We start from the raw sequence: 121,896 nt of genomic DNA on the forward strand, positions 1-121,896 counted from the left end.
ACCAGTACCAGGATCAGGGCTGGTGATGGTGATAGAGGCAGTGGAGGGTGTACCAGTACCAGGGTCAGGGCTGGTGATGGTGATAGAGGCAGGGGAGGGGGTACCAGTACCAGGATCAGGGCTGGTGATGGTGGTAGAGGCAGGAGAGGGGGTACCAGTACCAGGATCAGGGCTGGTGATGGTGATAGAGGCAGGGGAGGGGGGACCAGTACCAGCATCAGGGCTGGTGATGGTGGTAGAGGCAGGAGAGGGGGTACCAGTACCAGGATCAGGGCTGGTGATGGTGGTAGAGGCAGGGGAGGGGATACCAGTACCAGCATCAGGGCTGGTGATGGTGGTAGAGGCAGGAGAGGGGGTACCAGTACCAGGATCAGGGCTGGTGATGGTGATAGAGGCAGTGGAGGGTGTACCAGTACCAGGGTCAGGGCTGGTGATGGTGATAGAGGCAGGGGAGGGTGTACCAGTACCAGGATCAGGGCTGGTGATGGTGGTAGAGGCAGGGGAGGGGGGGACCAGTACCAGGATCAGGGCTGGTGATGGTGGTAGAGGCAGGAGAGGGGGTACCAGTACCAGGATCAGGGCTGGTGATGGTGGTAGAGGCAGGGGAGGGGATACCAGTACCAGCATCAGGGCTGGTGATGGTGGTAGAGGCAGTGGAGGGTGTACCAGTACCAGGATCAGGGCTGGTGATGGTGATAGAGGCAGTGGAGGGTGTACCAGTACCAGGGTCAGGGCTGGTGATGGTGATAGAGGCAGGGGAGGGGGTACCAGTACCAGGGTCAGGGCTGGTGATGGTGGTAGAGGCAGGGGAGGGTGTACCAGTACCAGGATCAGGGCTGGTGATGGTGGTAGAGGCAGGGGAGGGGGGGACCAGTACCAGGATCAGGGCTGGTGATGGTGGTAGAGGCAGGAGAGGGTGTACCAGTACCAGGGTCAGGGCTGGTGATGGTGATAGAGGCAGGGGAGGGGGTACCAGTACCAGGGTCAGGGCTGGTGATGGTGGTAGAGGCAGGGGAGGGGGGGACCAGTACCAGGATCAGGGCTGGTGATGGTGGTAGAGGCAGGAGAGGGGGTACCAGTACCAGGATCAGGGCTGGTGATGGTGATAGAGGCAGGGTAGGGGGGTACCAGTACCAGGGTCAGGGCTGGTGATGGTGGTAGAGGCAGGGGAGGGGGGACCAGTATCAGGACCAGGGCTGGTGATGGTGGTAGAGGCAGGGGAGGGGGTACCAGTACCTGGACCAGGGCTGGTGATGGTGGTAGAGGCAGGAGAGGGGGTACCAGTACCAGGATCAGGGCTGGTGATGGTGGTAGAGGCAGGGGAGGGGGTACCAGTACCAGGATCAGGGCTGGTGATGGTGGTAGAGGCAGGGGAGGGGGTACCAGTACCAGGGTCAGGGCTGGTGATGGTGGTAGAGGCAGGGGAGGGGGGGACCAGTATCAGGACCAGGGCTGGTGATGGTGGTAGAGGCAGGGAGGGGGGTACCAGTATCAGGACCAGGGCTGGTGATGGTGGTAGAGCCAGGGGAGGGGGGGACCAGTATCAGGACCAGGGCTGGTAAAGGGGTCATCAAGGGGTAAAGGTCAGGTGAGGGTGCCGGGGGAGAGGGGGAGGAGCATCAGGTGAAGAAGACTCCCAAGTCGTGAGGAGGAAGCGACCCGGCCGCCCCGGCAGAGGTCACACCTCTGCTCATCTCCCCATTCATGCCACTTTCACTAGGTCATGAGCCCCCCCCCCCCCCCCCCCCCCCGAGCCCCCACGTTCCCCTCCACCAGCGCCTGGCCACGCATGGCTGCCCCACGCGACGCCCTGCAGTCTCTACCCTCAATCCAACTCCATCCTTCCCCCTTATGTTGCTAACCCATACACCCTCATTCCCTTCCTCTGCCACATGTCCTCCCTTCCTGTACCACATGTCCTCTCTTCCTCCCTTCCTGAACCGCATATCCTCCCTCCCTGTACCACATATCCTCACCCTCCCCCCCCCCTCTCTTCCTGTATCACATGTCCTCCCTCCCTCCCTTCCTGAACCACGTATCTTCCCTTCCTCCCTTTCTGTACCACATGTCCTCTCTGTCTCCCTTCCTGTACCGCATATCCTCCCTCCCTCCCTCCCTGTACCACATGTCCTCCCTTCCTCCCTTCCTGTACCACATGTCCTCCCTCCCTCCCTTCCTGTACCGCATATCTTCCCTCCCTCCCTCCCTGTACCACATGTCCTTCCTCCCTCCCTTCCTGTACCACATGTCCTCCCTCCCTCCCTTCCTGAACCACATGTCCTCCCTCCCTCCCTTCCTGAACCACATGTCCTCCCTCCCTCCCTTCCTGTACCACATGTCCTCCCTTCCTCCCTTCCTGTACCACATGTCCTTCCTCCCTCCCTTCCTGTACCACGTATCCTCCCTTCCTCCCTTTCTGTACCACATGTCCTCTCTGTCTCCCTTCCTGTACCACATGTCCTCCCTCCCTCCCTTTCTGTACCACATGTCCTCCCTCCCTCCCTTCCTGTACCACATGTCCTCCCTCCCTCCCTTCCTGTACCACGTATCCTCCCTTCCTCCCTTTCTGTACCACATGTCCTCTCTGTCTCCCTTCCTGTACCGCATATCCTCCCTCCCTCCTTCCCTGTACCACATGTCCTCCCTCCCTCCCTTCCTGTACCACATGTCCTCCCTCCCTCCCTTCCTGTACCACATATCCTCCCTTCCTCCCTTTCTGTACCACATGTCCTCCCTCCCTCCCTTCCTGTACCACATGTCCTCCCTCCCTCCCTTCCTGTACCACATGTCCTCCCTCCCTCCCTTCCTGTAACACATGTCCTCCCTCCCTCCCTTCCTGTACCACATATCCTCCCTTCCTCCCTTCCTGTACCACATGTCCTCCCTCCCTCCCTTCCTGTACCACATGTCCTCCCTCCCTCCTTCCCTGTACCACATGTCCTCCCTCCCTCCCTTCCTGTACCACATATCCTCCCTTCCTCCCTTTCTGTACCACATGTCCTCCCTCCCTCCCTGTACCGCATGTCCTCCCTCCCCCCCTTTCTCCCAGTATCACACACCTGCTCCTGTAGGAGTCATTAAACACAACAATGGAATTTTAAGACCACACTAGAAGACGTTAGAGTATTGTAACGTAAGACAACATCTGGCTTAAATTCCACTACAAACAAGCTAACGGTGAGAGATTCAATCTGTTTATAAAATGCAAAATTGAATACTGCTCGTTACATGTTCATTAAGCAAGCACGCTGAAATTACTGGGTTGGAGAATTTCACGATGTAACTAGGTGGTTGAAAGTCTCACTAGCAAGTTTTCGGTTTCGATGATTGATGATATAACTGCATTTGCTGGTCGAGAACAGACGGAGGTTTGGCTGAGCTGAAACAGAGAAGTAAACGGGAATGGTCGATTAGTGAAGTACACGCAGGTGATATGCCGACCAGGGAGGAAGCCAGAGGAAGGTTAACTATTGTGGCAGGAGCAGCACCACCAGGGGACGACACAGTGACTGTCTCTCTCTAGCGCTCTCGCTGCTTAGCGAAGTAACCAGTAGAGGCGACCCGTAGGCCTGAGTGAACATTCACTGGCGGTTACTGGCCTGAGTTAAAACGCTTCTGGGCTCTCCCAAACAACATCTGTACCTTCTGTAACTGCCTTAAGATGAATCAATAAAACCAGACAAGAAACGGTAACTGCATGATTTAGAATGTATCAATCACTCCAAACAGGGAAAGAGTCATGGTGAAGATTCCTAAAGAATATGGCAACACCTTTACCATGTAATACCTTCAGTTAAATGTTGACGCTTTCTCATATGCAGAGATTTCAAAGTTCGTCGATGACACGACATTAAGAAAGAAAAAATCTAGTTAGGCTCTGGTAGCATTTTGGCTCCAGTTGGTTACTTCATGTGAACTGTTAACTAAATATTCCTCATCCAGGCACTTCAATGCATTTCTAATATTTGTCATTAGACAGTTTGTTTTCCTTAACAATTCTCCTAAGGTGGGACTTTCACAACAGGTAAGGTACATTGTCAACTAAATCTCTCATACACATATTTCTCCAGCCTAACTTCTGCCAGATGATACTTATGTCTGCGACTGTATCTGTTTGTGGCTGCTACATTGTCTCTGCATGTGAAGGAATGATGTTTATAAGAAGCCATATTAACTTACTTTAGGATCCCCTGAAAATTTCCTGGAGTCGGCTATTCTTTCATTTTCTTCTTTGTTACATGGGTAACTTTTATTTGAATTTCAGCCTTCAAAATTCATTGCTATATCATAATAGAGAAATTCCACAACCTCTCTAGATTTTTACTTTAAGCATAAAAGCTTACTATAATATGTAAGCGGATGCTGAATTATAGAGCTAAATATTCTCAGTAACAACAGATCAGGTAATGATAATGACCTCTCAAATACGACCACTATGCAGGCCGTGTTGTTGTCTCCTGTCTCATGTACGACCACTATAAGAACCGGCACAGTACCAGTTTGTATTGTTTTATATATTCCAAATGTTTTGACACGGGAGTCGCTGACCCCTTAGACCAGGTGTTAGGCTTCACACCCCGAGATTCACCAGGCGAGGCTCCACACGCCTGGTTTCAATAGGTGAGGCTCCACACCCCGAGCTTCACCAGATGAGGCTTCACACGCCTGGCCTCACCCGATGGAGCTTCACATTCCTGGCTTCACCAGGTGAGGCTCCATACGCCTGGCTTCAACAGGTGAGGCTCCACACGCCCAGCTCTCCCGGGACCTGCACTAGTCGTACTGGGGCCAGGATGGTCCTCCCGGGACCTGTTTACAATTCATTTTACAACAGTCGTTCACACTATATAATTGACCCGTTCTTCTTGGTTATCAGAGTTTGTTATCTTCCGTCTGTCGTTAACAGAAACTTTCTTATCTCCGTTTGTCGATATCACACCGTTTGTTATGGTCCGTCTTTGGTTATCATAGCATCTGTTACCTTTTGTATGTCGTTAACAGAGCGTTCGTCATGGTCCGTCTGTGTTTGTCAGAGCGTTTGTTATGGTCCGTCTGTGGTTAGCATGGCGTCTGTAATGATTTTTCTGTGGTTATCAGAGCGTTTGTATGGTCTTCAGGGAACCAAACACAGTGAGGACAACATTCAGGTAGAACAATATGTGGCTCTTCCTCCAGCAGAGTGGAATCAAAAGTTTTCCTTAGCATTAGTTCTCCCGGAGCTGCCTCGCTCACACCTTCCCTTTCTTACGTCACGATGAGGTCTCTCTCTCTCTCTCTCTCTCTCTCTCTCTCTCTCTCTCTCTCTCTCTCTCTCTCTCTCTCTCTCTCTCTCTCTCTCTCTCTCTTCTACAGGTATTATTTTGGCCACTGTTCTCGTGAGGTGCCTGCATGTGTAGCCGCCCCACAGGGTTTGGACCAAAGGTACGCGTCTGGCTGCTGCTTCCCACAGTTTCTGTGTGGACACTTGGTGGCGACCCTTCCAGGCCAACCCTCCATACAGAGTGGCAACCCTACCAGGCAGGTATTCAGGAATGGGAACTCCTGGATCTGGAGGCAGATTGAGATTACATTAGGTTGGTTATGGTCATTAGATGAGTTAGTTATAGTGGATGACACAGTGGATAATGATCACTACAGTAACTATGTAAGAGTCAGTTTTACTAAATCATTCATCGATTAATGTCATACAATGCTCATCATCACTGAACATCAGATTACATTAATCATCAAACAGATCACACTGAATCAGTCACTGATGACTCATATTGCGTCATCCAGAACTTGGCAATAAGGACATGACGGCAGTGTTGGTTGGTCACTATCAGGTCGCGAGGGCCTGGGTGAGCAGCCAAATGCCTTCCACAACATGCACTACATACCCTCAGGTGGAGTGAGCCTCGCCCTACCACCACCCTAACCAAGACCCCTTCTCGATGACCCGGGCCAACCAGGCTGTGAAATGACATACCAAGTGATGGAGCCAGTGAAGAAAGGAGCTTAACATCACATAGTGACTTAACGTAGCTTATACCCTGGACGACCATAATGTTTCCAGCACAGCTGTACCACGTGTGATCCTGGACGACCATAATGTTTCCAGCACAGCTGTACCACGTGTGATCCTGGACGACCATAATGTTTCCAGCACAGCTGTACCACGTGTGATCCTGGACGACCATAATGTTTCCAGCACAGCTGTACCACGTGTGATCCTGGACGCAGCTGTACCACGCTTCCTAACGTTCTCTTGGTTGCCCTCAATGTCTCCAAACATCATTTCGTTTATCTTATGCTTAAGATTTGTGTTCCTCTTGCTGTCCGCTCAGCTCACCCCAGCAGCTCCCATACCGGTTGGGAGGTGGCTACCCCCAGTATCCACACACCTGACACTCGCTTCATTGGCAGGTGGTGCAGTTACCTGGACCAGCCCTACACATGACTGTGGCAGGTGGTGCAGTTACCTGGACCAGCCCTACACATGACTGTGGCAGGTGGTGCAGGTACCTGGACCAGCCTTACACATGACTGTGGCAGGTGGTGCAGTTACCTGGACCAGCCCTACACATGACTGTGGCAGGTGGTGCAGGTACCTGGACCAGCCCTACACATGACTGTGGCAGGTGGTGCAGTTACCTGGACCAGCCCTACACATGACTGTGGCAGGTGGTGCAGTTACTTGGACCAGCCCTACACATGACTGTGGCAGGTGGTGCAGTTACCTGGACCAGCCCTACACATGACTGTGGTAGGTGGTGCAGTTACCTGGACCAGCCCTACACATGACTGTGGCAGGTGGTGCAGTTACCTGGACCAGCCCTACACATGGTAGGGTGGTGTTCACGAAGTAGCTCTTCTAGTGAAGGGGTTCTAAAAGACCCCTGGGAAACTCTAGTGTAGCAGGTAGGGTTTATGAGGTTCGTGACAGCCGTTTGGTGAGATAACTATGATCCCTGGGAAGTTGTGGGAGTGCGTCCAAGCACCTTAGTGAAGCAATTGACCCGATAAGGAGATTACAGGGATGTTGGTCCTAGTGAGACGGTGCTTCTTCTGAGTAAGGCAGAAAGGCCTCAGAGCACCGTAGTGGAGTTGTGTCCTACTGACGATGGAGTCAGGAGGGCCTCAGAGCACCTTTGTGGAGTAGTCGACAGACTGGGGAAGTCTGTGGCTGACAGGAGGTACCGTCAACATGGGGGACCCGGGCTCGCTCTCTTCCTCTGCAGACAAGAAAAGAAAGGATAACTCTCTCTCTCTCTCTCTCTCTCTCTCTCTCTCTCTCTCTCTCTCTCTCTCTCTCTCTCTCTCTCTCTCTCTCTCTCTCTCTCTCTCTCTCTCTCAACATCTGTCTTCCACGCCATCATTTCCATCATTTATACTCCATATTTGACCTATCAATCGACGTAACTTTCCCTCTGTTACGTCTGCTACCATAGAACACCACCTCAGCTGGAACCCACAATACCCCCACACCATCCCAAGACCTACCAACCCCCTACACTACCCAAGGACCTACCAACCCCTACACTACCCCAGGACCTACCAACCCCTACACTACCCCAGGACCTACCAACACCTACACTACCCCAGGACCTACCAACACCCACACTACCCCAGGACCTGCCAATAACTACACCACCCCAGGACCTACCAAACCCTACACAACCTCAGGACCTATCAACCCCTATACTACCCAAGGACCTACCAACTCCTACACTACTCAAGGACCTACGAACCCCTACTTTACCCCAGGACCTACCAACCCCTACACTACCCCAGGATCTAACAACCCCTACACTACCCAAGGACTTACCAACCCCTACATTACCCCAGGACCTACCAACCCTTACACTAACCCAGGACCTACCAACTCCTACACTAACCCAGGACCTGCCAACCCTTACACTACCCAAGGACCTACCAACCCCTACACTACTCCAGGACCTACCAATCCCTACACTAATCCAGGACCTACCAACCCCTACACTATCCAAGGACCTACCAACCGCTCAACAACAAACGCCCCCATCAATACCTCAGAACCAACCAACCCCAATACCACTACAGGACCTACCAGCCTTCCAACCTCCCCAGCAACTGCCCAGGACCTTCCAACCTCCCCAGCAACTGCCCAGGACCTTTCAACCTCCCCACCAACTGCCCAGGACTTACCAGCTTCTCTTCCGTTCTCAGCAACTTCAAATCGCTGGCTAACGACGCCGACAGAGGGGAGGAAATCTGGTGGTCTGTCTGGAGGTGGACTCATCCTGGTGCAGAGCGCCAGTGCCAGCAGTGCCACCACAAACAGTGCTAAGGCGGCCAGTATCCAGGCCACGACCTCTCCTGCCCCGGCACTCTCATGCTCTGTCTGTCTCTGATTGTGGATGTCTTTGATCGGTGGCTGGGGAGTACTGGTCTCTCCCAATGGTTGTTTCTCCACACCTGCCACAACACAACACGCGCCCGTCAGTCTCTCGAACCAACTAACGTTGGATCGTCATATTGTCTAATGTTTTACTGTATGACGCAGATGTTCAGCACAACCACGTACAAGATTATGATTTTGACTTTGCTTTAAGTATGAGTCTAATACAGCTAATCATATAAGAAAACGTGCAATGTATATGTACCTAGAGATAATAAGAATATATTAGGATACATCGCCTTATACCAGGACTGTGTCAGACAGAAACAGTTGACGAAATGGATTTTCATGAACATCTGGAAAGACTGTGAGGCAGGGAGTATAATGGGATGGTGGGGAGGTGGTCAGGGTGAGACCCCTCCATTGCAGGGGAGGTGGCCAGGGTGTGGCCCCTCCACTGCGAGGGAGGTAGTCAGTGTGTGGCCCCCTCCATTGCTGAATAGGTGGCCAGGGTGTGGCCCCTCCACTGGCAAAGCCACAGGAGGGGAGGAGGATGGTCGCACATCAGAGAAGGTCACAGGAAAGTGACCACCGTGGAGGATGATGGTCGGTAGGTCACGTGAGGGGACCAACACAGGAAGATGTCGATTGAAATTGTCTTATGAAAGTTTGTGACCTGAGAGTTGTGTACAATGTCCCGCGTCACGTGTTACGTACAGTACCCTGCGTCACCAGGTATGTACAGTATCCTGCGTCACCAAGTATGTAGTGTCCTGCGTCACCAGGTATGTACTGTGTCCTGCTTCACCAGGTATGTACAGTGTCCTGCGTCACCAAGTATGTAGTGTCCTGCGTCACCAGGTATGTACTGTGTCCTGCTTCACCAGGTATGTACAGTGTCCTGCGTCATCAAGTATGTAGTGTCCTGCGTCACCAGGTATAGACAGTGTCCTGCGTCACCATGTATGTACAGTGTCCTGCGTCACCAGGTATGTACAGTGTCCTGGGTCACCAAGTATGTAGTGTCCTGCGTCACCAGGTATGTACAGTGTCCTGCGTCACCAGGTATGTACAGTGTCCTGCGTCACCAGGTATAGACAGTGTCCTGCGTCACCAGATATAGACAGTGTCCTGCGTCACCATGTATGTACAGTGTCCTGCGTCACCAGGTATAGACAGTGTCCTGCGTCACCAGGTATGTACAGTGTACTGCGTCACCAGGTATGTACAGTGTCCTGTGTATCACCAGTAATGAACAGAGCTAAGTGCATCACTAGGTATGGACAGTGTCCAGTGTATCACTGTATCACTAGGTATGGACAGTGTCCAGCGTATCTCTGTATCATTAGGTATGAACAGTGTCCAATGTATCACTGTAACACTAGGTATGGACAGTGTCCAGTGTATCACTGTATCATTAGGTATGGACAGTGTCCAATGTATCACTGTATCACTAGGTATGGACAGTGTCCAGCGTATCACTGTATCATTAGGTATGGACAGTGTCCAATGTATCACTGTATCACTAGGTATGGACAGTGTCCAGTGTATCACTGTATCATTAGGTATGGACAGTGTCCAGTGTATGACTGTATCATTAGGTATGGACAGTGTCCAGTGTATGACTGTATCATTAGGTATGGACAGTGTCCAGTGTATGACTGTATCATTAGGTATGGACAGTGTCCAGTGTATGACTGTATCATTAGGTATGGACAGTGTCCAGTGTATGACTGTATCATTAGGTATGGACAGTGTCCAGTGTATCATCAGATATGGACACTGTTCACTATCGGTCAAGGGTGACCTACCTCTTGCCATGTCCGGGTAACAGTGTAATGTCCACAGGACATCGATGCTGTGAGTGATGCTGTACGATATGTTCATCAGCGGGATCTTCACAATCTGCACCTCTTCCCTGCTGCCTCTGACACGCCCGTCACCCTCCTGTTGGTGAAGGTAAGACATGATAGACGGTCAACACTTGTACAACGCACCCTTCTCTATGTAAACTGCTACATCTGGTTCACTATGGTAAACCTGCTACGTGTCATACACTGTGGTAGACATGCTACATCTCGTACATTATCGTAAACTTGTTATATCCCATACACTATGGTAAACCTGTTATATTTCATACACTATGGCACATCCTTTATATCTGGTATACAAGTATGGTGTTTTGCCGGGAGCATCAGGCGCTCTGTGATGGGAGCACCCGATTCTCTGGGGCCAGAGCACTGCTTGTTATATTCCAGGAGCAAATCCAGGACCACAAGCACCTCTGATCCACTCAAAACGGAGGGTATCTTTACACACAACTGTAAGGAACTGCGTGAGGTTTGATAAACACTAGACGATCTCAGCCAGTGTTGGGCCACCATCCAGTGTGTTGCATTACCTAACGTCAGCCAGTGTTGGGCCACCATCCAGTGTGTTACATTACCTAACGTCAGCCAGTGTTGGGCCACCATCCAGTGTGTTGCATTACCTAACGTTAGCCAGTGTTGGCCGTGGCTTATGCGTTGTTTTTATTGCACATCAATAATGAAAGGAGTTGAACAATCTCATACAAGCAACTGTAGTATCAACAGATTGAATCTTTGAGCTTTTGGCAGGGTAGACTCGTCTGGTCAACATATTAGGGTAAACTCGTGTGGTTAACAGAGTAAGGCAGACTCGTCTGGTCAACATATTAGGGTAGACTCATCTGGTCAGCATGGCGGAGTAGACTGGTTTGAACAACATAGTAGGGAGGGCTTTTCTTTTCAATATGGCAGAGTAGACTCACTTGGTCATTTGGCACCAGTTTGTACCAGGTGCCGGGCTGCCACCAAGTTGTGTTAAGTGGTACATCATCATCAGCAGCAACAGGAGTCAGGGACTGGTTGCTGGTGGGAGACAGGACGAAGGCTGGGTGGCGTGCCCCTGGCTGGGGACTTAGGTACAACCCCAGTGAAGGCCCCAACCCCAGGGACACACCCATCAATGGCGAAGACCCGTCATGCACCAAGCATCCTGCGGGAGGAACATGGTCAGTCACCAGTCATAGCTAGTGTCAGGCACTACTCTTGGTAAATGTCAAACACCAGTCTTGACTAGTGTCAGGCACCAGGCATGGCTCGTGTCAGACACCAGTCTAGGCCAAAGTCAGACACCGATCTTGGCTAGTGTCAGGCACCAATCCTGGCTAGTGTCATGCACCAGTCTTTACTAGCGTCAGACACCAGTCACGGTTAGTAGCAGTACCAGTCATTATCAATATCTGACACCCGTTATGGTGGTGGTGGAGACTATGCCAGGATAGTGGTGTTGGTGACCGCTGATCATGCCATGGTAGTGAGGATGATGATGATGATGATATCAGGATGATGGTGGTGGTAGAAAATATGACAAGGTTAATGGCTGTGGTGGTGGTGACCATGACAGAGTGCTGGTAATGGTAAAGACCATGACAGGGTGTAGGTGGTGGTGGAGACCATGAAAGGATGGTGGTGGCATCATGATAATGGTGGTGGCGTGGACCATGATAGTGTTGGTGATGGGGACCATAGCAGGGTGGTGGTGGCGCCGGTGACGATGGTAGGGTGGGGTGGGGACCATGGTAGAATGATGATGGTGGTGGTGGTGAAGAAGGAGGGAGCCAGCCTCACCTACGCCACAGTTGAAAGCAAAATGAAGCTCATTGCTGGAATGGACGGTGGCTGTCATGTTTCCCTCCATGGTAATTGCTGCTCTCACCATGTTCATCCTGTTCTCTGGCCTGGTAGGGTAAGAGAGAGGCATGGTTTTAGTGAGAGAGAGAGAGAGAGAGAGAGAGAGAGAGAGAGAGAGAGAGAGAGAGAGAGAGAGAGAGAGAGAGAGAGAGAGAGAGAGAGAGAGAATATCAAGTAAGAGTGGGTAACTGTGATAATTAATTCATGATTGTTTCTCTAGAATGCTTCTACTGGAGTTTAGTGGTAAAGTTGATGTCCCTAACTTATTGTACCTTACGGTGTCCTTGCCTTAATGTACAACACTGTATCCCTACCTTACTGTACTATACAGTACTGTGTCACTACCTTACTGTACTATACAGTACTGTGTCACTACCTTACTGTACTATACAGTACTGTGTCACTACCTTACTGTACTATACAGTACTGTGTCACTACCTTACTGTACTATACAGTACTGTGTCACTACCTTACTGTACTGTACAGTACTGTGTCACTACCTTACTGTACTGTACAGTACTTTGTTCCTACCTTAATGTATTGTGCTGTTACTGGACTCACCAAACCCTTCATTCACCCCATCGGCTTTTGGACACCTGTATATCTGGAAAGCCAGGTATACTTCTACCTACCTACCTACCTACCTACCTATATACTTACCTGTAGAGCAGCAGTGTGCCGTGGTGGTAGGTTAGGACCAGGGTGAGCCAGGTGTCGGAGTGAGCAGCAACCAGTCGTAACATCCTGCCCACCTGTTTATCCTTCACCAGCACTAGGGCCTCACAGTCTCGGTTGATGAACACCTGCACAGTCCTGCCGGAACCATATTTGTTACTATCAGACCATTGATATGTGTTATCATCAGTGCTATCATATGGGCATTGGTCAGTGTTATCATCATGGTTGTTTTTCATTCTCCCTCTCTTTTTACGTTAGGTTAGGTTGCAGTCACGGACACATGTTCACATCAAGGCCTGACCTTAACTGAAATATAGACAATTAAAAACAAAGTGACAAAGAAAAGTATTTTACGAATTTTGGAGAAAGTGAAAGACCTATCTTTTGAAATGTGTCAGATCATAGTAACTGGGCAAGACATGAGAAGGTAGAAAGTTTCAAAGCTCAGAAGTACATGCAATCATAGGGTAATGGTTAGTCCCCCATGGTACATGCCATCATGGGGAGGTGGTCACAGTCTCCCATGGTACATGCCATCATGGGGAGGTGGTCACAGTCCCCCATGGTACATGCCATCATGGGGAGGTGGTCACAGTCTCCCATGGTACATGCCATCATGGGGAGGTGGTCACAGTCCCCCATGGTACATGCCATCATGGGGAGGTGGTCACAGTCTCCCATGGTACATGCCATCATGGGGAGGTGGTCACAGTCCCCCATGGTACATGCCATCATGGGGAGGTGGTCACAGTCTCCCATGGTACATGCCATCATGGGGAGGTGGTCTTAGGACCATGTCAAGATAAACAGAGAATTAATTAGTATACAAGTATAAAACCAGCTGGCACTGTGATGAGTGACCAGCTGCTGCAGAGATGAGTGACCAGCTGGTACTGTGATGGGTGACCAGCTGGTGCAGTGCTGAGTGACCAGCTGGTGCGGTGATGGATGACCAGCTGGTGCAGAGGTGGGTTCTGGGTACTCACTGGTTCTGAAGATGGTGGTCAGAGGTCAGATGGATGGCCAGGTCGCTTGGGATCCCGCCGCCGCCCGCTTCCCCCATCCACAAGGATACCTCCAGCTGGCCAAGGAAGGGCACGGCTGGCGGTCGCCGCTGCTGTGTACCGTTCTGCAGGTGGTACACGCGGCAGTCTGTGGGGTACAGAGTGCTGTAGAGTCTGCTAAAGGAAAGGTACTGGAGAATTTGGCAAAGGGTAGAAGGAGCATCATGTCGTCTGATAGAGAGAGGGTAATGTAGAGTTGAGTAGAGAGAGCGTAATGTAGAGTTGAGTAGAGGGAGGGTAATGTAGAGTGTGGTTGAGGGAGGGTAATATAGAGCGTGGTTGAGGGAGGATGATGTAGAGTGTGGTTGAGGGAGGGTAATGCAGAGTGTGGTTGAGGGAGGGTAATGTAGAGTATGGTTGAGGGAGGGTAATGTAGAGTGTGGTTGAGGGAGGGTTATGTAGAGTGTGGTTGAGGGAGGGTGATGTAGAGTGTGGTTGAGGGAGGGTAATGCAGAGTGTGGTTGAGGGAGGGTAATGTAGAGTGTGGTTGAGGGAGGGTAATGTAGAGTGTGGTTGAGGGAGGGTAATATAGAGTGTGGTTGAGGGAGGGTGATGTAGAGTGTGGTTGAGGGAGGGTAATATAGAGTGTGGTTGAGGGAGGGTAATGTAGAGTGTGGTTGAGGGAGGGTGATGTAGAGTGTGGTTGAGGAAGGGTAACATAGAGTGTGGTTGAGGGAGGGTAATATAGAGTGTGGTTGAGGGAGGGTAATATAGAGCGTGGTTGAGGGAGGGTAATATAGAGTGTGGTTGAGGGAGGGTAATGTAGAGTGTGGTTGAGGGAGGGTAATATAGAGTGTGGTTGAGGGAGGATGATGTAGAGTGTGGTTGAGGGAGGGTAATGCAGAGTGTGGTTGAGGGAGGGTAATGTAGAGTATGGTTGAGGGAGGGTAATGTAATGTAGAGTGTGGTTGAGGGAGGGTAATGTAGAGTGTGGTTGAGGGAGGGTAATGTAGAGTGTGGTTGAGGGAGGGTGATGTAGAGTGTGGTTGAGGGAGGGTAATGCAGAGTGTGGTTGAGGGAGGGTAATGTAGAGTGTGGTTGAGGGAGGGTAATGTAGAGTGTGGTTGAGGGAGGGTAATGTAGTGTGGTTGAGGGAGGGTAATGTAGAGAGTGGTTGAGGGAGGGTGATGTAGTGTGTGGTTGAGGGAGGGTAATATAGAGTGTGGTTGAGGGAGGGTAATGTAGAGTGTAGTTGAGGGAGGGTAATGTAGAGTGTGGTTGAGGGAGGGTAATGTAGAGTGTGGTTGAGGAAGGGTAATGTAGAGTGTGGTTGAGGGAGGGTGATGTAGAGTGTGGTTGAGGGAGGGTAATGTAGAGTGTGGTTGAGGGAGGGTGATGTAGAGTGTGGTTGAGGGAGGGTGATGTAGAGTGTGGTTGAGGGAGGGTAATGTAGAGTGTGGTTGAGGGAGAGTAATGTAGAGTGTGGTTGAGGGAGGGCGATGTAGAGTGTGGTTGAGGGAGGGTAATGTAGAGTGTGGTTGAGGGAGGGTAATGTAGAGTGTGGTTGAGGGAGGGTAATGTAGAATGTGGTTGAGGGAGGATGATGTAGAGTGTGGTTGAGGGAGGGTAATGTAGAGTGTGGTTGAGGGAGGATGATGTAGAGTGTGGTTGAGGGAGGGTAATGTAGAGTGTGGTTGAGGGAGGGTAATGTAAATTCTGATAGACGAAGGATAGCAGAGCCTCCAGCTCTATGTTAAACTGTGGATACACTTGTAATGATGTGTATACTGTTATAATGATGTGGATACTGTTATAATGATGTGGATACTGTTATAATGATGTGGATACTGTTATAATGATGTGGATACTGTTATAATGATGTGGATAAAGTTGAGATGACTGCCTGAAGCTTCAGACATGAAGGTTTGGTTCCAGTATATGTTAATGGAAAAGTATGAACTTTGGTGCTGAAAATATAGAAATATAGATCATGTTCATGATATGGTCGGTAAATCTACTACTCTCATACTGCTACTACTCTCATACTGCTACTACTCTCATACTGCTACTACTCTCATACTGCTACTACTTTCATACTGCTACTACTCTCATACTACTACTACTCACACACCACTGCTGCTTCTCTCATAGTGCTGCTACTCTCATACTTGTACTACTCTCACACTGCCACTACTTTCATTCTACTACTACACTCATCCTGCTACTAATGTCATGCAGCTACTACTCTCATACTGCCACTACTCTCATACTGCTAGTGCTCTCATACTGTTACTGCTCTCATACTGCTACTGCTCTCATACTGCACTAATCTCATACTACTACTACTATTCCCCTACTGCTACTCTCCTACTTCTGCTACTCTCTCTCTACCACTACTCTCATTACCATTACTCTCATACTGCTACTACTCTCATACTGCCATACTCTCATACTGGCACTACTCCCATACTGCCACTACTCTCATACTACTACTACTCTCATACTGCCACTACTCTCATACTGCTACTACTCTCATACTGCCACTTCTTTCATACTGCTGCTACTATCATACTCCTACAACTCTCATACTGCCACTACTCTCATACTACTACTACTCTCATACTGCCACTACTCTCATACTGCCACTACTCTCATACTGCTACTACTCTCATACTGCTGCGACTCTCATACCGCCACTACTATCATACTGCTACTATTCCCATACTGTTACTACTCTCATACTGCTACTACTCTCATACTGCCACTACTCTCATACTGTCACTACTGCCATACTACTACTACTATTCTAATACTGCTACTCTCATACTTCTACTACTCTCATATTACCATTACTCTCATACTGCTACTACTCTCATATTGCCATTACTCTCATACTGCTATACTCTCATACTGCCACTACTCTCATACTGCCACTACTCTCATACTACTACTACTCTCATACTGCCACTACTCTCATAATGCTACTTCTCTCATACTGCTACTACTCTCATACTGCTACTACTCTCATACTGCTACTACTCTCATACTGCTACTACTCTCATACTGCTACTACTCTCATACTACTACTACTCTCATACTGCTACTACTCTCATACTACTACTACTCTCATCCTGCTACTACTCTCATACTGCCACTACTCTCATACTACTACTACTCTCATACTGCCACTTTTCCCAAACTCTTACTACTCTCATCCTGCTACTACTCTCATACTGCTACTACTCTCATACTGCTACTACTCTCATACTGCCACTTTTCCCAAACTCTTACTACTCTCATCCTGCTACTACTCTCATACTGCTACTACTCTCATACTGCCACTACTCTCATACTGCCACTTTTCCCAAACTCTTACTACTCTCATCCTGCTACTACTCTCATACTGCTACTACTCTCATACTGCTACTACTCTCATACTGCCACTTTTCCCAAACTCTTACTACTCTCATACTGCTACTACTCTCATACTGCCACTTTTCCCAAACTCTTACTACTCTCATCCTGCTACTACTCTCATACTGCTACTACTCTCATACTGCCACTACTCTCATACTGCCACTACTCTCATACTACCACCAATCTCATACAGCCATTACTCTCATACTACTATTACTCTCATACTGCCACTACAAACTACTACTACTCTCATACTGCCACTACTTTCATACTATTACTACTCTCATACTGCCACTACTCTCATACTACTACTATTCTCATACTGCCACTACTCTCATACTACTACTACTCTCATAATGCCACTACTCTCATACTAATACTACTCTCATACTGCCACTACTTTCATACTACTACTACGCTCATACTGCCACTACTCTCATACTACTACTACTCTTATACTGCCACTACTCTCATACTGCCACTACTCTCATACTACTACTAATCTCATAGTGCCACTACTCTCATACTACTACTACTACTCTCATACTGCCACTACTCTCATAGGAGCTTTTTTTTGAGAACATGTGACGTCAGTTCATAGCATTTTCGGTTTATGTTTCTGGTGCAAGTTGCTGGACCCACATAGGCAGGGGAGGATGCTGCCCCCACAGTAGAAGGAGAGGGGGTGATGCTACACCCATTGTAGGAGGAGAGGGGGTGATGCTACACCCATTGTAGGAGGAGAGGGGGTGATGCTACACCCATTGTAGGAGGAGAGGGGGTGATGCTACACCCATTGTAGGAGGAGAGGGGGTGATGCTACACCCATTGTAGGAGGAGAGGGGGTGATGCTACACCCATTGTAGGAGGAGGGGTAGACACTAGAGTTCCAGGGTAAGTAGTAGCAGCAGTAATCACACAGTTATGGGTGTGACTGGCGGAGGTGAGTTAGGGACCTACCTTGTGCCATCTGGTTCGTGGCCTCCACCACCTGTAGGAGCAGCAGGAGAGCAAGGTAGGCCGGTCTGGGCTCCATGATGAAGCCGCAGTGTCCTGTCTCTTCGGTGTCCTAAGGTTCCCCCACACCCATGGGTCCCTGGGGCTCCCCTGCACCCACTTGGGTTCTTGGGTTCCCCGACACCCACGGGGCCCTTAGGTTCCTCTACACTCACGGGGTCCTTGGGTTCCACTACACCCACGAGGTCCTTAGGTTTCACTACACCCACGGGGTCCTTGGGTTTCAGTACACCTACAGGATCTTGCTGTTCATCATCGCCTCCTTCACTGTTACTGTTACCTTCCTTAAAGTTGCTCCTTCTCTTAACCACGTTACTTTGCTCTCTTTTTATGTTTTCCTTTTCAGTCACTTTATTTTTCTTGTTGTTACGTTACTATTCTCATTATCATGTTATCTTTCAAAGTTATGATACTTGTCTGTTTCATTTCTTTCTTTAAAGTAAAATCAATATCTCTCATGTTACATTAGCTTTACTTCGTACTACTTTCCTTATTCTTACGTGACATTGCCTAAAGTTACACAGTTTTTCTCGTTATTTCCTCCTTATCTTATTACGTTCCTTGCCTCATAACTAAATAGCTTCTCTCCCTATTTCATTACGTTCCTTGCCTCAAAACTACACTGCTTCTCTCACATTCCTCACAAGATCTTTCTCATTAGTTTAGCTAACTTTTCTCTGTTACTTTCCTCATTGACACGAGTCTTTTTTTCACTGTTCTCTAACAATCAATGGGGCTACTTTTCTCAGTGTCTTGTGTCTTCATTAGTACACTACTTTCCTTACTGTTACCAGACTGCCCTCACTCATATATCACTTTCCTCACCGTTACGGCACTGCTCTCACTCGTCGCGTTCCTCACCGTTACGGCACTGCTCTCACTCGTCGCGTTCCTCACCGTTACGGCACTGCTCTCACTCGTCGCGTTCCTCACCGTTACGGCACTGCTCTCACTCGTCGCGTTCCTCACTGTTACACTTTTTGTTACCAGACTTCATTGTTAAGCTACGTTCCTCACTATAATTTCACTGTGTATGATCGCTGATTGGCCTCTGTTCAACCATACTTTCCTTGCTACTACTACCTTAGTTTCATTACGTGACGGGAGAGCCATTTTACGGGGTAGTGACTCACGTCACTGCTGCGTGGAGAGGAACCTAGTCTCCCTAACCATGGCTCGTGAGGACCTCTACCTGACCGTCCACTGCACGTGAGGACCTCTACCTGACCATCCACTGCACGTGAGGGCCTCTCCCTGACCGTCCACTGCACGTGAGGACCTCTACCTGACCGTCCACTGCACGTGAGGACCTCTACCTGACCGTCCACTGCACGTGAGAACCTCTACCTGACCGTCCACTGCACGTGAGGACCTCTACCTGACCGTCCACTGCACATGAGAACCTCTACCTGACCGTCCACTGCACGTGAGGACCTCTACCTGACCGTCCACTGCACGTGAGAACCTCTACCTGACCGTCCACTGCACGTGAGGACCTCTACCTGACCGTCAACTGCACGTGAGAACCTCTACCTGACCGTCCACTGCACGTGAGGATCTCTACCTGACCATCCACTGCACGCGAGAACCTCTACCTGACCGTCCACTGCACGTGAGGACCTCTACCTGACCGTCAACTGCACGTGAGAACCTCTACCTGACCATCCACTGCACGTGAGGACCTCTACCTGACCATCCACTACACGTGAGAACCTCTACCTGACCATCCACTGCATGTGAGGACCTGTACCTGACCATCCACTGCATGTGAGGACCTCTACCTGACCATCCACGGCACGTGAGAACCTCTACCTGACCGTCCACTGCACGTGAGAACCTCTACCTGACCGTCCACTGCACGTGAGAACCTCTACCTGACCATCCACTGCATGTGAGGACCTCTACCTGACCGTCCACTGCATGTGAGGACCTCTACCTGACCGTCCACTGCACGTGAGGACCTCTACCTGACCGTCCACTGCACGTGAGAACCTCTACCTGACCATTCACTGCACGTGAGAACCTCTACCTGACCGTCCACTGCATGTGAGGACCTCTACCTGACCGTCCACTGCATGTGAGGACTTCTACCTGACCGTCCACTGCATGTGAGGACCTCTACCTGACCGTCCACTGCATGTGAGGACCTCTACCTGACCGTCCACTGCATGTGAGGACCTCTACCTGACCGTCCACTGCACGTGAGGACCTCTACCTGACCGTCCACTGCACGTGAGAACCTCTACCTGACCATTCACTGCACGTGAGAACCTCTACCTGACCGTCCACTGCATGTGAGGACCTCTACCTGACCGTCCACTGCATGTGAGGACTTCTACCTGACCGTCCACAGCATGTGAGGACCTCTACCTGAACCAGCCGAGGGACATCTTACGGAATGCTTTCCTTTATTTCCGCCAGTAAATGTTTCCTTGTTGGAGTTGCAGACCATGAGTGATGGCCTCACTGGTCCTTCCAGAGCTAGCATACCAGGTTCAAGGCTTCACTGATCCTTTTTAGGCTACCATATCAAGTTACAGGCAGAGACAAGGCTTCACTGGTCCTTCCAGACCTACCATACCAAGTTCCAGGCAGAGACAAATCTTCATTGGTCCTTCCAGAGCTACATTACCACATTCCAGGTAGACAAGGCTTGGCTGGCTTTTCCAGATCTACAATATCGGGTCCTTGGCAGAGACGAGGTTTGACTGGCCTCTCCAGGTCCCGCCTATGGTTGGTGCCAGTGTTGTATGACTGGTGCTTATGGTTGGGTGGTAGCTGCAGCAGGGGAGTAGTGGGTGTAAGCTTCAGTGGGAGAGCAGTGCTGGTGGCCACTACTCATGTGCTCTGCTCACGTCACTTCCGGTCCATTCGGCTGCTTCACAACTGAAGGTCAGCACGACACATGCCATGCCTGGATGCACCACTGACACTTTATGACTGGTATGTCATGCCTGAAAACAAATCACACACACTTGACAGTCAAGGGCTGTAATATCATGTTCATAATTGATGGCTGACATACCTTTGGAAGTCCATGCATTAGAAAGGCCAGTACTTATCTGTCATTCGGAAACCTTATTCGCTTAACAGTTTTATTTCAGCTGTCATTCGGTGGCCATATTCACTTGATAGTGTCATCTTAACTTGTTAAATCAGTAAATCACAAAGGAAGTGTCGCCAATGCTATCTATATCCCGTTCTGGGCGATCACTGTGGCAGATCCACATGTACTGTCTGCGACTGTAATATAAGATGGCGCTGTTAAGACTTGGTGTGCAAAGGCCCAAAGTTATTCAATATTTAGAAGTGGAAATATTTGAAATGAAAAATATTTTCATAACTTTTGTAGTCTTACTACAGAGCACAATGAAATTTGGTTCAGTCTGAGAGCTATGTACTCTATATCTCTCTCTCATCGTGGACTTACAGTACAATAAGCCTTTACGAATGATAATGATTAGATTCTGTGTACCCAACCCCCTGCTCTCCCACTATTCTGGTATGTCTTGGCAAGGTGGTGGGAGGGTAGCAGACTCAAACGCACCCCTGCTGGCTGATGTGGCCTGGCAGGGTAGTGGGAGGGCAACAGACTCCCACACACCCCTGCTGGCTGATGTGGCCTGGCAGGGCAGTGGGAGGATAGCACACTCCCACACATCCCTGCTGGCTGATGTGGCCTGGCAGGGTAGTGGGAGGGTAGCAGACTCCCACACATCCTTGCTGGCTGATGTGGCCTGGCAGGGTAGTGAGAGGGTAGCAGACTCCCACACATCCCTGCTGGCTGATGTGGCCTGGCAGGGTAGTGAGAAGGTAGCAGACTCCCACACATCCCTGCTGGCTGGTGTGGTTTGGCAGGGTAGTGGGAGGGTAGCAGACTCCCACACATCCCTGCTGGCTGATGTGGCCTGACAGGGCAGTGGGAGGATAGTAGACTCCCACACACCCCTGCTGGCTGGTGTGGTTTGGCAGGGTAGTGGGAGGGTAGCAGACCCCTACACATCCCTGCTGGCTGATGTGGCCTGGCAGGGTAGTGGGAAGGCAACAGACTCCCACACATCCCTGCTGGCTGGTGTGACTTGGCAGGGCAGTGGGAGGGCAACAGATTCCCACACATCCCTGCTGGTGATGTGGTCTGGCAGGGTAGTGGGAGGGCAGCAGACTCCCACACAGATTAGGAAACGAAGCTGACAATTGACAAACAAACAACTTATTGTACGAAAACAAATGTATTTATACAATAATCACCAACATACACTAAACACGCGAAAGAAGAAATTGAAGTGGAGCGAACAGACAGGAATATCAAATGATGAAAGGCCACAAAGAAATGAAAACAAGGAGAGAGAGAGAGAGAGAGAGAGAGAGAGAGAGAGAGAGAGAGAGAGAGAGAGAGAGAGAGAGAGAGAGAGAGAGAGAGAGGGGGTGAGTGATAAAGGGTTAGGGGCATTAACTGTATCCTCCATTACCCCATTAGTGTGGCAGACACTCGTGCCAGGCATGGGGCCAGCTGGCCTGCTGTACCAGTCAACAAGTTCCCAGTTCGGCTGGCAACCCCTCCCTCCCTCTATGATCAACTCTGTTTATAATTGGTTAAAAGTACTTAACAGGGGGTTACATGTTAGATTATTATATACACCAGGTTTAAGAACTGTGTAAATAAGGTTATATAAAGATGTTTTAGAATAGGATGGATGACTGAGGTGGTGTTGCTTGTGTTCTACTTAGTTCTAGTTGGCTGAGGTAGTGTTGTTTGTGTTCTGTTTGGTTGTGAGTGACCGTAAGGTAGTGTTGCTTATGCTCTGCATGATTCTGGGTGACCGTGAGGTAGCGTTGCTTCTAAACTGTTTGGTTTTGGTTAACTGTGAAGAATACGTATTGTGGTGAATTACGTAATTTAAAGTCTCTAACATAATGCAAAATGGCATTCTATTTATTCATTTATTTACAATTCCAACATCTCATGGCCCATAAGCTTTTATATTTAACTCCCTCCTTCTGTCATCAATCTGATCCACTGCCAGGTATCCTTGCGAGTAAGAAAATAACAAATACTACCCACGTATTCCCTGCGTGTCATTGATTGAAAGCGGGCGGGAGCGTGGGGCTGGAAGCCCTTCCCTCCTTGTATTTTTAATTTCTAAAGGATGCAACAGAGGGAGCCAAACGAGGAGTGCTCGTCCTCCTGTAAGGGTCAGGTTGGGGTGTTTGGATGTGAGTGGACGTAACCAAGATGAGAAGAGGGAGTGATAGGTAGTCTAAATAAGGAGACGAACTTCGTTTTCTGGCTCTGAGCGAAGCAATTTCAAGGGTAAGAGGGAAGATGTACATACAGTAGAAAGCGACAGGAGGTCAAGAGGTGTTGCAGTGACTGAAGAAGGAGGCAAAGGAGAGTTGGGTTGAGCATCAGCAAACTTCAAGAAGGATGAATGAAAAAAAAAAAATGTCTTGAAAGGAGGTTGATTGTGTGAGAATAACAAGAAAACAAGAGGGAATCTCGATTTGGGAGGGGGGGCAGAAATGAAGTGGTGATGGATGAACATTTTATAGGATTGTAAGTGTGTTCGATATGACAGATGTTGAATGGTCTAGACGTGGATGTAGTCATGGAAAGTGGTTTGGAGAAAGATGGTGTAAGCCTTACGTAAGATAAATTGCTGTAAAAAGGCTGGTGTGGATGGTAGTGATTGAATTTCCTAAGAAAGAGGTTGATTGTGTTATTGACTGTGTAGTTGTGTTGTTCATTGGCTAGTTAGGATTTACGTATGGCTCGCGGTAAGGTCCTTGAGGAGTCGCGGAATGCATGTACGTGTATTGCTCTACGTAAAGGTAACGGGGACAAAAAAAGAACAAAAAAAAACATCGAACAACAGAGGTATAAGTGTATTTCTTGAGTGCAGCTGGTAAGTTCAGTGGGAGGAACAATGTGGCTTCAGGAGTGGTATGTAGTGTATACCTCGCCATGGCACTGACAAGATGGAATTTTTGTGGTGGTGTTGGAATATAAAAATTTTATAAATTTTTTGCAACTGGTGAGGCGGATTGTCTCCGTGAAACATGTTGTGTAGCATGTATTGAAAAATTATATGCGATGTCACCGTCATACTGTTATCATCCATAACTATCATCATGGATCAGAGTGATCACAATATATATATATATATATATATATATATATATATATATATATATATATATATATATATATATATATATATATTATCCCTACGGGTAGGAGAGAAAGAATACTTCCCACGCATTCCTCGCGTGTCGTAGAAGGCGACTAAAGGGGACGGGAGCGGGGTGCTAAAAAACCCTCCCCTCCTTGTATTTTAACTTTCTAAAAGGGGAAACAGAAGAAGGAGTCACGCGGGGAGTGCTCATCCTCCTCGAAGGCTCAGACTGGGGTGTCTAAATGTGTGTGGATGTAACCAATATAAGAAAAAAGGAGAGATAGGTAGTATGTTTGAGGAAAGGAACCTGTATGTTTTGGCTCTGAGTGAAACGAAGCTCATGGGTAAAGGGGAAGAGTGGTTTCGGAATGTCTTGAGAGTAAAGTCAGGGGTTAGTGAGAGGACAAGAGCAAGGGAAGGAGTAGCACTACACCTGAAACAGAAGTGGTGGGAGTATGTGATAGAGTGTAAGAAAGTAAACTCTAGGTTGATATGGGTAAAACTGAAAGTGGATGGAGAGAGATGGGTGATTATTGGTGCATATGCACCTGGGTATGAGAAGAAAGATCATGAGAGGCAAGTATTTTGGGAGCAGCTGAGTGAGTGTGTTAGTAGTTTTGATGCACGAGACCGGGTTATAGCGATGGGTGATTTGAATGCAAAGGTGAGTAATGTGGCAGTTGAGTGAATTATTGATGTACATGGGGTGCTCAGTGTTGTAAATGGAAATGGTGAAGAGCTTGTAGATTTATGTGCTAAAAAGGACTGGCGATTGGGAATACCTGGTTTAAAAAGAGAGATATACACAAGAATACGTATGTAAGTAGGAGAGATGGCCAGAGGACGTTATTGGATTACGTGTTAATTGATAGGCGCGCGAAAGAGAGACGTTTGGATGTTAATGTGCTGAGAGGTGCAACTGGAGGGATGTCTGATCATTATCTTGAGGAGGCGAAGGTGAAGATTTGTAGAGGTTTTCAGAAAAGAGGAGAGAATGTTGGGGGTGAAGAGAGTGGTGAGAGTAAGTGAGCTTGGGAAGGAGACTTGTATGAGGAAGTACCAGGAGAGACTGAGTTCAGAATGGAAAAAGGTGAGAACAAAGGACGTAAGGAGAGTGGGAAAGGAATGGGATGTATTTAGGGAAGCAGTGATGGCTTGCGCAAAAGATGCTTATGGCAAGAGAAGCGTGGGAGGTGGGCAGATTAGAAAGGGTAGTGAGTGGTGGGATGAAGAAGTAAGAGTATTAGAGAAAGAGAAGAGAGAGGCTTTTGGGCGATTTTTGCTGGGAAATGATGCAAATGACTGGGAGATGTATAAAAGAAAGAGGCAGGAGGTTAAGAGAAAGGTGCAAGAGGTGAAAAAGAGGGCAAATGAGAGTTGGGGTGAGAGAGTATCATTAAATTTTAGGGAGAATAAAAAGATGTTTTGGAAGGAGGTAAATAAAGTGCGTAAGACAAGGGAGCAAATGGGAACTTCATTGAAGGGGGCTAATAGATAGGTGATAACAAGTAGTGGTGATGTGAGAAGGAGAAGGAGTGAGTATTTTGAAGGTTTGTTGAATGTGTTTGATGATAGAGTGACAGATATAGGGTGTTTTGGTCGAGGTGGTGTGCAAAGTGACAGGGTTTAGGAAAATGATTTGGTAAACAGAGAAGAGGTAGTAAAAGCTTTGCGAAAGATGAAAGCCGGCAAGGCAGCGGGTTTGGATGGTATTGCAGTGGAATTTAAAAAAAAAACAAAAAAAAACGGGGTGACTGTATTGTTGACTGGTTGGTAAGGTTATTTAATGTATGTATGACTCATGGTGAGGTGCCTGAGGATTGGCGGAATGCTTGCATAGTGCCATTTACAAAGGCAAAGGGGTTAAAAGTGAGTGCTCAAATTACAGAGGTATAGGTTTGTTGAATATTCCTGGGAAATTATATGGGAGGGTATTGATTGATAGGGTGAAGGCATGTACAGAGCATCAGATTGGGGAAGAGCAGTGTGCTTTCAGAAGTGGTAGAGGATGTGTGGATCAGGTGTTTGCTTTGAAGAATGTGTGTGAGAAATACTTAGAAAAGCAAATGGATTTGTATGTAGCATTTATGGATCTGGAGAAGGCATATGATAGAGTTGATAGAGATGCTCTGTGGAAGGTATTAACAATGTATTGTGTGGGAGGCAAGTTGTTAGAAGTAGTGAAAAGTTTTTATCGAGGATGTAAGGCATATGTACGTGTAGGAAGAGAGGAAAGGGATTGGTTCTCAGTGAATGTAGGTTTGCGGCAGGGGTGTGTGATGTCTCCATGGTTGTTTAATTTGTTTATGGATGGGGTTGTTAGGGAGGTGAATGCAAGAGTTTTGGAAAGAGGGGCAAGTATGCAGTCTGTTGTGGATGAGAGAGCTTGGGAAGTGAGTCAGTTGTTGTTCGCTGATGATACAGCGCTGGTGGCTGATTCGTGTGAGAAACTGCAGAAGCTGGTGACTGAGTTTGGTAAAGTGTGTGAAAGAAGAAAGGTGAGAGTAGATGTGAATAAGAGCAAGATTATTAGGTATAGTAGGGTTGAGGGTCAAGTCAATTGGGAGGTAAGTTTGAATGGAGAAAGACTGGAGGAAGTAAAGTGTTTTAGATATCTGGGAGTGGATTTGGCAGCGGATAGAACCATGGAAGCGGAAGTGAATCATAGGGTAGGGGAAGGGGGCGAAAGTTCTGAGAGCGCTGAAGAATGTGTGGAAGTCGAGAACATTATCTCGGAAAGCAAAAATGGGTATGTTTGAAGGAATAGTGGTTCCAACAATGTTGTATGGTTGCGAGGCGTGGGCTATGGATAGAGTTGTGCGCAGGAGGGTGGATGTGCTGGAAATGAGATGTTTGAGGACAATATGTGGTGTGAGGTGGTTTGATCGAGTAAGTAATGATAGGGTAAGAGAGATGTGTGGTAATAAAAAGAGTGTGGTTGAGAGAGCAGAAGTGGGTGTTTTCAAGTGGTTTGGTCACGTGGAGAGAATGAATGAGGAAAGATTGACAAAGGGGATATATGTGTCAGAGGTGGAGGGAACGAGGAGAAGTGGGAGACCAAATTGGAGGTGAAAAGATGGAGTGAAAAAGATTTTGAGTGATCGGGGCCTGAACGTGCAGGAGGGTGAAAGGCGTGCAAGGAATAGAGTGAATTGGAACGATGTGGTATACCGGGGTCGGCGTGCTGTCAATGGATTGAGCCAGGGCATGTGAAGCGTCTGGGGTAAACCATGGAAAGTTGTGTTGGGCCTGGATGTGGAAAGGGAACTGTGGTTTCGGTGCATTATTACATGAGAGCTAGAGACTGAGTTTGAACGAATGGGACCTTTGTTGTCTTTTCCTAGTGCTACTTCGCACACATGAGGGGGAAGGGGGTTGTTATTCTATGTGTGGTGAGGTGGCGATGGGAATGAATAAAGGCAGACAGTATCAATTATGTACATGTGTATATATGTATATACCTATGTGTGTGTGTGTGTATATATATATATATATATATATATATATATATATATATATATATATATATATATATATATATATATATATATATATATATATATATTGAGATGTATAGGTATGTATATTTGCGTGTGTGGACGTGTATGTATATACATGTGTATGTGGGTGGGTTGGACCATTCTTTCGTCTGTTTCCTTGCGCTACCTCGCTAACGCGGGAGACAGCGACAAAGCAAAATAATATGGAATATGTATATGTATATATATATATATATATATATATATATATATATATATATATATATATATATATATATATATATATATATATATATATCCCTGGGGATAGGGGAGAAAGAATACTTCCCACGTATTCCCAGCGTGTCATAGAAGGCGACTAAAAGGGAAGGGAGCGGGTGGCTGGAAATCCTCCCCCTCTCGTTGTTTTCAATTTTCCAAAAGAAGGAACAGAGAAGGGTGCCAGGTGAGGAAATGCCCTCAAAGGCCCAGTCCTCTGTTCTTAACGCTACCTCGGTATCGCGGGAAATGGCGAATAGTACGAAAGAAAAAAAAAAAAAAATATATATATATATATATATATATATATATATATATATATATATATATATATATATATATATATATATATATATATATATATTCTTTTTTTTTTTCTTTTTTTTTTTTTTGCTTTGTCGCTGTCTCCCGCGTTTGCGAGGTAGCGCAAGGAAACAGACGAAAGAAATGGCCCAACCCACCCCCATACATATGTATATACATACACGACCACACACGCAAATATACATACCTACACAGCTTTCCATGGTTTACCCCAGACGCTTCACATGCCCTGATTCAATCCACTGACAGCACGTCAACCCCGGTATACCACATCGATCCAATTCACTCTATTCCTTGCCCTCCTTTCACCCTCCTGCATGTTCAGGCCCCGATCACACAAAATCTTTTTCACTCCATCTTTCCACCTCCAATTTGGTCTCCCACTTCTCCTCGTTCCCTCCACCTCCGACACATATATCCTCTTGGTCAATCTTTCCTCACTCATTCTCTCCATGTGCCCAAGCCATTTCAAAACACCCTCTTCTGCTCTCTCAACTACGCTCTTTTTATTTCCACACATCTCTCTTACCCTTACGTTACTTACTCGATCAAACCACCTCACACCACACATTGTCCTCAAACATCTCATTTCCAGCACATCCACCCTCCTGCGCACAACTCTATCCATAGCCCACGCCTCGCAACCATACAACATTGTTGGAACCACTATTCCTTCAAACATACCCATTTTTGCTTTCCGAGATAATGTTCTCGACTTCCACACATTCTTCAAGGCTCCCAGGATTTTCGCCCCCTCCCCCACCCTATGATCCACTTCCGCTTCCATGGTTCCATCCGCTGCCAGATCCACTCCCAGATATCTAAAACACTTTACTTCCTCCAGTTTTTCTCCATTCAAACTTACCTCCCAATTGACTTGACCCTCAACCCTACTGTACCTAATAACCTTGCTCTTATTCACATTTACTCTTAACTTTCTTCTTTCACACACTTTACCAAACTCAGTCACCAGCTTCTGCAGTTTCTCACATGAATCAGCCACCAGCGCTGGATCATCAGCGAACAACAACTGACCCACTTCCCAAGCTCTCTCATCCACAACAGATATATATATATATATATATATATATATATATATATATATATATATATATATATATATATATATATATATATATATATATATATATATTGATAGACTTGCCCCTCTCTCCAAAACTCTTGCATTCACCTTCCCAACAACCTCATCCATAAACAAATTAAACAACCATGGAGACATCACACACCCCTGCTGCAAACCGACATTCACTGGAAACCAATCACTTTCCTCTCTTCCTACCCGCACACATGTCTTACACCCTCGATAAAAACCTTTTCACTGCTTCTACCAACTTACCTCCCACACCATATACTCTTAAAACCTTCCACAGAGCATCTCTATCAATTCTATCACTGCCTTCTCCCGATCCATATTTTTTTTTTCTAAGTATTTCTCGCATACGTTCTTCAAAGGAAATACCTGATCCACACATCCTGTACCACTTCTGAAACCACACTGCTGTTCCTCAATCTGATGCTCTGTACATGCCTTCACCCTCTCAATCAATCAATTAGTATATATATATATATATATATATATATATATATATATATATATATATATATATATATATATATATATATATATATATATATATATATATATATTTTTCATACTATTCGCCATTTCCCGCATTAGCGAGGTAGCGTTAAGAACAGAGGACTGGGCCTTTGAGGGAATATCCTCATATGGCCCCCTTCTCTGTTCCTTCTTTTGGAAAATTTAAAAAAAAAATGAGAGGGGAGGATTTCCAGCCCCCCGCTCCCTTCCCTTTTAGTCGCCTTCTACGACATGCAGGGAATACGTGGGAAGTATTCTTTCTCCCCTATATATATTTATCTATTTATTCACTTTGCCCCGTGAATGCAAACATGCATGAATAACAGCAGTAAATACAAATTCAGCTAAAATACGAACCGACAGGTATAAACAGGCTACTGAAACAGCCATTTTTCTAGTATAAGATTCAAATGCTTTCATGTGTATTTATCAGAGGTTGTTAAGCGTTGTGGAGATGGTTGTGGTGGCGCGCGTCAACAGTAGTTCATGGTTGAGGTGGTGGTGTAGACTGGAAAGCACCACCAGTGGAGATGCTGCTGAGACAGTAATAACTAGCAACATAATACTAGATAAGGTGTTAAAGTGTCTGTGGGTGTACCCTGGAGGGCCTATGTGCTTGGCAGAGGACAGGAGTCTGTGTTAAGCGGGCGTGTCGCCACTAAGTGAGGGAGGCCGCCTGAGACAGACTGATAGACTGATACTAAGTTTTGAAGAATATATAATGGTAAACCCGAGGATAGATGAAAGAGCGAAACAGAGAAAAGACAGGAACTCATGCTCGACACGTGTAGTGTGCTGCGTCACTTATAACTTGATGAGTTGTTGTGGTATTTCGTGTTGGTAACACTGGAAGGTAAACACTAGAGAGAAACGTTTCTGAAAAAGACATAGGACTTGTACTGTCACCTGTGCCATCTCTACTTACACCAGTGTCACCAGTGTCATCTGTAGAGGCACCTGAGTTATCTGAACTGCCGCGAGTGTCATCTGTACCGGCAAGTGTTGTCTATATTGACACTGATGTCATTTATATTGGCACCAGTGTCATCTATAGTGACATAAGTGTCATCTGGAACCAGAAAAGCTGGGTGATAAACCAGTAGTGATAGATTTAGCATTGATACAGAAAACATTGAGGGGTGAGAGCAATACAAACAAACCAGGGCGAGTGATATAAACCATCCCAGGGTGAAAGTAATATAAACCATCCCAGGGTGAGAGTAATATAAAACATCCCAGGGTGAGAGTGATAAAAACCATCCCAGGGTGAGAGAAATATAAACCATCCCAAGGTGAGAGTAATATAAACCATCCCAGGGTGAGAGTGATAAAAACCATCCCAAGGTGAGAGTAATATAAACCATCCCAGGGTGAGAGTGATATAAAGCAACCCATTGTAAGAGTGATATAAACCACCTCAGAGTGAGAGCAATAAAAACCACCCCAGGGAGAAGGTAAAAAGAATAAAACACCGTGGGAGTAACACAAATCATCCCAGGGTGAGAATATTGTAAACCAACCTAAGTGGTTTATAACAACTGCTGCTGTTGAAGCACCCACCTGCTCCTGATGATGAAGCACCCACCTGCTCCTGATGATGATAAGTAACCACCTGCTCCTGATGATGAAGCACCCACCTGCTCCTGATGATGAAGCACCCACCTGCTCCTGATGATGAAGCACCCACCTGCTCCTGATGATGAAGCACCCACCTGCTCCCGATGATGAAGCACCCACCTGCTCCTGATGATGAAGCACCCACCTGCTCCTGATGATGAAGCACCAACCTGCTCCTGATGATGAAGCACCCACCTGCTCCTGATGATGAAGCACCCACCTGCTCCTGATGATGAAGCACCCACCTGCTCCTGATGATGAAGCACCCACCTGCTCCTGATGATGAAGCACCCACCTGCTCCTGATGATGAAGCACCCACCTGCTCCTGATGATGAAGCACCCACCTGCTCCCGATGATGAAGCACCCACCTGCTCCTGATGATGAAGCACCAACCTGCTCCTGATGATGAAGCACCCACCTGCTCCTGATGATGAAGCACCCACCTGCTCCTGATGATGAAGCACCCACCTGCTCCTGATGATGAAGCACCCACCTGCTCCTGATGATGAAGCACCCACCTGCTCCTGATGATGAAGCACCCACCTGCTCCTGATGATGAAGCACCCACCTGCTCCTGATGATGAAGCACCCACCTGCTCCTGATGATGAAGCACCCACCTGCTCCTGATGATGAAGCACCCACCTGCTCCTGATGATGAAGCACCCACCTGCTCCTGATGATGATAAAGTAACCACCTGCTCCTGATGATGAAGCGTCCACCTGCTCCTGATGATGATAAAGTAACCACCTGCTCCTGATGATGAAGCACCCACCTGCTCCTGATGATGAAGCACCCACCTGCTCCTGATGATGAAGCACCCACCTGCTCCTGATGATGAAGCACCCACCTGCTCCTGATGATGAAGCACCCACCTGCTCCTGATGATGAAGCACCCACCTGCTCCTGATGATGAAGCACCCACCTGCTCCTGATGATGAAGCACCCACCTGCTCCTGATGATGAAGCACCCAACCTGCTCCTGATGATGAAGCACCCACCTGCTCCTGATGATGATAAAGTAACCACCTGCTCCTGATGATGAAGCACCCACCTGCTCCTGATGATGAAGCACCCACCTGCTCCTGATGATGAAGCACCCACCTGCTCCTGATGATGAAGCACCCACCTGCTCCTGATGATGAAGCACCCACCTGCTCCTGATGATGAAGCACCCACCTGCTCCTGATGATGAAGCACCCACCTGCTCCTGATGATGAAGCACCCACCTGCTCCTGATGATGAAGCACCCACCTGCTCCTGATGATGAAGCACCCACCTGCTCCTGATGATGAAGCACCCACCTGCTCCTGATGATGAAGCACCCACCTGCTCCTGATGATGAAGCACCCACCTGCTCCTGATGATGAAGCACCCACCTGCTCCTGATGATGAAGCACCCACCTGCTCCTGATGATGAAGCACCCACCTGCTCCTGATGATGAAGCACCCACCTGCTCCCGATGATGAAGCACCCACCTGCTCCTGATGATGAAGCACCCACCTGCTCCCGATGATGAAGCACCCACCTGCTCCTGATGATGAAGCACTCACCTGCTCCTGATGATGAAGCACCCAACTGCTCCTGATGATGAAGCGTCCACCTGCTCCTGATGATGATAAAGTAACCACCTGCTCCTGATGATGAAGCACCTACCTGCTCCTGATGATGAAGCACCCACCTGCTTCTGATGATGAAGCACCCACCTGCTCCTGATGATGAAGCACCCACCTGCTCCTGATGACGAAGCACCCACCTGCTCCTGATGATGAAGCGTCCACCTGCTCCTGATGATGATAGAGTAACCACCTGCTCCTGATGATGAAGCACCCACCTGCTCCTGATGATGATAAAGTAACCACCTGCTCCTGATGATGAAGCACCTACCTGCTCCTGATGATGAAGCACCCACCTGCTCCTGATGATGATAAAGTAACCACCTGCTCCTGATGATGAAGCACCCACCTGCTCCTGATGATGATAAAGTAACCACCTGCTCCTGATGATGAAGCACCCACCTGCTCCTGATGATGAAGCACCCACCTGCTCCTGATGATGATAAAGTAACCACCTGCTCCTGATGATGATAAAGTAACCACCTGCTCCTGATGATGAAGCACCCACCTGCTCCTGATGATGAAGCACCCACCTGCTCCTGATGATGATAAAGTAACCACCTGCTCCTGATGATGAAGCACCCACCTGCTCCTGATGATGAAGCACCCACCTGCTCCTGATGATGAAGCACCCACCTGCTCCTGATGATGAAGCACCCACCTGCTCCTGATGATGATAAAGTAACCACCTGCTCCTGATGATGAAGCACCCACCTGCTCCTGATGATGATAAAGTAACCACCTGCTCCTGATGATGATAAAGTAACCACCTGCTCCTGATGATGAAGCACCCACCTGCTCCTGATGATGATAAAGTAACCACCTGCTCCTGATGATGATAAAGTAACCACCTGCTCCTGATGATGAAGCACCCACCTGCTCCTGATGATGAAGCACCCACCTGCTCCTGATGATGAAGCACCCACCTGCTCCTGATGATGAAGCACCCACCTGCTCCTGATGATGAAGCACCCACCTGCTCCTGATGATGATAAAGTAACCACCTGCTCCTGATGATGAAGCACCCACCTGCTCCTGATGATGAAGCACCCACCTGCTCCTGATGATGAAGCACCCACCTGCTCCTGATGATGAAGCACCCACTTGCTCCTGATGATGATGAAGTAACCAACTGCTCCTGATGATGAAGCACCCACCTGCTCCTGATGATGAAGCACCCACCTGCTCCTGATGATGAAGCACCCACCTGCTCTTGATGATGATAAAGTAACCACCTGCTCCTGATGATGAAGCACCCACCTGCTCTTGATGATGATAAAGTAACCACCTGCTCCTGATGCTGCTGCTGCACCCACTTGTTGCTAAAAATTGATCTTTTTAGATCATGAGACACAGGGGTCAGTGGTCGTTGGGACACTCATTAGACATAGACATAGACACGGGCACTTGCGGATGGGCACTCAACGACGGGCACTCACGGACGGGCACTCAACGATGGGCGCTGACGGACGGGCACTCAACGACGGGCGCTGACGGACGGGTAATGTAAGATGGGGACTGCGCAATTGGGCCACGAGTTGCCAACTAGCTAGCAGCAGCCCCAGCCTGGGAGCAACTCACTAAAGCGTTCGTGAAAACTGTGACGTAAGAGTATGACGTCAGCCGGATAAACATGTGGAGGTAGATTCCAAGAATAGCTTTTTTAACAATAATAAGAATGTAAAAGAAAAAAAAGTTCTTTATAAGTAAATGAGTCCAGTATGAACCATGTAGGCCAGTCTCGTACTGTAAAACATGAAGAAGAAACAAGTGGAGAAACAGACCAAAATTTGTACAAGATAGTACAGTAAGAGAAAACGAGAATAACAAAATTACCGAAGATTAAGTTAGGTGGAGACCAGGATAGAGATAGCGAGGGACAGGAGGAGAGACACTGGGAGCAGGATAGTGAGGGACAGGAGGAGAGACACTGGGAGCAGGATAGTGAGGGACGGGAGGAGAGACACTGGGAGCAGGATAGTGAGGGACAGGAGGAGAGACACTGGGAGCAGGATAGTGAGGGACAGGAGGAGAGAAACTGGGAGCAGGATAGTGAGGGACGGGAGGAGAGACACTGGGAGCAGGATAGTGAGGGACGGGGGGAGAGACACTGGGAGCAGGATAGTGAGGGACAGGAGGAGAGACACTGGGAGCAGGATAGTGAGGGACGGGAGGAGAGACACTGGGAGCAGGATAGTGAGGGACGGGAGGAGAGACACTGGGAGCAGGATAGTGAGGGACAGGAGGAGAGACACTGGGAGCAGGATAGTGAGGGACAGGAGGAGAGACACTGGGAGCAGGATAGTGAGGGACAGGAGGAGAGACACTGGGAGCAGGATAGTGAGGGACAGGAGGAGAGACACTGGGAGCAGGATAGTGAGGGACGGGAGGAGAGACACTGGGAGCAGGATAGTGAGGGACAGGAGGAGAGACACTGGGAGCAGGAGACATAGGGTAGGGAAGAGAAACACCTGGAGCAGAAGTGATAAGGATGAGGGGAGAGACACTTGGAGCGGGAGTAACATGGATAGGAGAGAGATAAGAACACAGATATAAAAACGATAAGAACAGATTAAACGGAAATGAAGCAGTGTGAGGCCAGATATAGCAGGCATCCTGTGCCACACTGCTGTCCCAGACCACTGTACCACACCACTGTCCCAGACCACTGTACCACACCGCTGTCCCAGACCACTGTACCACACCGTTGTCCCAGACCACTGTACCACGCCGCTGTCCCAGACCACTGTACCACACCGCTGTCCCAGACCATTGTACCACACCGCTGTCCCAGAACACTGTACCACACCACTGTCCCAGACCACTGTATCACACCACTGTCCCAGACCACTGTACCACACCACTGTCCCAGACCACTGTGCTACAGCTGTGGGCCGGGCCGGGTGCCGCGACCAAGATTCGAACTCCTAAGGACTCAACCTAGGGAGTCCATGCCCGTGGGTGTGTCAGGGGCCGGCAACGCTGACCGATACAGCAGGAGGTCCATGAATGTGCTGGAACATTGTACAGAGCAGTGTGCCTGACTATTGTACTATTCCGGTGTACTCGACAACTGTGCTGTAATACTGTGTCAAGAGTTTTACTCCTGAACAATATCCAGTGACACTGTAGCAGACAATTGTATTGGAACATTGTACCAGACTGCTGTACTGAAGCGCCATACAAGATCACTGTTCCCAGATATCATACTAGAGCAGTGTACTGGAACACTGTACTAGACTACTATACTGGATCGCTATACCAGAGCAGTGTACTGGAACACTGTACTAGACTACTATACTGGATCGCTATACCAGATTTGTGTACGCACTGGAACACTGTAACAGATCATTATACTGGAATGCTGCCCCAGTTTAAAGTACTGGAACACTGTACCAGACCGCTGTGCTGGAACACTATACCAGACAGCTACACTGGTCCGTGGTGCGAGAACATTGTAGAAGACTACTATAGTGAAGCACTGTGCCAGAGGAATGTACCAGACTACTGCATTGAATCACTGTACCAGGTCACTGCCATCCTATCCCACTCCACTGTACTAAAATAATGTGCCTGAACACTATACTGGAACACTGTACCAGACCACTTTACTACACTAATATACTGGAACACTGTACCAGACCACTTTACTAATGTGCTGGAACACTGTACCGGATAACTGTGTTAGATCACTGTTCTGGAACACTCTGCCATACCATTGTCCCAGATCAAACTGTGCCACACCGCTGTGCGACACCACCTTCCTGGAAAAAAAAAACTGTACCAGAACATTGCTACAGTCTTTTGTACTGGAAGACTTCCTCAGACCACTATTGTACTGAAACAATGTACCACACCCATGTATGAGACTGTTGTACTGGAACACTGTACCAGATCTCTATACTAGACTTGTCTACTGGAAAACTACAAGATACAATGTACTGTAACACTGCACAGGACCACTGTATCGGAACGCTGCACAAGACCACTGTATCGAAACGCTGCACAAGACCACTGTATTGGAACGCTGCACAAGACCACTGTATCGGAACGCTGCACAAGACCACTGTATCGGAACGCTGCACAAGACCACTCTACAGGAATACTATACAACGCCACTGTACTGGAACACTGCATCATGTGAATGTACTGGGCCGCTGATCAGCCCATTACATTGGAACAATCTACAAGACCACTGAAGTGGAACGACTTACTAGACCACAGTAATGAAACAGCGTACCGAAACACTGTACTGGATCATTGTACCAGAACACTACACTGGTAGACTGTGCTGGATCATTGTACCAGAACACTACACTGGTAGACTGTGCTGGATTATTGCACCAGAACACTGCACTGATAGATTGTATTAGATCATTGTACCAGAACACTACACAGGTAGACTGTACTGGATCATTGTACCAGAACACTACACGGGTAGACTGTACTGGATCATTGTACCAGAACACTACACAGGTAGACTGTACTGGATCATTGTACCAGAACACTACACTGGTAGACTGTACTAGATCATTGTACCAGAACACTGCACTGATAGATTGTATTAGATCATTGTACCAGAACACTACACAGGTAGACTGTACTGGATCATTGTACCAGAACACTACACAGGTAGACTGTACTGGATCATTGTACCAAAACACTACTCTGGTAGACTGTACTAGATCATTGTACCAGAACACTGCACAGGTAGACTGTACTGGATCATTGTACCAGAACACTACTCTGGTAGATTGTACTAGATCATTGTACCAGAACACTACACTGGTAGACTGTACTAGATCATTGTACCAGAACACTACACAGGTAGACTGTACTGGATCATTGTACCAGAACACTACACTGGTAGACTGTACTAGATCATTGTACCAGAACACTACACAGGTAGACTGCACTGGATCATTGAACCAGAACACTACACTGGTAGACTGTACTGGATCATTGTACCAACCATTTGACTGAAACACTGTACCAAAACTCAATACTGGTTCGTCGTACCATACCGCTGTAGAGGACTACTGTTGTCAAGGGCTGACGGCCTTCGTATTTATTGACGAACTCTATAAAGTCTGTCTCCAGAGATCCTTTTACAATGGTCAAAATTCTTAATTCTTTTTTTTTTCTAGTTGGCATCACTTTAGGTTCGTTTGTCCTTAAATCACGGTGAAGTAACGCGACTGGCCGCTAGATGGCTACCACAAGTACCTTCAGAGACTGAGAGCCCTAAGGCGACCAATCAGAATCAACCAAAGGTGGCGTAAGCTTTTAATGTTAACGACCTCGTTATAGGCCATGAGTCAGGTTTTGTGTTATCATCTGGTTTTCCTACATACAGGACCCAGATGGATATCTAGAACCCACTACAGGTTCTTAAGTCATCACCTGAACGAAATCAGACCATCTGTGAACGCAATTGTTTTGCTTGGAGTAAACTTAAAGTTTTCGATGTGAGATCGTGGAACGTTCTGTCTCTGAAGCAACAGAACTTCGGAACTTTGAAACTTCGGAACAGTAAATTTTCCAGATGTCACCAGATCTACCGAACGTAAATTAAAATTTCATATTATTGGTAATATTTTTCCTCAAACTAGAAAATGTAAGTTACCTCTTGATGACAAAGTAGTTTCTCAGATGTAAAGAGACAACACAAAGATGATTAGTGGAAGAAAGATAAATGTTTATGGATGGCAGCATAAACGTTTCGCTATGACCCGGGTGTCTTTGGTTTCCTCTCGTCCACACCAGACGAGGAATACACTCTCGAAAGAAAGGTTGGCTGAGTTGGCTCCCGTCACAGTTGTTACCACCGTCGGCAGCTGGGACTCTCATAAGCGAGGCGTGGGAGCTTCATGCTGACCGCATCTCGAAATCCTGGCAGTGGATGGATGTCCTGCTCCCAACACCCAGTCAATACGTACTACATCTTGACCATGTGAGTTTATCATAACTACTGTGAATGCTGAGTGTAATGTTCCATATTCATAGTGAATTATGGTAATAGTTGCCTTTAGCGTGCCTCATTATGTGCTGTTAATGTCACTGGGACCTAAGGAGAGATTTACTGTTGTTTGGTGTGAATTAATAACTGTTAAATAGTTCGGACGCAGACGATACTAAGGTCTTTGGTAATATCGGTCCATCAAAATTAAAATCGATTTGAAACGGATGGAAAGAAATTGCCTTGCTAAAATATGGTTGATTGTTGCATCCTTACCCAACTGAAATATCAAAATCATCATAGTGTTTCTTGATTTCAGGTGAATATGGAGGAGTCGTGGACAAGTTGAGACGCTGACCCAACACCCCATTGTCATGTTCGTGAAGCACAGGTAAGCGAGAAGCGCTGATGTGTTGAGTAATCAGGAACTGCCACATCGCTTATCAACATACTGTGTGGCATTACTCCTCTACATCTCATATTGTCAGTTGTACAACTTATACCATTTTCTTTGGGGTTCCTACATAGTCAAGGATGCGTTCCAATCAAGAGAGGGGAAATATTATACTTTGTCTCTGTCTCCTGCGTTAGCGAGGTAGCGCAAGGAAACAGACGAAAGAATGGCCCAACCCACCCACATACACATGTATATACATACACGTCCACACACGCACATATACATACCTATACATTTCAACGTATACATATATATACATACACAGACATATACATAAATACACATGTACATAATTCATATTTGCTGCCTCTATTCATTCCCGTCGCTACGCCGACACACATGAAAATGACACCCACCTCCCCCCGCACGCGCGCGAGGTAGCGCTAGGAAAAGACAACAAAGGCCACATTCGTTCACACTCAGTCTCTAGCTGTCATGTATAATGCACCGAAACCACAGCCCCCTTTCCACATCCAGGCCCGACAAAACTTTCTTTGGTTTACCCAAGACGCTTCACATGCCCTGGTTCAATCCATTAACAGCACGTCGACCTCGGTATACCACATCGTTCCAGTTCACTCTATTCCTTGCACACCTTTCACCCTCCTGCATGTTCAGGCCCCGATCGATCAATATCTTTTTCACTCCATCCTTCCACCTCCTATTTGGTCCCCCACTTCTCCTCGTTCCCTCCACCTCTGAAACATATATCCTCTAGGTCAATCTTTCCTCACTCATTCTCTCCATGTGACCAAACCCTTTCAATACACCCTCTTCTGCTCTCTCAACCACACTCTTTTTATTTCTACACGTCTCTCTTACCCTTTCATAAGTTACTCGATCAATTCACCTCGCACCACATATTGTCCTCAAACATTTCATTTCCAACACATCCACCCTCCTCCGTACAACCCTATCTGTAGCCCATGCCTGGCAACCATATAACATTGTTGGAGTTACTATTCCTTCAAACATACACAATTTTGCTCTCCGAGATAACGTTCTCTCCTTCCACACATTCTTTATCTCTCCCAGGTCCTTCGCCCCCTCCCCCACACTGTGACTCGCTTCCGCTTCCATGGTTTCATCCGCCGCCAAATCCACTCCAAGATATCTAAAACACTTCACTTTTTCCAGTTTTTCTCCATTCAAAATTACTTCCCAAATGACTTGCCCTCAACCCTACTGTACCTAATAACCTTGCTCTTATTCGCATTTACTCTCAGCTTTCTTCCATCACAAACTTTACCAAACTCAGTCACCAGCTTCTGCAGTTTCTCACACGAATCAGCCACCAGCGCTGTATCATCAGCGAACAACAACTGACTCACTTCCCAAGCTCTCTCATCCACAACAGACTGCATACTTGCCCCTCTTTCCAAAACTCTTGCATTCACCTCCCTAACAACCCCATCCATAAACAAATTAAACAACCATGGAGACATCACACACCCCTGCCGCAAACCTATATTCACCGAGAACCAATCACTTTCCTCTCTTCCTATACGTACACATGCCTTACATCCTCGATAAAAACTTTTCACTGCTTCTAACAACTTGCCTCCCAAACCATATATTCTTAATACCTTCCACAGAGCATTTCTATCAACTCTATCATATGCCTTCTCCAGATCCATAAATGCTACATACAAATCCATTTGCTTTTCTAAGTATTTCTCACATACATTCTTCAAAGCAAACACCTGATCCACACATCCTCTACCACTTCTGAAGCCACACTGCTCTTCCCCAATCTGATGCTCTGTACATGACTTCACCCTCTCAATCAATACCCTCCCATATAATTTACCAGGAATACTCAACAAACTTATACCTCTGTAATTTGAGCACTCACTTTTATCCCCTTTGCCTTTGTACAATGGCACTATGCAAGCATTCCGCCAATCCTCAGGCACCTCACCATGAGTCATACATACATTAAATAACCTTACCAACCAGTCAACAATACAGTCACCCCCTTTTTTAATAAATTCCACTGCAATACCATCCAAATCCGCTGCCTTGCCAGCTTTCGTCTTCGGCAAAGCTTTTACTACCTCTTCTCTGTATACCAAATCATTTTCCCTAACCCTGTCACTTTGCACACCACCTCGACCAAAACACCCTATATCTGCCACTCTATCATCTAACACATTCAACAAACCTTCAAAATACTCACTCCATCTCCTTCTCACATCACCACTACTTGTTATTATCACCTCCCCATTAGCCCCCTTCACTGAAGTTCCCATTGGTTCCCTTGTCTTACGCACTTTATTTACCTCCTTCCAGAACATCTTTTCATTCTCCTAAAATTTAATGATACTCTCACCCCAACTCTCATTTGCCCTCTTTTTCACCTCTTGCACCTTTTTCTTGACCTCCTGCCTCCTTCTTTTATACATCTCCCACTCATTTGCATTATTCCCCTGCAAAAATCATCCAAATGCCTCTCTCTTCTCTTTCACCAATAATCTTACTTCTTCATCCCACCACTCACTACTCTTTCTAATTTGCCCACCTCCCACGCCTCATGCCACAAGCATCTTTTGCGCAAGCCGTCACTGCTTCCCTAAATACATCCCATTCCTCCCCCACTCCCCTTACGTCCTTTGTTCTCACCTTCTTCCTTTCTGTACTTAGTTTCTCCCGGTACTTCCTCACACAAGTCTCCTTCGCAAGCTCACTTACTCTCACCACTCTTTCCACCCCAACAGTCTCTCTTCTTTTCTGAAAACCTCTACAAATCTTCACCTTCGCCTCCACAAGATAATGATCAGACATCCTTCCAGTTGCACCTCTCATCACATTAACATCCAAAAGTCTCTTTCGCGCGCCTATCAATTAGGCTTACATATGTATACTTATGAGTATCTCTCTTTTTAAACCAGGTATTCCCAATCACCAGTCTTTTTTCAGCACATAAATCTACAAACTCTTCACCATTCCCATTTATAACACTGAACACCCCATGTACACCAATCATTCCCTCAACTGCCACATTACTCACATTTGCATTCAAATCACCCATCACTATAACCCGGTCTCGCGCATCAAAACTACTAACACACTCACTCAGCTGCTCCCAAAACACTTGCCTCTCATGATCTTTCTTCTCATGCCCAGGTGCATATGCACCAATAATCACCCATCTCTCTACATCCACTTTCAGTTTTACCCATATCAATCTAGAGTTTACTTTCTTACACTCTATCATATACTCCCACCACTCCTGTTTCAGGAGTAGTGCTGCTCCTTCCCTTGCTCTTGCCCTCTCACTAACCCCTGACTTTACTCTCAAGACATTCCGAAACCACTCTTCCCCTTTACCCTTGAGCTTCGTTTCACTCAGAGCCAAAACATCCAGGTTCCTTTCCTCAAACATACTACCTATCTCTCCTTTTTTCTCATCTTGGTTACATCCACACCCGTTTAGACACCCCGATCTGAGCCTTCGAGGAGGATGATGTGTGTGTGTGTATTAGTTCGCAGTTTCCTGCGTCAACGAGGTAGCACCAGGAACTGATGAATAAAGCCGCACTTGCTCATACCCATTCTCTATCTCTATATCAGGAATTCCTTCTTCGTTTACCTACAAAACTATTACCTTTTGAGTCTTGTCCGGACTGTATTAACAGTTCTATCATTCCTCCTTTTCAGTGGGATTCTATTATCTTTTTCTGCATTCAGTTTTTGTCCTTTTATGTTCTCTTTGCTAATTGCAAATATTTTCTCCTGTTTTAATGTTCTGTTCATCCGATTTTGTGTATCTTACTACCTAATTTTTCCACAATATACTTTTTTCAATTGGTGATAAGCTTCAGATATTTTTTTTTTGTCTCTCACTAAACTATGGTCGTATTCATGAACTAATAACTATCAAAAAGATCTAGATTAGCAAGTAGCTACTAGTACTTTACTGGTGTTAGCTAGTAGCTACTAGTACTTTACTAGTGTTAGCAAGTAGCTACTAGTACTTTACAAGAGTTAGCAAGTCGCTACTAGTACTTTACTAGCGTTAGCAAGTAGCTACTTTACTAGTGTTAGCAAGTAGCTACTAGTACTTTACTAGTGTTAGCAAGTAGCTTCTAGTACTCTGCTAGTGTTAGCAAGTAGCTACGAGTACTTTACTAGTGTTAGCAAGTAGCTACCATCACGTCGTTCATTCTTAAGACGTCATCATTCACTGTATCATATTTGTCTTCTTCCATTTCTGTACAGACGTTACATTTACTTGCTCGGTGTTGTCCTCTCCATTTGCTTGCTTTGTTTACTTGGATGAGGGTGAAGATGATCGTGTAGTTGGTACAGAGGTCAGCTGCACTCTCTCTCTCTTGTGTTGGTATGTCAGTTACCTGTGCTAGTTTGGGTTCTTTCATAGCCTCGCTATTATTCTGTTCATCCATTATAAATTTCTAAATATGTAAAGTTACAACCATATTCTGCTCTTGTTCTTCACGTTCTGATAAATTCTAGTCCCCAAACCGTATTGTGTTCACAGACTTTTCAGAACATCTTCCAATTTGGTTAAAATTCCATTCAATTCGTTTAGCTTAGTTTTGGATGGAATTTTTTTTCCAACTGAACAGTGCATTGTGGGTGAATCAAACCTCTTTACCAATATATCATTTTTATTGAAAGAAAAGAGACCGAATGTATAGAGGTCACAAAAAATATTTGTTTTGCTAAATGTATGTTCTCTGCATGATTATATGATAATAAGGTACAAGTGAAGTATATCACATATTTCCAGAAAATATATATCATTACTTTAGCCTAAGGTTCCTTGCCATGTAATTTGAATCAGTGCAACTTTAACTTTGTACAACACATTTCAAATACAATTTCAGCAGCATGTTGTATACTTGTGAATGTTTATAGCAGTTCTTGTAATCATATTGTTAAAATGACGAGATAACTTTTATTTCATTCTTTCTGATTTTTTTAAGTTTTCTAATATCTCTTTTTATATGCCTGGAGAACTTGTGTAAGATACCTCCATGGGTTGTCTCAACGTATCATTTCAAATCCAACAACTGATCTTCAGGAACGTGTTGAGAGGACAGTGGAGCATCTAAGAATGATTGTAGGTAGCAGGATGAGGCTGGTTAACACCTGCTGTAGGCGTGCATGTATTGCTGGGTGCTCATTGGTTGTAACCCGATGCTAGGGCGTGTAGCTGTAGTATCCTGTCTTGGCCCGAGTTCTCATTATCTTTTGGTTGTTCCTCCCTGAAGATCAGTGCTTTTGCGATGTGTATGCGTCTTGTGTCTTGTTCACGGCGTTGTATCCTAGTAGATTTTATGATTGTCTCGCGTGTGAGGGTAGTGTTAATGCTTCTTGGTGACATGTAATTCGATGTAGCCTCCTTGTAGATGTAGAGTGAGACTTCTGGACAGTGTACAGGTTGTGCTTCCCACGTACGTAAGGTCATGTTGTTAAGGAGTTCGTAGTCTCCTTGTTGACATTTGAATTCCTTTTAGCTACGTTGGATTCTTGTAATATGTCCTCACGACCAACCAGCTACACAGAAAACAAGAGAGATCTATTTATTCGTCTATTGTATGACTGGTTGGTCATGAGGACCTATCACAAGAATCATACGTAGTTAAAAGGGATTCAAATATCAACAAGGAGACTGCGAACTCCTTAACATGACCTACGTACGTGGGAAGCACAACCTGTATACTTTCCAGATTATCAACCCTACACCTACAAGGAGGCAACATCAGATTAAATGTACACTGCCCTCACACGTGAGACAATCGTTAAATCTACAAGGATACTACAGCTACACGCCCCAGCATCGCAGTAAACCAATGAGCGTGCTTTAATACATGTACGTCCGCGTACAGGTATTAAGTTACTAGCCTGAACCAGCTACTTGCAATCATTCCCAGATGCTCCACCGACCTCTCCACTCGCTCCTGAAGATGACATGTTAGATACAAATCGAAACGTTGAGACAACCTTGGAAGTATCTTACACAACCTCCCAATTATGAAAAAAAAATATTAGACAATTTGAAAAAACAAAGATTTTGCTAAAAAAAAAAAAGTTATCTGGTCATCTTAACAGAATATATATATATATATATATATATATATATATATATATATATATATATATATATTTTTTTTTTTTTTTTTTTTTTTTTTTTTTTTTTTTTGCCGCTGTCTCGCGCGTTTGCGAGGTAGCGCAAGGAAACAGACGAAAGAAATGGCCCAACCCACCCCCATACACATGTATATACATACGTCCACACACGCAAATATACATACCTACACAGCTTTCCATGGTTTACCCCAGACGCTTCACATGCCCTGATTCAATCCACTGACAGCACGTCAAAACCGGTATACCACATCGCTTCAATTCACTCTATTCCTTGCCCTCCTTTCACCCTCCTGCATGTTCAGGCCCCGATCACACAAAATCTTTTTCACTCCATCTTTCCACCTCCAATTTGGTCTCCCTCTTCTCCTCGTTCCCTCCACCTCCGACACATATATCCTCTTGGTCAATCTTTCCTCACTCATTCTCTCCATGTGCCCAAACCATTTCAAAACACCCTCTTCTGCTCTCTCAACCACGCTCTTTTTATTTCCACACATCTCTCTTACCCCTACGTTACTTACTCGATCAAACCACTTCACACCACACATTGTCCTCAAACATCTCATTTCCAGCACATCCATCCTCCTCCACACAACTCTATCCATAGCCCACGCCTCGCAACCATACAACATTGTTGGAACCACTATTCCTTCAAACATACCCATTTTTGCTTTCCGAGATAATGTTCTCGACTTCCACACATTCTTCAAGGCTCCCAGAATTTTCGCCCCCTCCCCCATCCTATGATCCACTTCCGCTTCCATGGTTCCATCCGCTGCCAGATCCACTCCAAGATATCTAAAACACTTTACTTCCTCCAGTTTTTCTCCATTCAAACTCACCTCTTAATTGACTTGACCCTCAACCCTAATGTACCTAATAACCTTGCTCTTATTCACATTTACTCTTAACTTTCTTCTTTCACACACTTTACCAAACTCAGTCACCAGCTTCTGCAGTTTCTCACATGAATCAGCCACCACGCTGTATCATCAGCGAACAACAACTGACTCACTTCCCAAGCTCTCTCATCCCCAACAGACTTCATACTTGCCCCTCTTGCATTCACCTCCCTAACAACCCCATCCATAAACAAATTAAACAACCATGGAGACATCACACATCATCCCTGCCGCAAACCTACATTCACTGAGAACCAATCACTTTCCTCTCTGCCTACACGTACACATGCCTTACATCCTCGATAAAAACTTTTCACTGCTTCTAACAACTTGCCTCCCACACCATATATTCTTAATACCTTCCACAGAGCATCTCTATCAACTCTATCGTATGCCTTCTCCAGATCCATAAATGCTACATACAAATCCATTTGCTTTTCTAAGTATTTCTCACATACATTCTTCAAAGCAAACACCTGATCCACACATCCTCTACCACTTCTGAAACCACACTGCTCTTCCCCAATCTGATGCTCTGTACATGCCTTCACCCTCTCAATCAATACCCTCCCATATAATTTACCAGGAATACTCAACAAACTTATACTCTGTAATTTGAGCACTCACTCTTATCCCCTTTGCCTTTGTACAATGGCACTATGCACGCATTCCGCCAATCCTCAGGCACCTCACCATGAGTCATACATACATTAAATAACCTTACCAACCAGTCAACAATACAGTCACCCCCTTTTTTAATAAATTCCACTGCAATACCATCCAAACCTGCTGCCTTGCCGGCTTTCATCTTCCGCAAAGCTTTTACTACCTCTTCTCTGTTTACCAAATCATTTTCCCTAACCCTCTCACTTTGCACACCACCTCGACCAAAACACCCTATATCTGCCACTCTATCATCAAACACATTCAACAAACCTTCAAAATACTCACTCCATCTCCGTCTCACATCACCACTACTTGTTATCACCTCCCCATTTGCGCCCTTCACTGAAGTTCCCATTTGCTCCCTTGTCTTACGCACTTTATTTACCTCCTTCCAGAACATCTTTTTATTCTCCCTAAAATTTAATGATACTCTCTCACCCCAACTCTCATTTGCCCTTTTTTTCACCTCTTGCACCTTTCTCTTGACCTCCTGTCTCTTTCTTTTATACATTTCCCACTCAATTGCATTTTTTCCCTGCAAAAATCGTCCAAATGCCTCTCTTCTCTTTCACTAATACTCTTACTTCTTCATCCCACCACTCACTACCCTTTCTAATCAACCCATCTCCCATTCTTCTCATGCCACAAGCATCTTTTGCGCAATCCATCACTGATTCCCTAAATACATTCCATATATATACGTTGCCACTGTCTCCCGCGTTAGCGAGGTAGCGCAAGGAAACAGACGAAAGAGTGGCCCAACACACACATATATAACATATATATACATAAACGCCCACACACGCACATATATATATACATATTCATATATGCTACCTTCATCCATTCCCGCCGCCACCCCACCACACATGAAATGGCAATCCCCTCCACCCGCACGCGCGCGAGATAGCGCTAGGAAAAGACAACAAAGGCCACATTCACTTTCAGTATCTAGCTGTCGTGTGTAATGCACCGAAACCACAGCTCCATTTCCACATCCAGGCCCCACAGAACTTTCCATGGTTTACCCAAGACGCTTCACATGCCCTGGTTCAATCCATTGACAGCACGTCGACCCCGGTATACCACATCGTCCCAATTCACTCCATTCCTTGCACGCCTTTCACCCTCCTGTATGTTCAGGCCCCGATCGATCAAAATCTTTTTCACTCCGTCCTCCCACCTCCAATTTGGTCTCCCACTTCTCGTTCCTTCCACCTCTGACACATATATCCTCTTTATCAATCTTTCCTCACTCATTCTCCCCATGTGACCAAACCATTTCAATACACCCTCATCTGCTCTCTCAACCACACTCTTTTTATTACCACACATCTCTCACCCTTTCATTACTTACTCGATCAAACCAACTGATACCACATATTGTCCTCAAACATCTCATTTCTAATACATCCATCCTCCTCCACACAACTCTATCTATAGCCCATGCCTCACAATCATATAACATTTTTGGAACATTATTCTTTCAAACATACCCATTTTTGCTCTCCGAGATAATGTTCTCGCCTTCCACACATTCTTCAACGCACCTAGAACCTTCGCCCCCTCCCCCAACCTGTGACTCACTTTCGCTTCCATGGTTCCATTCGCTGCCAAATCCACTCCCAGATATCTAAAACACTTCACTTCCTCCAGTTTTTCTCCATTCAAATTTACCTCCCAATTAACTTGTCCTTCAACCCTAATAATAACCTTGCTCTTATTCACATTTACTCTCAGCTTTCTTCTTTCACACACTTTACCAAACTCAGTCACCAGCTTATGTAGTTTCTCACACGAATCAGCCACCACCGATGTATCATCAGCGAACAACTGATTCACTTCCCAAGCCCTCTCATCCACAACAGACTTTATACTAGCCCCTCTCTCCAAAACTCTTACATTCACCTCCCAAACAACCTCATCCATTAAGAAACTAAACAACCATGGAGACATCACACACCCCTGCCGCAAACTGACATTCACTGGGAACCAATCACTTTCCTCTCTTCCTACTCGTACACATGCCTTACATTCTCGATAAAAACTCTTCACTGCTTCCAGCAACTTGCCTCCCACACCATATACTCTTAATACCTTCCACAGAGCATCTCTCAACTATCTATCATATGTTTTCTCCAGATCCATAAATGCTACATACAAATCCATTTGCTTTTCTAAGTATTTCTCATATACATTCTTCAAAGCAAACACCTGATCCACACATCCTCTACCACTTCCGAAACCACACTGCTCTTCCCCAATCTGATGCTTTGTCCATGCCTTCACCCTCTAAATCAATACCCTCCAATATAATTTCCCAGGAATACTCAACAAACTTATACCTCTGTAATTTGAACACTCGCCTTTAAACCCTTTGCCTTTGTACAATGGCATTATGCATGCATTCCGCCAATCCTCAGGCACTTCACCATGAGCCATACATACATTGAATATCCTCACCAACCAGTCAACAACACAGTCATCCTCTTTTTTAATAAATCCCACTGCAATACCATTTAAACCCACCGCCTTGCCACCCTTCATCTTCCGCAAAGCTTTCACTACCTCTTCTCTGTTTACCAAATCATACTCCCTTACCCTCTCACTTCGCACATCACCTCGACCAAAACATCCTATATCTGCCACTCTATCATCTAACACATTCAACAAACCTTCAAAATACTCACTTCATCTCCATCTCACATCACCACTACTTGTTATTACCTTCCCATTAGCCCCCTTCAACGATGTTCCCATTTGTTCCCTTGGCTTACGAACTTTATTTACCTCCTTCCAAAACATCTTTTTATTCTCCCTAAAATTTAATGATACTCTCTCACCCCAACTCTCATTTGCCCTCTTTTTTAACCTCTTGCACCTTTCTCTTGACTTCCTGGCTCTTTCTTTTATACATCTCCCACTCATCTGCACAATTTCACTGCTAACATAATCCAAATGCCTCTCTCTTCTCTTTCACTAATAATCTTACTTCTTCATCCCATCACTCACTGCCCTTTCTAATTTGCCCACCTCCAACCTTTCTCATGCCACATCTTTTGTGCAAGCCATCACTGCTTCCCTAAATACATCCCATTCCTCCCCACTCCCGTTACGTCCTTCGCTCTCACCTTTTTTCATTCTGCACTCAGTCTCCCCTGGTACTTCCTCGCACAAGTCTCCTTTCCAAGCTCACTTACTCTCATCACCCTCTTCACCCCAACATTCTCTCCTCCCTTCTGAAAACCTCTACAAATCTTCACCTTCGCCTCCACAAGATAATGATCAGACACCCTTCTAGTTGCACCTCTCAGCACATTACCATCCAAACGTCTCTCACGCGCCTATCAACTAACACGTAATCCAGTAACGCTCTCTGGCCATCTCTCCTACTTACATACGTATACTTATGTATATCTCTCTTTTTAAACCAGATATTCCCAATCACCAGTCCTTTTTCAGCAAATAAATCTACAAGCTCTTCACCATTTCCGTTTACAACACTGAACAATCCATGTACACTAATTTTTCCCTCAACTGCCACATTACTTACCTTTGCATTCAAATCACCCATCACTAGAACCCGGTCTAGTGCATCAAAACTGCTAACACACTCACTTAGCTGCTCCCAAAAACACTTGCCTCTCATGTTCTTTCTTCTCATGCCCAGGTGCATAGGCACCAATAACCAACCATCTCTCTCCATCCACTTTCAGTTTTACCCACATCAATCTAGAGTTTACTTTCTTACACTCTATCACATACTTCCACCACTCCTGTTTCAGGAGTACTGCTAATCCTTCCTTTGCTCTTGTCCTCTCACCAACTCCTGACTTTACTCCCAAAACATTCCCAAACCACTCTTCCCCTTTACCCTCGAGCTTCGCTTCACTTAGAGCCAAATCATCCAGGTTCCTCTCTTCAAACATACTACCTATCTCTCCTTTTTTTTCTCATCTTGGTTACATCTACTCACATTTAGACACCCCAATCTGAGCATTCGAGGACGATGAGCACATCCCGCGTGACTCCTGTTTCCCCTTTTAGAAAGTTGATATATATATATATATATATATATATATATATATATATATATATATATATATATATATATATATATATATATATATTTTACTCTTAACTTTCTTCTTTCACATACTTTACCAAACTCAGTCACCAGCTTCTGCAGTTTCTCACATGAATCAGCCACCAGCGCTGTATCATCAGCGAACAACAATTGACTCACTTCCCAAACTCTCTCATTCACAACAGACTTCATACTTGCCCCTCTTTCCAAAACTCTTGCATTCGCCTCCCTAACAACCCCATCCATAAACATATTAAACAACCATGGAGACATCACACATCATCCCTGCCGCAAACCTACATTCACTGAGAACCAATCACTTTCCTCTCTTCCTACACGTACACATGCCTTACATCCTCGATAAAAACTTTTCACTGCTTCTAACAACTTGCCTCCTACACCATATATTCTTAATACCTTCCACAGAGCATCTCTATCAACTCTATCGTATGCCTTCTCCAGATCCATAAATGCTACATACAAATCCATTTGCTTTTCTAAGTATTTCTAACACTCTTCAAAGCAAACACCTGATCCACACATCCTCTACCACTTCCGAAACCACACTGCTTTTCCCCAATCTGATGCTCTGTACATGACTTCACCCTCTCAATCAATACCCTCCCATATAATTTACCAGGAATACTCAACAAACTTATACCTCTGTAATTTGAGCACTCACTCTTATCCCCTTTGCCTTTGTACAATGGCACTATGCACGCATTCCGCCAATCCTCTGGCACCTCACCATGAGTCATACATACATTAAATAACCTTACCAACCAGTCAATAATACATTCACCCCTTTTCTTAATAAATTCCACTGCAATACCATCCAAACCTGCTGCCTTGCCGGCTTTCATCTTCCGCAAAGCTTTTACTACCTCTTCTCTGTTTACCAAATCATTTTCCCTAACCCTCTCACTTTGCACACCACCTCGACCAAAACACCCTATATCTGCCACTCTATCATCAAACACATTCAACAAACCTTCAAAATACTCACTCCATCTCCTTCTCACATCGCCACTACTTGTTATCACCTCCCCATTAGCGCCCTTCAATGAAGTTCCCATTTGCTCCCTTGTCTTACGCACTTTATTTACCTCCTTCCAGAACATCTTTTTATTCTCCCTAAAATTTAATGATAGTCTCTCACCCCAACTCTCATTTGCCCTCTTTTTCACCTCTTGCACCTTTCTCTTGACCTCCTGTCTCTTTCTTCTATACACCTCCCACTCAATTGCATTTTTTCCCTGCAAAAATCGTCCAAATGCCTCTCTCTTCTCTTTCACTAATAATCTTACTTCTTCATCCCACCACTCACTACCCTTTGTACTCAACCCACCTCCCACGCTTCTCATGCCACAAGAGTAAATGTGAAAAAGAGCAAGGTTATTAGGTACAGTAGGGTTGAGGGTCAAGTCAATTGGGAGGTAAGTTTGAATGGAGAAAAACTGGAGGAAGTAAATTGTTTTAGATATCTGGGAGTGGATCTGGCAGCATATGGTACCATGAAAGCGGAAGTGAATCATAGGGTGGAGGAGGGGGCGAAAATCGTGGGAGCCTTGAAGAATGTGTGGAAGTCGAGAACATTTTCTCGGAAAGCAAAAATGGGTGTGTTTGAAGGAATAGTGGTTCCAACAATGTTGTATGGTTGCGAGGCGTGGGCTATGGATAGAGTTGTGCGCAGGAGGGTGGATGTGCTGGAAATGAGATGTTTGAGGACAATGTGTGGTGTGAGGTGGTTTGATCGAGTAAGTAATGTAAGGGTAAGAGAGATGTGTGGAAATAAAAAGAGCGTGGTGGAGAGAGCAGAAGAGGGTGTTTTGAAATGGTTTGGGCACATGGAGAGAATGAGTGAGGAAAGATTGACCAAGAGGATACATGTGTCGGAGGTGGAGGGAACGAGGAGAAGTGGGAGACCAAATTGGAGGTGGAAAGATGGAGTGAAAAAGATTTTGAGTGATCGGGGCCTGAACATGCAGGAGGGTGAAAGGCGGGCAAGGAATAGAGTGAATTGGATCGATGTGGTATACTGGGGTTGACGTGCTTTCAGTGGATTGAATCAGGGCATGTGAAGCGTCTGGGGTAAACCATGGAAAGTAGTGTGGGGCCTGGATGTGGAAAGGGAGCTGTGGTTTCGGGCATTATTGCATGACAGCTAGAGACTGAGTGTGAACGAATGGGGCCTTTGTTGTCTTTTCCTAGCGCTACCTCGCACACATGAGGGGGGAGGGGGATGGTATTCCATGTGTGGCGAGGTGGCGATGGAAATGAATAAAGGCAGACAGTGTGAATTGTGTGCATGGGTATATATGTATATGTCTGTGTGTGTATATATATGTGTACATTGAGATGTATAGGTATGTATTTTTGCGTGTGTGGACGTGTATGTATATACATGTGTATGGGGGTGGGTTGGGCCATTTCTTTCGTCTGTTTCCTTGCGCTACCTCGCAAACGCGGGAGACAGCGACAAAGCAAAATATAAATAAATAAATAAATATATATATATATATATATATATATATATATATATATATATATATATATATATAAATATATATATATATATATATATATATATATATATACATAATGTGTGTGTGTGGTTTTATCTTCTATTGATTGTGTGTGACTGTTTTTTGGCTTTATGAAGACAGTATTCTGATGAAAATGCTTTATAATGGACGATGAATAACTTGAATTTTCATTCATGTGAACAAGGCATTATCATGTAATTTCTGTGAGGTGTAGCAATGAAAACTATAGAGACGGCTGGCCAGTGAGTGTCTTTCTAATTATCGGTGCGAATGTTCCCTGGAAACCGAAGTATGTTTTTGTATCGATGTTTTAGAATCACTTGCTTGTAAAGTCTTGTGGTGTTTATTGTCTGTCACGTTGCCTTGTAAGTTGAGATATATCAGTGACATCTTGTTGCCATACTACCTCAGATGCAGCGACCACATGTGTGTCAGATGTTGACGTAGAAATACTTGTTCCAGCTGTTGACAACACCTCTCCTGATGCAGCTTCAGTTGATGTACTGATGTTCATTACTGTGGGAACCGTTGATCCAGAAGAAAAAGCACGATCTGCCATCAGTGCATGGCTACTCCCAACTGTTTGTGCATATAACGAAGATGTAGCTGTTACTGATGCATCGGTAGAGGTCATCACTGCATTCTCATGTGCATCAATGAGGCGTGTACTTTTTTCTTCTGCACTAGTGACTGAGGATGGAGCGATCTGTCCGGTGTCTAGTGATAAACTGGCTAATTGTTCTACGCCCTTTAATGATCTACCGTTTGCAAGAGGCACTTCGATTAGTGCTATTGCTGCCTCTCTCTTATGTGAACCCTCATCCACTACTTCAGTCACAGATGTTGTGGTCACCCCAGGTGTTGCATTAGTTGTTGTGACACACGAGCCGCCCCGCTCCTCCAGTGTTGCGTCTGATATGTCTTGACTTGCACAGTAAAACATTGCCTCACCTTCTGCATCACCGGATGCTGAACAAGGAAAACCTGATACCACTGGTGTGTTGTTGGCTGTATCAAACGGTGTAATTTCGGTGTCCTCCGGTTCTACAAGTGGCGGAGTTATGTTGGGTGAGGGTGGTCGGGGTGATGGAGATAGGTTGGTATCATTAATACCAACCTCCAGTGGGTTAATTGGTGTGGTCATTCCCCTGATAGAGCTGCTGTTGGGAATGTAAGTGGTGGTTACTTTGTTGAAGAGCCTGGCATCACCAGATGAACTAGATACAGGAGCTTCGTCTGGTAAGTTTGGCATTACTGAAATTGTGGCCCTAGTCGACAACGAGGGACCTAAGGATGCAACAGTGATGGTGGCTGTTGGCGTGCTGTTGGGGTCTGGGCTGGTGGCGAATGTTTGAGTGTTGGAGGGCTGCGAACTGGAAGTGGCACATGCTGTTGTGTTGGTGAAGATTGGAGGAGTGGTGAAGGCTGTGGTGGTAGTGTAAGATGTGGAGGAAATGCCAGATGTACTTATAGAGTTGCACATGGCACTGATGGGAATAACTATGCTTGACGTCTGCGTCGTGTTGGAGAAGAAGGCGGAGGGTGCAGGAGAAGTGCTGGTGTTGGAGCCGAGGCTAACCAAGGAGGTGGTGGTAATGTCGAAGCTGGCAGCGGAATTGGTAGCAGGAGTGGTAGCAGTGGAGGTGCTGGCAGAAAACTTCGGGGAGGGAGGCCCTTGGGGGAAGAGCGACTCGTAAGATGGGGGAAGATCAGCTCCTGACCACGGGAGGGACCGTTGACTGTGGGTGCCATGGCCCGAGTTGCAGACCACACGAACCTGAAAAACCAATACTGTCATGAGGTGTCATGTCATATATATGTTTAGTGAACCAGCTGCTAAGCAGATGCAGCTGAGAGAGAGAGAGAGAGAGAGAGAGAGAGAGAGAGAGAGAGAGAGAGAGAGAGAGAGTCTATTTTTGAGAAGGTACAGTTAGCCTTGAGACTCACCAGACATATGGTACAACTAAGAGGATAAAGGAGTTGCCAAAGGGGTCCTTGAATGCAGCAACTCTTAGAAATCGTCACGTAGTAAGAGGTTTGAAGGTGGGGATGCTTCACAAGTCTGCTTCAAACCATCACACTTACGAGAGACGAAGTATGGTGTGTGTGTGTGTGTGTGTGTGTGTGTGTGTAACTATCTTGAAGTGAATAAAAAAAAGTTAAAGGAACACAGTGTACGTGGACGCTTGTATTCTCTCCTGCTGATCCGCAAGCGGGCGTCCCATAGGGAGACTTTCATTAAATTCTTTACTGGTGGAATATGAGCTTCGGTAGAGAACATACTTGAAGTAGTATAAAGCATTATACTGAAATATTTGAAGATCTTCATATCTTTTGTGCTGAGACTAACCAATCTAAATGTACTTGGGCAGGACCACAGTCAAGTTAGCGAGAAATGTATCGTAAAAATGGGAGTTAGACAAATTAAATACGACATTAAAGATGTAAGTGATTTGTTAGGAGGAGGATGGATGACAGCATCTTGATTTGTTTTTCATCAGAAGAAAGAACAGAGAATTGAATGAAATAATTGAGACCATTAGCTTAGGGGTATTAACAACAATAGAGAAATAGGATCACAAGTTACAACAAATGAGTCAAGAAATTAAAAAAAAGAACGAAATAAAAAGGATCAAGCGGACATTAATGATCATATGGAATGTCATTTCAGGGAAGAGGATCTTAAAGAACTTGGAAATATAATTAAAGATTATCATTATAACAAACTCAAAGACGAGAAATTCACTGTGGAAATATCTACAGGAAAGAAAGTCTGTCTATTGGAAAGAAACAGAGAAACAGCTTAGGAGGATCATCGTCTCAAGATTACTCAAAGAAGGCGAACAAAAGGACAAGCCACCAGCACATGAAGCTCGGCACAGGAAACATTCCAGGAATGAATAACAGAATCACAGGTACATGGTAAGGAACAGAGACTCGGGGACACTGAAACAGGAAGGCAATATGCTACAGAGACTCGGGGACACTGAAACAGGAAGGCAATATGCTACAGAGAGGGTAATGTACAATGTCAGAGATAGAACATTCAGGAAAGAGTTTGTTTTCTTCAGTGGTAAGTTCAGAAAAGTGAAGTGTTCAGGATCAATGCATGATGGCAAAAAAAGATTTCAGAAAAACTGGACAAACGGAAGCTGATGAAGCAACATAGCAGGCCTGAGACAACAAGTGGGTAGCAGTGAAAACAAAGAGTAAACAGACATCAGTTGATTTTTTTGGACCGGAAGACCATATCAAGGCCTGCGAGGAAAGTTTAGCGAAGGAGATACGATCACAAGACTATCAAGGACTATATCCATGGCGTACAATTTATAAGATAAAAAAAGCAGTCTCAAGAGATATAACAAAGACATGAGGCAACAACCAGTACCGACAACAGTCAGATTGGAGTTGTGTAGTCAAGAGGCTAATGAACTTATGAGCAAGCAGAAAGTCAGAGGTATTCCTCATAGAAGGAAGAACAATGGAGAACAAGGAAACAGTAATGAATATAGTCAGAAGGTAAGCACTGACAGACATATCGAGCGATGCTCTGGAACAAAAGAGAGAGGGTTACTAACTGAGACATTTACATGGTAATTCATGTGAAGTTCAAAATATAAATAATGCAAAACACAGACAGGTGACATACGGGATAGAGCTATATCTCAAGTACTAATTAGGGAAAACGAAGCTGCTGATGTTGGAATACTGGAAAGAAAACGTTCTGTGTGGATGATACAAGATCATAACGAGGGAATACTGAAGACAAAAGACGACTGGGATTGGTCCTCTCAATGAGGAACAATATTGAGTTTCGGTAAATTTTGCCTGATGGCTCATTCAAACAGTACACAGCTGGATGAGAAACAGAAGGAAAAAGTCCATGGTATGGTTGATAAACTCAAACTTCCACACAACGCTAAGTGAACCAGAAAAAAATATACAAAGACAACAACGAAGAAAAGATCACGTTGGTTCAGGAGGCACTGAAACATTCCTCACAAACAGTAGTTTCTTACTGGAGGATCTCGAGTATAAAGAGTCAAATTTGTAGAAATTAGATTCTCATGGAGATAGTCATGGAAAGAGTCTTACGGGATATACAAAATTATTCTGTATCATCAAGTCTGTGAGAGCACAAGAACCAGAGGGGCTCGTTTATCCTCATTACTAGATTTTATCTTGGCACACAGTAGCATGGACACTGAGAAGATCAGATAAGATACATCAACTGTCAAAGGTGATCATGTTATACTTAAGTTTATAGGAGTACGGGAAAAAGAATTCTACCTCCGTATCCTTGCGTGACGAAGAGGAAATTTGTGTTGATATCGCCCCTTACCTGTCGCCAGAGTCCCACATTAAGATAAAAGTAAAGGAGACAAACTGTCTCCTGGCAAACACCAGGATGGCTTTCAAGTGTATGGATAAGGAAATATTTAGTTAGATGTTTATATTTCATTTAAGACCAATTCTAGAATTACTTCTTGAGTTTGGTCACCGCACCTAGAGGCACAAAGAGCTCAGAAAGAAGTGAGGATGACAACACAGGTAATACCAGAGTAAAGAGAGTAGTTACAGAGAAAGGCTAGAAGACTTGAATTTCTTTTCCATAGAATGGAAGTGAGACGCAGCTCGATAACAACATTTTAAGTCCTTAAACCAGACTGATGATATAGACAATGAACACTTCGAAAGATGAGGGGTAAGGATAACCAAACAACATAACATGAAATTAAACATGAAACTTATTCAAAAAGATATGAAGAAGTACTTTTATAGTGTGTGAGATAGATGAATTCAATAAAGTAAAAAAGGATGTAGTAAATATGGACAGCATACAGAAGATTGTATTATAGTAAAGAATGTTTTAGAAACGGCGCCCCAAGAGTGTAAAATCAGTTCTCTGAGTAGAGCATACAAGTAATTACATATTACACACTGAACGTTTACAGAAACAGAAAAAGATGAGAAAGTGAAGTGTGTGTTTCTGGAGGGCCAGAAGAGGCCTTTGATATTGTCCTCCACACAAGACAGACAAAAGAACAAGATTTCCATGATGGATGCTGGTGTCAGAGAGGAGTGTCTCAGTGAACTGCCAGCAATCCAACTGAGCCAAGCTGCCCACCTGAGTGAGAGCAACAAAGCTACCCACCTGAGCGAGAGCAACGAAGCTGCCCGCCTGAGAGAGAGCAGCAAAGCTAACCAACAGACTGGAGCATGTTAGGAATGGAACTGTGAATAATAATACCATAGGATGACTGGAACAAGTTGAGTGATGGAACTGTGATTAAAAACAAAACAGAAAAATACGAAAATATTGTGTATGGCAGGAAATGTTTGATACAGAGGCTCCATATGTGGAAAACTTCCTCTTAATATACAGATTATTGCCCAAACAAAACTTCAAATATCTTCACTTGCTAAAAATCTCTCTCTCTCTCTCTCTCTCTCTCTCTCTCTCTCTCTCTCTCTCTCTCTCTCTCTCACCTGTATAGCCATGTGATGTGCCGAGGAGAGAGTGGAGGACACCTCGTAGGATTCGGCATAGGAGTTTAGTTCCTGAGGGGGCGGGTGGTCCCTCGGGGCTGGTGGACGGGCTCTTCTCCAGTAGATGACGCCAGCAAGCACGAGCACCAGCAGCAGTGCCGCCCCGACCCACGGACCCACCATTACACTCACCAACCCTCCCAGCATCTCTTAACACACAAGAGAGATTAGATAACATGAAAGATGAGGTAACACCACTCTACAGCATCTTTGGCTTAAAAAGAAAAAAAAAATATTAAAAAGGAGACATAGAACGTGGGTTACCATCACCAGCCCATCCAGCATCTTAGCCATACCGTTGTGATAAATCCATGAAGGAACTGGGGTTCCATTACTACTATCAAACTTTGATAGATTGATCACGTCAAGTGCAAAACTGGGGCGAAGGGAATCATGACCATGAACTGGGATGAGGATAAGCAATGATGCAGCAAAACTTACCAAGAACCGAAACAGAAAATAAAAGCCTGAGTGGTTAACCATGTAAAGACGCTGCAACTCCTCTCATGTGATGAAGCTTTTGAGTGCAATAGATGATTATGTGATATCTTATGTGGTACTTTTGTGATTTTTAACATTTCTATCATAAAATTCTTACACTTCTTAACCTCGAATTGAGCTTCTAGCCATAAAGAATTTCATTTTGTATCATGTATGCAATGTGACAATAAAGACATCTATTTCATGAAGTGAGGTGAAGAGAAACTTTGACAGTAAGTTGGGTATATCTGTGATATATTGACGTTAATGTAGAACATGTAATGCAATGAAGACAGAATTATTGGCTGTCAGAACAGAAAATGACCTGACTAAATGAAAATATAAAATGCATATGGAGAAAATTATACAGCCAAAGCCTGGGAAGATGATGCTGTTAGAACTTTAGTGAGAAAGGAAACAAAATGGGACGAGAAAGAATGAAAAAACAAATAAGGAACAAGTTCTTATGACTGGTTGTCCTCGTCTGTGATCCCTGACACTTGTCTGTGATCCTGGACACTTGTCTGTGATCCTGGACACTTGTCTGTGATCCCTGACACTTGTCTGTGATCCCTGACACTTGTCTGTGATCCCTGACACTTGTCTGTGATCCCTGACACTTGTCTGTGATCCCTGACACTTGTCTGTGATCCTGGACACTTGTCTGTGATCCTGGACACTTGTCTGTGATCCTGGACACTTGTCTGTGATCCCTGAAACTTGTCTGTCATCCCTGACACTTGTCTGTCATCCCTGAAACTTGTCTGTGATCCCTAACACTTGTCTATGATCCCTAACACTTGTCTGTCATCCCTGACACTTGTCTTGTCATTCCTGACACTTGTCTGTCATCCCTGACACTTGTCTGTCTTCCCTGACACTTGTCTGTCATCCCCCGACACTTGTCTCTGATCCCTGACACTTGTCTGAGATCAGTGACACTTGTCCGTGATTCCTAACACTTGTTTGTGATCCCTGACACTTGTCTGTGATCCCTGACACTTGTCTATGATCCTTGACACTTGTCTCTGATGTCTAACTGTGATCTCTGACACTTGTCTGTGATCCCTAACACTTGTTTGTCATCTCTGACACTTATGTGTGATCCCTGACATTTGTCTGTGATCCCTGACACTTGTCTGTGATCCCTGACACTTGTTTGTCATCACTGACACTTGTCTGTCATGCCTGACGCTTGTCTGTCATCACTGACACTTGTCTGTGATCCCTTACACTTGTCTGTGATCCCTGAAATTATCTGTAATCCCTAACACTTGTCTGGGATCCCCGACACTTGTCTGTGATCCTTGACACTTGTCTGTGATCCTTGACACTTGTCTGTGATCCCTAACACTTGTCTGTGATCCCTAACACTTGTCTGTGATCCCTAACACTTGTCTGTGATCCCTAACACTTGTCTGTGATCCCGGACACTTGTCTGTGATCCCGGACACTTGTCTGTGATCCCGGACACTTGTCTGTGATTCCTGACACTTGTCTGTGATCTCTGACACTTGTCTGTGATCCCTGACATTTGTCTGTGATCTCTGACATTTGTCTGTGATCCCTGACACTTATCTCTGATCCCTAACATTTGTCTGTGATCCCTGACACTTATCTGTGATCCCTGACACTTATCTCTGATCCCTAACACTTGTCTGTGATCCCTGACACTTATCTGTGATCCCTGACATTTGTCTGTGATCCCTGACATTTGTCTGTGATCCCTGACATTTGTCTGTGATCCCTGACATTTGTCTGTGATCCCTGACATTTGTCTGTGATCCCTGACATTTGTCTGTGATCCCTGACACTTGTTTATAATCCCTGACACTTGTCAGTCATCCCTGACACTTGTCCGTGATCCCTGACATTTATTTGTCACCCTTGACACTTGTCTGTGATCCCTAACACTTGTCTGTGATCCCTGACACTTATCTGTGATCCCTAACACTTGTCTGTGACCCTTGACACTTGTCTGTGTTCCCTGACACCTGTCTGTGATCCCTAACACTTGTCTGTGATCCCTAACACTTGTGTGTGATGCTTGACACTTGTCTGTCATCCCTGACACTTGTCTGTGATCCCTAACACCTGCCTGTGATCCTGACACTTGCCTATGATCCCTGACACTTGTCTGTGATCCCTAACACTTGTCCGTGATCCCTGACACTTGTCAGTGATCCTTGACACTTGTGTGTGATCCCTAACACTTGTCCGTGATCCCTAACACTTATCTGTGATCCCTGACACTTGTCAGTGATCCCTGACACTTGTGTGTGATCCCTAACACTTGTCCATGATCCCTGACACTTATCTGTGATCCCTGACACTTGTCTCTGATCCCTAACACTTGTCTGTGATCACTGACACTTGTCTGTGTTCCCTGACACTTGTCTCTGATCCCTAACACTTGTCTGTGATCCCTGACACTTGTCTCTGATCCCTAACACTTGTCTGTGATCCCTGACACTTGTCTGTGTTCCCTGACACTTGTCTCTGATCCCTAACACTCGTCTCTGATCCCTGACACTTGTCTCTGATCCCTAACACTTGTCAGTGATCCCTGACACTTGTGTGTGATCCCTAACACTTGTGTGTGATCCCTGACACTTGTCTGTGATCCCTAACACTTGCCTGTGATCCCTGGCATTTGTCTGTGATACCTGACACTTGTGTGTGATCCCTAACACATTTCAATGATCCCTAACATTTGTCTGTGATTCCTAGCACTTGTCTGTAATCCCTAACATTTGTCCGTGATCCCTGACACTTGTCTGTGATCCCTGACCAGTACTGGTGCACCACTGTGTAAAGCGCCCTGCCTGGTGCCACCGTTTTTCCAAACTTTGCAAGGTGCCCTGCCTGGTACCATTTTCTTCCACTACGTAAAGTGTCCAGTCTTTTGCCAGTGCTAGCTCCCACTGTGTGAAATACCATGCCTTGCGCCACTACTTGCTTTCTCTGTGATAGGTGCCCTGCCTAGTGCCACTACTTGCTTCCACAGTGTAAGGTGCCCTGACTGGTGCCACTGCTCGCTCCCACTATGTGGGGTACCCTGCCTGGTGCCACTGCTTCCTCCCACTGTGCGAGGTGCCCTGCCTCTTAATACTGTTCGCTGCCACTGTGCAAAGTATCCTGACGGGTGCCACTGCTTCCTCCCACTGCGCAAAGTACCCTGACTGCTGCCACTGCTTCCTCCTGTTGTGTAAAGTACTGTGCCTGGTGTGATTGCTATTTTCTACAGTGTGAGGTGCCTTGCCTGGTGCCACAGTGTGAGGTGCCCTTGTCTGGTGTCACAGTGTGAGGTACCCTGACTGGTGCCACAGTGTGAGGTGCCCTGCCTGGTGCCACAGCGTGAGGTGCCCTGCCTGGTGCCACAGTGAGGTGCCCCGGTTGGTGTCATAGCGTGAGGTACCGTGCGTGGTACTAAAGTGTAAAGTGCCTTGCATGTTGCCCCAGTGAGGTGCCCCGGTTGTTGTCACAATGTGAGGTGCCCTGCCTGGTGCCACAGCGTGAGGTGCCCTGCCTGGTGCCACAGTGTGAGGTGCCCTGCCTGGTGCCACAGCGTGAGGTGCCCTGCCTGGTGCCACAGTGTGAGGTGCCCTGCCTGGTGCCACAGTGTGAGGTGCCCTGCCTGGTGCCACAGTGTGAGGTGCCCTGCCTGGTGCCACAGTGTGAGGTGCCCTGCCTGGTGCCACAGCGTGAGGTGCCCTGCCTGGTGTCACAGTGTGAGGTTCCCTGACTGGTGCCACAGCGTGAGGTGCCCTGCCTGGTGCCACAGTGTGAGGTGCCCTGCCTGGTGCCACAGTGTGAGGTGCCCTGCCTGGTGCCACAGTGTGAGGTACCCTGACTGGTGCCACAGTGAGGTGCCCTGCCTGGTGCCACAGTGTGAGGTGCCCTTGTCTGGTGCCACGGCGTGAGGTGCCCTGCCTGGTGCCACAGTGTGAGGTACCCTGACTGGTGCCACAGTGAGGTGCCCTGCCTGGTGCCACAGTGTGAGGTGCCCTTGTCTGGTGCCACAGCGTGAGGTGCCCTGCCTGGTGCCACAGTGTGAGGTGCCCTGCCTGGTGCCACAGCGTGAGGTGCCCTGCCTGGTGCCACAGTGTGAGGTGCCCTGCCTGGTGCCACAGTGTGAGGTGCCCTGCCTGGTGCCACAGTGTGAGGTGCCCTTGTCTGGTGTCACAGTGTGAGGTTCCCTGACTGGTGCCACAGCGTGAGGTGCCCTGCCTGGTGCCACAGTGTGAGGTGCCCTGCCTGGTGCCAAAGTGTGAGGTGCCCTGCCTGGTGCCACAGTGTGAGGTGCCCTGCCTGGTGTCATAGCGTGAGGTACCGTGCGTGGTACTAAAGTGTAAAGTGCCTTGCATGTTGCCACAGTGAGGTGCCCCGGTTGTTGTCACAGTGTGAGGTGCCCTGCCTGGTGCCACAGTGTGAGGTGCCCTGCCTGGTACCACAGCGTGAGGTGCCCTGCCTGGTGCCACAGTGTGAGGTGCCCTGCCTGGTGCCATAGCGTGAGGTACCGTGCGTGGTACTAAAGTGTAAAGTGCCTTGCATGTTGCCACAGTGAGGTGCCCCGGTTGTTGTCACAGTGTGAGGTGCCCTGCCTGGTGCCACAGTGTGAGGTGCCCTGCCTGGTGCCACAGCGTGAGGTGCCCTGCCTGGTGCCACAGTGTGAGGTGCCCTGCCTGGTGCCACAGTGTGAGGTGCCCTGCCTGGTGCCACAGTGTGAGGTGCCCTGCCTGGTGCCACAGTGTGAGGTGCCCTGCCTGGTGCCACAGTGTGAGGTGCCCTGCCTGGTGCCACAGTGTGAGGTGCCCTGCCTGGTGCCACAGTGAGGTGCCCCGGTTGGTGTCATAGCGTGAGGTGTCCTGACTGGTGCCACAGCGTGAGATGCCCTGCCTGGTGCCACAGTGAGGTGCCCTGGTTGGTGTCACAGTGTGAGGTGCCCTACCTGGTGTCACAGTGTGAGGTGCCTTGCCTGGTACCACAGAGTTGCCCCACCTGGTGTCACAGTGTGAGGTGCCCTACCTGGTGCTAAAGTGTGAGGTGCCCTACCTGGTGTCACAGTGTGAGGTGCCCCGGTTGGTGTCACAGTGTGAGGAGCCCTGAATGGTGCCACAGTGAGGTGCCCTGACAGATGTCACAGTGTGAGGTGCCCTGACTGGTGTCACAGTGAGGTGCCTTGACTGGTGCCACAATGAGAGATGCCCTGACTGGTGTCACAGTTTGAGGTGCCCTGACTGGTGTCACAGTTTGAGGTGCCCTAACTGATGCCAGTTTGAGGTGCCCTGCCTGGTGCCACACTGTGGGGTGCCCTGACTGGCGTCACAGTGTGAGGTGCCCTGACTGGTGCCACAGTATGAGGTGCCTTGCCTGGTACCAGTGTGAGGTGCCTTGACTGGTACCACATTGTGAGGGCCGTGACAGATGCCACAGTGTGAGGTGCCTTGCCTGATGTCACATTATGAGGTGCCCTGACTGGTGTCAGTGTGAGGTGCCGTGACTGGTGTCAGTGTGAGGTGCCTTGCCTGGTGCCACAGTGTGAGGTACTCTGACTGGTGATGCTGACTGGTTCCCTTCATTGATCCATTTGACCGGCTTTTACTGACTGGTCACCTTACTGATCACCTTGACTAGTCCAAACGACTGGTTCCCTCTGATACCCTTTGAGTGGTCCCCTCACTGATCCCCTGTGAGTGGTTTATATGACTGGTTCCTTCATTGATCCTTTGACTGGTCCTGATAACTTGTTTCCTGTGACTGGCCCACATAACTGTTCATCTCTAGCTAAGTTTCTTCTAAATAATCTCACTGATTGGTTCCTTTAACTAATGCAGGCGATTGATCCAGAATTCCTGCTGTCTCTCCTTCCCTGAGAAGGATTCTCAGGCTCACATGAAAAATTAATCCTTTTGATTCCTCCTCGGGTTAAATGTTTCCCTATTCTTGTTTACCATTACTAAATCTCTTTCCCAGACTAGTTCCTTATAACTGGCCCAAGGTAACTGACTGTACAAACTCTCCTACTGGCAACTATTTTTCTAAATAATGTTGATAAGTGTTTGTAGCTCTTAAATTTTCTTTAATGGCTCACAGATTGGTCTTACTGGCTCTTACATTCACTTTAATGGCTCACAGATTGGTCTTACTGGCTCTTACATTGGCTTTAATGGCTCACAGATTGGTCTAACTGGCTCTTAGATTGGCTTCAATGGCTCACAGATTGGTCTTACTGGCTCTTACATTCACTTTAATGGCTCACAGATTGGTCTTACTGGCTCTTACATTGGCTTTAATGGCTCACAGATTGGTCTAACTGGCTCTTACATTGGCTTTAATGGCTCACAGATTGGTCTTACTGGCTCTTACATTGGCTTTAATGGCTCACAGATTGGTCTAACTGGCTCTTAGATTGGCTTTAATGGCTCACAGATTGGTCTAACTGGCTCTTAGATTGGTCTTAATGGCTCACAGATTGGTCTTACTGGCTCTTAGATTGGTCTTAATGGCTCACAGATTGGTCTAACTGGCTCTTAGATTGGCTTTAATGGCTCACAGATTGGTCTTACTGGCTCTTAGATTGGTCTTAATGGCTCACAGATTGGTCTTACTGGCTCTTAGATTGGTCTTAATGGCTCACAGATTGGTCTAACTGGCTCTTAGATTGGTCTTAATGGCTCACAGATTGGTCTTACTGGCTCTTAGATTGGTCTTAATGGCTCACAGATTGGTCTAACTGGCTCTTAGATTGGCTTTAATGGCTCACAGATTGGTCTTACTGGCTCTTAGATTGGTCTTAATGGCTCACAGATTGGTCTTACTGGCTCTTAGATTGGTCTTAATGGCTCACAGATTGGTCTAACTGGCTCTTAGATTGGTCTTAATGGCTCACAGATTGGTCTTACTGGCTCTTAGATTGGTCTTAATGGCTCACAGATTGGTCTTACTGGCTCTTAGATTGGTCTTAATGGCTCACAGATTGGTCTTACTGGCTCTTAGATTGGTCTTAATGGCTCACAGATTCTCCAACTCGTTGGTTATTTGTCACACTGATTAACGTCCTCCTAATTAACTCATCTGACTGATCTCCCTCTCTGTTCTTACTGGACTGTGACACTGGCTGCTCCAGGTTGATGTTATTACCTGCCCAACTAAACTGTGTTCGCTCACCTTCATCGTGGCAGGAGATCTCGTCAAAGTTGTGGGGTTGGCCACAGTTGATGTGGTGGTCGCACCACAGAGACTGATGGACGCAATGGTGCTGCAGGCCATGCCGGTCAGTGGTGCCACAGGAACGCAGGCCTGTGGCGCACTCACTCTCACGATCTGAAGTACAAAACATGCGTCACTGCCAAAAAGTGACTCCACAGAATACAGTAATTTGGCCCTTTGAGTTGGGAGATGGTAACACTGAATATTACCATAATCCAGTGGATGTGAAAGAATTTCTTCAATTCAATCCCATCAACCTGTACAGTGATTCAAGTCGGATCCATTAATAAACTAAATCGCCTTAATGCTACTTCTGTATGTACGTCATGTGGGAAAGAGTCTGGCTGCAAGTACATGTAGAAATAGCATTAAGGCGATTCAGTTTATCAATGGATCTGGCTTCAGTCACTGCACAGGTTAATGGGACTGAATTGAAGAAATTCTTTCACATCCACTGAAATATCGTAATATTACCTTGTAATGTGTTGTGACACCAGATCATGCCAGCCTTTCTTTCACTTCCTTCCAACAAAAGCTGTTTATTATATATATAAATGATACAGACTATCAGGTTATAGGCTGGAGCAGGACTTAGAGACTGGAGCAGGACCGACTTAATGTAAGAGCAGAGGTAACTTGGCTGAAGCAGGACTGACTTACACCCGGGGGTAGGACTGACAGCTGTAGCAGAACTAACTTACAAGCTGGAGCAGGACTTACTGATGGAGGGAGACTGACTGGTACGTTGCAGCAGGACTGACTTACAGGCTGGAACAGGAGTTACAGGCTGTATGCGAACTGACTCACAAGAATATCTGTATGCAGTAACGACGAAGGTGAAGCCCCGATGTGGTCTCCAGCGTATGTCGCGCCACAAGTAATGGTCGTTGCGCTGGCCCACCGATACCTCGACTGTCAGCTCCGACATCTGCGGTACAAGAATATGTGCTCATTTCCTGTAGCCGTTTATGTGCGAGCTCCTAGGTCCACAGTGAGTGATCAAGTTGGGATATTCCCAACTCTGAAAAGTCTGACGTTACAAAGCATTAAGGTAGTATCTATATAGGGCAAGGAGATATCACAATATACGAGTGTGAAGAAAGAAACGTGTGGTGATGTACGGAGATACAGACGGAACTGATGTTGGGGAGATGGGGTGGCTGCACGCAGGTGTATTACTTTGCGAGGTACGTATTAAAAAACGAAACAATGAAAAGTTTCACTAGAGAAATTGTTGCAGAAGGTTACTCTAAATATACAGTGGAGGTGCTGGGTGATGAAGATGTTAGGAGGATGTTCAGGGAACTAGCTGGAAGTATGGGTGATGGTACACATGTTGGAGGATGCTGAGGGACCTGGCTGGTTATGTGGGTACTGGGTGATGTTGAAAATGTTAGGAGGATGTTAAGGGACCTGGTTGGGAGTGTGGACGATTATTGATAGTTCACATTTTAAGAGGATGTTGAGGGGCCAGCTTGATGACACACACAATACACATTTTGTTAAAAAAAAAAAAAAAAAAAAAGGATAGAACAACAATTGGCCACAACATGACGTTAAGCAAAAAAATAGTTATAAAGGTTGGAAATCATAATGTTAATATGAATGGTGGATGGATGGAATAAACTGAATTTAGAGGCAGTAAACGTGGAGAGCACATGGTCATATATAACAACTACACATAATATGAGAACATAGCTCATTCATGTTATTAGGGAGCCAAAATGACTGTACTTTACATCCAGACAGACACACAGGTATAAAGGTGAACTGAAAGCCAAACAGAATATGAATAAGGGAGAGAAAAGTAATATGACAGAATCGTGGTCTGACAGTGAGACAGACTTAAATGAAAGGACGGACGTACCAAGAATAATAATCACAGTGATAAAGGCTCAGACGGACAGATTCAGAAAGACACACGGAGGCCCAGACGGAGAGAGAGGCAGCCAGGGATGAAGATGTTAAGAGTGAATGAGTGTGGAGGCTGGAGGTGGAGTCCAATACTCACGCCACAGCGGAGGACACTCTTGCCAGTAGCAGGTGGCGTGGGACAGTAGCCAACCAGTGCACGACGGAACACCATTCCCGTCAGCCTCTCCTGACCCGACACCGACCATGACCCACACTGTCTCTCATGTGGTAACCCCGTCTCCGACACCACCTGCAACGTAACACTGGTTACTGCATACAAAACCTCAGCACCAAATGCTTCTGCAACACCACAACACTGATTTCCATCTGCATTACTACAATACAGGATACTTCCTGCAGCATCATAACACTGGTTGTCACCTGCAACACCATAAGACTGGTTGACACCAGAAACACCACAACAGTGGTTGCCACCTGCAACACCATAAGACTGGTTGCCACTTTCAATATACCTGTTACCAAAAGACACGATCATTTTACAATAAACTGCAACACAATCATTTGCGTCACACAGACAACAAACTACTCACAACACATTAATACCAACTACAACACACGTTGCCATTATGTACTTTTAATTATCAGTTGGTTAAAGCAACAGGAGTGATGCCATTTTCAACATACTATGAGCTGTTATCACAAGTTACCACCTCCACCACACAACCTACAATTTCCACAAGTTACCACCTCCACCATACAACCTACAATTATCACAAGTTACCACCTCCACTATACAACCTACAATTATCACAAGTTATCACCTCCACCATACAACCTATAATTATCACACGTTACCACCTCCAGTATATAACATATAGATATCACCAGTTACCACCTTCACTAAAAAACCTATAAATATCACCAGTTACCACCCTACAATAAACAACCTGTAATCATCACTATTTACCACCTCCACTATAAACCTATAATTGTCACAAATTACAATCTCCATTATACCACATATAATCACCACCAGCTTTCAACCTCCAGCAACCACCTATATCCATCACTTACTACCTCCAGTATACTACCTAGTTTTATCACCAATGACCACCTACACTAAACAGCCTATAATTATCACTAGTTACTATCTCCACTATTCAACCTATAATTATCACTATTTACCACCTGCAGTATACAACCTATAATTATCACTATTTACCACCTCTAATATACAGCCTAGAATTATCACAAGTTACCATCTCCAGTATATCACCTAAAATCATGACTTGTTACCACCTCCATTATATAACATATAGTTATCACTATTTATCAATTCCAGTATACAACCTATAATTATCACAAGTTACAACCTCCAGTATACAACCTAGTTTTTTCACCAGTTACCACCACCACTACCATACAACATATAATCACCAGTTACCACCACCACTATACAACCTAATATCATCACGTCACCACTTCCACTATATAGACTATAATTATCACCAGTAACCACCTCCACTATACAACTTAGAGTTATCATCAGTTACCACTTCCTGAATATAACCTATAATTATCACCTGTCACCACATCCAGTATGCCACCTACAATAATGACCGGTTACCACCTCCAGTGCACAACCTATAATTATCATGTTACCACCTCCACTTTCAAACCTATAATCATCAGTTACCACCTTCACTATACAACCTAGTATCATCACCAGCTACCACCTCCAGTATACAGCCTATAATTATCACCTACCATCTCCAGTATACAACCTATAATCATCACCAGTTACCACCTCTATAATACAATCTGTAATCACCAGTTACCACCTACACAACACAACCTATAATTACCATCAGTTACCATCTCCAATATACAACCTATAATTATCACCAGTTACCACCTCCATAATACAACCTGTAATCACCAGTTACCACCTACACAACACAACCTATAATTACCACCAGTTACCATATCCAATATACAACCTATAATTATCACCAGTTACCACCTCCAGTATACAACCCATGATTATGACCAGTTACCACCTCCAGTATACAACCCATAATTATCACCAGTTACCACCTCCATAATACAACCTGTAATCACCAGTTACCACCTACACAACACAACCTATAATTACCACCAGTTACCATATCCAATATACAACCTATAATTATCACCAGTTACCACCTCCAGTATACAACCTAGTATTATCTCTAGTTACTACCTCCAGGATACAACCTAAAATTATCACCAGTTACTACCTCAAGTATACAACCTATAATTATCACAAGTTACCTCCTCCACTATACAGTCTATCATTATCACCTGTTACCACCTCCAGTATACAACTTATACTCATCGATAATACCACCTCCAGTATACAACCTGTAATTATGACCAGTTACCACCTCCAGCATACAACCTATAATTATCACCAATTACTTATAGCCACTATACAACCTATAATTATCACCAGTTACCACCTCCACTATATAAACTATCATTATCATCACAGTACCAGCACCAACCACTTGCAAAACACAAGCAGCTACTTAATCTAACACACTAATTGATTCACTTGTAACACACCAGCTGCTTCACTTGTAACACATCAGCTGCTTCACTTGTAACACATCAGCTGCTTCACTTGTAACACACCAGCTGCTTCACTTGTAACACACCAGCTGCTTCACTTGTAACATATCAGCTGCTTCACTTGTAACACATCAGCTGCTTCACTTGTAACACATCAGCTGCTTCACTTGTAACACACCAGCTGCTTCACTTGTAACACACCAGCTGCTTCACTTGTAACACATCAGCTGCTTCACTTGTAACACACCAGCTGCTTCACTTGTAACACACCAGCTGATTCACTTGTAACACACCAGCTGATTCACTTGTAACACACCAGCTGCTTCACTTGTAACACACCAGCTGCTTCACTTGTAACACACCAGCTGCTTCACTTGTAACACACCAGCTGCTTCACTTGTAACACACCAGCTGCTTCACTTGTAACACACCAGCTGCTTCACTTGTAACACACCAGCTGCTTCACTTGTAACACATCAGCTGCTTCACTTGTGACACACCAGCTGCTTCACTTGTGACACACCAGCTGCTTCACTTGTAACACATCAGCTGTTTCACTTGTAACACATCAGCTGCTTCACTTGTAACACATCAGCGCGAGCACCTGCATCATACTACATGTGACCACCTGCATCACACTACATGTGACCACCTGCATCACACATGTGACTACCTGCACATACATGTGACCATCTGCATTACACTACATGAGACCACCTGCATCACACAACATGTGACCACCTGCATCATACTACATGTGACCACCTGCATCACACTACATGTGACCACCTGCACATACAACATGTGACCACCTGAATCACACTACATGTGACCACATGCATCACACTACATGTGACCACCTGCATCACACTACATATGACCACCTGCACATACATGTGACCATCTGCATTACACTACATGAGACCACCTGCATCATACTACATGTGACCACCTGCATCACACTACATGTGACCACCTGCACATACAACATGTGACCACCTGCATCACACAACATGTGACCACCTGCATCATACTACATGTGACCACCTGCATCACACTACATGTGACCACCTGCACATACAACATGTGACCACCTGCATCACACTACATGTGACCACATGCATCACACTACATGTGACCACCTGCATCACACAACATGTGACCACCTGCATCATACGGCATGTGACCACCTGCATTACACTACGTGACCACCTGCATCACACAACATGTGACCACCTGCATCATACAACATGTGACCACCTGCATCACACAACATGTGACCACCTGCACATACAACATGTGACCACCTGCATCACACTACATGTGACCACCTGCACATACAACATGTGACCACCTGCATCACACTACATGTGACCACCTGCATCACACTACATGTGACCACCTGCATCACACAACATGTGACCACCTGCATCACACTACATGTGACCACCGGCATCACACAACATGTGACCACCGGCATCACACGACATGTGACCACCTGCATCACACAACATGTGACCACCTGCATCATACTACATGTGACCACCTGCATCACACAACATATAACCACCTGCATCATACTACATGTGACCACCTGCATCACACTACATGTGACCACCGGCACATACATGTGACCACTTGCATCACACTACATGTGACCAACTGCATCACACAACATGTAACCACCTGCATCATACTACATGTGACCACCTGCATCACACTACATGTGACCACCTGCACATACATGTGACCACTTGCATCACACTACATGTGACCACCTGCATCACACTACATGTAACCACCTGCATCACACTACATGTAACCACCTGCATCATACTACATGTGACCACCTGCATCACACTACATGTGACCACCTGCACATACATGTGACCACTTGCATCACACAACATGTAACCACCTGCATCATACTACATGTGACCACCTGCACATACACGTGACCACTTGCATCACACAACATGTAACCACCTGCATCATACTAAATGTGACCACCTGCACATACATGTGACCACTTGCATCACACAACATGTAACCACCTGCATCATACTACATGTGACCACCTGCATCATACCATATTTTACCACCTGTAACACCTTCTATCAACCACATCCTATTGGATTTTACCTTCTGCAACAGAGCAGCTGTCCATGCCTGCAACACGAAACATCACATCAGTATAATAGTACCACGTTATAACTATACTCTCTGAAACATCCAATCATACCAGAACAATAAGGGTTGACCCACGGTGGGTCACGGGCTGACCCACCTTGGTGGGTCAGGGGCTGACGACCCACCTTGATATAGTCGAGACATTCGTTCTGAGCCAGACGGTGTCCAGTGGTGTCTTCATAGCGTCTCATGTCCACCTCCTCCAGTACGCCCGTCAGACCTGACCCTACGGAGGGTACAACAACAACACAGGAACCATTAGCTGTAGCGGTGGGTACTGGGCTACAGCTGTAGCGGTGGGTACAGTAATGACGTATACAGATTGTACAGTAGCGGTGGGTACAGCATTGGCGGGTACAGTTTGTACAGTAGCGGTGGATGAGGTGCACATTGGCCACACTTGCCCCTAATGTCAACATGAACCCGTCACATGGTTCATGAATCACTGGCTTAACAGTTCATGAGTGGAATATAGCAGGGCTGCCTCACCTGGTTCACCCTCGAGTCTGAACATGACGCGTCAACTGGTAAAATTCTCGTCTTCCTTTATTAAGAGAACAAATCAATGTTTTGTGAAGTAAATTTATGTATTGCATGGCTGTCCAGATGGGAGGCTGCCTTAAGATGATAAGATGATGTACTGGGTAGATTTATTTTCTCTGATAATCGGTTGGACTTTCACGGACATGCTTGAGAGGGACGTGGAAGGGACATTGTTACAATTTAAAGCTGTGGTGGCGCGGATCCCAGGAAACATGAACGCTTCAATACGGGAGTCGTGCACGGGTCAAACAAATTAAGAACCCTTGCAAACTACTATACAGAAGGAGCTGAGCTTATGCACCAAACCTAGTATTATGATGGTAGTGAAGTACATGTTATATCATTCTGGACAATGTTAGAATTTTTGCTCTGTAGTAGAGTGGTTGGATGTTAATAGGTAGGGAGAGTGGACTGATGTATATGATAGAACTTGGTCTGAACTTGCGCTAGGGAGGTACTTACCAAACATTACAATCGCTTCATGTCTATCTATTATTGTTTATCATTATCATGAACAGGTATTATCACGATGCTTAGCAGGAAAACTTACTCCTCTCAGTGGCTGTACCCATTGTTTACATTACACGAGACCTTTGCCTTTCGCCATGATCAAATTCGTCTTATAATAATGCCCTTAACAGTTAGGATTCGAACCTTGTACCATTTGCAAGACAGGTGGGTACGGTGACCACTCGGTCATGCTGCCCATAACAGATAAATGCCTATTCGATTACTGGTAATCAAATATCCTTCTCACGTCCATGAAAAACGGGATCTGGACCGGTCAAATCCAATCACGCTCACTTTACCGAATAGTCAGCAGTTTTATCGAACTACTTTTACAACGGGGAGGTATATGAAAGTGTACGTTCATATACAGTGTATATATGGTTGCGACGCATGGGCTATAGATAAGGCTGTGCGGAGGAGAGTTGATGTGTTGGAAACGAAATGTTTGAGGACAATATGTGGTGTGAGGTGGCATGATCAAGTAAGTAACGAAAGGGTAAGAGATGTGTAGTAATAAAATGAGCGTGGTTGAAAGAGCAAAAGAGGGTGTGTTTCAATGATTTGGACATATGGAGAGACTGAGAAAGAAAAGGATGACAAAGAGGATATATGTGTCAGAAGCGGAAAGAATAAGGGGAAACTGGGAGACCAAACTGGAGGTGAAAGGATGGAGTGAAAAAGATTTTGAGCGATCGGAGTCTGAACATACAGGAGAGAGAGAAAGGTGTGCACGGGATAGAGAGAAGTGAAACGATGAGGTATACAAGGGTCGACGTGCTGTCAGTGGACAGAATTAGGACATGTGAAGCGTCCTGGGTAAACCATGGAAATCTTTGCTGGGCCTGGCTATGGATGGGGAGCATTGGTTACGATGCATTACACGTGGAAGCTAGAGAATGGATGAGCGGATGCGGCCTTTCTTCGTCTGTTCCTGGCGCTGCCTCGCTGACGCAGGTAGTGGCGAACAAGTGAAAAAAATTATATATATATATATATATATATATATATATATATATATATATATATATATATATATATATATATATATATATGACTGTATTGTTGACTGGTTGGTAAGGTTATTCAATGTATGTATGATTCATGGTGAGGTGCCTGAGGATTGGCGGAATGCTTGCATAGTGCCATTGTACAAAGACAAAGGGGTTAAAAGTGAGTGCTCAAATTACAGAGGTACAAGTTTGTTGAGTATTCCTGGTAAATTGTATGGGAGGGTATTGATTGAGAGGGTGAAGGCATGTACAGAGCATCAGATTGGGGAAGAGCAGTGTGCTTTCAGAAGTGGTAGAGGATGTGTGGATCAGGTGTTTGCTTTGAAGAATGTATGTGAGAAATACTTAGAAAAGCAAGTGGATTTGTATGGAGCATTTATGGATCTGGAGAAGGCATATGATAGAGTTGATAGAGATGCTCTGTGGAAGGTATTAAGAATATATAGTGTGGGAGGCAAGTTGTTAGAAGCAGTGAAAAGTTTTTATCGAGGATGTAAGGCATGTGTACGTGTAGGAAGAGAGGAAAGCGATTGGTTCTCAGTGAATGTAGGCTTGCGGCAGGGGTGTGTGATGTCTCCATGGTTGTTTAATTTGTTTATGGATGGGGTTGTTAGGGAAGTGAATGCAAGAGTTTTGGAAAGAGGGGCAAGTATGCAGTCTGTTGGGGATGAGAGAGTTTGGGAAGTGAGTCAGTTGTTGTTCGCTGATGATACAGCGCTGGTGGCTGATTCATGTGAGAAACTGCAGAAGCTGGTGACTGAGTTTTGTAAAGTGTGTGAAAGAAGAAAGTTGAGAGTAAATGTGAATAAAAGCAAGGTTATTAGGTACAGTAGGGTTGAGGGTCAAGTCAATTGGGAGGTAAGTTTGAATGGAGAAAAACTGGAGGAAGTAAAGTGTTTTAGATATTTGGGAGTGGATCTGGCAGCGGATGGAAACATGGAAGCGGAAGTGGATCATAGGGTGGGGGAGGGGGCGAAAATCCTGGGAGCCTTGAAGAATGTTTGGAAGTCGAGAACATTATCTCAGAAAACAAAAATGGGTATGTTTGAAGGAATAGTGGTTCCAACAATGTTGTATGGTTGCGAGGCGTGAGCTATGGATAGAGTTGTGCGCAGGAGGGTGGATGTGCTGGAAATGAGATGTTTGAGGACAATATGTGGTGTGAGGTGGTTTGATCGAGTAAGTAATGTAAGGGTAAGAGAGATGTGTGGAATATATGTGTCGGAGGTGGAGGGAACGAGGAGAAGTGGGAGAGCAAATTGGAGGTGGAAAGATGGAGTGAAAAAGATTTTGAGTGATCGGGGCCTGAACATGCAGGAGGGTGAAAGGCGGGCAAGGAATAGAGTGAATTGGATCGATGTGGTATACCGGGGTCGACGTGCTGTCAATGGATTGAATCAGGGCATGTGAAGCGTCTGGGGTAAACCATGGAAAGTTCTGTGGGGCTTGGATGTGGAAAGGGAGCTGTGGTTTCGGGCATTATTACATGACAGCTAGAGACTGAGTGTGAACGAATGGGGCCTTTGTTGTCTTTTCCTAGCGCTACCTCGCACACATGAGGGGGAGGGGGATGTTATTCCATGTGTGGCGAGGTGGCGATGGGAATAAATAAAGGCAGACAGTATGAATTATGTACATGTGTATATATATGTATATGTCTATGTGTGTATATATATGTGTACATTGAGATGTATAGGTATGTATATTTGCGTGTGTGGACGTGTATGTATATGCATGTGTATGGGGGTGGGTTGGGCCATTTCTTTCGTCTGTTTCCTTGCGCTACCTCGCAAACGCGGGAGACAGCGACAAAGCAAAATATATATATATATATATATATATATATATATATATATATATATATATATATATATATATATATATATATATATATATTTGGACGATTTTTGCAGGGAAAAAATGCAATTGAGTGGGAGATGTATAAAAGAGACAGGAGGCCAAGAGAAAGCTGCAAGAGGTGAAAAAGAGGGCAAATGAGAGTTGGGGTGATAGACTATCATTAAATTTTAGGGAGAATAAAAAGATGTTCTGGAAGGAGGTAAATAAAGTGCGTAAGACAAGGGAGCAAATGGGAACTTCAGTGAAGGGCGCTAATGGGGAGGTGATAACAAGTAGTGGTGATGTGAGAAGGAGATGGAGTGAGTATTTTGAAGGTTTGTTGAATGTGTTTGATTATAGAGTGGCAGATATAGGGTGTTTTGGTCGAGGTGGTGTGCAAAGTGAGAGGGTTAGGGAAAATGATTTGGTAAACAGAGAAGAGGTAGTAAAAGCTTTGCGGAAGATGAAAGCCGGCAAGGCAGCAGGTTTGGATGGTATTGCAGTGGAATTTATTAAAAAAGGGGGATGACTGTATTGTTGACTGGTTGGTAAGGTTATTTAATGTATGTATGACTCATGGTGAGGTGCCAGAGGATTGGCGGAATGCGTGCATAGTGCCATTGTACAAAGGCAAAGGGGATAAGAGTGAGTGCTCAAATTACAGAGGTATAAGTTTGTTGAGTATTCCTGGTAAATTATATGGGAGGGTATTGATTGAGAGGGTGAAGGCATGTACAGAGCATCAGATTGGGGAAGAGCAGCGTGGTTTCAGAAGTGGTAGAGGATGTGTGGATCAGGTGTTTGCTTTGAAGAATGTATGTGAGAAATACTTAGAAAAGCAAATGGATTTGTATGTAGCATTTATGGATCCGGAGAAGGCATATGATAGAGTTGATAGAGATGCTCTGTGGAAGGTATTAAGAATATATGGTGTGGGAGGCAAGTTGTTAGAAGCAGTGAAAAGTTTTTATCGAGGATGTAAGGCATGTGTACGTGTAGGAAGAGAGGAAAGCGATTGGTTCTCAGTGAATGTAGGCTTGCGGCAGGGGTGTGTGATGTCTCCATGGTTGTTTAATTTGTTTATGGATGGGGTTGTTAGGGAGGTGAATGCAAGAGTTTTGGAAAGAGGGGCAAGTATGAAGTCTGTTGTGGATGGGAGAACTTGGGAAGTGAGTCAGTTGTTGTTTGCTGATGATACAGCGCTGGTGGCTGATTCATGTGAGAAACTGCAGAAGCTTGTGACTGAGTTTGGTAAAGTGTGTGAAAGAAGAAAGTTAAGAGTAAATGTGAACAAGAGCAAGGTTATTAGGTACAGTAGGGTTGAGGGTCAAGTCAATTGGGAGGTAAGTTTGAATGGAGAAAAACTGGAGGAAGTAAAGTGTTTTAGATATCTGGGAGTGGATCTGGCAGCGGATGGAACTATGGAAGCGGAAGTGGATCATAGGGTGGGGGAGGGGGCGAAAATCCTGGGAGCCTTGAAGAATGTGTGGAAGTCGAGAACATTATCTCAGAAAGCAAAAATGGGTATGTTTGAAGGAATAGTGGTTCCAACAATGTTGTATGGTTGCGAGGCTTGGGCTATGGATAGAGTTGTGCGCAGGAGGGTGGATGTGCTGGAAATGAGATGTTTGAGGACAATGTGTGGTGTGAGGTGGTTTGATCGAGTAAGTAACGTAAGGGTAAGAGAGATGTGTGGAAATAAAAAGAGCGTGGTTGAGAGAGCAGAAGAGGGTGTTTTGAAATGGTTTGGGCACATGGAGAGAATGAGTGAGGAAAGATTGACCAAGAGGATATATGTGTCGGAGGTGGAGGGAACGAGGAGAAGTGGGAGACCAAATTGGAGGTGGAGAGATGGAGTGAAAAAGATTTTGTGTGATCGGGGCCTGAACATGCAGGAGGGTGAAAGGAGGGCAAGGAATAGAGTGAATTGGATCGATGTGGTATACCGGGGTTGACGTGCAATCAGTGGATTGAATCAGGGCATGTGAAGCGTCTGGGGTAAACCATGGAATCTTTGCTGGGCCTGGCTATGGATGGGGAGCATTGGTTACGATGCATTACACGTGGAAGCTAGAGAATGGATGAGCGGATGCGGCCTTTCTTCGTCTGTTCCTGGCGCTGCCTCGCTGACGCAGGTAGTGGCGAACAAGTGAAAAAAATTATATATATATATATTATATATATATATATATTATATATATATATATATATTATATATATATATATATATATAATATATATATATATAATATATATATATATATATATAATATATATATATATAATATATATATATATAATATATATATATATATATTATATATATATATATATATAATATATATATATATATATAATATATATATATATATATTATATATATATATATATATATATTATATATATATATATAATATATATATATATAATATATATATATATATAATATATATATATATATATATAATATATATATATATATTATATATATATATATATTATATATATATATATATATTATATATATATATATATATGACTGTATTGTTGACTGGTTGGTAAGGTTATTTAATGTATGTATGACTCATGGTGAGGTGCCAGAGGATTGGCGGAATGCTTGCATAGTGCCATTGTACAAAGACAAAGGGTTAAAAGTGAGTGCTCAAATTACAGAGGTATAAGTTTGTTGAGTATTCCTGGTAAATTATATGGGAGGGTATTGATTGAGAGGGTGAAGGCATGTACAGAGCATCAGATTGGGGAAGAGCAGCGTGGTTTCAGAAGTGGTAGAGGATGTGTGGATCAGGTGTTTGCTTTGAAGAATGTATGTGAGAAATACTTAGAAAAGCAAATGGATTTGTATGTAGCATTTATGGATCCGGAGAAGGCATATGATAGAGTTGATAGAGATGCTCTGTGGAAGGTATTAAGAATATATAGTGTGGGAGGCAAGTTGTTAGAAGCAGTGAAAAGTTTTTATCGAGGATGTAAGGCATGTGTACGTGTAGGAAGAGAGGAAAGCGATTGGTTCTCAGTGAATGTAGGCTTGCGGCAGGGGTGTGTGATGTCTCCATGGTTGTTTAATTTGTTTATGGATGGGGTTGTTAGGGAGGTGAATGCAAGAGTTTTGGAAAGAGGGGCAAGTATGAAGTCTGTTGTGGATGGGAGAACTTGGGAAGTGAGTCAGTTGTTGTTCGCTGATGATACAGCGCTGGTGGCTGATTCATGTGAGAAACTGCAGAAGCTGGTGACTGAGTTTTGTAAAGTGTGTGAAAGAAGAAAGTTGAGAGTAAATGTGAATAAAAGTGAGGTTATTAGGTACAGTAGGGTTGAGGGTCAAGTCAATTGGGAGGTAAGTTTGAATGGAGAAAAACTGGAGGAAGTAAAGTGTTTTAGATATCTGGGAGTGGATCTGGCAGCGGATGGAACTATGGAAGCGGAAGTGGATCATAGGGTGGGGGAGGGGGCGAAAATCCTGGGAGCCTTGAAGAATGTTTGGAAGTCGAGAACATTATCTCAGAAAGCAAAAATGGGTATGTTTGAAGGAATATGGCCTCATACCTCACCTGCATCCTGGCCTAGCATCACACCTTACCTTCAGCCTGACCTGGCCTCATACCTCAACTCCAGCCTGGTTTGGCCTCATACCTCAACTCCAGCCTGGCTTGGCCTCATACCTCACCTCCAGCCTGGCCTAGCCTCATACCTCACCTCCATTCTAGCATGGCCTCATACCTCACCTCCAGCCTGGCCTGGCGTCATACCTCACCTCCAGCCTGGTACTGGCCGCGTACCTCACCTCCCGCCTGGCCTGGCCGCGTACCTCACCTCCAGCCTGGCCTGGCTTCATACCTCACTTCCAGCCTGGTACTGGCCTCATACCTACCTCCAGCTTGGCAAGGCCTCGCACCTCACCTCCAGTCTAACTTGGCCTTGTACCTCACCTCCAGCTTAACAATGGCCTCGTACCTCACCTCCAACCTGGCCTGGCCTATACCTCACCTTCAGCCTAGTACTGGCCTCGTACCTCACCTCCAACCTGGTATTGACCTAACACCTCACCTCCAGGCTGGCCTGGCCTCATACCTCCCCTCTAGCTTGGCCTGTTCTCGTACCTCACCTACAGCCTGACCTGGCCTTGTACCTCACATCCAGCCTGGCCTGGCCTCATACCTCACCTCTAGCCTGGCCTGGCCTCATACCTCACCTTCAGCCTAGTACTGGCCTTATACCTCACCCTCAGTCTGGCCAGGCCTCATACCTCACCTTCACCCTGATACTGGCCTCATATCTCACCTCCAGCCTGATATTGGCCTAATACCTAAACTCCAGCCTGATACTGGCCTCATACCTCACCTCTGATCCTGACACTAGCCTCACACCTCATCTCCAACCTGACTCTAGCCTCATACCTCACCTCCAGCCTGATACTAGCCTTACACCTCACCTTCAGCCTGACACTGGTCTCGTACCTCGCCTCCAATCCTGACACTAGCCTCACACCTCACCTCCAGCCTAACACTGGCCTCACAACTCATCTACAGCTTGGCACTGCTCTCACACCTCATCATCAGCCTGACACTGGCTTCATGTCTCACCTCCTGCCTGAAACTGGCCTCATATCTCACCTCCAACTTGGCTCTGACCTCACACCTCATCATCACTCTGACACTGGCCTCACACCTCACCTCAAATCCTGATACTGGCCTCATACCTTATCTCCAGCCTGACTCTGGCCTCATACCTTACCTCCAGCCTGATACTGGCCTTGCACCTCACTTCTAGCGTGGCAATAGCCTCATACCTCACCTCCAGCCTGGTACTTGCCTCACTCCTCACCACCAGCCTGGTACTGGCCTCACTCCTCACCACCAGCCTGGTACTGGCCTACTCCTCACCACCAGCCTGGTACTGGCCTCACTCCTTACCACCAGCCTGGTACTTGCCTCATTCCCCACCACCAGCCTGGTACTGGTCTCACACCTCACCACCAGCCTGGTGCTAGTCTCAGTCCTCGCCACCAGCCTGGTACTGGCCTCACAACTCACCTTCAGCCTGGCACTGGCCTCGTACCTTACTTCCAGCTTGGTACTGGCCTCACGCATTACCTCCAGCATGGCCTGGCCTCATACCTCACCTCCAGCTTGGCCTGGCCTTATACCTCACCTCTAGCTTGGCCAGGCCTCGTATCTCACCTTCAGCCTGACCTGGCCTCATACCTCACCTCCAGCCTGGCTTGTCCTCGTATCTCACCTCCAGCCTGGTACTGGCCTTACACCTCACCTCCAGGCTGGCACTGGACTCACACCACATCTCCAGCCTGGTACTGGCCTCACACCTCACCACCAGCCTGGTACTGGCCTCACAACTCACTACCAGCCTGGTACTGGCCTTACACCTCACCACCAGCCTGGTACTTGCCTCACTCCCCATCACCAGCTTGGTACTTACCTCTCCTCACCTCCAGCCTGGTACTGGCCTCACTCCTCACCACCAGCCTGGTACTGGCCTCACTCTTCACCACCAGCTTGGTACTTACCTCTCCTCACCTCCAGCCTGGTACTGGCCTCACTCCTCACCACCAGCCTGGTACTGACCTCATTCCTCACCACCAGCCTAGTACTGGCCTCACACCTCACCACCAGCCTGGTAATAACCTCACTCCTCACCACCAGCCTGGTACTTGCCTAACTCCTCCCCACCAGCCTGGTTCTGGCCTCACTCCTCACCTCCAGCCTGGTACTGACCTCACTCCAGCCTGGTACTGGCCTTACACCTCACCACCAACCTGGTACTTGCCTTACTCCTCACCACCAGCCTGGTACTGGCCTCACACCTCACCACCAGCCTGGTACTGGCCTCACTCCTCACCTCCAGCCTGGTACTGACCTCACTCCTCACTCCAGCCTGGTACTGACCTTACACCTCACCTCCAGCCTGGCACTGGTCTCACACCATACACCAGCCTGATACTGGCCTCATACCTCCCCTCCAGCCAGATACTGGCCTTATACCTCACCTTTAGTTAGACACTGGCCTCACACGTCACCTCCAATCCTGACACTGTCCTTACACCTCACATTCTTCCTGACTCTGGCTTCATACTTCACTTCAAGCCTGAAACTGGCCTCACACCTCACCTCCAGCCTGATACTGGCCTCGCACCTCACCTACAGCCTGGCACTGGCCTCATATCTCACCTCTCCCCTGACTTGGCCTCGTACCTCACCTCCAGCCTGGTACTGGCCTCACACCTCACCATCAGCTTGGTACTGGTCTCACATCTCGCCTACAGCCTGGCACTGGCCTTACACCTTACCGTCAGCCTGGTACTGTCCTCACACTTCAACTCCAGCCTGGTAATGGTCTCACACCTCACCTTACAGTCTAGCACTGGTCTCGTACCTCACCACCAGCCTGACAATTTTCTCACACCCCATCTTCAGTCTGACACTGACCTTATCCCCTCACCTCCAACCCGGTACTGGCCTTACACCTCACCTACAGCCTGGCAATGGCCTCACATCTTACCACCAGCCTGGTACTGGCCTCACACCTCATCACCAGCCTGGTACTGGCCTCACACCTCATCACCAACCTGGTACTGGCCTCACACCTCATCTTCAGTCTGGCACTGGTCTCGCACCTCACCTCTGATCTTGACACTGGCCTCACACCTCACCTCCAGCCTGACACTGTCCTCACACCTCACCTCTACTCTGACACTGGCCTCACACGTCACATCCGATCTTGACACTGGCCTCACACCTCACACCAAGCCAGATTCTTCCCTCGTACCTCACCTCCAGTCTGATACTGGCCTCATACCTCACCTCCAGTCTGATACTGGCCTCACACCTCACCTTCAACTTGGCTCTGGCCTCATGTTTTACCTCCAGCCTGCTGACACTGGTCTCACACCTCACCTCCAGTCCCGACTCTGGCTCAAGTATCTCACTTCCAACCTGACCCTGGCCTCATAACTCACCTTCAGCCTGATACTGGCCTCATACCTCACCTTCAGCCTGACACCGGCTTCATACCTCGCCTCCAATCCTGGCACTGTCCTAACACCTCATCTCCAGGCTGACTGGCCTCATACCTCACCTCCAGCCTGATACCTCATCTCCATCTTGGCAATGGTCTCACACCTCATCTTCACTCTGACACTGGTCTCATATCTCACCTCCTACTAGCCTCATACCTCACCTTTAGCTTTGCTTTGGCCTCAAACTTCATCATGAATCTGAAACTGGCCTCACACCTCACCTCCAATCCTAACACTGGCCTCGTGCCTCGCCTCCAATCCTGATACTGGCCTTACACCTCACTTCCAGCCTAATAATGGACTCACACCTCACCTTCAGCCTGGCAGTGGCCTCACAGTTAATGTTCTATATCATCCGTTGCTAAAGGAAGAATTGAGTCACGATAAGTAAGGATGTGGTATGAAGGTAATTCAAAATGCTGACAAGAATGAATCTCATTAGGTGACATATGGACAAAGGTTAACAGATATCGAGTTCAGTCCAAGCCAGTAAATGTAATATAGTTGCGTGTTTAGTTTTTACTACTAAACTAGTAGATCTGAATAACAAGTCATGTTTCATTGTTGTTTTTTTCTTGTATACAGGAAGGAAGTGGTGAGGACTCACATCTGTGTTGGGGAGCCTTGAATGTGATCAGACATCGGAGGGGCTGGAAGTCATAGAAGTCCTTGGCAGTTAGTCTTAAGATGGCTGCTGACTTAGGCCCATCCTCCAGCCAGATGGTCTCATTGCATACACCAGCTGAGTCTACCGTGGCTGCAACATCCAGCAGATGTTACTGGGTAACACTTGCAATATAACAAACAAATGGCTGACATCTTCACTGAATACCATAACTAATCTCTCCATACAAGGTAAGGCTTGCAACAACTAACCTAACCTACTAACTGGTCAACAACTAACCTAACCTACTAACTGGTCAACAACTAACCTAACCTACTAACTGGTCAACAACTAACCTAACCTACTAACTGGTCAACAACTAACCTAACATACTAACTAGTCAACACTTGCAACACTTAACGTACCAAACCTGCTTGCACACACCATCACATGTTTGACATTAAATCATACAACATGGCCGGTGGCAAGTCACAGGTAAGGTATTACTTTATGCTATCTTGTAGGTATACTACTGAATGAAATATAGCAACTAGTAAATAAACTACTGAATACACTATAGCAAGCTATGGGTAAACTACTAAATACTATATAAAAAGCCATGGTTAAACTACTGAATACTGTATCGCATGCCATGGTTTAACTAGAGGATTTTGACTTGGAATCAGACATGAACTTTTTCAGCGTTGAATAATGTACTCGTGATACATATGGAATACCCATAACACTACACAAAATATTGTAGACTGGTATACACTGCATTTGGATCATGAACTAAATATATCATCTACTGAATATTGGTCGGTCAGAACCACAAAGTGCGGGATATATAGAAGATCTAGACACCAACATGGGTGCGGAGGAGGGTGGGTGTGCTGCACATGAAATGTTTGAGGACCATATGTGGCGTGAGGTGGTTTGATCAAATTAGTAATAAAAGGATAGGAAAGATGTGTTGAAATGGTTTGGTCATGTGGAGTGAATGAGTGATGAAAAAGTGAGAAAGAAGGTATATGTGTCAGAGGTGTAGGGAACAAGGAGAACCGGGAGACAAAATTGGAAGTGAAAAGATGGAGGGAAAAAGGTTTCGCGTGACTGGTGCCTGAACATGCAGGAGGGTGAGAGGCATATATGGGATAAGGTGAATCAAAACTATCTGGTATACAAGGGTCGACGTGCTGTCAATAGACTGAATCAGGGAATGTAAAGCGGCCGGGGTAAAAGACGAAAAGGTCTTTAAGCCTGGTTGTGAATAGGGAACTGTGGCTTTGGAGCATTACTGATGACAGCTGGAGAATGGATGTGAACGAGTGTGGCCTTTCTCGTTTGTGCCTGGCGCTAATTAACTAATGCGGGAAACTGCAATCATATATATATATATATATATATATATATATATATATATATATATATATATATATATATATTTTTTTTTTTTTTTTTTTTCATACTATTTGCCATTTCCCGCGTTAGCGAGGTAGCGTTAAGAACAGAGAACTGGGCCTTAGAGGGAATATCCTCACCTGACCCCCTTCTCTGTTGCTTCTTTTGGAAAATTAAAAAAAAACAAGAAAGGGGAGGATTTCCAGCCACCCGCTCCCTCCCCTTTTAGTCGCCTTCTACGACACGCAGGGAATACGTGGGAAGTATTCTTTCTCCCCTATTCCCAGGGATATATATATATATATATATATATATATATATATATATATATATATATGTGTGTGTGTGTGTGTGTGTGTGTATTTTAGTTATTTTAACTTTCTAAAAGGGGAAACAAGAAGGAGTCACGCGGGGAGTGCTCATCCTCCTCGAAGGCTCAGATTGGGGTGTCTAAATGTGTGTGGATGTAACCAAGATGAGAAAAAAGGAGAGATAGGTAGTATCTTTGAGGAAAGGAACCTGGCTGTTTTGGCTCTGAGTAAAACGAAGCTCAAGGGTAAAGGGGAAGAGTGGTTTGGGAATGTCTTGGGATTAAAGTCAGGGTTTAGTGAGAAGACAACAGCAAGGGAAGGAGTAGCACTACTCCTGAAACTGGAGTGGTGGGAGTATGTGATAGAGTGTAAGAAAGTAAACTCTAGATTGATATGGGTAAAACTGGAAATGGATAGAGAGAGATGGGTAATTATTGGTGCATATGCACCTGAGCATAAGAAGGAAGATCATGAGAGGCAAGTGTTTTGGGAGTCCCGAGTGAGTGTGTTTGTAGTTTTGATGCATGAGACCGGGTTATAGTGATGGGTGATTTGAATGCAAAGGTGAGTAATGTGGCAGTTGAGGGAATAATTGGTGTACATGGGTTGTTCAGTGTTGTAAATGGAAATGGTGAAGAGCTTGTAGATCTATGTGTGAAAAATGACTGGTGATTGGGAATACATGGTTTAAAAAGAGATACACATAAGTATACGTATGTAAGTAGGAGGGATGGCCAGAGAGCGTTATTGGATTACGTGTAAATTGATAGGTGCGCGAAAGAGAGACGTTTGGATGTTAATGTGCTGAGAGGTGCAACTGGGGGGATGTCTGATCATTATCTTGTGGGGGCGAAGGTGAAGATTTGTAGACTTTTCAGAAAAGAGGACAGAATGATGGGGTGAAGAGAGTGGTGAGAGTAAGTGAGCTTAGGAAGGAGACTTGGGAAGTGAGTCAGTTGTTGTTCGCTGATGATGCAGCGCTGGTGGCTGATTCGTGTGAGAAACTGCAGAAGCTGGTGACTGAGTTTGGTAAAGTGTGTGAAAGAAGAAAACAGAGTAATGTGAATAAGAGCAAGGTTATTAGGTAAAGTAGGGTTGAGGGACAAGTCAATTGGGAGGTAAGTTTGAATGAAGAAAAACTGGAGGAAGTGAAGTGTTTTAGGTATCTGGGAGTGGATTTGGCAGCGGATGGAACCATGGAAGCGGAAGTGAATCATAGGGTGGGGAAGGGGGCAAAAGTTTTGGGAGCGTTGAAGAATGTGTGGAAGTCGAGAACATTATCTCGGAAAGCAAAAATGGGTATGTTTGAAGGTATAGTGGTTCCAACAATGTTATATGGTTGCGAGGCGTGGGCTATAGATAGAGTTGTGCGGAGGAGGGTGGATGTGTTGGAAATGAGATGTTTGAGGACAATATGTGATGTGAGGTGGTTTGATCGAGTAAGTAATAATAGGGTTAGAGAGAAGTGTGATAATAAAAAGAGTGTGGTTGAGAGAACAGAAGAGGGTGTTTTGAAATGGTTTGGTCACATGGAGAGAATGAGTGAGGAAAGATTGACCAAGAGAATATATGTGTCAGAGGTGGAGGGAACGAGGAGAAGTGGAAGACCACACTGGAGGTGGAAAGATGGAGTGAAAAAGATTTTATGTGATCGGGGCCTGAACATGCAGGAGGGTGAAAGGCGTGCAAGGAATAGAGTGAATTGAAATGATGTGGTATACCGGGGTCGACGTGCTGTCAGTGGATTGAACCAGGGCAAGTGATGCGTCTGGGGTAAACTATGGAAAGTTGTGTGGGGCCTGGATGTGAAAAGGGAGCTGTGGTTTCGGTGCGTTATACATGACAGCTAGAGACTGAGTGTGAACGAACGTGACCTTTGTTGTCTTTTCCTAGCGATACCTCTCACACATTTTGGGGGAGGGGGTTGTCATTTCATGTGTGGCGGGGTGGCGACGGGAATGAATAGGGGCAGACAGTATGAACTATATTCATGTGTATATATGTATATGTCTGTGTGTGTATATATTTATGTATACGTTGAGATGTATAAGTATGTATATGTGCATGTGTGGACGTGTATGCATATACATGAGTATGTGGGTGGGTTGGGCCATTCTTTCGTCTGTTTCCTTGAGCTACCTCGCTAACGCGGAAGACAGCGACAAAGGAAAATAGATATATATATATATGAGAAACCGAGAGGCCTGGAGAGTGTGGTAGAGAGGGAAAGTGAAGCATACAGGAGATAGTGAGAGACAGAGAAAGACAAGAGACAAACCTAAATTTATATATCACGAGATGTGTATTCTTGTAAGGTTTATATTACTGGAAGGTTAGTACTTATGCTTCTTCTGTCCTAAGTATAAAGGGAAACTTAATTATTGTACACAGTACATAAACATCTTAACTAATTCACCACATTACGCGAAAAACAGACAGGAGACGACATCATCATATCTGGTGTCCATGAGAGTGACCTTGACTGGTTCCTACAAAGAACATATTACAGATTATAAACATATGTTTCACTTCCTTCCATCAATGCAACACTAAATGGTTAGTGACATGTATTTCTAAAAGTCTTAAACAAAAAGTATTAAAATTCTTGCTAGCAAAAGCAGCAGCCAGGTGAGGACTTACAGATTTTGTAAGCCAGTTTGGACTGTACCAGGTACAGCAGAAGGCCCCAAAGGGTAACCTGGACCCCAGGACATGCCATGTGACACATCTTGTTCCTGTTAAATAGTCGTTACTGCGTCTACTGCTTGTTCTCCTCCTCCTGCTGCTTCTTCCACTGCCCCTTCTTACACTGTTCCTTCCTCCACTGATATTTTTGCTTCTTTTCTTCGTTTAGTTTCACACCTGTTAGAAAAATTCAGCAGGATCTCAATTTCATATACATCATGACTCATTTCAGTCTCCATCATTACCTTTCTAAGATTTAGTTTCCTTTGTTCAAGTCTTTAGTCTTGACTAACACAACCATTCCTAGAGGTAAATATGGTCACCTTCCATGGAAAGGCAGTAACAAAACCCATCCCGCAAGCAGATGTTGCCATCTTTCCTGAAAAAGCAGCAACACAATCCATCCCATGGGTAGATATGGTCACCTTCCTAGATCAAAGTTCCAAGATTTCACCCAAACAAACAGTTCATTACATAATATATTTTCCTTCTGCTGACCATATACTGTTGACTTACCACATACCCTAAGGCCTCACTGTGCACTTAAGATCTGCAAGACGCAGACACCTACAATTATTACAATGTCAGCCTGACCTACATTATAACAGACCTTACTGTTGTGCACATTCTTGTGGTGAGGTCATCATTCATTACCAAGATACCTTGTGGTGCCATATAGGTGAAGGGACAGGAGAGTAGGTGTGACAAGTGTCATACAGGTGGAGGGACAGGAGGGTAGGTGTGACATATATTATCATATATTGCTATATGGACCTCTGTGGTGTAGCAATTTGCTTTCCTGACTATTACACATTCAAGGGCCGCCCAGGGTCGAGTGCATTTGTTCGAATCCTTTATTTGGCTGGCGGTCCACAGTCAACCCAGCTGTTTATCCACCCACTGGAGGTTGGTCGATAAAATGGGTACCTGGCTTAAGCTAGGACATATATATATATATCGCGTTTGCGAGGTAGCGCAAGGAAACAGACGAAAGAAATGGCCCAACCCACCCCCATACACATGTATATACATACGTCCACACACGCAAATATACATGCCTACACAGCTTTCCATGGTTTACCCCAGACGCTTCACATGCCCTGATTCAATCCACTGACAGCACGTCAACCCCGGTATACCACATCGCTCCAATTCACTCTATTCCTTGCCCTCCTTTCACCCTCCTGCATGTTCAGGCCCCGATCACACAAAATCTTTTTCACTCCATCTTTCCACCTCCAATTTGGTCTCCCTCTTCTCCTCGTTCCCTCCACCTCCGACACATATATCCTCTTAGTCAATCTTTCCTCACTCATTCTCTCCATGTGCCCAAACCATTTCAAAACACCCTCTTCTGCTCTCTCAACCACGCTCTTTTTATTTCCACACATCTCTCTTACCCTTACGTTAATTACTCGATCAAACCACCTCACACCACACATTGTCCTCAAACATCTCATTTCCAGCACATCCATCCTCCTGCGCACCACTCTATCCATAGCCCACGCCTCGCAACCATACAACATTGTTGGAACCACTATTCCTTCAAACATACCCATTTTTGCTTTCCGAGATAATGTTCTCGACTTCCACACATTCTTCAAGGCTCCCAGAATTTTCGCCCCCTCCCCCACCCTATGATCCACTTCCGCTTCCATGGTTCCATCCGCTGCCAGATCCACTCCCAGATATCGAAAACACTTAACTTCCTCCAGTTTTTCTCCATTCAAACTTACCTCCCAATTGACTTGACCCTCAACCCTACTGTACCTACTAACCTTGTTCTTATTCACATTTACTCTTAACTTTCTTCTTTCACACACTTTACCAAACTCACTCACCAGCTTCTGCAGTTTCTCACATGAATCAGCCACCAGCGCTGTATCATCAGCGAACAACAACTGACTCACTTCCCAAGCTCTCTCATCCACAACAGACTTCATACTTGCCCCTCTTTCCAAAAACTCTTGCATTCACCTCCGTAACAACCCCATCCATAAACAAATTAAACAACCATGGAGACATCACACACCCCTGCCGCAAACCAACATTCACTGAGAACCAATCACTTTCCTCTCTTCCTACACGTACACATGCCTTACATCCTCGATAAAAACTTTTCACTGCTTCTAACAACTTGCCTCCCACACCATATATTCTTAATACCTTCAACAGAGCATCTCTATCAACTCTATCATATGCCTTCTCCAGATCCATAAATGCTACATACAAATCCATTTGCTTTTCTAAGTATTTCTCACATACATTCTTCAAAGCAAACACCTGATCCACACATCCTCTACCACTTCTGAAAGCACACTGCTCTTCCCCAATCTGATGCTCTGTACATGCCTTCACCCTCTCAATCAATACCCTCCCATATAATTTACCAGGAATACTCAACAAACTTATACCTCTGTAATTTGAGCACTCACTCTTATCCCCTTTGCCTTTGTACAATGGCACTATGCACGCATTCCGCCAATCCTCAGGCACCTCACCATGAGTCATACATACATTATATAACCTTACCAACCAGTCAGTAATACAGTCACCCTTTTTTTTTAATAAATTCCACTGCAATACCATCCAAACCTGCTGCCTTGCCGGCTTTCATCTTCCGCAAAGCTTTTACTGCCTCTTCTCTGTTTTCCAAATCATTTTACCTAACCCTCTCACTTTGCACACCACCTCGACCAAAACACCCTATATCTGCCACTCTATCATCAAACACATTCAACAAACCTTCAAAATACTCACTCCATCTCTTTCTCACATCACCACTACTTGTTATCACCTCCCCATTTGCGCCCTTCACTGAAGTTCCCATTTGCTCCCTTGTCTTACGCACTTTATTTACCTCCTCTTAGAACATCTTTTTATTCTCTCTAAAATTTAATGATACTCTCTCACCCCAACTCTCATTTGCCCTCTTTTTCACCTCTTGCACCTTTCTCTTGACCTCCTGTCTCTTTCTTTTATACATCTCCCACTCAATTGCATTTTTTCCCTGCAAAAATCGTCCAAATGCCTCTCTCTTCTCTTTAACTAATAATCTTACTTCTTCATCCCACCACTCACTACCCTTTCTAATCAACCCACCTCCCACTCTTCTCATGCCACAAGCATCTTTTTGCGCAATCCATCACTGATTCCCTAAATACATCCCATTCCTCCCCCACTCCCCTTACTTCCATAAGTATACGTATGTAAGTAGGAGAGATGGCCAGAGAGCGTTATTGGATTACGTGTTAATTGACAGGCGCGCGAAAGAGAGACTTTTGGATGTTAATGTGCTGAGAGGTGCAACTGGAGGGATGTCTGATCATTATCTTGTGGAGGCTAAGGTGAAGATTTGTATGGGTTTTCAGAAAAGAAGAGTGAATGTTGGGGTGAAGTGGGTTGTGAGAGTAAGTGAGCTTGGGAAGGAGACTTGTGTGAGGAAGTACCAGGAGAGACTGAGTACAGAATGGAAAAAGGTGAGAACAATGGATATATATATATATATATATATATATATATATATATATATATATATATATATATATATATATATAGTATATATATATATATATATATATATATATATATATATATATATATATATATATATATATACATATATGTGTATTCCCTGGGGATAGGGGAGAAAGAATAGTTCCCACGTATTCCCTGCGTGTCGTAGAAGGCGACTAAAAGGGGAGGGAGCGGGGGGCTGGAAATCCTCCCCTCTCATTTTTTTTTTTCTTTTTCTTTTTTTTTTTTTAATATTCCAAAAGAAGGAACAGAGAATTGGGCCAGGTGAGGGTATTCCCTCAAAGGCCCAGTCCTCTGTTCTTAACGCTACCTCGCTAATGCGGGAAATGGCGAATAGTTTGAAAGAAGAAAGAAAATATATATGTGTGTGTGTGTGTGTGTGTGTGTGTGTAAGTCGAGAACATTATCTCGGAAAGCAAAAATGGGTATGTTTGAAGGAATAGTGGTTCCAACAATGTTGTATGGTTGCGAGGCGTGGGCTATGGATAGAGTTGTGCGCAGGAGGGTGGATGTGCCGGAAATGAGATGTTTGAGGACAATGTGTGGTGTGAGGTGGTTTGATCGAGTAAGTAATGTAAGGGTAAGAGAGATGTGTGGAAATAAAAAGAGCGTGGTTGAGAGAGCAGAAGAGGGTGTTTTCAAATGGTTTGGGCACATGGAGAGAATGAGTGAGGAAAGATTGACCAAGAGGATATATGTGTCGGAGGTGGAGGGAATGAGGAGAAGTGGGAGACCAAATTGGAGGTGGAAAGATGGAGTGTAAAAGATTTTGAGTGATCGGGGCCTGAACATGCAGGAGGGTGAGAGGAGGGCAAGGAATAGAGTGAATTGGATCGATGTGGTATACCGGGGTTGACGTGCTGTTAGTGGATTGAATCAGGGCATGTGAAGCGTCTGGGGTAAACCATGGAAAGTTGTGTGGGGCCTGGATGTGGAAAGGGAGCTGTGGTTTCGGGCATTATTGCTTGACAGCTAGAGACTGAGTGTGAACGAATGGGGCCTTTGTTGTCTTTTCCTAGTGCTACCTCGCACACATGAGGTGGGAGGGGGATGGTATTCCATGTGTGGCGAGGTGGCGATGGGAATGAATAAAGGCAGACAGTGTGAATTGTGTGCATGGGTATATATGTATGTGTCTGTGTGTGTATATATATGTGTACATTGAGATGTATAGGTATGTATATTTGCGTGTGTGGACGTGTATGTATATACATTGTGTATGGGGGTGGGTTGGGCCATTTCTTTCGTCTGTTTCCTTGCGCTACCTCGCAAACGCGGGAGACAGCGACAAAGCAAAATAAATTAATATATAAATATATATATATATATATATATATATATATATATATATATATATATATATATATATATATATATATATATATATGTATGGTGATGTGAGAAGGAGATGGAGTTAGTATTTTGAAGGTTTGTTGAATGTGTTTGATGATAGTGGCAGATATAGGGTGTTTTGGTCGAGGTGGTGTGCAAAGTGAGAGGGTTAGGGAAAATGATTTGGTAAATAGAGAAGAGGTAGTAAAAGCTTTACGAAAGATGAAAGCCGGCAAGGCAGCAGGTTTGGATGGTATTGCAGTGGAATTTATTAAAAAAGGGGGTGACTGTATTGTTGACTGGTTGGTAAGGTTATTTAATGTATGTATGATTCATGGTGAGGTGCCTGAGGATTGGCGGAATGCTTGCATAGTGCCATTGTACAAAGGCAAAGGGGATAAGAGTTAGTGCTCAAATTACAGAGGTACATGTTTGTTGAGTATTCCTGGTAAATTATATGGGAGGGTATTGATTGAGAGGGTGAAGGCATGTACAGAGCATCAGATTGGGGAAGAGCAGTGTGGTTTCAGAAGTGGTAAAGGATGTGTGGATCAGGTGTTTGCTTTGAAGAATGTATGTGAGAAATACTTAGAAAAACAAATGGATTTGTATGTAGCATTTACGGATCTGGAGAAGGCATATGATAGAGTTGATAGAGATGCTCTGTGGAAGGTATTAAGAATATATGGTGTGGGATGTAAGTTGTTAGAAGCAGTGAAAAGTTTTTATCGAGGATGTAAGGCATGTGTACGTGTAGGAAGAGAGGAAAGTGATTGGTTCTCAGTGAATGTAGGTTTGCGGCAGGGGTGTGTGATGTCTCCTTGGTTGTTTAATTTGTTTATGGATGGGGTTGTTAGGGAGGTGAATGCAAGAGTTTTGGAAAGAGGGGCAAGTATGCAGTCTGTTGTGGATGAGAGGGCTTGGGAAGTGAGTCAGTTGTTCGCTGATGATACAGCGCTGGTGACTGATTCATGTGAGAAACTACAGAAGCTGGTGACTGAGTTTGGTAAAGTGTGTGAAAGAAGAAAGTTAAGAGTAAATGTGAATAAGAGCAAGGTTATTAGGTACAGTAGGGTTGAGGGTCAAGTCAATTGGGAGGTAAGTTTAAATGGAGAAAAACTGGAGGAAGTAAAGTGTTTTACATATCTGGGAGTGGATCTGGCAGCGGATGGAACCATGGAAGCGGAAGTGAATCATAGGGTGGGGGAGGGGGCGAAAATTCTGGGTGGATGTGCTGGAAATGAGATGTTTGAGGACAATATGTGGTGTGAGGTGGTTTGATCGAGTAAGTAATGTAAGGGTAAGAGGGATGTGTGGAAATAAAAAGAGTGTGGTTGAGAGAGCAGAAGAGGGTGTTTTGAAATGGTTTGGGCACATTGAGAGAATGAGTGAGGAAAGATTGACCAAGAGGATATATGTGTCAGAGGTGGAGGGAACGAGGAGAAGTGGAAGAGCAAATTGGAGGTGGAAAGATGGAGTGAAAAAGATTTTGAGTGATCGGGGCCTGAACATGCAGGAGGGTGAAAGGCGTCCAAGGAATAGAGTGAATTGGAACGATGTGGTATACCGGGGTCGACGTGCTGTCAATGGATTGAACCAAGGCATGTGAAGCGTCTGGGGTAAACCATGGAAAGTTGTGTGGGGCCTGAATGTGGAAAGGGAGCTGTGGTTTCGGTGCATTATTACATGACAGCTAGAGACTGAGTGTGAACGAATGGGGCCTTTGGTGTCTTTTCCTAGCGCTACCTCGCACACATGAGGGGGGAGGGGGTTGTTATTCCATGTGTGGCGAGGTGGCGATGGGAACAAATAAAGGTAGACAGTATGAATTATGTACATGTGTATATATGTATATGTCTGCGTGTCTATATATATATGTGTACATTGAGATGTATAGGTATGTATATTTGCGTGTGTGGACATGTATGTATATACATGAGTATGTTTTGCGTGTGTGGACATGTATGTATATACATGTGTATGTGGGCGGGTTGGGCCATTCTTTCGTCTGTTTCCTTGCGCTACCTCGCTAACGCGGGAGACAGCGACAAAGCAAAATAAATAGAATAAATGATAAAATACAATGAATATATACATATATATATATATATATATATATATATATATATATATATATATATATATATATATATATATATATATATATATATAAATGAGATGTATCGGATATCTGCATCTGCATACGCGTTTGTGCTTTAATAAACATCCGCATCCTAACCACACACAAGGATGTCGTGGATATACAAAAGAAGACAGAAAAATAAAAAGTGGTAGCGCTGAGCGCTTCTTGTCACTCCGTGTAAGGTGTTGTGGGGAGCTGGCGTGAGTCATATGAGTCACCACGCACTAGCCGCAGTGTAGAGGAGCTTGCTTCAGGTGTAGGCAGTGTGAAATAATTAAGTTTACCAAGCCTTACTGACTCTGTTTTTATGTACGTACAATGGGTCAAGAAACAGTCAGGTGTAGAAGTACTTCGTGGAACAGTAAAATAACTTACTGCTGTGTCTTTTGTGCAAAAATTTATTATTCTCGAAAGGGACGTGGAACTACATCTTTGAAAAATCATTTCAAGTCAATGCAAAAAGAACACTTTGAAGAGTCAGAAGCAGAAGAAAAAAGTTAGAGGAGAAACTAAAGACAGAAAAACTCTTTTGCAAAAAGTGAAGTCAGAAATTACGCAGAGAAATGTTGAAAAATATTTTTAGAGTGGAGAGGTGTGGGATGCTTCTAACTTAACATTAAAGAAACTGGATAAGTGTGTAGCAGATATGTTAGTAATGGATGATTTACCTCTCAGCCATGTTGAGAACATAGGATTCATGAGACTGATGGCTGATGATGCTCCACAATACAGGCCGAAGCAGTGAAACTTTTATTCTTCTTTGATATGCAATGACTTTTATGTCTGTCTTCAATGAAATAAAAGATTGATATAGTAAAGCAGGGCAGCAAGATTTCCTTCATAACTGATGTGTGGTCAGATACCTCAGCAGGTGTTTCATTGTTGAGTCTAACTGCACATGCTATCAATAAGGACTTTGAAAGAATGAACTTTGTGTTAGGTGCGGAATAATTACAAGAATGGCACATAGGAAAGAATATTTCCAAAAAGTTTAATGATTTGCTGATGAAGTGGGACATTTCTAGTATGAATGTGCACTGTGGTTTGCGTGATGCTGGACCAAAATGAAGAGCTCTATTCCTGTTAGGTGTAAATAATTTGGACTGTGTTGTGCATAAAATACAAGTTGTTAAAACTGGAATATCATCACAGGACGAAATAGACAAGTTAGAAAAGTCGCAGTAATGCTACTCGTTATCATTACTCAACAATGGCACAAGATGAGCTAAAAGATTCAGGATGGCTGAAAAGAACACTAAAAGTAATGGAGTCACTATGTATGCATTCTGCTACCAACTCCAAAATAAAGCAAATCAGCACCACTGAATGATTGATAATGTCCAAATGTGCAAAAACTCAAGAGCCTTATGACTTAACATCCACAGTAGGTCATGTGATACCTCTTGTAGTTTCCTTCAGCCAAGCACATGAGAAGTTTTTGAAGTAATTGATACCTCAGCTTCAGGCTCTGAACCAGATGTCGAATCAGTGATTAAGTCATCCCAAGATAAGGAAGCAACACAGTAAACATCATGAAGCAAACAATGCGAGCTGTTGAAAAAAATTTTCCTGGGTTGAAAGTGAAGATGTGTACAGAATTGCAACATGTCTTGATCCAAGATTTTTTTTTTTTTTTTTTGCTTTGTCGCTGTCTCCCGCGTTTGCGAGGTAGCACAAGGAAACAGACGAAAGAAATGGCCCAACCCACCCCCATACACATGTATATACATACGTCCACACACGCAAATATACATACCTACACAGCTTTCCATGGTTTACCCCAGACGCTTCACATGCCTTGATTCAATCCACTGACAGCACGTCAACCCCGGTATACCACATCGTTCCAATTCACTCTATTCCTTGCATGCCTTTCACCCTCCTGCATGTTCAGGCCCCGATCACTCAAAATCTTTTTCACTCCATCTTTCCACCTAAAATTTGGTCTCCCACTTCTCCTCGTTCCCTCCACCTCTGACACATATATCCTCTTGGTCAATCTTTCCCCACTCATTCTCTCCATGTGACCAAACCATTTCAAAACACCCTCTTCTGCTCTCTCAACCACACTCTTTTTATTTCCACACATCTCTCTCACCCTTACATTACTTACTCGATCAAACCACCTCACACCACATATTGTCCTCAAACATCTAATTTCCAGCATATCCACCCTCCTGCGCACAACTTTATCCATAGCCCAAGCCTCGCAACCATACAACATTGTTGGAACCACTATTCCTTCAAACATATCCATTTTTGCTTTTCGAGATAATGTTCTCGACTTCCAAACATTCTTCAAGGCCTCAGAATTTTCGCCCCCTCCCCCACCCTATGATTCACTTCCGCTTCCATGTTTCCATCCGCTGCCAGATCCACTCCCAGATATCTAAAACACTTTACTTCCTCCAGTTTTTCTCCATTCAAACATACCTCCCAATTGACTTGACCCTCAACCCTACTGTACCTAATAACCTTGCTCTTATTCACATTTACTCTTAACTTTCTTCTTTCACACACTTTACCACACTGTCACCAGCTTCCGGAGTTTCTTACATGAATCAGCCACCAGCGCCGTATCATCAGCGAACAACAACAGACTCACTTCCCAAGCTCTCTCATCCACAACAGACTGCATACTTGCCACTCTTTCCAAAACTCTTGCATTCACCTCCCTAACAACCCCATCCATAAACAAATTAAACAACCATGGAGACATCACACACCCCTGCCGCAAACCTACATTCACTGAGAACCAATCACTTTCCTCTCTTCCTACACGTACACATGCCTTACATCCTCGATAAAAACTTTTCACTGCTTCTAACAACTTGCCTCCCACACCATATATTCTTAATACCTTCCACAGAGCATCTCTATCATCTCTATCATATGCATTCTCCAGATCCATAAATGCTACATACAAATCCATTTGTTTTTCTAAGTATTTCTCAAATACATTCTTCAAAGCAAACACCTGATCCACACATCCTCTACCACTTCTGAAAGCACACTGCTCTTCCCCAATCTGATGCTCTGTACATGCCTTCACCCTCTCAACCAATACCCTCCCATATAATTTACCAGGAATACTCAACAAACATATACCTCTGTAATTTGAGCACTCACTCTTATCCCCTTTGCCTTTGTACAAAGGCACTATGCAAGCATTCCGCCAATCCTCAGGCACCTCACCATGAATCATACATACATTAAATAACATTACCAACCAGTCAACAATACAGTCACCCCCTTTTTTAATAAATTCCACTGCAGTGCCATCCAAACCTGCTGCTTTGCCGACTTTCATCTTCCGTAAAGCTTTTACTACCTCTTCTCTATTTACCAAATCATTTTCCCTAACCCTCTCACTTTGCACACCACCTCGACCAAGACACCCCACATCTGCCACTCTATCATCAAACACATTCAACAAACCTTCAAAATACTCACTCCATCTCCTCTCATCACCACTACTCGTTATCACCTCCCCATTAGCCCCCTTCACTGAAGTTCCCATTTGCTCCCTTGTCTTACGCACTTTATTTACCTCCTTCCAAAACATCTTTTTATTCTCCCTGAAATTTAATGATACTCTCTCTCCCCAACTCTCATTTGCCCTCTTTTTCACCTCTTGCACCTTTCTCTTGAACTCCTGCCTCTTTCTTTTATACCTCTCCCACTCATTTGCATTTTTTCCCTGCAAAAATCGTTCAAATGCCTCTCTCTTCTCTTTCACCAATAATCTTACTTCTTCATCCCACCACTCACTACCTTTTCTAATCAACCCACCTCCCACGCTTCTCATGCCACAGGCATCTTTTGCGCAAGCCATCACTGCTTCCCTAAATACATCCCATTCCTCCCCCACTCCCCTTACCTCCTTTGTTCTCACCTTTTTCCATTCTCTACTCAGTCTCTCCTGGTACTTCCTCACACAAGTCTCCTTCCCAAGCTCACTTACTCTCACCACTCTCTTCACCCCAACATTCTCTCTTCTTTTCTGAAAACCCCCACAAATCTTCACCTTTGCTTCCACAAGATAATGATCAGACATCCCTCCAGTTGCACCTCTCAGCACATCAACATCCAAAAGTCTCTCTTTCGTGCGTCTATCAATTAACACGTAATCCAATAACGCTCTCTGGCCATCTCTCCTACTTACATACGTATACTTATGTATATCTCGCTTTTTAAACCAGGTATTCCCAATCACCAGTCCTTTTTCAGCACATAAATCTACAAGCTCTTCACCATTTCCATTTACAACACTGAACACTCCATGTATACCAATTATTCCCTCAACTGCCACATTACTCACCTTTGCATTCAAATCACCCATCACTATAACCCGGTCTTGTGCATCAAAACCACTAACACACTCATTCAGCTGCTCCCAAAACACTTGCCTCTCATGATCTTTCTTCTCATGCCCAGGTGCATATGCACCAATAATCACCCATCTCTCTCCATCAACTTTCAGTTTTACCCATATCAATCTCGAATTTACTTTCTTACACTCTATCACATACTCCCACAACTCCTGATTCAGGAGTAGTGCTACTCCTTCCCTTGCTCTTGTCCCCTCACTAACCCCTGACTTTACTCCCAAGACATTCCCAAACCACTCTTCCCCTTTACCCTTTAGCTTCGTTTCACTCAGAGCCAAAACATCCAGGTTCCTTTCCTCAAACATACAACCTATCTCTCCTTTTTTCTCATCTTGGTTACATCCACACACATTTAGACACCCCAATCTGAGCCTTCGAGGAGGATGAGCACTACTCGCGTGACTACTCCTTCTGTTTCCCCTTTTAGAAAGTTAAAATACAAGGAGGGGAGGGTTTCTGGCCCCCCGCTCCCGTCCCCTTTAGTCGCCTTCTACGACACGTGAGGAATGCGTGGGAAGTATTCTTAATCCCCTATCCCCAGGGTATATATATATATATATATATATATATATATATATATATATATATATATATATATATATATATGGTTGTTTAATTTGTTTATGGATGGGGTTGTTAGGGAGGTGAATGCAAGAGTTTTGGAAAGAGGTGCAAGTATGAAGTCTGTTGGGGATGAGAGAGCTTGGGAAGTGAGTCAGTCGTTGTTCGCTGATGATACAGCGCTGGTGGCTGATTCATGTGAGAAACTGCAGAAGCTGGTGACTGAGTTTGGTAAAGTGTGTGAAAGAAGAAAGTTAAGAGTAAATGTGAATAAGAGCAAGGTTATTAGGTACAGTAGGGTTGAGGGTCAAGTCAATTGGGAGGCGAGTTTGAATGGAGAAAAACTGGAGGAAGTAAAGTGTTTTAGATATCTGGGAGTGGATCTGGCAGCGGATGGAAACATGGAAGCGGAAGTGGATCATAGGGTGGGGGAGGGGGCGAAAATTCTGGGAGCCTTGAAGAATGTGTGGAAGTCGAGAACATTATCTCGGAAAGCAAAAATGGGTATGTTTGAAGGAATAGTGGTTCCAACAATGTTGTATGGTTGCGAGGCGTGGACTATGGATAGAGTTGTGCGCAGGAGGATGGATGTGCTGGAAATGAGATGTTTAAGGACAATGTGTGGTGTGAGGTGGTTTGATCGAGTAAGTAACGTAAGGGTAAGAGAGATGTGTGGAAATAAAAAGAGCGTGGTTGAGAGAGCAGAAGAGGGTGTTTTGAAATGGTTTGGGCACATGGAGAGAATGAGTGAGGAAAGATTGACCAAGAGGATATATGTGTCGGAGGTGGAGGGAACGAGGAGAAGAGGGAGACCAAAATGGAGGTGGAAAGATGGAGTGAAAAAGATTTTGTGTGATCGGGGCCTGAACATGCAGGAGGGTGAAAGGAGGGCAAGGAATAGAGTCAATTGGAGCGATGTGGTATACCGGGGTTGACGTGCTGTCAGTGGATTGAATCAAGGCATGTGAAGCGTCTGGGGTAAACCATGGAAAGCTGTGTAGGTATGTATATTTGCGTGTGTGGACGTATGTATATGCATGTGTATGGGGGTGGGTTGGGCCATTTCTTTCGTCTGTTTCCTTGCGCTACCTCGCAAACGCGGGAGACAGCGGCAAAAACAAAAAATATATATATTTGTATCATTTTTTTCATATATCTTATTATACTTTGTCGCTCTCGCCCGCGTTAGCAAAGTAGCGCAAGAAAACAGACGAAAGAATAGCCCAACCCACCCACATACACATGCATATACATACACGTTCACACACGCACATATACGTACCTATACATCTCAACGTATACATATATATACACACACAGAAATATATATATATATATATACACATGTACATAATTCATACTGTCTGCCCATATTCATTCCCATCGCCACCCTGCCACACATAAAAAAAAAACCCTCCCCACACATGTGCGCGAGGTAGCGCTAGGAAAAGACAACAAAGGCCACATTCGTTCACACTCAGTCTCTAGTTGTCTTGAATAATGCACCGAAACCACAGCTCCCTTTCCACATCCTGGCCCAACACAACTTTCCATGGTTTACCCCAGACGCTTCACATGCCCTGGTTCAATCCATTGACAGCACGTCGACCCCGGTATAACACATCGTTCCAATTCACTCTATTCCTTGCACGCCTTTCACCCTCCCGCATGTTCAGGCTCCGATAACTCAAAATCTTTTTCACTCCATCTTTCCACCTCCAATTTGCTCTCCCACTTCTCCTCGTTCCCTCCACCTCTGACACATATATCCTCTTGGTCAATCTTTCCTCACTCATTCTCTCCATGTAACCAAACCATTTCAAATCACCCTCTTCTGCTCTCTCAACCACACTCTTTGTATTACCACACATCTATTTTACCTTTTCATTACTTACTCGATCAAACCACCTCACACCACATATTGTCCTCAAACATCTCATTTCCACCACATCCACCCTCCTCCGCACAACTCTATCCATAGCCCACGCCTCGCAACCATATAACATTGTTGGAACCACTGTTCCTTCAAACATACCCATTTCTAATTTCCAAGGTAACGTTCTCGAATTCCACACATTTTTCAACGCTCCCAAAACTCTCGCCCCCTCCCCCACCCTATGATTCACTTCCACTTCTATGGTTCCATCCGCTACCAAATCCACTCCCAGATATCTAAATCACTTCACTTCCTCCAGTTTTCTCCATTTAAACTTGCCTTCCAATTGACTTGTCCCACAACCCTACTGTACCTCATAACCCTGCTCTTATTCACATTTACTCTCAACTTTCTTCTTTCACACACTTTGCCAAACTCAGTCACCAGCTTCTGCAGTTTCTCACCCGAATCAGCCACCAGCGTTGTATCATCAGCGAACAACAACTGATTCACTTCCCAAGCTCTCTCATCCACAACAGACTGCATACTTGAACTTCTTTCCAAAACTCTTGCATTCACCTCCCTGACAGCCCCATCCATAAACAAATTAAACAACCATGGAGACATCATACACCCCTGCCGCAAACCAACATTCACTGAGAACCAATCACTTTCCGCTCTTCCTACACGTACACATGCTAACAACTTACCTCCCACACCATATATTCTTAATACCTTCCACAGTGCATCTCTATCAACTTTCTCATATGCCTTCTCTAGATCTATAAATGCTACATACAAATCCAATTGCTTTTCTAAGTATTTCTCACATACATTTTTCAAAGCAAACACCTGATCCACACATCCTCTACCACTTCTGAAAGCACACTGCTCTTCCCCAATCTGATGCTCTGTACATGCCTTCACCCTCTCAACCAATACCCTCCCATATAATTTACCAGGAATACTCAACAAACTTATACCTCTGTAATTTGAGCACTCACTTTTATCCTCTTTGCCTTTGTACAATGGCACTATGCAAACATTCCGCCAGTCCTCAGGCACCTCACCATGAGTCATACATACAATAAATAACCTCACCAATCAGTCAACAACACTTTCACCCCCTTTTTTAATAAATTCAAATGCAATACCATCCAAACCCGCTGCCTTGCCGGCTTTCATCTTCCGCAAAGCTTTTACTACCTCTTCTCTGTTTACCAAATAATTCTCCCTAACCCTCTCACTTTGCACACCACCTCGACCAAAACACCCTATATCTGCCACTCTATCATCAAACTCATCAACAAACCCTTCAAAATAATCACTCCATCTCCTTCTCACATCCCCACTACTTGGTATCACCTCCCCATTATCCCCCTTCGGCGATGTTCCCATTTGTTCCCTTGTCTTACGCACTCTATTTACCTCCTTCCAAAACATCTTTTTATTCACCCTAGAATTTAATGATATATATATATATATATATATATATATATATATATATATATATATATATATATATATATATATATATATATTTTTTTTTTTTTTTTTCTTTTTTTGCTTTGTCGCTGTCTCCCGCGTTTGCGAGGTAGCGCAAGGAAACAGAGGAAAGAAATGGCCCAACCCACCCCCATACACATGCCTTGATTCAATCCACTGACAGCACGTCAACCCCGGTATACCACATCGATCCAATTCACTCTATTCTTTGCCCTCCTTTCACCCTCCTGCATGTTCAGGCCCCGATCACACAAAATCTTTTTCACTCCATCTTTCCACCTCCAATTTGGTCTCCCTCTTCTCCTCGTTCCCTCCACCTCCGACACATATATCCTCTTGGTCAATCTTTCCTCACTCATTCTCTCCATGTGACCAAACCATTTCAAAACACCCTCTTCTGCTCTCTCAACCACGCTCTCTTTATTTCCACACATCTCTCTTACCCTTACGTTACTTACTCGATCAAACCTCCTCACACCACACATTGTCCTCAAACATCTCATTTCCAGCACATCCATCCTCCTGCGCACAACTCTATCCATAGTCCACGCCTCGCAACCATACAACATTGTTGGAACCACTATTCCTTCAAACATACCCATTTTTGCTTTCCGAGATAATGTTCTCGACTTCCACACATTCTTCAAGGCTCCCAGAATTTTCGCCCCCTCCCCCAACCTATGATCCACTTCCGCTTCCATGGTTCCATCCGCTGCCAGATCCACTCCCAGATATCTAAAACACTTCACTTCCTCCAGTTTTTCTCCATTCAAACTCACCTCCCAATTGAATTGACCCTCAACCCTACTGTACCTAATAACCTTGCTCTTATTCACATTTACTCTTAACTTTCTTCTTTCACACACTTTACCAAACTCACTCACCAGCTTCTGCAGTTTCTCAAATGAATCAGCCACCAGCGCTGTATCATCAGCGAACAACAACTGACTCACTTCCCAAGCTCTCTCATCCCCAACAGACTTCATACTTGCCCCTCTTTCCAAAACTCTTGCATTCACCTCCCTAACAACCCCATCCATAAACAAATTAAACAACCATGGAGACATCACACACCCCTGCCGCAAACCTACATTCACTGAGAACCAATCACTTTCCTCTCTTCCTACACGTACACATGCCTTACATCCTCGATAAAAACTTTTCACTGCTTCTAACAACTTGCCTCCCACACTATATATTCTTAATACCTTCCACAGAGCATCTCTATCAACTCTATCATATGCCTTCTTCAGATCCATAAATGCTACATACAAATCCATTTGCTTTTCTAAGTATTTCTCACATACATTCTTCAAAGCAAACACCTGATCCACACATCCTCTACCACTTCTGAAACCACACTGCTCTTCCCCAATCTGATGCTCTGTACATGCCTTCACCCTCTCAATCAATACCCTCCCATATAATTTACCAGGAATACTCAACAAACTTATACCTCTGTAATTTGAGCACTCACTCTTATCCCCTTTGCCTTTGTACAATGGCACTATGCACGCATTCCGCCAATCCTCAGGCACCTCACCATGAGTCATACATACATTAAATAACCTTACCAACCAGTCAACAATACAGTCACCCCCTTTTTTAATAAATTCCACTGCAATACCATCCAAACCTGCTGCCTTGCCGGCTTTCATCTTCCGCAAAGCTTTCACTACCTCTTCTCTGTTTACCAAATCATTTTCCCTAACCCTCTCACTTTGCACACCACCTCGACCAAAACACCCTATATCTGCCACTCTATCATCAAACACATTCAACAAACCTACAAAATACTCACTCCATCTCCTTCTCACATCACCACTATTTGTTATCACCTCCCCATTTCTAAAAGGGGAAACAGAAGAAGGAGTCACGCGAGGAGTGCTCATCCTCCTCGAAGGTTCAGACTGGGGTGTCTAAATGTACGTGGATGTAACCAAGTGAGAAAAAAGGAGAGATATGCACCTGGGCAAAAGAAAGATCATGAGGCAAGTGTTTTGAGAGCAGCTGAGTGAGTGTGTTAGTAGTTTTGATGCACGAGACCGGATTATAGTGATGGATGATTTGAATGCAAAGGTGAGCAATGTGGCAGTTGAGGAAATAATTGGTGAACATGGGGTGTTCAGTGTTGTAAATGGAAATGAAGAGCTTGTAGATCTATGTGCTGAAAAAGGACTGGTGATTGGGAATACCTGGTTTAAAAAGAGAGATATACATAAGTATACGTATGTAAGTAGGAGAGATGGCCAGAGAGCGTTATTGGATTACGTGTTAATTGATAGGCGCGCGAAAGAGAGACTTTTGGATGTTAATGTGCTGAGAGGTGCAACTGGAGGGATTTCTGATCATTATCTTGTGGAGGCGAAAGGTGAAGATTTGTAGAGGTTTTCAGAAAAGAAGAGAGAATGTTGGGGTGAAAAGAGTGGAGAGTAAGTGAGCTTGGGAAGGAGAATTGTGTGAAGAAGTACCAGGAGAGACTGAGGACAGAATGGAAAAAGGTGAGAACAAAGGACGTAAGGGGAGTGGGGGAGGAATGGGATGTATTTAGGGAAGCAGTGACGGCTTGCGCAAAAGATGCTTGTGGCATTAGAAGTGTGGGAGTTGGGCAGATTAGAAAGGGTAGTGAGTGGTAGGATGAAGTAAGATTATTAGCGAAAGAGAAGAGAGAGGCATTTGGACGATTTTTGCAGGGAAATATTGCAAATGAGTGGGAGATGTATAAAAGAAAGAGGCAGAAGGTCAAGAGAAAAGTGCAAGAGGTGAAAAAGAGGGCAAATGAGAGTAGGGGTGAGAGAGTATCTTTAAATTTTAGGGAGAATAAAAAGATGTTTTGGAAGGAGGTAAATAAAGTGCGTAAGACGAGGGGGCTAATTGGGAGGTGATAACAAGTAGTGGTGATGTGAGAAGGAGATGGAGTGAGAATTTTGAAGGCTTGTTGAATGTGTTTGATGATAGAGTGGCAGATATAGGGTGTTTTGGTCGAGGTGGTTTGCAAAGTGAGAGGGTTAGGGAAAATGATTTGGTAAACAGAGAAGAGGTAGTAAAAGCTTTGCGGAAGATGAAAGCCGGCAAGGCAGCAGGTTTGGATGGTATTGCAGTCGAATTTATTTAAGAAGTGGGTGACTGTATTGTTGATTGGTTGGTAAGATTATTTAATGTATGTATGACTCATGGTGAGGTGCCTGAGGATTGGCGGAATGCTTGCATAGTGCCATTGTACAAAGGCAAAGAGGATAAAAGTGAGTGCTCAAATTACAGAGGTATAAGTTTGTTGAGTATTCCTGGGAAATTATATGGGAGGGTATTGATTGAGAGGGTGAAGGCATGTACAGAGCATCAGATTGGGAAAGAGCAGTGTGCTTTTAGAAGTGGTAAAGGATGTGTGGATCAGGTGTTTGCTTTGAGGAATGTATCTGAGAAATACTTAGAAAAGCAAATGGATTTGTATGTAGCATTTATGGATCTGGATATGGCATATAATAGAGTTGATAGAGATACTCTGTGGAAGGTATTAAGAATATATGGTGTGGGAGGCAAGTTGTTAGAAGCAGTGAAAAGTTTTTATCGAGGATGTAAGGCATGTGTACGTGTAGGAAGAGAGGGAAAGTGATTGTTTCTCAGTGAATGTTGGTTTGCGGAAAGGGTGTGTGATGTCTCCATGGTTGTTTAATTTGTTTATGGAAGGGGTTGTTAGGGAGGTGAATGCAAAAGTTTTCGAAAGAGGGGCAAGTATGCAGTCTGTTGTGGATGAAAGAGCTTGGGAAGTGAGTCAGATGTTGTTCGCTGATGATATAGCGCTGGTGGCTGATTCATGTGAGAAACTGCAGAAGCTGGTGACTGAGTTTGGTAAAGTGTGTGAAAGAAGAAAGCTGAGAGTAAATGTGAATAAGAGCAAGGTAATTAGGTACAATAGGGTTGAGGGTCAAGTCAATTGGGAGGTAAGTTTGAATGGGAGAAAAACTAGAGGAATTGAAGTGTTTTAGTTATCTGAGAGTGGATTTGGCAGCAGATGGAACCATGGAAGCGGAAGTGTATTATAGGGTGGGGGAGGAGGCGAAAGTTCTGGGAGCCTTGTAGAAAGTGTGGAAGTCGAGAACATTATCTCGGAAAGCAAAAATGGGTATGTTTGAAGGAATAGTGGTTCCAACAATGTTATATGGTTGCGAAGCGTATGCTATAGATAGAGTTATGCGGAGGAGGGTGGATGTGTTGGAAATGAGATGTTTGAGGACAATATGTGGTGTGAGGTAGTTTGATCGAGTAAGTAATAATAAAGTAAGAGAGAGGTGTGGTAATAAAAAGAGTGTGGTTGAGAGAGCAGAAGAGGGTGTTTTGAAATGGTTTGGTCACATGGAGAGAATGAGTGAGGAAAGATTGACCAAGAGGATATATGTGTCAGAGGTGGAGGGAACGAGGATAAGTAGAAGACCAAATTGGAGGTGGAAAAATGGAGTGAAAAAGATTTTGAGTGATCGGGGCCTGAACATGCAGGAAGGTGAAAGGCGTGCAAGGAATAGAGCAAATTGGAGCGATGTGGTGTACTGGGATCGACGTGCTGTCAATGGATTGAACCAGGGCATGTGAAGCGTCTGGGGTAAACCATGGAAAGTTGTGTGGGGCCTGGATGTGGAAAGGGAGCTGTGGTTTCGGTGCATTATTACATGACAGCTAGGGACTGAGTGTGAACGAATGTGGCCTTTGTTGTCTTTTCCTAGCGCTACCTCGCACACTTGAGGGGGGAGGGGGTTGTTATTCCATGTGTGGCGAGGTGGCGATGGGTATGAATAAAGGTAGACTATGAATTATGTACATGTGTATATATGTATATGTCTGGGAGTATATATATATATGTATACGTTGAGATGTATGGGTATGTATATTTGCGTGTGTGGACGTGTATGTATATACATGTGTATGTGGGTTGGTTGGGCCATTCTTTCGTCTGTTTCCTTGCTCTACCTCGCTACTGCGGGAGACAGCGACAAAGCAAAATAAATATATATATATATATATATATATATATATATATATATATATATATATATATATATATATATATATATATATATTTTTTTTTTTTTTTCATACTATTCGCCATTTCCCGCGATAGCGAGGTAGCGTTAAGAACAGAGGACTGGGCCTTTGAGGGAATATCCTCACCTGGCCCTCTTCTCTGTTCCTTCTTTTGGAAAATTAAAAAAAAAATATATATATATATATATATATATATATATATATATATATATATATATATATATATATATATATATGTATGTATATATGGTAAATTATATGGGAGGGTATTGATTGAGAGGGTGAAGGCATGTACAGAGCATCAGATTGGGGAAGAGCAGTGTGGTTTCAGAAGTGGTAGAGGATGTGTGGATCAGGTGTTTGCTTTGAAGAATGTATGTGAGAAATACTTAGAAAAGCAAATGGATTTGTATGTAGTATCTATGGATCTGGAAAAGGCATATGATAGAGTTGATAGAGATGCTCTGTGGAAGATATTAAGAATATATGGTGTGGGAGGCAAGTTGTTAGAAGCAGTGAAAAGTTTTTATCGAGGATGTAAGGCGTGTGTACGTGTAGGAAGAGAGGAAAGTGATTGGTTCTCAGTGAATGTAGGTTTGCGGCAGGGGTGTGTGATGTCTCCATGGTTGTTTAATTTGTTTATGGATGGGGTTGTTAGGGAGTTAAATGCAAGAGTTTTGGAAAGAGGGGCAAGTATGAAGTCTGTTGGGGATGAGAGAGCTTGGGAAGTGAGTCAGTTGTTGTTCGCTGATGATACAGCGCTGGTGGCTGATTCATGTGAGAAACTGCAGAAGCTGGTGACTGAGTTTGGTAAAGTGTGTGAAAGAAGAAAGTTAAAAGAGTAAATGTGAATAAGAGCAAGGTTATTAGGTACAGTAGGGTTGAGGGTCAAGTCAATTGGGAGGTAAGTTTGAATGGAGAAAAACTGGAGGAAGTAAAGTGTTTTAGATATCTGGGAGTGGATCCGGCAGCGGATGGAACCATGGAAGCGGATGTGGATCATAGGGTGGGGGAGGGGGCGAAAACCCTGGGGGCCTTGAAGAATGTGTGGAAGTCGAGAACATTATCTCGGAAAGCAAAAATGGGTATGTTTGAAGGAATAGTGGTTCCAACAATGTTGTATGGTTGCGAGGCGTGGGCTATGGATAGAGTTGTGCGCAGAAGGATGGATGTGCTGGAAATGAGATGTTTGAGGACAATGTGTGGTGTGAGGTGGTTTGATCGAGTAAGTAACGTAAGGGTAAGAGAGATGTGTGGAAATAAAAAGAGCGTGGTTGAGAGAGCAGAAGAGGGTGTTTTGAAATGGTTTGGGCACATGGAGAGAATGAGTGAGGAAAGATTGACCAAGAGGATATATGTGTCGGAGGTGGAGGGAACGAGGAGAAGTGGGAGACCAAATTGGAGGTGGAAAGATGGAGCGAAAAAGATTTTGTGTGATCGGGGCCTGAACATGCAGGAGGGTGAAAGGAGGGCAAGGAATAGAGTGAATTGGATCGATGTGGTATACCGGGGTTGACGTGCTGTCAGTGGATTGAATCAGGGCATGTGAAGCGTCTGGGGTAAACCATGAAAAGCTGTGTAGTATGTATATTTGCGTGTGTGGACGTATGTATATACATGTGTATGGGGGTGGGTTGGGCCATTTCTTTCGTCTGTTTCCTTGCGCTACCTCGCAAACGCGGGAGACAGCGACAAAGCAAAAAAAAAATATATATATACATATATATATATATATATATATATATATATATATATATATATATATATATATATATATATATATATATATATATATATCCTTACCCATGCCTTACACTTCGGTAACCTCTACTCGCAAATCTCCCCATCCCCCACAAACATATCAAGGACAAGACACATAAACTCTGAAATGATGCAACAATCACTACACAATCGATCTCCCAACCCAGTCTTAAGCTCCACGTATTAGATATACACCCATCAGAAACCACAGTCCCCAGACAAAAACGAGTTATACATTCTCCCGTTTACGCTCTGGACATTACCCATCACATCTTTACAAACAGTTTCAACATATTCCAAGACCCTCTATAGCCTAAGATGTAACAGCCAGAGAGAGAACACCAAGCACTTATAGCTCAGTTGCCCTGTACTCTCTACCCATAGACGCACACAACACTTTATAACCTGTAGTCTCTGTGTTGGTTATTGGGTAACGTGAGCCTGACTGGAATTGACCCCCGGGGCCCCGTCGTTCGCGGACGACAAACGAAGAGCATTCAATTACTATTAATCCAACAGTCAGTTTTGTATTATGTGTTCCATAGCCTAGTTTTGGTTCGTACTTCCCAAAGGCAGCGATTCGACTCCTGCTGTCTGGAGGGCATTATATGTTCTATGAAAGCGAGAGCTCCTTGCAATATATTCGAACGTATGGGTATATATACATGTATATATATTCTTAGGTGTGATCAGACTACACCTGCGCAATGTTACACCGTACATGAAGTAACCTTTGGCGAGACTGTATCACTGGGAGTACAAATTCTTCAAGGAACTCCTCACTTCAAAGAAGTCTACATTTTCCTTGGGTTTGTTTGCCGATTCCCCTGTCGACAAACAAGCACCCAGTGGTGCACTTACTACTTTTACATCCACTGGTGTAATTATTGCTTGCACATGGTGGTTATTGCTTGCACAAAATATGGTACAGTTATTGCTTGCACAAAATATGGAACAGTTATTGCTTGCACACCCACTGGTGCAGTCACTCCTTCCACACCCATGAGATCATTGTTGGCACATCTAATGATGCAATTATTGTTTGCACAACTAATGGTGTAATTATTGTTGGCAAACCCACTGGTGATAGTTGTCTGCAAAACAACTAAAGCAGCTGTTGCTTGCACACTCCCTAGTGCACTCACTGTTTGCGACACCCCCCCCCCCCCACTGTCGCAGTCATTGCTTGCACAAACACTTGTGTCGTATCCACTAGCGGAGTAATTGCTAGCAATCGCTGGTATAATTCTCTGCACATCTACTGGTGAATATTGTTTACACACCCACTAATAATTATTGCTTCCACATCCACTGGCGCTGTTCATAATACACGCCCACTGGTGGTTATTGCTTCAACATCTACTAGCGCTATTATTGCTTCCAGATCCACCGATGGTTATTGCTTACACATCCACTGATGCAGTTATTGCTTCCACATCCACTGGTGCTATTATTGCTTCCACATCCACTGGTGCTATTATTGCTTCCATATCCACTAATGCTATTATTGCTTCCACATCCACTGGTGCGGTCATTGCTCTCACATCCACTGGTGCTGTTATTGCTTATATATCCACTGGCGGTTATTGCTTACACACTCACTGGTGGTTATTTCTTCCACATCAACTGGTGGTTATTGCTTACACATCCACTGATGCAGTTATTACTTAGACACCCACTGGTACTGTTATTGTTTACACACCCACAGATGCTGTTATTGCTTACACATCCACTGGTGCTGTTATTGGTTACACATCCACTGGTGCTGTTATTGGTTACACATCCACTGGTGCTGTTATTGCTTACACATCCACTGGTGCTGTTATTGGTTACACATCCACTGGTGCTGTTATTGGTTACATATCCACTGGTGCTGTTATTGGTTACACATCCACTGGTGCTGTTATTGGTTACACATCCACTGGAGCTGTTATTCCTTAAAAACCCACTGGTGTAATTACTGCATATACATCCACTAGTACAGTTACTGCTTACACATCCACTGGTACTGTTATTGGTTACACATCCACTGGTACTGTTATTGCTTACACATCCACTGGTGCTGTTATTGGTTACACATCCACTGGTGCTGTTATTGGTTACACATCCACTGGTGCTGTTATTGCTTACACATCCACTAGTGCTGTTATTGGTTACACATCCACTGGTGCTGTTATTGGTTACACATCCACTGGTGCTGTTATTGGTTACACATCCACTAGTGCTGTTATTGGTTACACATCCACTAGTGCTGTTATTGGTTACACATCCACTGGTGCTGTTATTGGTTACACATCCACTAGTGCTGTTATTGGTTACACATCCACTAGTGCTGTTATTGGTTACACCCACATTGTTGCTGTTGCTGCTTCAACATCCACTGGTCGTTATTGCTTACACATCCAGTGGTGGTTATTGCTTACACATCAACTGGTGATTATTGCATCTACACCCATTGGTGCTGTTATTGCTTCCACAACCACTGGTGCTGTTATTGCTTAGACATCCACAGGTGGTTATTGTTTACACATCCACAGGTGATTATTGCTTACACGTCCGCTGGTACTGTTATTGCTTACACATCCACTGGTGCTGTTATTGCTTACACATCCACTGGTGCTGTTATTGCTTACACATCCACTTGTGGTTATTGCTTACACAGCCACTGGTGCTGTTATTGCTTACACCCACATTGTTGCTGTTGCTGCTTCAACATCCACTGGTCGTTATTGCTTACACATCCACTGGAGCTGTTATTGCTTACACATTCACTGGTGCTGTTATTGTGTACATACCCACTGGTGCTGTTATTGCTTACACATCCACTGGTACTGTTATTGCTTACACATCCACTGGTACTGTTATTGCTTACACATCCACTAGTGCTGTTATTGCTTACACATCCACTGGTACTGTTATTGCTTACACATCCACTGGTGCTGTTATTGCTTACACATCCACTGGTGCTGTTATTGCTTACACATCCACTGGTGCTGTTATTGCTTACACACCCACTGGTGCTGTTATTGCTTACACACCCACTTGTGCTGTTATTGCTTACACATCCACTTGTGGTTATTGCTTACACATCCACTGGTGGTTATTGCTTACACACCCACTGGTGGTTATTGCTTACACACCCACTGGTGGTTATTGCTTACACGTCCGCTGGTACTGTTATTGCTTACACATCCACTGGTGCTGTTATTGCTTACACATCCACTGGTGCTGTTATTGCTTACACATCCACTGGTGCTGTTATTGCTTACACATCCACTGGTGCTGTTATTGGTTACACATCCACTGGTGCTGCTATTGGTTACACATCCACTGGTGCTGTTATTGCTTACACATCCACTGGTGCTGTTATTGGTTACACATCCACTAGTGCTGTTATTGGTTACACATCCACTGGTGCTGTTATTGCTTACACATCCACTGGTGCTGCTATTGGTTACACATCCACTGGTGCTGTTATTGCTTACACATCCACTGGTGCTGTTATTGGTTACACATCCACTGGTGCTGCTATTGGTTACACATCCACTGGTGCTGTTATTGCTTACACATCCACTGGTGCTGTTATTGGTTACACATCCACTGGTGCTGTTATTGGTTACACATCCACTGGTGCTGTTATTGCTTACACACCCACTGGTGGTTATTGCTTTCATGCCCATTGGTGGTTATTGCTCCCACATACACTAGTATTTAATGCTTAATCACCCACTGGTGGTTATTGCTTACACATCTACTGGTACAGTCATTGTTTCCACATCCACTGGTAAAGTTAATGCGTCCACACACACTGGTGTTATTATTGCTCACCCACCCAATAGTGTGTTATTGCTTACACATCCACTGGTGCTGTTATTGGTTACACATCCGCTGGTGCTATTATTTCTTCCACATCCACTGGTGCTGTTAGTGCTTACACACCCAGTGGTGCTGTTATTGCTTACACATCCACTGTTGTTGTTATTGCTTACACATCCAATGGTAGTTATTGCGTCCACACTCAATGGTGGTTATTGCTTACACACCCACTGGTGTGTTATTGGTTATACATCCACTATGCTGTTATTGCTTACATATCCACCGGTGCTGGTAGTGCTTACACTACCACTGGTGCTATTATTACTTGCATAACCACTGGTGCTGTTATCGCTTACATCCACTGGTAGTTATTTCTTCCACAACGACTGGTGTAGTTATTGCGTCCACATCCACTAGTTAACTTATTGCTTGCACACACACACACACACACACACACACACACACACACACACACACACACACTGGTTTGGTTACTGTTTGCACACTTACTGGTGCAGTTATTGTTTGTAAACCCACTGGTGCCGCTTCTGCTCGCACACCACTGGTGCAACCATTGCTTACACACCCACTGGGGCTGCTATTGCTTGCACACCCACAGGTGCAGCTATTGTTTGCACACCCACTGGTGCAGCTATTGCTCGCACACCCACAGGTGCAGCTATTGTTTGCACACCCACAGGTGCAGCTATTGCTCGCACACCCACTGGTGCAGCTATTGTTTGCACACCCACAAGTGCAGCCAATGTCTGCAAGCCCACTGGTGCAGCTACTGTTTGCACACTCACTTGTGTAACCAATGCTTGCCCGTCCAGTGGTGTGGCAACTGCTTGCAAAGCTAAAAGTAGTTATTTTTCATATTTTCAGAGGCACATGGCGTAATCCTGATATACCCTGACTCGCGGGTGGGGTGCATCATGAGCTGTGGGAACATAATTTTATAGTTTTAAACAGTTGTAAGAGGGGAATCTGCTTGTTGTGATCCCTGGATGACGACGGGTTACTCGCTCTTTCATCACTAATATTGTCAATGAACTTTGGCTGACCAACAACGTCTTGCATGTCTAATACGTAATCTCACCGTATATCAACTTATCTCAGCAGTAAATGTTAAACAATAGGTCTACAATCAACTGGGAACTGTTCTGTCAGTGCGTCAGTTAAGGCCTTTTATGTATTAATCAATTTGATTGATCAAGAGTTCAGACCTGAAGCTTTTGGAAGTGCGTGATACTGATTTCCGTAACTACCCATACTAAATTGTCAAAAAAAAATCTTAAACGCATTTGGACTCACGATTACATCATTTTCTAAGTTGGTTATTGGACTGAATGGATACCACCGTCTTCAGTCATCATAACAGAAGCCGTGGCATAAACTGAAGTAAACCGAATGTCATGTGTGTTGGCCTGGCAAACGGTCAGGCTTCTTACGACGCACAAAGAAAATATTAGAGGTAACAATACAGCTAGTAAGAATATCCTGTAATGACTGAGTACACACATGATATAACAATGAAAATATCTCCCCACATAAGATGTTTATGGTATTTTAAACCGGTAAATGTGCTGAGGCTAGGCACCACGTGGCCTCATACGCACAACATACACTTAACAACCATCTTTACCCTTGAATCACATGCAAGCTGATCAAGATCAAATCTTCATTAATGGTTATGTAATATCTATCTTGCTAAATATACATTATGGTTAAACGTTGTTCTAGTCCTAAACATGTTGGATAGTGTGACGACCGGAGATATTGGTGCTGTCAGTGTCATGGTTAGTAATGCTTACTATGAATGATGATGCTGGAAACGGAGTGACTGACTCCTCGTCACACAGCACAGACTTCCGTCAGCAAGACGTCTGACAGGGATAAACATGTCAAGGACACGTAAGACGGGGTAGTCATGTCTTCTGAGCGATCAGTCACTACCTAATTCATCTTCACAGTTAGTGCCAATTGTAATGACATGGTTGAGGGCGTCGCTTGTGAGGAACTATATTTCACAATTATATACAGCATGAAAGTTATCCGAAAATGTAAGTAATGTTGGAATACGCTGCCTCGAGCTGAACGTGCTGTTTTTGATTCCCGTATCCTGGCAATCGGCTTGACAACAAGAGAGTGGTGCTATCGGAAGAGAGACAGGCTAACGTGAGCATTACCATTTGGGCAAGGAAGACAAAAGTGAGTTTGTGTTACAACTGGTATGTAGCTCACCCTCGGATGCATGTGGAGGACGTCCAGAGATGTGCAGGTACAGTGTGAAGCGTCCTAAGGTGGTGAGGCCCACGCCACAGAACAACGGTTACCTTTACATCCAGCCCTTGCCTGCCACTGACGCGGGACACAATATCCTGTCAAGGGGAGAAGTACCGAGTTGCCAAATGTAAATTGTCTTTCTACTTTTGCTATCTATACACCATATTAACAGAAAGGTACAGAAAAAGCACATCATACCATGCAAGTGACAGAGAAAGCACTGATATATATTCAATAATCTCCAGAATCTGAACAATCAACTTATTGGTATTCACTAAAGCGTAACAGATGCTTCGAGGGATGAGGGGAGGATGAACCTGGAATCCTCGGATATTGACTGTCTTTTCAAGCTTCAGTCCAGAGATGATACCAGGAAGAAGTGGAGAAGAATAAGTGAAACATATAATTCCCCCATAACAGTAATGAGCGACCGGCAACGGTCCAAGTCGTGCCGCGCCCAGGCCAAGGGGAAATTGGCAACTCCCAGCGCCATATTGATCGTGACGTCAGCGGTCTCACAGACCTTAATGCTTTGCTTTTTTTTTTTTTTTATTTCTTCATGCAGGAAAGAGACCGGTCATCCTGAGTAAAACGCAGTCATTAATTTAGAAACTTATCACATTTAACTAAGTTGAACAGCCTTATTCAGAGTGTGCTGCATCATTACCATGATAATTGTTTTTCTTCCTAGTTATGTGGATGTTAACTAAGTTTGCAGTTGAAAACTTAAGAATCCCTTTATGCAGATACAGGATAGACAACAGAAAGTTAGCCAGGTATCACCAAGTTCCGAGTATCTACCTTTTATAATGATGTAAGTTAACTTAGTAGAATTTAAGCATTCCTGTCGGTAGATGTAGGATATATAACATACCGTTTGCAGGTCTGACCAGGCTTTGAGTAATTACTTATTTCTAGCAGCTAATTTGTACAATAGAAAGAGGGGGTTTTACACTTGTGGAGACCCATTTATTGAACGTCGTCTTCTGTCATACAACTTTAGTTTATGAGATATCTGCACTGACAATGTGTCCAGTCATTCTGTTCCAATTATCCACCATTCTTACACTATTAAAGTACATCTTTACAACTTTCATAGCAAGCTTTTTCTTGTACTACATTGTATATCCTTTGGTTCCTCTATCCCTTCAACTTTTGAAGTTATTCAGTCTACGTTGTTGATGTTATGAACGTAAAGGTTGTATCAGGTTACCTCTTGCTCTTCCTTCCAAATTGGGTAAGTTTACAACCTCGAACCTTTCTCTGTAACTCTGCTCTTTTAATTCTGATACCATCTTTGTTGCCCTTCTCTAGACCTTCTCTATTAGCCTTTAGTGTTTTTTCAGGCGCAGTGACCAAATTTGAGAAACTTATCCTTGATTTGGCCTTGAGCAGAATATGAAGTTTCTTATATATTTCCTTATCATACACTTGAAAACTATTATGACACTTGCTAAGTCATTTTCTCAACTATTCTCATGTGGGACTTTGGCGACTGGTTAGAGAAGATGTCGACTCCTAGCTCCACAAGCATAGAATCCTGAATTTTATTTACAACTAAATAATAATCATATTGGGACTTTCTTTCACTTTGTCTCATCCTCATTCACTTACATTTCCTAAGGTTGCTTTTCATCAAATTGATCAATTTCGGAATTGTTTAAGTCCCCTTGCAAGTTGATGCAATTCTCCTCGCCTTTCATTTCCTCATGACCTTTGCATCATCAACAAACATATTCAGGTAGGAATCTGTACCTTCAAGCAATTCATTTACATACATCAAAAAGAGAAATAGTCAACAGAACCCAGGGGTAATGCTCTGGTCACCCCGACCCATTTGAAGGTTCCTCTGACATGTGTCCTATGTTTCCTTCCAAAGAGATCATCTTCCATTTATCACAGAACTCTCCCCCTTATTCTTGCTTGGTGATCTAGTTTCTTCATCATCATCTAATGCAATACGATGCCAAATGCTTTCTGGCAATTCAGATACAAACATTCCACCAAGACTTCCCTTTTATCCAAGACAGAGTTCACTTTCTTACAGAAGCCTGAGATGTTTGTTACACGACCATTTCCCTAAAATCATACTCTCACTTTGGTAATTTCTCCTGTATAAATTCACCCATTTGCTGTGTAACATTCTTTTCCATAACCTTTCAGACCACACTCATCAGTTACACCACTCTGTAGATAACTGCCTGTTCCCAGTCTCTTTCTCATGCATAGGTGTAACGTTAGCCCTTTCCCATTCCTCTAGAACTCTGTCTCTTTCCAGTAACATCTTGAACAGTGTTTCAAGAGGTTTATTTAGAGTATCTGCAAATAACTTCCATATATATAGTGAAATTTCATCAGGATCAGGAACCTTGTATGGGTCAAGACCTTTTATTATTCTCTTAAAGTCTCTTCTACGTTGGCTTAATGTTTCCTTCAACCTCTAACCCATTTCAGTTTACTGGCAGTGAGGAATAGTGTTTTCTTCTGAGAAAACACTGTTGAACTTAGTTACTTCCTCACAAACCCTTACATCATCCTCTAACATTCTTCCCTGAAAATCCTTTAGAAGTTGGTAGGCAGCCAACGTTCAGAGAGCCATACTTCCAGTACTACCTGCCTGGGTATCTGGAGGGCTAGTGAAAGCTGCTTAGTGAGCCAGCACTTCAGTGATCATCAAGTTGCACTCCTCTGACCCAGGTAGCTGTCTTTAACTAGCTTAGTAAGCCAGCATATCAGTAATCATCAAGTTGCACTCCTCTGACCCAGGTAGCTGTCTTTACTTTCTACCTCACTCACATGTGGACTACTGGCATTCTGTCCGCAAACATACAATCTCTCCTTGTCATTCATAACACTTGGCAACACTTAATTCATACACTTATTCTTCATAACTCTACATTTTCATACAGAGCACTATGCACCTGCCCTGCCTTTTGGCAAAATGGTAGGAGCAGTAGATAGAAGTAGTAGGTAGGAACATTTATGGAGGAGCATTAGGTAGTAGTAAGTAGGAGCATTATATGGAAGTAGTTGGTAGGAACATTAGGTAGGAGCCTCTGCAAACACTGCACTTTGCCCTCTGCTAGTGGCCTGTTAAGGGTGAGGTACTGAAGGGTAGGAAGTGGCACTGAAGTTCACTAGTTATGGACACTAATGCTGTGACCTTCTCCTTGAGGGAGTTCCAGATGGTACAGGCGTCAGAGACATAGATGGATAGACAGATAGATAGAAATCCTTTAGCCTGGTCAGCTGCTCTTTAATTGACAACTGCATCCATGACTTTATGGAATTACTTCAATGTTTTTCTTGTCTTGTCCATCATATCCTTTTCAGAGTTTTTTTGTTCCTCCTTTTCTTGTCCTTGTATACTTCTTGCTTTCTTATACATTGAAAAAGCTGGGTAGCTGGAGTTCTGTCTGTATCTTTGCCAATGCATCCCTTGAAGTTCCTTCGCTTTTTGCCTTGTCTGATTAAACCAGTCTTTAATCTTTCTTACCAATCCCTACATATTTGAGGCTTGAGATTCCGAAGTTCCTCTTCCTTCACAGAAACTCACTATGAAGCCTTGGTTTCTGGCTACTGGACTCCATTTCCCAATCTATGTTACTATACAAATAGCCTGTCTGAGTTGTTTCTACAGGTCCATCTCTCTTTTATGTCTTGTTTGACCTCTGCTCTTTTAACGTGTGAATACCATTCGTCTGTTACAGGGAGAGAGTTTTACACTTGTGTTTACACTTCTC

The 121,896-nt window shown here is 44.9% G+C and overlaps 2 protein-coding genes across 15 annotated transcripts; both read right to left on the reverse strand.

Moving 5' to 3' along the window:
• Positions 1-5,639: 5,639 nt before the first annotated feature.
• LOC139762737 (uncharacterized) lies at positions 5,640-34,831 on the reverse strand. Of its 11 annotated transcripts, none has more exons than XM_071687803.1 (10): positions 34,563-34,831; positions 20,768-21,145; positions 18,135-18,623; positions 13,740-13,905; positions 12,736-12,888; positions 12,013-12,122; positions 11,151-11,377; positions 10,171-10,306; positions 8,167-8,436; positions 5,640-7,214 (listed from the first exon to the last, which is right to left on the reverse strand). In XM_071687803.1, the coding sequence occupies exons 3-10, from the start codon at positions 18,208-18,210 to the stop codon at positions 7,120-7,122; spliced, it is 1,233 nt and encodes a 410-aa protein (XP_071543904.1). In that variant the 5' UTR covers positions 18,211-18,623; positions 20,768-21,145; positions 34,563-34,831; the 3' UTR covers positions 5,640-7,119. The 11 variants fall into 11 exon arrangements, with proteins under 11 accessions (XP_071543904.1, XP_071543903.1, XP_071543905.1 ...); XM_071687802.1 differs by having other exon boundaries at positions 20,768-21,434; XM_071687804.1 differs by lacking the exon at positions 20,768-21,145.
• Positions 34,832-44,331: 9,500 nt separating this feature from the next.
• On the reverse strand, positions 44,332-118,237 carry LOC139762738 (uncharacterized). Of its 4 annotated transcripts, XM_071687809.1 has the most exons (9): positions 118,112-118,237; positions 89,863-90,084; positions 85,514-85,663; positions 74,082-74,182; positions 69,290-69,442; positions 68,086-68,206; positions 67,237-67,392; positions 59,527-59,735; positions 44,332-55,813 (listed from the first exon to the last, which is right to left on the reverse strand). In XM_071687809.1, exons 2-9 carry the CDS (start codon positions 89,948-89,950, stop codon positions 54,380-54,382), a joined length of 2,412 nt encoding a protein of 803 aa, XP_071543910.1. In that variant the 5' UTR covers positions 89,951-90,084; positions 118,112-118,237; the 3' UTR covers positions 44,332-54,379. The 4 variants fall into 4 exon arrangements, with proteins under 4 accessions (XP_071543910.1, XP_071543911.1, XP_071543912.1 ...); XM_071687810.1 differs by lacking the exon at positions 85,514-85,663; XM_071687811.1 differs by lacking the exon at positions 89,863-90,084 and having other exon boundaries at positions 118,112-118,222.
• Positions 118,238-121,896: the final 3,659 nt, after the last annotated feature.

Source organism: Panulirus ornatus, chromosome 44, assembly GCF_036320965.1.
Source record: "Panulirus ornatus isolate Po-2019 chromosome 44, ASM3632096v1, whole genome shotgun sequence".
Lineage (NCBI taxonomy): Eukaryota > Metazoa > Arthropoda > Malacostraca > Decapoda > Palinuridae > Panulirus > Panulirus ornatus.

Bases quoted from the DNA above. Each gene is read 5' to 3' on its own strand.
- LOC139762737 (XM_071687804.1), bottom strand. From the start codon at position 18,210: ATGGAGCCCAGACCGGCCTACCTTGCTCTCCTGCTGCTCCTACAGGTG. The intron at 11,378-12,012 runs GTGAGGCTGGCT...TTCCTCCCGCAG, and splicing joins TGCTTTCAACTGTGGCGTAG to GATGCTTGGTGCATGACGGG. The intron at 10,307-11,150 runs GTGAGTCTACTC...CTTCACCAACAG, and splicing joins AACTGGTGCCAAATGACCAA to GAGGGTGACGGGCGTGTCAG.
- LOC139762738 (XM_071687809.1), bottom strand. From the start codon at position 89,950: ATGTGTCACATGGCATGTCCTGGGGTCCAGGTTACCCTTTGGGGCCTT. The intron at 69,443-74,081 runs GTGGGTCGTCAG...GTTACGTTGCAG, and splicing joins AATGTCTCGACTATATCAAG to GTGGTGTCGGAGACGGGGTT. The intron at 68,207-69,289 runs GTGAGTATTGGA...CTTGTACCGCAG, and splicing joins AGAGTGTCCTCCGCTGTGGC to ATGTCGGAGCTGACAGTCGA.